Source organism: Apodemus sylvaticus, chromosome 1 (assembly GCF_947179515.1).
Source record: "Apodemus sylvaticus chromosome 1, mApoSyl1.1, whole genome shotgun sequence".
Taxonomy (NCBI): Eukaryota; Metazoa; Chordata; class Mammalia; order Rodentia; family Muridae; genus Apodemus; species Apodemus sylvaticus.
The window spans coordinates 117,620,757-117,764,935 of record NC_067472.1 but is presented as its reverse complement, the minus strand read 5'-3'; positions in this window follow the sequence as shown (position 1 = coordinate 117,764,935).

Below are 144,179 nucleotides of genomic sequence, written 5' to 3'. Positions count from 1 at the left end.
TGATGCATCTTCCTATCACTCTTTCAAGGTGCAGACTATTATCCATATACTACATGGAAAGAACTAAAGCTTAGCTCTCTAAGCTCTCTAAGCTTTACACAGTAACATGTATGAAGTCGCTACAGAAATGTATGGCTCTAGGATGTATGACTCATGCTTGTCTACTTCCACCATGGGTTCACATTTCATTGTTTCTTTACTTTCACATTTTCTGGTTGTCTAAATTGAATCCCATCAATTACAGAATAGTGTTTTTCCATGTCATGGCAATATCTTAAATGGAAATAAGTAATGTGTTACAATTGCTATTAGCCAAGAAAGGACTAATGCCATTTGTCACTGTACTTCTGTGTGAACAACCAACTTGAGTGTTATTCTTAGAAGCAATGTTTGATAGGTAGCTTGTCAACAAACTATTTAGGCAATGTAATAAGAAAGGTCCCCTGTCTGGCAGTCTTCTCTACATCTTCCCCTAATGAGAGATGAGGGGCTTGGAAGGTGTCTCAGTTGACTTTTGCCAACTTAACACAACTCTAGACAGATCTGGAAAGAGAAAAACATTAACGAGAAAGTATTGCATCAGATTGACTTGAAGGCAAGTCTTTGAGATATTTTTATTAATGTTTAATGTGAGAGTTCTCTGTCCATTCTGGGCACTGCCACTCCTGGGCATGTAGTCTTGGGGTATATAAGAAAGAAGGCTGACACTTGGGTTGATAATATTCACCCAAAGAACCACAGACTAATACAAACTCCAGTACTAGACATGAAAAAAAAACTCTTTTGATGGGTTGGTCAGCATAGTCCAAGTAATTTCTGAAACAATATTGATGGCTGATACTTCTCAGAGTTCATGTGTATACCCCTATTTCTGAAGACACCACATACTTAAGGCACATGATTAAGATGGCTTGAACTGGGTCTCTTCTATGGTCTAGTTTTTATGGTTCTAGAAAATACTAAGAAGGAAGGGAAGCAATTAAATAGCCCTATCCAACAGTAACACCAATGACAGTAAATGGCATAGGAAGGTTTATAAAGGTCCACTATATGGCACTCACATTTTGGTGGCAACTAAGATCTGCCTAATTGGACTTATGTCCTACTCCATAAGAGCCTGATATTAGTTTCCCAGGGATAGAAAGATCATGAACATTAGGAAGAATATACTACCTTACCTTTTACTATGAATATACTATGCTTACCTCTAGATGAGCATAATTCCTTCTTTACTACATTCTAAATCATATCTTTACTCATAGATAACTGTAGCTACCACCCCTCATAAAAAAGCTTCTCTTTAAAGTAAATGGAAGCCATCCCCAAAACTACAACTAGGCATAATGTAGAGATCAATAGAGTATGGGCCACTCAGTGGATATATCTACAACAGCTCCTGTATGTATGGCTCAGAGAATGTGGTAGAAGAGGATCCAGAAAGATTGTAAGAGCCAGACTCCCAGGAAGACTGCAGGAAAACAGTCTCTACTAGAAACAGATGCATAAACAAACCTTGAACAATGCTAATATTGATGTACATATTAAAGGGAAAGGGGAGAAATTTCCTGATCTCATCCCTCAACAAAGAAATATAGGCAGATACTAAATTCTCAGAGAAGAAAAATTTAGACACTTCCAGGTCAGTATCCATATTGTTTGTCCAATGAAAAGATATCAGCCTTGGAATCACATACACACAAAGAACAAAACAAGAGTCACAATTTTTATTTATATATTTGTGCATCCACACACTTTTAACAAATAAAATTAAAGAAAAAGAAGTTAACAGATTGAGAATGAGGTAACATGGAAGGTATAGTGGAAAAGTATCTAGAGTTCCTGAAAAGAGAAAGGAGAAGGAAGTGATATACTTCTCTTTTAAGTAAAATGAAAGTGAATAAGGAAGAGCATGGAGGAGTAGGAGGAGGAGGAGGAGGAGGAAGAGGAGGAGCTTAGACTGAGCAAGCCATGAGGAGAAAGCTAGTTAATAAGCAGCTCTCCTTCATGTCTACCATTTCAGCTCCTGCCTCCAGGTTCTCGGCTTGACTTACTGGCAGATTTTTCTCAGTGATTGACTATGACTTGAGAGTTGTAAGAGAAAATAAACCTGTCTTTCTCCACAAGGCCATGGTATTTTATCACAGCAATAGAAAACCTAAATATGACAAAAAGGACTCTTAAACTTGTATAATACTTTTCAGAAATGTGACATCGCTAATATCCTTGGCATAACCAGAAATAATCTTTTTTATTGGCTATTTTGTTTATTTGCATTTCAAATTTTATCTGCCTTCCTCTCCAAGAACCCCCCCATAACTGCCCCTCTCCCTGCCACACAAGGGTGCTCTTGCACCACAGGTCCACTCTTGCCCTACCACCTTAGCAGTCTCTTATGCTGGAGCATGAAGCCTTCACAGGACCAAGGACCTCCCCTCCCTTTGAGGCCAGACAAGGGCCATGCTCTGCTATACATGCATCTGGAACCATGAGTACCTCCATGTGTACTCTTTGGTTGGCAGTTTAGTCCCTGGGAGCTCGGGAGGTCTGGATGGTTGATATTGAAGTTCTTCCTATGGGGTTGTAAATCCATTCAGCTCCTTCAGTCCTTCCCATAACTCTTCCAGTGTGGTCCCCTGCTCAGTCTGATGGTTGGATGCAAGCATCTGCATATGTATCAGTAAGGCTCTGGCCTAGCATCTCAGGAGACATCCATATCAGTCTCCTGTCAGCAAGCACTTCTTGGCATCAGCTGTAGTGTCTAGCTTTGGTGACTTCATATGAAATGAATCCCCAAGTGGGGCAGTCTCTGGATGGCCTTTACTTCAGGCTCTCCTCCATTCTTCTTCCCTATATTTTCTTTATATAGGAGAAATTCTGAGTTAAAATTTAGAGAAGAGTGTGTGGCCCCATCCCTCAACCAAGCCAAGAGCATGGGAGATCTTTCCATCTTCTGAGATCTTCTTTGATTCTTTCTTCAGAGACTTGAACTTCTTGTCATACAGATCTCTCACTTGTTTGGTAAGAGTCATACCACGATATTTTATATTATTTGTGACTATTGTGACTGGTGTTGTTTCCCTAATCTCTTTCTCAGTATGTTTTTCCTTTGAGTACAGGAAGCCTACTGATTTGCTTGAGTTAATTTTATATCCAGCCACTTTGCTGAAGTTGTTTATCAGCTTTAGGAATAATCTGAAGGAATTTTTGGGGTCACTTAAGTATACTGTCATATCATCTGCAAATAGTGATATTTTGACTTCTTCCTTTCCAATTTGTATTCCTTTGACCTCCTTTTGTTGTCTAATTGCTCTGACAAGCATCTTAAAAAATGCTCAACTTCATTAGTCATTGAAATGCAAATCAAAACAACCCTGAGATTTCACCTTACACCAGTCAGAATGGCTAAGATTAAAAATTCAGGAGACAGTAGGTGTTGGGGAGGATGTGGAGAAAGTGGAATACTCCTCCACCACTTGTGGGGTTCCAAATTGGTACAACCACTCTGGAAATCAGTCTGGCGGTTCCTCCGAAAACTGGGCACCTCACTTCCAGAAGATCCTGCTATACCACTCCTGGGCATATACCCAGAGGATTCCCCACCATGTAATAAGGATACATGCTCTACTATGTTCATAGCAGCCCTATTTATAATTGCCAGAAGCTGGAAAGAACCCAGGTATCCCTCAACAGAAGAGTGGATGCAAAAAATGTGGTATATCTACACAATAGAGTACTATTCAGCCATTAGAAACAATGAATTCATGAAATTCTTAGGCAAATGGATGGAGCTAGAGAACATCATACTAAGTGAGGTAACCCAGAATCAAAAGATGAATCATGGTATGCACTCACTAATAAGGGGATATTAACCTAGAAAACTGGAATACCAAAAACATAATCCACACATCAAATGAGGTACAAGAAGAAAGGAGGAGTGGCCCCTTGTTCTGGAAAGACTCAATGAAGCAGTATAGGGCAAAACCAGAACGGGGAAGTGGGAGGGGGTAGGTGGCAGGACACGGGGAGAGAAGGGGGCTTATGGGACTTTCGGGGAGTGGGGGGCTAGAAAAGGGGAAATCATTTGAAATGTAAATAAAAAATATATTGAATAAAAAACCCACAATGGTTGCCATAGCATTTGATGTTCATGGAAATGATTAATAGGAGAACTTTGAGTACTATATTGAGTAGATAGGGAGAGAGGGGCAGCCTTATCTAGTCCCTGATTTTAGTAGGATTGCTTCAAATTTCTCTCCATTTAGCTTGATGTTGGCTACTGTTTTTGCTGTATATGGCTTTTACTATGTTTAGGCATGACCCTTGGATTCCTGATCTTTCCAAGACTTTTACCATGAACTTTGTCAAATGCTTTTTCAGCATCTAATGAGTTGATCATGTTTTTTTCTTTGAGTTTGTTTATATAGTGGATTACATTGATGGATTTCTGTATATTGAACCATCCCTGAATCCATGGGATGAAACCTACTTGATCATGGTGGATGATCATTTAATGTGTTCTTGGATTCATTTTGCGAGAATTTTATTGAGTCTTTTTACATCAGTATTCAGAAGGAAAATTGGTCTGAAGTTCTCTTTCTGTGTTGGGTCTATGCGTGGTTTTGGTATCAGCATAACAGTGGATTCATAGAATGAATTAGTGTTCCTCCTGTTTCTATTTTGTGAAAGAGTTGAAAGAGTATGGGAAGGTCTGATAGAATTCTACACTAAACCCTGGGCTCTTTTTGGTTGGGAGATGGTTAATGACTGCTGCTATTTCTTTAATGGTTTAGGACACTTTACATGGTATATCTGATCCTGACTTTACTTTGGTACCTGGTATTTATCTAGACAGCTATCCATTTCATGAAGATTTTCCAGTTTTGTTGAGTATACACTTTTGTAGTAGGACCTAATAATTTTTTAAATTTCTTTGATTTCTGTTGTTATACTACCTTTTCATTTCTGCTTTTGTTAATTTGGATACTGTCTCTAAGCCATTTAATAAGTTTGGCTAGGGGTTTACATATCTTGTTGAATTTCTCAGTGAACCAGCTCTTGGTTTTGTTGATTCTTTGTGTAGTTCTATTTATTTCTACTTGGTTGATTTTGGCCTCAAGTTTGATTATTTCCTGTCATCTACTCCTCTTGGGTGAATATGCTTCTTTTTGTTCTAGAGCTTTCAGGTGTGCTGTCAAGCTGCTAGTGTATGCTCTCAACAATTTCTTTATGGAGCTACAGAGTTATGTGTTTTCCTGTTAGCACTGTTTTCATTGTGCCCCTTCGGTTTGAGAATGTTGTACCTTCATTTTCATTAATTCTAATATGTTTAATTTATTTATTTCTTCCTTGACCAAATTATCATTGAGTAGAGTGTTGTTCAGCTTCCCTGCATATGTGGGCTTTCTGTTGTTATTGTTGTTATTGAAGACCACCCTTAGTCAGTGGTGATCTGATAGAATTCAAGGGATTATTTCAGTCTTCTTGTATCTGTTAAAGCCTGTTTTGTGACCAATTATGTGTTCAAATTTCGAGAAGGTACCATGAGGTGCTGAGAAGAAGATATATTCTTTTGTTAGAGCATAAAATATTCTATAGATATTGGTTAAATTAATTTGGTATTCACATCTGTTAATTTCACTGTGTTTCTGTTTAGCTTTTATTTCTATGATCTGACCATTACTGAGAGTGGGGTGTTGAAGTCTCCCACTATTATTGTGTGAGGTACAATATGTGCTTTGTACTTTGTAGTAAAGTTTCTTTTATGAATGTGGGTACCCTTGCATTTGGAGCATAGATGTTCAGAACTGAGAGTTAATCTTGGTAGATTTTTCCTTTGACAGATATTATGTGTTCTTCCTGATCTTTTTTAATAACTTTTGATTGAAAGATGATTTCTATTCAATATTAGAATGGCTACTTCAGCTTGTTTCTTGTAACCATTTGCTTTAAAACATTTTCATTTTTTAAGATGTATTTATTTATTTATTTATTCATTCATTCATTCATTCATTTAATGTATATGAATATACCACCATTGCACTCTTCAGACACACCAGAAGAGGGCACCAGACTCTATTACAGGTAGTTGTGAATCACCATGTGGTTGCTGGGATTTGAACTCTGGACCTCTGGAAGAACAGTCAGTGTTCTTAACCGTTTAGCCATGTCTAACCTGGAAAATTGTTTTCTAGCCTTTTACTCTGAGGTTTCTCTTTGTGACTGATGTACATTTCCTGCAGGCAGTAAAATGCTAGTCCTGTTTTCGTATCTAGTCTGTTAGTCAATGTCTTTTTATTGGAGAATTCAGTCCTTTGATGTTAAGAGATATTAAAGAATAGTGATTGTTGCTTCCTTTAATTTTTGTTGTTAGAGGTAAAATTATGTTTGTGTGGCTAACTTCTTTGGAGTTTTTCTGGAAGAAGATTACTTTCTTGCTTTTTCTAAGTGTGGATTCCCTTAAAGAAATACAGGAAAACACAGGTGAACAGATAACTTTCCCTTAAAGTGGAAAAGGTGAACTTTCCCTTAAAGTGGAAAAACAAAAATCCCTTAATGCATTACAAGAAAATACAGCCAAACAGGTGAAAGGGTTAAACAAAACCATCCATGATCTAAAACTAGAAGTAGAAACAATAAAGAAATCACAAAGGGAGACAAAACCGGAGATAGAAAACCTAGGAAAGAGATCAGGAATCACATACAGAAGTATCACCAACAGAATACAAGAGATAGAAGAGAGAATTTCAGGTGTAGAAAATACCATAGAAAACATTGACACAACAGTCAAAGAAAATGCAAAATGCTTAAAGCTCCCAACCCAAAACATCCAGGAAATCCAGGACACAATGAGAAGACCAAACCTAAAGTTTATAGGTATAGAACAGAGCAAAGATTTCCAAGTTAAAGGGCCAGTAAATAATTTCAACAAAATTATAGAATAAAACTTCCCTAACATAAAGAAAGAGATGCCCATGAACATAAAAGAAGGCTACAGAACTCCAAATAGACTGGACCAGAAAAGAAATTCCTCCTGTAACACAATAATCAAAACACTAAATGCACAAAACAAAGAACGAATATTAAAAGCAGTAAGGTCAAGTAACACATGAAGGCAGACTTAGCAGAATTATTCCAGACATTTCACTAGACAATATAAAAGCTGGGAGATCCTGGGCATATATCATACAACCCCTAAGAGAATGCAAATGGCAGCCCAGGCTACTATACCCAGCAAAACTCTCAATTACCATAGATGAAGAAACCAAAATATTCCATGACAAAACCAAATTTACACAATAACTTTCCATAAACTCGGCTCTACAAAGGATAAAAGGTAGAAAATACCAACCAAAAGAGGAAAATTACATCTAGAAAAAGCAAGAAAGTAATCTTCTTCCAAAAACCCAAAAGAAGATAGCCACACAAACATAATTCCACCTCTAATAAAAAATTAAAGGAAGCAACAATCACTATTCTTTAATCTCTCTTAGTATCAATGGATTCAATTCCCCAATAAAAAGACACAGAATAGCATGCTAGATATGTAAACAGGAATCAGCATTATGCTGTATATGGGAAATGCACTTCAGTGACAAAGACAGACACTACCTGTTGGAAAAAAATTCAAAGGAAATGGTCTCAAGATACAAGCTGAAGTAGCCATTCTAATATCGAATAAAATTATCTTTCAACCAAATGTTATGAAAAAAGATAAGGAAGAACACTTCATACTGTCAAAGGAAAAAATCTACCAAGATTAACTCTTAATTCTGAACATTTATGCTCGAAATGCAAGGGCACCTACATTCATAAAAAAAATAAAGCTCAAAGCACACATTGTACCTCATACAATAATAGTGGGAGACTTCAACATTCCACTCTCATTAATGTGTAGATCATGGAAACAAAAACTAAATAGAGACACAGTGAAACTAATAGAAGTTATTAATCAAATGAATTTAACAGATATCTATAGAACATTTCATCCTAAATCAAAAGAATATACATTCTTCTCAGCACCTCTTGGTACCTTCTCCAAAAATGACCATATCATTGGTTACAAGACAGGCCTCAGCAGATACAAGAAGATTGAAATGATGCCATGCCTCCTATCAGATCACAATGGAAAAATCCTAGTCTTTAATAACAACAAAAACAATGGGAATCCCACATATACATGGAAACTGAAAAATGCTCTACTCAATGATAACTTGGTCAAGGAAGAAAGAAAGAAAGAAAGAAATTAAAACCACTTTAGAATTTAATGAAAATGAAGGTATATCATACTAAAATTTATGGACCATGATGGAAGCGGTGCTAAGAAGAAAACTCATAACTCTTGAGTACCTCTATAAAGAAATTGGAGAGAGCATACACTAGCAGCTTGGTAGCACACCTTAAAGCTCTAGAATAAAAAGAAGCAAATTCACACAAGAGGAGCAAATGGCAGGAAATAATCAAACTCAGGGCTAAAATCAACCAAGTAGAAACAAAAAGAACTATTTGAAGAATTAACAAAACCAAGAGTTGGTTCATTGAGAAAATCGACAATATAGATAAACCCTTAGCCAGATTAGCCAGAGGGCACAGAGACAGTATCCAAATTAATAAATAAAATCAGAAATGAAAAAGGAAACATAACAACAGAAGCTGAGGAAATTAAAAAAATCATCAGTTCATACTACAAAAGAATCTGCTCAAAAACTGGAATATCTGGATGATATGAACACTTTTCTTGACAGATACCAGGCACCAAGGTTAAACTAGGATCAATTAAACCATTTAAACAATCCCATAAGGACTAAAGAAATAGCAGCAGTCATTAAAAGTCTCCCAACGAACAAAATCCCGGGACCAGATGGGTTTAGTACAGAATTCTATCAGACCTTCAAAGAAGACCTAAAACCAATACTCTTCAAACTATTCCACAAAATAGAAACAGAAGGCATACAAACCAATTCGTTCTATGAACCCACAATTAACCTTATACCTAAACCACAAAAAGACCCAACAAAGAAAGAGAACTTCAGACCAATATCCCTTATGAAGATCGATGCAAAATTAATAACGTACTCCCAAGCCAAATCTACAACACATCAAAACAATCATTCATCATGATCATGTAGGCTTTATCCCAGGAATGCAGGTATAGTTTAATATATGGAAATCCATCCATATAATCAACTATATAAACAAACTCAAAGAAAAATCCACATGATCTTCTCATTATATACTGAGAATGCATTTGACAAATTTCAACATCCAGTCATGGTAAAAGTCTTGGACAGATCAGGAATTCAAGGAATTCATACCATATTGAAAGCAATATACAGCAAACCAGTAGCCAACACCAAACTAAATGGAGAGAAACTTGAAGCAATTCTACTGAAATCAGGGTCTAGATAAGGCTGCCCACTCTCTCTACCTGTTCAATATGGTTCTTGAAGTTCTAGCTAGAGCAATTAGACAACAAAAGGAGGTCAAAGGGATATAAATTGGAAAGGAAGAAGTCTAAGATATGATAGTATACTAAAGTGACCCCCCAAATTCCTTCAGATGATTTCTAAACCTGATAAACAACTTCAGCAAAGTAACTGGATAAAAAATTAAGTCAAGCAAATCAGTAGACTTGCTCTACTCAATGGATAAACAGACTGAGAAAGAAATTAGGGAAATGACACCCTTCACAATAGTCACACATAAGATAATATACTTTGGTATGACTCTAACCAAGCAAGTGAAAGATCTGTATGACAACAATTTCAAGTCTCTGAAGAAAGTAATCAAAAATCTCAGAAGATTGGAAGATGGCTTATGCTCATGGATTGGCAGTATTTATATAGTAAAAATGGCCATCTTGCTGAAAACAATCTGCAGAGTCAGTGAAATACCCATCAAAATTCCAACTCAATTCTTTACAGAGTTAGAAAGAGCAAATTATAAATTCATTCTGAATAACAAAAAACCCAGGATAGCAAAAATTATTTTCAATAATAAAAGAATTTTTTGGGGGGAGTCAGCACCTATGGCCTCAAGATATACTACAGAGAATAGTGACAAAAATTTCATGTTATTGACACAGAGACAGGAAGGAAGTTCAATGGAGTAGAATTGAAGACCCAGAACTGAACCCAAACACTTATGGTCACTTGATTTTTTTCCAGTGGAAAAGACAGCATTTTCAACAAATGGTGAGGGTTCAACTGGTGTTCCATATGTAGAAGATTGTAAATTGATCCATTCTTATCTCCTTTTACAAAGCTCAAATCCAAGTGGATCAAGGACCTCTACACTAAACCAGATACATTGAAACTAATAGAAGGATAAGTTGGAAAGAGCCTCAAATACATGGGCACAGAGAAAACGTTGCTGAACAGAACATCAATGGCATATGTTCTAAGATCAAGAATTAACAAATGGATATACATAAAATTGCAAAGCTTCTGTAAGGAAAAGCACACTCTCAATAGGACAAAATGGCAACCCACATACTGGGAAAGTATCTGTACCACTCCTACATCTAATAGAGAGCTAATATCCAATATATACTAAGAACTCAAGAAATTTGACTTCAATCAAATAACTCTATTCAAAAAGAGCTAAACAAAGAATTCTCTACTGAGCAAACTCTAATGGCTGAGAAGCACCTAAAGAAATGTTTACCATCCTTAGTCATCAAGGCAATGCAAATCAAAACGACCCTGAGATTTCACCTCACACGATTCAGAAGGGCTAAGTTCAAAAACTCAGGTGAGAGCAGATGCTGACAAAGATGTGGCGAAAGTGGAACACTCCTCCATTGCTCATGGGATTACAAGTTGGTACAACCACTCTGATAATCAGTCTGGCGGTTCCTCAGAAAATTGGACATAGCTATACCTATGCACCCAGATAAACCCAAAAGATGCTCCAACATATAACAAGACACATGCTCCACTATGACCATAGCAGCCTTATTCTTAAGAGCCACAAGCATGAAAGAACCCAAACATCCTTCAACAGAGGAATGGAAACAGAAAATGTGGTACATTTACACAGTGGAGTACTACCCAGCTATTAAAAACAATGAATTCATGAAATTCTTAGGCAAATGGACAGAACTAGAAAATATAGTCCTGTGTGAGGTTACCCAATCACAAAAGGACACACATGGTATGCACTCAGCGATAAGTGAATATTAACCCAAAATCTAAGAATACCCAAAATACCCACAGAGCACATGAAGCTCAAGAAAAAGGAAGATCAAAATATGGGGACTTAGAAGGAGGAACAAAATAATCACAGGAGCAAATGTAAAGACAAAGTGTAGAACAGAGACTGAAGGAAAGGCCATCCAGAGACTGCCTCACCTGCGCATCCATCCCATATACAGTCACCAACGGTAGACACTATTGTGGGCACCAAGAAGTGCATGCTGACAGGAGCCTGATATAGCTGTCTCCTGAGAAGTTCTGCTAGAGCATGGCAAATACAGAGGCAGATGCTTGCAGGCAACCTTTGGACTGAGAACATTGTCCCCAGTGGAGGAGTTAAAGAAAGGAATGAGGGAGCTGAAGGGGTTTTCAACCCATTGGAAGAACTACAATATCAACCAACCAGAGCTCCCAGGTTCTAAACCAACTAATGAGTACACATAGAGGGACCCATGGCTCCAGCTGTATATGTAGCAGAGTATTTTTTTTAGGAATCACTGGGAGAAGAGGCCCTTAGTCCCATGTAGGTTCCATGACCCAGTGCAGAGGAATGTGAGAGCAGGGAGGTGGGATGGGTATGCGGGTGAGGCCACACCATCAGAGAAGCAGGAGGAAGGGGATGGGATTAGGAGTTTCTGGTGGGGGAATCAGTAAAGGGGATAACATTTGAAATGTAAATAAATAAAGTATCCAATAAAAAGATATAGTAGATATACAGATATTTATATATTAAAATGTATTTATTTATAATTTATAATATATTATTTACATGTATATAAATATATACATTTATATAATTTATAATAATGTATAATTTACAATAATGTATAATTTATATAATATATAATATTTATATGCAATTGCAAATTAATATTATTCTGACTTTTCAATGTTAGAGACTAAGTAATCCTTACTGCTAACATATAAGTAAGGAATGTGTGTGTGTGTGTGTGTGTGTGTGTGTGTGTGTGTTTTAAACTGAATGCTAGTCTCATGTTTGAGTGACAAGTGCACTACTATTCATGCATACATAGACGTTAATATTGTTATTCAGTTTTAAGTCAAATGACCTATCCCCAGATCACATGTTGAGGATTAGAGTAATATTCTACTCAAAATACTTCTTTGTACCAACCATTTTGATTGTGGTACAAACATGTTTTAGTTTTCCTAGCAAGAGGTTAAAAAAGGAGCTCTTCCACAAATTCTGATAATCTTTCTTCTGTCTGTCTAGTAAGAGGGGACTGAAATATAGCTGCTTGAGAAAGTACTTTTGGCTTCCATTACTTTCTGTATTAAGAATCCTAAATAATGATATAAACTTACTATATTATAAAAATACAAAAGGATGACTTTTATAATAGGAAGCATGTGCCAGCCTAATCCATCAAGGCCATGGCACAAATTACCCATGTATCTCCAGGTTGCTGTATGATACTAAGTAAGGTATTGTGTTTTCTTCCCTCTTTTGAAGGCTCTTGGTTTCAAGGAATTCACTCATGAGTTCTACGACCTCAAGAGTCCTGACTGTAAGAGACTGTTTTCTGTTTATCATGATGTGTGTCTTCACTACTAGGAGTGCAACCAATATGAATAGTGGTAAGGAGCCAATGTTCATGTAGTTACACCATTTTGTGTACATGTGACCTTCAGGTGTCAATCTAAAAATAAAGTTGCATAATAAACTATGAAGAACAGCAGTATCTGAAATTCAGAGAAATCAGCAGGAGCTACATCATTCAGAATTATAAAGCACAACATTTCAAATTTGGCAACCATGATGAATAACAATAATGACATATAGATATATGACTTTTATACTTATGTCATAACAGATAACTACAAAGTTACTACCTTCAAACAACTTAAGAATCTTGCATTTCTGGATCTTAATACTCCCAAGTGGGCATAGTATACTGAAATCAAGGTTTGGTAAGAGTAAGTTTTTTTTTTCCCCAGAAAGAACATGGAAAGGGGTGCTTTATTTTTCTCAGTTTCCACAGACCATTAGCAGTCCTTGGCTCATGGTCCCTTCTGCCTTGGCCAATGCCAGAAACTCATGTCTCTTTGACCTTTCTTCCACTGAAAATGCTTTCTTCTGTATCATAGCCTGGGAAAGACCTCTCTTTTAAAGAATACAGACAACCAGATTGTAAACTCCATGTTTAAATTATTTTCAAAATCCTCAAAATGGTTCCTTACAGAAAACATAAAAGATAATGTAGTCACACATAATAGGCACTAGGCTGTGGATCTATTTGAAAACAATTTTTATGCCTATCACAAATAGCCATCACTAATTATACATTTCAGTTCTCACATTATCTCAGGTGCACCATTTTAGACACACATCTGCATTTTGATGTCAGGGAACGTTTTAGCTCTGTAAAATGATAATAATAATAATAAATTTAAGTAGAAAGCCCCAAATTCATGTTCTCATCCAGTTCTTCCAGCTGCCAGATCCAGCAAAACAATTCCGTGGTTTAACAGGGAATTTCCATGGCAACCGCTGGATTGCTGCTGAGCTGGTAGAAAGGATTTTAGTCTCAGAGATATGTGGAGTTGATGTTGAAAATAAAAATCACCCTGGATGGCATGGTTCCATCAGCAGTGCCCATACTGCAGTAACCAAACAAAAACCCAACACACGTCTTTCTAGATTTTAGTCTGCCTGGTTCCTTCAAACTTTGCTCATCACAGTAACACACAAGATTTTTTTAAATATAAAAATAATTAGTGAAAATCAGATGAATTCTCTCCAATAAAACTGTATTTAAGCTCAAAACATCTTTCAGAACAAAAAGAAAAGGTGAATAAAAGCAGAAAGTAAATCACACTTTAATGTCTGTAAGGCATTAGTTGTCTTGGAGAAAGAGGAAAAGCTTGCAAAGATCATCCCTCATAAAGCCACTACATGGAAAATAACTAAAATGCTCCTTAAGAAAATAGGTTAACACAGTTTCCATGGGAATGGTACCCAATGCCAGAATTCTAATGCTGGCAGCCAAAAATGACAGGGACTGAAAGAGCAACATGAGTGTAGCTACAGAGACCACCAGCATTGTTTTGTTGCATTTAATTGATCACTTCCTAGTGTATTTTCAGGACTGAAACTAATTTAGCTTGTATCTAACATCACTTAGCCAGTCATTTTATACTAAATAAATGATTCATAAAAATTAAAATTAAATATGATTGTTACAGAACCCCGGTAAAGTCATTTTCAAAAAATAATGGAACCTACAGATTTGAAATTCATTCATTTGACTCACAAAAAAGGAAACAATGGTAAGAAAGGAAGATAGGTTAGATCTGACTTCTACTGAAGTTTATGCTCTCTGCCAGACACCAGCTAACCCTTTTCACACTGAGCATCAGTTTAGTACAGAATCAGTTCACAGTTCACAAGGTTTGATGTTGTGCTTCTGTCAAAAGCAAGAGCATGGGGTTGCCACTGAGATGACAGGGAGGTCATCACAAATTCAGGACATAAATGAGGATGCTGGAGTAAACAGCATGAAACGGCCAAGAGAATTTTATAGAGAAAACTCTACTGCAATTCCTAGGCATCTGGAACTAGAGAAAGCTGCCATTGTAATGGTTCTATCTCTACTCGTAGAAGAGTGAACTGGGTGAGAAGACTTAGGATTTAATAGTGTAATAAACAAAATAAAGGAGTTGAGATGGTCAACCCTGACGATGTGCATAATAATAAAAACAGTGTGTGAAGAATTTAAGCAGATAAAAGAAAAGAAAAACTGGGAAGTACAAGGATTTCTTTATTATCAACTGTATAAGCATTAAAATTCCTAGTTTCTTGCCAATTTTTTTACTTAAATCAGTAGCAGATAGGGGAAGTATGATTATGCAGATGTTCTGAATTTGAAAATGATGACAGCATTTTCACTGAACATGCTACAATATTCCATTCCATCTCATACCTACTAGAAGGTCTGTTACCTGCTGTGGTTTAGACAGCTCTTTCTATCTTATAGATTTATTATTCCTAAATTCTTCTTTTCAAACTCCCGTGAAAAGCCCCAAATCCAGCAGTAGATGGGCAACACAAAACAATCTCAATGGCATCTTTGGAGGTATTTTGTATCTTAATTTTTTTCAGGGCATTTGTTAACCTTATAGATCCTTTATGTATATACTGTGGCTTCCAGTGTGGTATTTTAATAGGATTCTTCTGTTTATAAACATATGTGTCTCTGTAGCTATATACACTTCTAATGTTCTTTTCCCATTGGCTTTTTTTCTTTCTTTCTTTCCTTGTGTTGTCCTATTCTGATTTTTTTCTTTTGTTTCATTTCACTTTATTTTATTCTTGTTCTTATTATTCTTTAGATGTCTGCTGGCTTCTAAGCAGAGACAGAAAGGGTTTGAATTCAGGTAGAAGGGGAAGTAAGGAGGACCAAGGAGAGGTTGGGTTGAGGAAAAACCAGAATAAGAATGTATTGAATAGAGGGAAATCTATTTTCAATCTTTAAAAATAGAGAGAGAGTAGAGAAGCTATGAGTGGATGTCAATCGCTAGGGTTTAACATGAGGCACACTCCACAAACCCTGGGGAGTCCCATTTGGGTGTAAGAGAGCTGGAAAATACAAACTCTGTGGGCCAGAGGGGAACAAGTGAATTGGTTTGATAAAAGGAAAGACATTGTCTGATGCTAGTATGTTAGATAACTGAGTTCCAAAGATAATAAAACAATAAAACTAAATAAAAATATCATAAAATAATAAAAACTATAGTATATTTAGTCTGCAAATAGGTGTAGAAAATAAAGATTAAATGCAAAATATTGTAATGAAATTCTATAATATGTATTCAGTGGTTATACATTATTAATTCACTTGAAATGTTTATGACACACTACTCTTCCTTATACCTTCCAGTGAGGAAGAGCAGACAAAAGCATCGCTATAATGAGGTAAGATTGTTGTTCTGATGGGAAAAGCTCAGCTTGTTATGTAAGGTCAACAACAATAGTTGGAATAATGACTGCTACCATCTCAAGCTTTCCTTAACTTCTGAAACATTCCAGATCTTGTTCCATTTATTTCTGATAATGCCAGAACATCCCACTACTATACTTATCTTATGGGTAAACAGAAGCATATACAGGGAAACTATGTCCTCAAGGACTCATAGTAGTGAACCTACTATGAGCAACTGAGCAATTAGTGGTGATTCTTAGCAATAAAAACTGGTTTAATATAAGACTAGATTGTGCAAAACAACCCTGAGATTTCACCTTACACCAGTCAGAATGACTAAGATTAAAAACTCAGGAGACAGCAGGTGTTGGCGAGGATGTGGAAAAGGAGGAACACTCCTCCACTGCTGGTGGGGTTGCAAATTGGTACAACCACTCTGTAAATCAGTCTGACGGTTCCTCAGAAAACTGGGCATGTCACTTCTGAAAGATCCTGCTATACCATTCCTGGGCATATACCCAGAGGATTCCCCAGCATGTAATAAGGATAGATGCTCCACTATGTTCATAGCAGCTCTATTTATAATAGCCAGAAGCTGGAAAAGAACCCAGGTATCCCTCAACAGAAGAATGGATGCAAAAAATGTGGTATTTTTACACAATGGAGTACTATTCAGCCATTAGAAACAATGAATTCATGAAATTCTTAGGCAAATGGATGGAGCTGGAAAACATCATACTAAGTGAGGTAACCCAGTCTCAACAGATCAGTCATGGTATGCACTCACTAATAAGTGGATATTAGCCTGGAAAACTGGAATACCCAAAACATAATCCACACATCAAGTGAGGTACAAGAAGAACGGAGGAGTGGCCCCTGTTTCTGGAAAGACTCGGTGTAGCAGTATAAGGCAAAACCAGAACAGGGAAGTGGGAAGGAGTGGGTGGGAGAACAGGGGGAGGGAAGGGGGCTTATTTGACTTTCGGGGAGTGGGGGACCAGAAAAGTGGAAATCGTTTGAAATGTAAATAAAAAAACATATCGAATAAAAAAAAGACTAGATTGTGGGTGATAACAATGGAGTAAAGTCCCTAGGAGAATGTTGTAATGAAATGAGAAAAGAATAGTCTTATAAGTATGCAAAGGATCTCACAAGGCCTAGAAGGAGTAATAGAGGTGGTAGTAGAGAGGACAGGAGCAGAAGCACAGTGCATACCCTCAGTAAGAGGTACAGACCTCAACATTCTCACTAATAGCATTGATCTTACCTCTTTAAAGAAATTCTTTGTTTAAATGTGCCACGTTTTCTGTATCCATTCCTCTGTTGAGGGACATGTGAGTACTATTCAGCTATTTAAAACAATGAATTCATGAAATTCATAGGCAAATGGATGGAACTAGAAAATATCATCCTGAGTGAGGTAACCCAATCACAAAAGGACACATATGGTACGCACTCACAAATAAGTAGAGATTATTCCAGAAGCTAGGAATGCCCAAGATATAATTCACAGACAACATGAAGCTCAAGAAGGAAGACCAAAGTGTAGATACTTTGGTGCTTCTTAAAAGGGGGAACAAAATACCCATGGGAAGAAATACAGACACAAAGTGTGGAGCAGAGACTGAAGGAAAGGCAATCCAGAGACTGCCCTACCTGGATATCCATCCCATATACAGTTATCAAACCCAGACACTATTCTAGATATCAAAAAGTGCTTGCTGACAGGAGCCTGATACAGCTGTCTCCTGAGAGGTTCTGCAAGTGCCTGACAAATACAAAAGTGGATGCTCTCAGGCAACCATTGGACTGAGCACAGGGTCCCGAGTGGAGGAGCTAGAGAAAGGAGCCAAGAAGCTGAAGGGGTTTGAAGCCCCTTAGGAGAAACAACAATGTGAACCAACCAGTACCCCCAGAGATCCCAGGGACTAAAACACCAACCAAAGAGTACACATGGAGGGACCCGTGGCTCCAGCTGTAGCAGAGGATGGCCTTGTTGGACATCAATGGGAGGTGAGGCCCTTGTTCCTGTGAATGTTCGATGTCCCAGTGTAAAAGAATGCCTGGAGAGGGAAGAGGGAGTAGGTGGGTTAGTGAGCAGGGGGACGGGAAAGGGGATAGGGGGTTTTTGGAGGAGAAATGAGGAAAGGGGATAACATTTGAAATGTAAATAAAGAAAATACCTAATAAAAATATATCAAAGCAGTAAAAAAATGAAATTCTTTGTTTATTATTTTTGTAGTCAAATGTTTCAGTAAGTACTTTGAACTCATTGTGTGTATGTGTGCCTGTATGCATGTGTGTGTTCTTCCTTCAAATGTGTCCTCTATGTGTCAAATGTGACAAGTGACACAGCATAGTTATATATTCATGTAAACATGTAAACATTGCTTATGAGCAAATATAATGCCTATCTACGTAAATGAGAATTTTTGTGCTCAGCTTAAGTAATTTATAGTTTTGTGATTGCTTTTGGATTAGTTGACAATGCAATTTATGTTTACAACCATTCCAATGTGAAAGCCAATGACTTTCCACAATAAAACAACATAACAAAAGAAAACATAGCATAACATAATATAACATAACATAACACAACACAACACAACATAACATAACATAACAATACAAAAAAAGGGACCAGAATTCTAACTTTAACAGGACATGTCCTCCCCTGAACCCATCTGCCAGAATTTAAATTTCTAGGCAATATAATTTTCTCACTAAGGGGAAACCTTTCAATAATTGCTTTGCAAATGAGAGGAGAGAGCAAGAATTGGGCACTTAATTTGGATATTTTCCTTTGCAACAATGCAGAAATAACAGATTTAATGAGAATGGTGTAATGAACTTGAGTAACGATTTCATCCTTCAGCCAAAATCACATTTTTCTCTCCACAGGATGGATTGAATAGGTGGGCTGAGCAGGAAAACCACCTGGTGAACACACTCTGTTTGCAGATGTAAGTGTTGCACAGCTGTCTTTAACTGCTGTGATTTGCTTACCCACATGAGGTACTGCATAAAATAAAGGGGAGTCGAAACTAGAGAGTGGGAAATGTGGTTTTATTAGCCCAGCATCCTTCAGGCTCTGAAAACTGCCATTCTAAGCAAGAGTGTCCTTGATGAAAAAGTCCTTGGACTTACTTGACATTGCCTTGGGATGAATTCTTCAAAACTGTGGAACATCCGTCTTTATTTGGCAATTTTATAGTCTTTTAGTACCTGCTTCATATTGGGAAGCAGTTACACTGCCCTCTGCTGTTTAGAGCTGTATGACCAACACACATAAAAGCAAGAAGCCAAGTTCACTTAAATTAAATACCTCTTTGACTATACATCAGTGTTGAGGATACCAGATTATTAAGAAGAACAGTACAATGGATGCTGTAGTTTCCTTGGATGTGGTAGAAGAAGAAGGCAAGATTGGAATATCAATATAAACTCTACATTGGGGAAAGAAGTAAAAGGACAGATTTTGGACTAGGATGCTGATTTGACTACAGGGGAAGGAAAGGGGTCTGAGGTAGAAAGAGAGCAGAAAAGGATTCTTAGATGGCAGTGTTACACAGAGAAGAACTCCTTGATAGTCCAGAATGAATCCATTTGACCACAGTCATTGTTATGAATAATCAGAAATGCATCAGCTAAGCATAGCATTTATTTATGTTACCTGCAGTTAGAAATCCCAACAATTTACTTTTGTAGAAGATTTAAGTGTCCTCAGAGACCATAATAGAATATTAAAGAACAATGAAATCATTCTATTTTCAATAAAATGGATGGAGCCAGAAATTATATGATGCTGAAGGTATTTATCAGCTATAGGAGTTCTCTGGCAGAATTTTTGGGATCACTTATGTATACTATCGTCATATCATCCACAAATAACAATATTTTGACTTCTTACTTTCGAAGTTGTGTCCCCCTGATCCCCTTCAGTTGTCTTATTACTCTGGCTAGAAATTCAAGTACAATATTGAATAGAAAGGGAGATAATAGGCAGTCTTGTCTGATTTTAGTAGAAGTACTTCAAGTTTCTCTCCATTTAATTTGATGTTGGCTATTGGCTTGATCTTTATTACTTTGATTATGTTTATGTATGTGTCATGTATCACTGATCTCTCTAATATTTTTAACATGAAGGGGTGTTTTTAAATGGTGGATTACACTGATGTATTTTCATATAGTGACCATCGCTGCATCCCTGGAATAAAGCCTACTTGATCATGGTGAATGATGTTTTTAATGTGCTCCTAGACTTGGTTTGCAAGGGTTTTTTTTTGGTATTTTCTTTTTTTATTTCATATATTCTTTATTTACATTTCAAATGATTTCCCCTTTTCTGGCTCCCCATGCCCCAAAAGTGCCATAAGCCCTCTTTCCTCCCCCTGTTCCCCCACATACTCCTTCCCACTTCCCTGTTCCAGAACCAGGAGCCACTCCTCTGTTCTTCTTGGACATCATTTAATATATAGATTATGTCTTGGGTATTCAAAGTTTCTAGTCTAATAACCACTTATCAGTGAGTGCATACCATGATTAATCTTTTGAGACTGGGTTACCTCACTTAGTATGATGTTCTCCACCTCCATCCATTTGCCTAAGAATTTCATGAATTCATTGTTTCTAATGGCTGAATAGTACTCCATTGTGTATATATACCACATTTTTTGTATCCATTCCTCCGCTGAGGGACACCTGGGTTCTTTCCAGCTTCTGGCTACTACAAATAGGGCTGCGATGAACATAGTGGAGCATGTGTCCTTATTGCATGCTGGGGAATCCTCTGGATATATGCCCAGGAGTGGAATAGCATGGTCCTTCAGAAGTGCCAGGCCCAGATTTCTGAGGAACCAGCATACTGATTTCCAAAGTGGTTGCACCATCTTGCAATTACACCAGCAGCGGAGGGGTGTTCCTCTTTCTCCACATCCTCACCAACACCTGCTGTCTTCTGAGTTTTTGACCTTAACCATTCTGACTGGTGTGAGGTGAAATCTCAGGGTTGTTTTGATTTCAATTTATCTAATGATTAATGATGTTGAACATTTCTTAAGGTGTTTCTCAGCCCTCTGAAGTTCTTCATGTGAAAATTCTTTGTTTAGCTCTGTACCCCAATTTTTAATGGGGTTATTTGGTTCTCTGGGTTCTACCTTCTTGAGTTCTTTGTATATATTAGATATTAGCCCTCTGTCAGATTTAGGGTTGGTGAAGATCCTTTCCCAATCTGTTGGTTGATGTTTTATCCTTTTGACAGTATCCTTTGCCTTACAGAAACTTTGTAATTTTATGAGGTCCCATTTGTGATTCTTGATCTTAGAGCATAAGCTATTGGTGTTCTATTCAGGAACTTTTCCCCTGTGCCCATTTCCTCAAGGGTCTTTCCCAGTTTCTTTTCTATTTGTTTCAGTGTGTCAGGTTTTATGTGGAGGTCCTTGATCCATTTGGAGTTGAGCTTAGTACAAGGAGACAAGGATGGATCAATTCGCATTCTTCTGCATGCTGACCTCCAGTTGAACCAGCACCAGAAATGAACCCACACACCTATGGCCACTTGATCCTCGACAAAGAGGCTGAAAACATCCAATGGAAAAAAGATAGCCTTTTCAACAAATGGTGCTGGTTCAACTGGAGGTCAGCATGCAGAAGAATGCGAATTGATCCATCCTTGTCTCCTTGTACTAAGCTCAAATCCAAATGGATCAAGGACCTCCACATAAAGCCAGACACTCTGAAGCTAATAGAAAAAAAACTGGGGAAGACCCTTGAGGACATCGGTACAGGGAGAAAGTTTCTGAACAGAACACCAATAGCGTATGCTCTAAGAGCAAGAATTGACAAATGGGACCTCATAAAATTACAAAGTTTCTGTAAGGCAAAGGACACCATCAAGAGGACAAATCGGCAACCAACAAATTGGGAAAAGATCTTCACCAAACCTACATCAGATAGAGGGCTAATATCCAATATATATAAAGAACTCAAGAAGTTAGACTCCAGAAAACCAAACAACCCTATTAAAAAATGGGGTACAGAGTTAAACAAAGAATTCTCACCTGAAGAACTTCGGATGGCGGAGAAGCATCTTAAAAAATGCTCAACTTCATTAGTCATTAGGGAAATGCAAATCAAAACAACCCTAAGATTTCATCTTACACCAGTCAGAATGGCTAAGATTAAAAATTCAGGAGACAGCAGGTGTTGGAGAGGGTGTGGAGAAAGAGGAACACTCCTCCACTGCTGGTGGGGTTGCAAATTGGTACAACCACTCTGGAAATCAGTCTGGCGGTTCCTCCGAAAACTGGGCACCTTACTTCCAGAAGATCCTGCTATACCACTCCTGGGCATATACCCAGAAGACTCCCCACCATGTAATAAGGATACATGTTCTACTATGTTCATAGCAGCCCTATTTGTAATTGCCAGATGCTGGAAAGAACCCAGGTATCCCTCAACAGAAGAGTGGATGCAAAAAATGTGGTATATCTACACAATGGAGTACTATTCAGCCATTAGAAACAATGAATTCATGAAATTCTTAGGCAAATGGATGGAGCTAGAGAATATCATACTAAGTGAGGTAACCCAGACTCAAAAGGTGAATCATGGTATGCACTCACTAATAAGTGGATATTAACCTAGAAAACTGGAATACCCAAAACATAATCCACACATCAAATGAGGTACAAGAAGAAAGGAGGAGTGGCCCCTGGTTCTGGAAAGACTCAGTGAAACAGTATTCAGCAAAACCAGAACGGGGAAGTGGGAAGGGGTGGGTGGGAGGACAGGGGAAGAGAAGGGGGCTTGCGGGACTTTCGGGGAGTGGGGGGGCTAGAAAAGGGGAAATCATTTGAAATGTAAATAAATTATATCGAATAATAAAAAAAAAATATATGAAAAAAAAAAAATTATATACTGAACGGAAGTTCAGTATATAATGGCTACCAATTTGCTTGAGTTGATTTTGTAGCCAGCCACTTTGCTGAAGTTGTTTATTAGCCGTAGGAGTTCTCTAGTAGAGTTTTTTGGGTCACTTAAGTATACTATCATATCATATGCAAATAATGATAGTTTGACTTCTTTCTTTCCAATTTGTATCCCTTTGACCACCGCATGTTGTGTAATTGCTCTAGCTAGGAACTAGCTAGGAACTATCTAAGAACTATATTGAAAAGACATGGAGAGAGGGGGAAGCCTTGTCTAGTCCCTGATTTTTGTGGGATTACTTCAAGTTTCTCTCCATTTAGTTTGATGTTTGCTACCGGTTTGCTATATATTGCTTTTACTATATTTAGATACGGGCCTTGAATTCCTCCTGTCCTTTACAAGACTTTTAGCATGAAAGGATGATGAATTTTGTCAAATGCTTTTTCAGCATCTAATGAAATGATCATGTGGTTTTTTTTCTTTGAGTTTGTTTATGTAGTGGATAGCACTGAGGGTTTTCTGTATATTGAACCATTCCTGGGATGAAGCCTACTTGATCATGGTGGATGATCGTTTTGATGTGTTCTTGGATTCAGTGGGCAAGAATTTTATTGAGTATTTTTGCATCGATATTCACAAGGGAAATTGGCCTGAAATTCTCTTTCTTATTTGGATCTTTGTGTGGTTTTGGTATCAGCATAATTGTGGCTTCATAGAACGAGTTGGGTAGTGTTCCTTCTGTTTCTATTTTGTGGAATAGTTTGAAGAGTATTGGTGTTAAATCTTCTTTGAAGGTCTAATAGAATTCTGCACTAAAACCACCTGGTCCTGTGCTTTTTTTGCTTTGAAGGCTATCTATGACCCTTCTATTTCTTTAGGGGTTATGAGTCTGTTTAGATGATCTATTTGATCCTGATTTAATTTTGGTATTTGGTATCTGTCTAAGAAATTGTCCATTTCCTCCAGATTCTCCAGTTGTGTTGAGTACAGGCTTTTGTAGTAGGATCTGATGATTTTCTGATTTTCCTAGGTTTCTGTTGTAATATTTCCCTTTTCATTTCTAATTTTGTTAATTTGGATACTGTCTTTGTGCCTGTTGGTTAGTCTGGATAAGGGTGTATCTATCTTGTTGATTTTTTCAAAGAACTAGCTCCTGGTTTTGTTGATTCTTTGTATGGTTCTCTTAGTTTCTACTTGATTGATTTCAGCCCTGATTTGATGATTTCCTGTCTTCTTCTCCTCCTGGGTGAATTAGTTTCTTTTTGTTCCAGTGCTTTCAGTTGTTGGGTTAACCTTCTAGTGTATGCTCTCTCACATTTCTTTTTGGAGGCACTTAAAGCTATGAGTTTTATTCTTAGCACTGCTTTTATTGTGTCCCATAGATTTGGGTATGTTGTGCCTTCATTTTATTTAATTCTAAAAAATCTTTGATTTCTTTCTTTATTTCTTTCTTGACCAAGGTATCATTGAGTAGAGTATTGTTCAGTTTCCATGCTTATGTGGGATTTCTGTTGTTTTTATTGTTATTAAAGACCACTTTTGCTCCATAGTGATCTGATAGGAGGCATGGGATTATTTCAATCTTCTTATATTTGTTGATGTCTGTCTTGTGACCAATTATATGATCGATTTTGGAGAAGGTACCATGAGGTGCTGAGAAAAAGTTATATTCTTTTGCTTTGGGATGAAAAGTTTTTTCTATATATATCGGTTAAATCCAATTGGTGCAAAGCTTCAATTAGTTTCACTGTCTCCGTGTTTAGTTTCTGTTTTCCTGATCAGCCAATTGATGAGAGTGGAGTGTTGAAGTCACCCACAATTATTGTGTTAGGTGCAATGTGTGCTTTGAGCTTTAGTAAAGTTTCTTTTATGAATGAAGGCACCCTTGTATTTGGAGCATAGATATTCAGGATTGAGAGTTTGTCTTGTTGCATTTTTCCTTTGACCAGCAAGAAGTGTCCTTCCATGTCTCTCTTTTTTTTTTAATTTTTTTTATTCTGTATATTTTTATTTACATTTCAAATGATTTCCCCTTTCCTAGACCCCCACTCCACGAAAGTCCCATCAGTCCACTTCCCTCACCCTGTTTTCCCACCCAACCCTTCCCACTTCCCTGTTCTGGTTTTGCCATGTCTCTTTTGATAACATTAGGTTGAAAGTCAATTTTATCTGATATTAGAATGGCAACTTTGGTTTATTTCCTGAGACCATATGCTTGAAGAATTGTCTTCCAGCCTTTTACTCTAAGGTAGTTTTTGTCTTTGACACTAAGGTGTGTTTCCTGTATGCAGCAAAATGTAGGGTCCTGTTTATGTAACCAATCTGTTAGTCTATGTCTTTTTATTGGGGAATTGAGTCCATTGATGTTAAGAGATATTAAGGAGTAGTGGTTATTGCTTCCTATCATATTTGATGTTAATTTTATACTTGTGTAGTTATCTTCTTTTGGGTTTGATGAAAGAAGTTTAATATCCTGCTTTTGCCAGGGTATAGTTCCCTCGTTGTAATGGTGTTTTACCCCTATTATCCTTTGTAGGGCTGGGTTTGTGGAAAGATATTGTGTAAATTTGGTATTGTCATGGAATATCTTGGTTTCTCCATCTATAGTGATTGAGAGTTTCGCTGGGTATAGTAGTCTTGGCTGGCATTTGTGTTCTCTTAGAGTCTGCAGGATCTTCTAGCTTTCATGGTCTCTGGTGAGAAATCTGTTGTAATTCTGATAGGTCTTCCTTTCTATATGTTACTTGCCCTTTTTCTCTTACTGCCCTAACTATTCTTTCTTTGTTTAGTACATTTGGGGTTTGGATTATTATGTGACGGGAGGTATTTCCGTTCTGGTCCAGTCTATTTGGAGTTCTGTAGGCTTCTTGTATATTCATAGGCATCTTTAGGTTAGGGAAGTTTTCTTCCATAATTTTGTTGAACATATTTGCTGGCCCTTTAAGTTGTAAATCTTCACCCTCATCAATGCCTATAATCCTTAGGTTTGGTTTTCCCATTGTGTCCTGGATTTCCTGGATGTTTTCGGTTACAAGCTTTTTATATTTTGCATTTTCTTTGACTGTTGAGTCCATGGTTTCTATGGTATCTTCAGCATCTGAGATTCTTTCTTCTATCTTTTGTATTCTGTTTTTGATATTTGCATCTATGGCCCCTGATTTCTTCCCAAGGTTTTCTATCTCCAAAGTTGTTTCCCTTTGTGCTTTCTTAGTTGTTTCTACTTCTGTTTTTATATTCTGGAAGTTTTGCTCAGTTCCTTCACTTGCGTGTTTGTGTTTTCCTGTAATTCTTTGAGAGATTTTTGTGTTTCCTCTTTCATGACTTCTGCCTGTTGATCAAAGTTCTCCCGTATTTCTTTTTTTTCTTTTTTTTATTCGATATAATTTATTTACATTTCAAATGATTTCCCCTTTTCTAGCCCCCCCACTCCCCGAAAGTCCCGTAAGCCCCCTTCTCTTCCCCTGTTCTCCCATCCACCCCTTCCCACTTCCCCGTTCTGGTTTTGCTGAATACTGTTTCACTGAGTCTTTCCAGAACCAGGGGCCACTCCTCCTTTCTTCTTGTACCTCATTTGATGTGTGGATTATGTTTTGGGTATTCCAGTTTTCTAGGTTAATATCCACTTATTAGTGAGTGCATACCATGATTCACCTTTTGAATCTGGGTTACCTCACTGAGTATGATATTCTCTAGCTCCATCCATTTGCCTAAGAATTTCATGAATTCATTGTTTCTAATGGCTGAATAGTATTCCATTGTTTAGATATACCACATTTTTTGCATCCACTCTTCTGTTGAGGGATACCTGGGTTCTTTCCAGCATTGTGTCCTGGATTTCCTGGATGTTTTCGGTTACAAGCTTTTTATATTTTGCATTTTCTTTGACTGTTGAGTCCATGGTTTCTATGGTATCTTCAGCATCTGAGATTCTTTCTTCTATCTTTTGTATTCTGTTTTTGATATTTGCATCTATGGTCCCAAGGTTTTCTATCTCCAAAGTTGTTTCCCTTTGTGCTTTCTTAGTTGTTTCTACTTCTGTTTTTATATTCTGGAAGTTTTGCTCAGTTCCTTCACTTGCGTGTTTGTGTTTTCCTGTAATTCTTTGAGAGATTTTTGTGTTTCCTCTTTCATGACTTCTGCCTGTTGATCAAAGTTCTCCCGTATTTCTTTCAGTGATTTTTGCACTTCCTCCTTATTGACTACTATCCTCTGACCCATATTCTCCTGAATTTCTTTAAGTGATTTTTGTGTTTCCCTTTTAACTAGCTTTTGATCATTTTTCTCCTGAATTTCTTTAAGAGACTTATTTATGTCCTTCATGTGTTCCTCTAATAGCATCCTTACCAGTGATTTTAAATCCAACTTTTGTTTTTCTGGCATGTTGGGGTATCCAAGACTTGCTGTTTTTTGGAGAGTTGGGTTCAGATTCTGCCATAATTCCTTGGGTTCTGTTAGTAACGTTCCTACATTTGCCTTTAGCCATCTAGTTCTCACTGGTGTTAGATGGTCTTATTGTCACAGGCTGGTGCTTCAACCTACTGTGGACCTTTAAGGCTATTTCTGCAACACTGGATGACTGGGTTTCCTTGGGCACAGATTGCTGATATGCTGCCTTCTTCTTTTGTGCCTTTGGAGCCCTACTCAGTCTTGCCTCAAGCAATGTTATACTTGGTTTGTCACAGTGAACCAGGTGTTCCTGGACTGCTCTGTCATGGAGCAAAGATGTGGCAGGTGGTCACTCTCTCTGTTGATTCTCACATAGGACACAGGCCCCAAGACAGACCGGCTGGCAGATGAACCGCCTATGTGCTCAGGTCCTGGATGTAGGTAGACCCCTGGCAGTTTGCACCCCCAGAGATCTTAAGCTCGGGATAATACAATACCTAATTATGTTTTTCTACCCTGGCAGGAAGCGTAGATGGCCACGGGGAGTTGCTCCCTCTGCTGCTCTCTGCACAGGACACAGGCCCCATGACCGGCAGGCTGGCAGACAAACCTCCTATGTGCTCAGGTCCTGGGCACAGGCAGATCCCTGGTGGTTTGCACCCCAAGAAATCTTAAGCTCAGGATAATACAGTACCTAGTGATGCTTTGCCTTGGGGAGTTGCTTCCTCTGCTGCTCTCAGCGCAGGACACAGGCCCCACGCCCGACCAGCTGAAAGATGAACCTCCTATGTGCTCAGGTCCTGGGCGCAAGTGGACCCCTGGCGGTTTGCACCCCCAGAGATCTTATACTCAGAGTAATACAGTACCTAGTGATGCTTTTCTGCCCTAGCAGGCAGCAAATATGGCCGCAGGGAGTCTCTCCTTCTGCTGTTCTCCACACAGGATACAGGTCCCATGTCCAACTGGCTTGCAAGTATTTTATTGAGTATTTTGACATCAATGTTCATAAGAGGAATCACTGTGAAACTCTGTTTCTTTATTGAGTCTGTGTGGTTTAGGTATCAGGGTGACTGTAACTTCACAGAATGAGTGTTGCTTCTGTTTTTATTTTGTGGAATAGTTTGGGGGAAGTATTAGTATTAGCTTTTATTTGAAAATCCGGTACAATACAAAATTAATTCAAAGAACTCAGTAGCCCTCCTTTATATAAATGATTAACAGACTGACAAACATAAGGAAACAACAGTCTCTACAATAGCTGTGAATAATATGTCTTAGTATAACTCTAACCAAGCAAGTGAAACATCTACATGACAAGAACTTCAATTCATTCGCTAAAGAAAGAAATTGAGGAAGATATCAGAAGATGGAAAGATCTCCCATGCTCATCGATAGGTAGAATTAACATAGTGAAAATGACCATCTTATCAAAAGCTATTTATAGATTCAATGCAAGTCCCATCAAAATTAAACACAATTCTTCACAGACAAGACAAAGCAATTTTCATCTTCATATGGAAAAAAAACCTCAGGATAGCAAAAATAATCCTGACCAATAAAAGAGGAATCACCATCCCTGACCTCAAGCTACACTACAGCTCACCAGTCATAAAAGCTGCATGGTATTCATAATACATAGGAACAGACAGGTTGATCAATGGAACTGATTGAAAGATCAAGAAATAAACCAACACAACTATGGACACTTGATTTTTGATAAAGAACCCAAAACCATACAATGGAAAAATACAGCATCTACAACAAATGGTGATGATCTAACTGGATGTCTGCATGTAGAAAATACAATAGGTCCATATCTATCACTCTTCACAAAACTCAAGTCCAAGTGAATCAAAGATCTCAAAATAGAACACCAAATACACTAAATCTAGGAGAAAAGAAAGTAGGAAATAGCCTTGAACTCATTGATACAGGAGACTATCATATAGAACAGCAATGGCTCAGGCTCTAATATCAACAGTTGATAAATGGGACCTCTTGGAACTGAAAAGCTTCTGTAAGGCAAGGGACACTGCCAATAGGACAAAACGGCAGATTACAGATTAGAAAAGGATCTTTACCAACTCTACATCTAACAGAGAGCTAATATGCAAAATTTATGAAGAACTCAAGAAGATAGAAACAAGCAACTCAAATAACCCAGTTAAAAATGCCATTCAGACTGAACAACAATATCAACCAACCAGATGCCCCAGAGCTCCCAGGGACTAAACCACCAACCAAAGAGTACACATTGGAGCGACCCATGGCTCCAGATGCATATATAGCAGAGGATGGCCTTATTTGGCATTAGCGGGACGGGAGGCCTTGATCCTGTGAAGGTTTGATGCCCCAGCAAAGGAGAATGCTAGGGTAGTGAGGCAGGTGTGGGTGGGTGGCTGGGTGGGGGGGCACTCTCATAGAAGCAGGGGAGAGAAGGAGGGATAGGGAGTTTTCAGAGGGAAAACTGGGAAGGTGGGTATATTTGAAATGAAAATAAATAAAATAACTAATAACAATTTAAAAAATATATGGCATTCTGAGCTAAACAGACAAGTCTCAACAGGAGTCTCCAGTGGTCAAGAAACACTTAAAGAAATATTCAAAGTCTCTAGGGAAATGTAAATCAAAATAACTCTGAGATTCTGTCTTACACTGGTCAGAATGGCTAAGATCAAAAACTCAAGAGATAGCACATTTTGGCAAAGATGTGGCGCAAGGTGAATACTCTTCCTTTGCTGGTAGGAATGCCAATTGTACAACTACTTTGGAAATCAATTTGGCAGTTACTCAGAAAAACTGGGAATAGTTCTACCTCAAGACCCAGAAATACCACTCTTGGTATACCCAAACGATGCCGCACTATTCCACAGGAACATTTGCTCAACTATATTCATAGCAGCTTTATTGGTAATCTCCAGAAACTGAAAACAACCTAAATGTCCCTCAACTGAAGAATGGATAAGAACAATGTGGTACACCTATACATAGAATACTATTCAGCTATTAAAGACAAGATAATATGAAATTTTCAGTCAACTGTATGGAACTTGAGAATATCATCCTCAGTGAGGTCACCCAGTCCCAAAAGGACATGCCTGCTATGTACTCACTTATAATTAGATATTAGCCATAAAATACAGGTATAATACTACACTCCACAGACCCAAAAAAAGCTAAATTGGAAGAAAGGTAAAGCAAGGATGTTTGAACCTTACTTTGAAGTAGGAATAAAGTAGTCACAGGAGGCAGATGTAAGGAATGAGAGGAAATTTGGGAGAGAGATTATGTTCAGGTGTGGACAGAGACAGGAGAGATGGCTGGTTGTTCATGAGAATAAATGGAAATCTGCATCTAATGTGTGTGGGGAGGTGGGAGGCATCTCAAGAATGTAACAAAGACATGGGGTAAAGGAAACCTAAAAAATCAGTAGAGGTGACCATATCTGTAAATCAGTGGGGTGACCATATCTGTAACTCACAGAATTGGGGTTATGGAACTTGAAGAGGCCACCACCTATAGCCAGGAAAGAACCCCATTGAACAATAGGGACTCAAACTCACCCAGAAAACCTTTGACCCAAAATTTATCCTGTCTACAAGAAATGCAGGGGCAGGGAGATGGAGAAAGACTGGGGAAATGGCAAACCAATTATGGCCCAACCTGAGAGAACCATCCCATGGGCAAGCACCAATTCCTGTAAGTATTAATGTAACTCTGGTATGCTTGCAAGCAGGAGTCTAGCATGACTGTCCTCTGAGATGCTCCACCCAGCAGCTGATTCAGAGCCCACAGCCCAACAGTGGATGGAGCTTGGGGACTCTTATGGAAGAGCTGGGGGAAGGATCATGGGTCTGATGGGGATAGGAACTCCAACACATCAGTCAACTAACCTGGACCTTTGGGACTCTCAGAGACTGAACGATTAACTGAAGAGCATACACGGACTAAACCTAACCCTCCATACTGCCCACTCACACATATGTAACAGATGTGCAGATTGGAATTTATCTGCGTCCCAAACAACTGGAACAAGGGCTATCTCAAACATGTCTGTGGGATATGTTCTTCTACCTGGACTGTCTTATCTGGCCTCAGTTTGAAAGTATGTGTCTATCCCCATAGGGAATTGGCTTTTCAGGGTCAGTAGTAACTGAAGAGAGGGGCTTCTACTCTTTCAGAGGGGAATGGTGGAAGGGGGAAGGGGAAAAGGACTGTGAGAAGGGATGATCAGGGGCAGTGAGCAGGGTGTAAAGTGAATAAATAAAATAAAAAGAAATTATGTTTAGCAAAGGATTTAAATTCAGAAAGACAAATACTACTTGTTTTTTTAATACTTAGAATCCAGATTTAATTTTTCTTTGTTATTAACTTTCATTAGTTTATTAATTTTAGTTAATTTAGTTTTATTAATTTTATTTATTATTAATTTTAATGTATTTATATGGGGATTGTAAGTCATGCAACTATAAAAGAGATCATGAGAGGGAAAAAAGATATCCTAAGGAAGGGTATGGATAAGCTACAAAAACAAAAACACCAAGTATGAAATATGTGCTTAATTGTGACATGACAGCAGGAGGTGAGGATGAGGTCAGCAGGAAGGGTTAGGAAGTGACAAGTGAGAGTTGAGGCAGCAAATATCATGGGTGAATTTAAGAGTGATAATCAAACTCATTTACTGTGTTGTTAATTTATAAGCAATAAAAATTCAAAAGAAAATATATTAAAGTAAGAGAAACTTGATAAACTCATTTAATTAATTGAATGTAAAAATTTGTTACAGGAAAATAACTAATCCAGTAACTATGAAGAATACAAATTAGATTTTATTGTGCTTATAATTTTTGCTTTCAAAGTTATCATTAACAAATTATAGAAAGACACAGGGAGAGGAGGCAAAGTGGAGCAAAAGAAGAAATTATGAAAAAACAGTACATGGGTATGAAATTATCAAAAACTCAAAAATTTATACCAAAAGTAAGTGAAACTTAAAACCATTGATTGAACAAAGATACATAAAAACAAAAAAAATCATATTATCCATCATAGGATACACTGTGGCAAGTATATTCCATTGATAAATTGTTTAAATATGTTTAATTCAAAATTATATTTATAAAAAGAAGCCCTGAGATCTACACAAATATCTTTGACATGTTTATGACCTGTGAGTTAAGCCAATTAATTGGTGAAAGGTTAATTGTTTTTCAATAAATGATGTTTTAAATATGGACTTTATACCTCACAAAGTATCCTCTTAACACAAATGCAACTCTTGACAAAAATATGTTCAAAATGAAGCAAAATCTAAATATAAATGCAAAAGAATGGAACTAAGAGACCATAACATAGGTGAAGGTTTAGATGAGTTATAAAATGTATTGACAGTAAAAAAACTGATAAATAAATGAATGATAAGCTGCGATTCATTAACATTATCAAATTCTTCTTTGAAACAAGTACTATGAGGAGAATTAAAGAAAAGCTATAGAATAGGATCATATAGGAAACATGTGTTCTGCTTGGGCCTTGCTATGAATCTAAAATCTTGCCAACCGAATCCAAGAACACATAAAAACAATCATCCAACATGATCAAGTAGGCTTTATTCCAGGAATGCAGTGTTGGTGCAATATATGGAAATCCATCAATGCAATCCACTACATAAACAAACTCAAAGAAAAAAAACCACATGGACATTTCATTGGATGCTGAAAAAGCATTTGACAAAATTCAGCATCCTTTCATGCTTAAAGTCTTGGAAAAAACAGGAAGTCAAGAACCATACCTAAACATAGTAAAAGCAATATATAGCAAACTGGTAGCCAGCACCAAACTAAATGGAGAGAAACTTGAAGCAATCCCACTAAAATCAGGGACTAGACAGGGCTGCCCCCTTTCTCCTTATGTTTTCAATATTGTACTTGAGGTACTAGCTCGGGCAATTAGACAACATAAGGAGGTCAAAGGGATACAAATTGGAAAGGATGGATCTAGCATTGGAGGGGAATATAAAGACAGAGAAAAAAAGGAGGGAGTTGATTGGAGAATGGATGGAGAGAAGAAGGTTTATTGGACATATGGGGAGGGGGGATCCGGGAAAGAGGAAATCATTTGGAATGTAAACAAAGAATATAGAAAACCTCCCATGCTCATGGATCGGCAGAATCAATATAGTTAAAATGGCCATTTTGCCTAAAGCACTATACAGATTCAATGCAATACCCATCAAAATCCCAACTCAATTCTTCACAGAGCTAGAAAGAGCAATTATCAAATTCATCTGGAACAACAAAAAACCCAGGATAGCTAAAACCATTCTCAGCAACAAAAGGAAATCTGGGGGAATCAGTATCCCTGACCTCAAGCAATACTACAGAGCAATAGTGTTAAAAACTGCATGGTATTGGTACAGTGACAGACAGGAGGATCAATGGAACAGGATTGAAGACTCCTTAGGACATCGGTACAGGGAGAAAGCTTCTGAACAGAACACCAATAGCGTATGCTCTAAGAGCAAGAATTGACAAATGGGACCTCATAAAATTATGAAGTTTCTGTAAGGCAAAGGACACCATCAAGAGGACAAATCGGCAACCAACAAATTGGGAAAAGATCTTCACCAATCCTACATCAGATAGAGAGCTAATATCCAATATATATAAAGAACTCAAGAAGTTAGACTCCAGAAAACCAAACAACCCTATTAAAAAATGGGGTACAGAGTTAAACAAAGAATTCTCACCTGAAGAACTTCGGATGGCGGAGAAGCATCTTTAAAAATGCTCAACTTCATTAGTCATTAGGGAAATGCAAATCAAAACAACCCTGAGATTTCATCTTGCACCAGTCAGAATGGCTAAGATTAAAAATTCAGGAGACAGCAGGTGTTGGAGAGGGTTTGGAGAAAGAGGAACACTCCTCCACTGCTGGTGGAGTTGCAAATTGGTACAACCACTCTGGAAATCAGTCTGGCGGTTCCTCAGAAAACTGGGCACCTCACTTCCAGAAGATCCTGCTATACCACTCCTGGGCATATACCCAGAGTATTCCCCACCATGTAATAAGGATACATGCTCTACTATGTTCATAGCAGCCCTATTTATAATTGTCAGATGCTGGAAAGAACCCAGGTATCCCTCAACAGAAGAGTGGATGCAAAAAATGTGGTATATCTAAACAATGGAGTACTATTCAGCCATTAGAAACAATGAATTCATGAAATTCTTAGGCAAATGGATGGAGCTAGAGAACATCATACTAAGTGAGGTAACCCAGACTTAAAAGGTGAATCATGGTATGCACTCACTAATAAGTGGATATTAACCTAGAAAATTGGAATACCCAAAACATAATCCACACATCAAATGAGGTGCAAGAAGAAAGGAGGAGTGGCCCCTTGTTCTGGAAAGACTCAGTGAAGCAGTATTTGGAAAAACCAGAACGGGGAAGTGGGAAGGGGTGGGTGGGAGGACAGGGGGAGAGAAGGGGGCTTACAGGACTTTTGGGGAGTGGGGGGCTAGAAAAGGGGAAATCATTTGAAATGTAAATAAAAAATTATATCGAATAATAAAAAAAAGAAAGAAACTCATCTGATGGGTCAACATCAATCCCTGACATTATTAATGATATTCTGTTATACTAGGAGATAACAGCCTAGCAGAAGTATCCTCTAAAACTCAGTTCTTCTGAGAAGGAGAACAAAACACCCATGGGAGTAAATATGGAGATAAAGTGTAGAGCAGAGACTAAAGGAAAGGCTATCCAGAGACTGTCCCACCTGGGGATTCATCTCATATACAGTCACTGAACCCTGGAACTATTGTGGATATCAAGAAATGCTTGCTCAAAGGAGCCTGATATGGCTCTTTCCTGAGAGGTCCTGCCAGAGCCTTGCAAATACAGAGGCAGATTCTCGCAACCAACAATTAGAATGAGCGCGGGGTCCCCAGTGGAGGAGTTAGAGAAAGAACTAAAGGAGCTGAAGGGGTTTGCAACCTTAGGATGAACAATATCAACCAATCAGACCGCCCCCCCCCCCAGAAATTCCAGGGACTATGCCATCAACCAAGGGGTAGACATAGCTCTAGGTGCATATGTAGCAGAGGATTGCCTTGACAGGCATCAATGGGAGGAGAGGTCATTGGTCTTACTAAGGCTTGATAGATGCCCCAGAGTAGGGTAATTTAGGGCAGGGAGGTGGGAGTGGGGTGGATGGAGGAACACCCTCATAGAAGCATGGGGAAGGAGGATGGTATAGGGGGTTTCTGGGAGAGGGAGAACCAAGACAGGGGATTATATTTGAAATGTAAATAAAGATAATATCCAATTTTTTGAAAAAGATTTTTAAAAGAGGCTCTACCCAGCAGCTGACTGCAAGAGATGCAAACACCCACAGCTGAACATTGGACAGAGGTTAGGGATACTTAAGTATTTATGGAAGAGTTGCTAGGATTGAAGGCCCTGAAGGAGATGGAAACCCCACAAGAGGACCAACAGAGTCAATTAATCTTGCTCTCTGGGGTGTGTGTGTGTGTGTGTGTGTGTGTGTGCTGTACATGGGAAAGCCAGTTTCTGGAGTTGGTTCTCTTCTATCATATAGGTTCTGACATGCAAGTTGGATAAACTGAGCCATCTCATTGGCCCTATTTTAAATCTTAATATCAGAACTATCCCACTCCAAAAGGGCATCAAGGAATATTAAAAATATATCAATAACTAAAAGAAACCAGTTTGAACAGGGAAAATATCTTTTAGGAAGAACATGAATTAAGAGAGTCCAATCATAGGATATTCTGGAACAAGCAAACCATGATGATGATGGAAACAAGATCTGACTATCCAGATTGACAGGAAGGAGAGATTAGAAGCAGAACATGGGGAACTCACACGGGAATGAGCAATTCTGAGGTGAACGCAGCTTCAATGTACATTTTTCACAGCCTGTACCAGTGCAGCATCAGAACAAACTATCTGTTATTGATTATAATGAATCTGCCACTCAGGAATAGGGTTGGATGCTAGATGAGGCTCTCATATTTTGAGGAAGAAGCATATGAAATCTACATGTTATGTTCTGATTTTCCATGAACCTAAAACTACGCTAAAATGAATAATAGCTATTCAGTGAAAATATCTTGTAAATGGATATCTTGTAAACTTAAGCTGTCTCTTGAGAAAAACAATATTTAATTAGTCATTAAGCACGTAAACAGAACTTCAATCTATTATTAGCTAAAGTCCATCAGAATGGTATAAAGGAAGGACAAACAATTACCAGGGAGGAGATGAAGTCTCTGGATTTTCATCTACCATTTGTGGAAATGTAATTTGATGTATTCAGTTGCATTGCCTACTTAGCAATTCGTGATAACAAAACCTTACCAATGATTGTATGTTTTAATTTTGACATATATCCTTCAAAAATAAACACATAATATTCACCAAAAAATGTCATGCAGCATTACCTATAATGTCCATGGTGGCATTATCATTTTTTTAGTGATAATAGGCAAAGACAGAAACAATCATGGAATTGTAAACAATAAAATAGTTGAAGTGCATTTGTTCAATACACTCCAATGAAAAAGAGAAAACCCTTGGGAAAATTTATAAATGGAAGTAAAAAATCTGTATGCTCTATACTGTTCCATTTATGTAACCAGAAACAGATACTAAAACACCTTAGATGACAACACCACTTACACAGATGGTAAAGGATATCTTTCCCAGGATACTCCTGGTTCTTTTCCTGAATAAAGGTATTCATTACATAATGTTTACTTTATGAAAAGTCACTGAAATATTCAAAAATTTGTTCATTTTGTATATGCATATTTCTTAAAAAAACATGTTTCAAAATGTGAAAGATTTTTTATTAAACATTTTGTTTATATTTCAAATGATATCCTCCTTTCCAATTACCCTTCAACAAATGCCCCATCTCATCCCCTCTCTCCATACTCCCCTTTGCCTCTATGAGGATGCTCTTCCACCCACTCACCTTCTCCCGCCTCACTGCTCTAGCATTCCCCTACGCTAGGGCATCAATATTCCACAGGACCCAGGGCCTCCCCTCCCACTGATGACAGATAAGGCCATCCTCTGCTACATATGTATCTTGAGCTGTGAATCCCTCCATGTGTACTCTTTGGTTGGTAGTTTAGTCCCTGGGAGCTCTGGGTGAACCAGTTAGTTGATATTGTTCTTCTTATGGGGTTGCAATCCCCTTCAGCTCTGTTAATCCTTCTGCTAAATCTTTAATTGAAGTCTCCTGGCTCAGTCTGATGGTTGGCTGTGAGTTTCTTCAGTCTGTATTGGTCAGGTGCTGGTAGAACCTCTTAGGGAAAAGCCATACCAGTCAGCAAGTGCTTCTTGGCATCAGCAATAGTGTAGTGGTTTGATGCCTACAGATGGGATGGAACCCTAGGTGGGGTGGTTTCTGAGGTTTCCTTCCTTAGGTCTCTGTTTCATTTTTTATCCCTATCTTTCCTTTGGACAGGAACATTTCTGGGTTAAAAAAATTGAGATGGGTGTGTTGGCCCCATCCCTCAACTGGGGGCCATGCCTAACTACTGGAGGTGGTCTCTATAGGTTCTATCTTCCCTTTGTTGGGTTTTTTAGCTAAAGCCATCCCTGGATAATTTTATATGGACATGTTTTATTTAGTTGGTCCACAGTGAAGAAACTTATAATGTGTGTGAGTTTCTGCAAGTATTGGTGTCTGTACACCTCAAATTTCTGGATCAGATTTTAAATCTTGGCAGGTATTATCTCTTTGGAGACTTGGTTTTTTTAGATGCAGTACCTTTTTTTTTTTAATCACAAAAGACTCAGTCTTACCTTGGTTGTACCAGTCTGGTTCTGATCCCTGCTTTGAATAGGCTGGTGGCAGACAGAGGGGAGGGTTTGTTGAGAATGGATAGCAATCTGCTGTTCTGGAAACTAGCTGTTTTGCCACTTGTCCCTGAGGTAATCAGAATATGCAGTCATGATTTGACAGTCCACCAACAAACTTGAGGCATGTCTGGATCCTGAGGTAATAAGAACTAAACATGAATATGAGTTTCTCAAACTTGTGTGGTTCAATTTGTATGTATTATATGTTAAACCCACTGTTTGGATCCAGATTAAAGCTGGGACAAGTGGCATAGTTTATACATAAAATATGGTTTTAAAAACATTTTAGGATTTTGTGTGATATGGGTATAAAACACAACACAACACTGTAAATTATATAAAAATCCAGTTGCTCAAATTAAGTAGACTGCAATGGCTATTCTATCCACAAACATTAGCCTGAAAAAAAGCACATGTGATTACAAATCTATCACTTTCAAATCCCCTTTCCACTCTCAACCCCCATGAGTCTCCTGGGAAAGATACCTCATTTCCGCTATGTAATTGGTACTTTCATCTAAGGTGTCTTAGTATCTGTTTCTGGTTTATATAAATAGAACAGTAGAGATTGTACAGAATATTTATCTCCACTGTCAGCTTCAGAATTTGAGTCTATATCCATTTAAGAACTGGAACAAAGAATAAGGGACTTTATTTTGTATGTCTACTTGCTTACCTTATCATTTCCCTGTTATGATTTATATAGCCATTTTAAAAGATTATTCAATATTATAAAACACAAATACAGAGCTATTCTAATGTAGGAAAAATTACCTTAAAATTAAAGAGGTTGCCAAGCAAAGTGATTTATGCCTGTAATTGCAGAAATGAGGAGACTGAGACAGGAGGGTAAAAATTGAAGGCCAGGGCTGAAAAGATGACTTGTTGTCCTTACAAAGGATCCCAATTTGGTTTCTATATCATGCATGGTGGCTCACCCCATCCATAAGTCCATTTCCAGGGGATCCTGACCTCAGAGGGTACCTGGCATGCGTTTGTTGCCCAGACCAACATCCATGTGAACAAGACACTCACACATACAAAATGAATAAATGTTTGAGAGAAAAAGAATTGAATGCCAATCTGGGGAAAGATTGAGAACTTGCCTCAAAACCAAAAACAGAAACAAAACAAACAAAAAAAAATCAAGGTTAACAATGAGTCAAAATCGCAGTCATACAGGATTAGCAAATTATTTTGGTATTTCTCAGTAGAATGAATGCAGATTGTAACCACAAACTGTACATTTAAAAAAACTGGAGATCTTTACTATGCCACTGTAAATCACAAATAAAAAGACAGTTTGATTCAAACATTGCACTCATCATTTATGTATGTATCAAAACATCACAATGCCTCACTAATATGTATGAATAGTCTGTAGTTTTAGGCATCAGTAAACAAATAATTTAATTTAAATTTTAAGAAACAATACATTAAACATGTTTACAAATTCCCCAAGGACACAATATAGAAAAGTGATGGAGCTCAAATTATACAAGAATATAGAACTTGCTATTTATTAAAAGGAAACTGAGTTAAATACCCATAATTAGCTGTATCATAACAACAGGTCACATCAGCTGTGGCTTTTCACATGTTATTATTCTTAGGCATTTTTATTATTACAGAAGATTATGTTCATATGCTGCGTATTTTGAATTTATTGCTATTTTTCACAATACTAAAAGATTTTGCAAGGAAATACAGTATATATCTTCACAGAAATTATTTATTAAGATACAGAAACATTTATTCCGAGAATGTAGATAATAAAATCATCCTCAAATAAGTATTTATTTTTAAAAGACAAATAAAACTATAGCTAGTCTATACCAATTTTAATTCATGTTTAAATGGTCTGAGTGTTTTGTACTTCTATTCCAAAGTAATATTATGATTATCTGTATTGTATGTTTCAAATATATTGCCAAAAACATCATTTATTATTAAAATTATATAATATAATTATGCTTTTTTCTCTTTTTTAAAATTTTATTCAATATATTTTTTATTTACATTTCAAATGATTTCCCTTTTTCTGGTCCCCCACTCCCCAAAAGTCACATAAGCCCCCTTCCCTTCCTCTGTTCTCCCACCCATCCCTTCCCACTTCCCTGTTCTGGTTTTGTCTTATACTGCTACACTGGGTCTTTCTAGAACTAGGGGCCACTCCTCCGTTCATCTTGTACCTCATTTGATGTGTGGATTATGTTTTGGGTATTCCAGTTTTCCAGGCTAATATCCACTTATTAGTGAGTGCATACCATGATTGATCTTTTGAGACTGGGTTACCTCACTTGGTATGATGTTCTCCAGCTTCATCCATTTGCCTAAGAATTTCATGAATTCATTGTTTCAAATGGCTGAATAGTACTCCATTGTGTAAATATACCACATTTTTTGCATCCATTCTTCTGTTGAGGGATACCTGGGTTCTTTCCAGCTTCTGGTTATTATAAATAGGGCTGCTATGAACATGGTGGAACATCTATCCTTATTACATGATGGGGAATCCTCTGGGTATATGCCCAGGAGTGGTATAGCAGGATCTTTTGGAAGTGACATATCCAGTTTTCGGAGGAACCACCAGACTGATTTCCAGAGTGGTTGTACCAATTTGCAACCCCACCAGCAGTGGAGAAGTGTTCCTCTTTCTCCACATCCTCACCAACACCTGCTGTCTCCTAAGTTTTTAATCTTAGTCATTCTGACTGGTGTAAGGTGAAATCTCAGGGTTGTTTTGATTTGCATTTCCCTGATGACTAGTGAAGTTGAGCATTTTTTAAGATGTTTCTCCGCCATCCGAAGTACTTCAGGTGAGAATTCTTTGTTTAACTCTGTATCAAATTTTTTAATAGGGTTATTTGGTTTTCTGGGGTCTAACTTTTTGAGTTCTTTGTATATATTGGATATTAGCCCTCTTCTCCAAAATCGACCATATAATTGGTCACAAGACAGTCCTCAACAAATATAAAACGATCGAACTAATCCCATGCCTCTTATCGGATCTCTGTGGAGTAAGAGGGGTCTTCAATGGCAACAAAAACAACAGAAAGCCCACATACACATGGAGGCTGAACAATAACCTACTCAATGACACCTTGGCCAAAGAAGAAATAAAGAAAGAAATCAGAGACTTTTTAGAATTTAATGAAAATGAAGGCACAACATACCCAAATCTTTGGGACACAATGAAAGCAGTGCTAAGAGGAAAACTCATAGCCCTGAGTGCCTCCAAAAAGAAAATGGAGAGTGCATACATTAGCAGCTTAAGGACACACCTGAAAGCCCTGGAACAAAAAGAAGCTATTTCACCCAGGAGGAGTAGAAGACAGGAAATCATCAAACTCAGGGCTGAAATCAGTCAAGTGCAAACAAAGAGAACCATACAAAGAATCAATGAATCCAGAAGCTGGTTTTTTGAGAAAATCAACAAGATAGATAGATCCTTAGCCAGACTGACCAAAGGGCAAAGAGAAACTATCCAAATTAACAAAATTAGAAATGAAATAGGGGCTATAACAACAGAAACTGAGGAAATTAAAAAAATCATCAGATCTTACTACAAAAGCCTATACTCAACACAACTCTAAACTCTGGAGGAAATGGACAATTTCCTAGACAGATACCAAATACCAAAATTAAATCAGGACCAAATGGATCATCTAAACAGTCCCATAACCCCTAAAGAAATAGAAGAGGTCATAGAAAGCCATCCAACCAATAATTATGCTTTTTAATGCATTTACTTACTGGTTTTCAAATTATTAGTTTATATAAGTAAAAGTTACAATCTTTTGTGTCTTTCATAGTAGAAATAATCTGTACATCTCTTCACAGATAAACACTGAAGAGAGATACCCTGGAATGAGGCAGTTAATTGAGATGTGTTTTTCACATCATCTCCTACTCAAGAAAACACAAACAAAAGCAAGGAAATACAAATGAACAATTGCAATGTTCTTAAAAGTATTTCACATTCCCACATTGTTTAATTGTTTTCATTATTGTTTTTTATTTCCGTGTTTGAGATCATACTTAAGTGTATGATAGAAGCACTTGCATGGCAAAGTATAAAGTACTTGCATGATAGTGAAGCACTTTACCACAGAGACACACCCACCCTTGGATTTTAAGACAAGGTCTTGTTAATACAGTTCAAATTTGCTTTGAGTTCTCCATTTATCCACATACTTCTGGAACTCATAATAGTACATGCTCAGCATATAGAATGCTATGATTGAAAGCATTCACTAAAATGCTTAGCTTTTTGGATTACATTATATATTCAGGATATTAAGCACTTATCAAATGTATAACTTAATTTTCTGTCTGCCTTTCAGCAGGCATGATGCTGTACATATGTTCTACAGTCTCTTCTATAAGCTTACTTTTGTCAATTTGAGAAGTCATCACTAAACTTTAGTCAAGATGAATATAAGTGTAACTTTTAAATTATAATGAAATCTTTACAGAAATAGAGTCATGCTATGTGTGTACTTTCATAATATCCTCTTTACAAAATTCTGTTGGTGTTGGTGATTTCTTTGGATTTTATTCCATTGTATGAGGATCAAATATCTAATTAATGAACTAAACTGATGTATAGTTAGCATTTTTCTATTTTATTCCTCAAGTAATTTAGGGATGAACATCCTTATAATTGTTTTCTCTATTAATATATAGTGAATGCTGCTTATAAGGCTCTCAACTGTTCAGCAACTCTATGTGTGTGTGTGTGTGTGTGTGTGTGTGTGTGTGTATGAATGTATGTATGCATGTATGCATGCTTGTAAATAACGGAATTTAAATGACATTTATTGATATTGATTCGACAGCTTTTCCAAGTAATTCAATAATTATGCTATGCAAGTAAGTGTAGATTGTGTGGCCCATACGGATGGCAGGGTATTCTATAGCAAGAACAAGCAGTTCCCTTTAGTGAAGAGTGAATGGCTCAGCTGGTGCACAAATGCCAAGGCTTTCACATATTTTGGAATCTAGGTCTGAAATAATACAGTGATATGAACAATAAGATTCTCTCTCTCTCTCTCTCTCTCTCTCTCTCTCTCTCTCTCTCTCTCTCTCTCTCTCTCTCTCTCTCTCTTCTCCATCCCTCTTTTCCTCTCTCCCTCCTTCCCTCCTTCCTCTCTCTCACCTTTCCTTTTCTGCATTAATTTATTTTTTATTCACTTTACATCCCAAATACACTTCCTCCACTCCTCCCAGTCCTGCCCTAACAAATCTCTCCCTGCATCACACCCTCCATTTCTCTGAGAATGGAAGCCCAACCCCCCTCCCTTTGCTACCATTGCAACCTGGAACATCTAGTCCCAGCAGATATTAAGTGTATCCTATCCCACTGAGACCAGCCAGGCAATCTAGATAGGACAAGAGGACTATGGCAGCTAACAGTCAGAAACAGCCCCTGCTACAGTTATATATGACGACCAAGGTGTATATCAGCTACAGATATGTAGGATCCAGGCCCTGAAGATCTTTGGTGGTGCTTCAGTCTCTGTGATTCCCCCATGGGCCTAGGGCCTGTAGGTCTTTTTGTGTTGTTCTTGACCACTCTGAATTGCTCGATTCTATTCCCCACTCTTCCAAAAGACTCCCTGAGCTCCACCTTATGTTTGGATGTGGGTCTCTGCATCTGTTTCCATCTGCTACTGGATGAAGGCTCTCAGGAGACCTGTATGCCAGCTTCCTCTCTGCAAACAAAGCAGAATATCATTAATAGCATCAGGGGTTGGCTCTCACGAGAGATGGGTCTCTTTCTTAGGTGAATGAACTTATAAACACAGCCAAAGGAGAGGAATCAGAGGTGAACAACTAACAATGCTGATTCATTGTTAGTCATCGATAACATTTCTGATGCAGAAATGAAATCACCATATTGTATAATGTGTTATATAATGTAAGTCAATTAATTCTCTTTTAATGGCTATGACATCTTGTTATTCTCTCAGTCAATACTTAGAAGTATAGTTTCCAGGACACTTAAGAATATATGTACAGTTAAACTTAAATTGTTCTTTCCTGAGCTTCTACTTTAAAATAAAAATAAGTACCAAGAAGAACAAAAGCCATTAATCTAAGCAATAAGGTGACTTAATAACCTCTACCTTCATCCCAGTTCTATCTGTCTATGAAGCAATTTATTCATATAATTTGAGTAGTTTTCACATATATTAGAAATTAACTTTTTTGTTTATTATACTGGCCACATAACCGTACAACATTTTGCATAAGATTTTTCTTAAAATCTTCATGATACTTTCATAAAACAGTTTTAGACATTTTTACTACTTACATATCAAATATTTTCTCTCTAGATAGTACATTTATTTTTACAAATCTTATTTAGAGGATACAAATTTTATCTTTTCTTTAATTTTTAAAGTTAGTTTATTTTTTTCTATTTGTTTTTAAGAAATAAAGAATTAACAGACATATGAAAATATAGATGAGCTAATTTATAAGGAATAGTTATTTTGTCAAATAGCATATTCTCTTCCAAAAATTCAAAATGTCATTTTTCATCTGTTATATGCTTCATATAATTAAATCTGTTGCTTGACTTTATTTTCTGACCCTGACACAAATCAGTTGGTTAAGATAACCTGCACTCAGGTGCAGATAACTTTATTATTATATTTCTTATTTTATGATACATGCACAGGAACTTTTGGTTTATGAATTAATTGGCTTCATTTTTTGTTTTAGCTTGACAGTCTAATAAACCCCTGCAAATACATCACTGAGAGTAGAAGTTAGGACCTTGACAGTGGCCTATATCTGAATGCATTCGTTCTCTGAATCATTTTCATCCAATCCATCATTTTATTTTCTTTGTAAACTCTGCATGTACTTTATAAACTCTACATGTGTTCCCAAAACATTGTGTTTTATTTTATTTCATTTACTTAAATGTAGTAGTATCTCAGGTGTCCTAAGAGTTTTCTGAGCCTAAAATCATTTTTTATGTGGAGCCCCAATTTATAAATAATTTGGGTAATCACAAATTTTTATGATAGCACCTCAATGTTTTCCCAATTTAATGTGAACACTTTTAATACCTACAGAAAATATCAGCTTGACAGTTTGAATTCCTAAAGAAGGCCTTCACTGTTGCTTTGGAAAGACTCAAAAGTGTGGTCTTGAAGCTTCTCACAACATTCAGTCTGGTGCTCCAAGTAACAGAGGACTGGAGAATACCCCAAAGAATAGAAATCAGTACATTCTACTGGATATTCTGGTGGCACAAAGTAGCTCTGAGAAATGGAATAGAACTGAAGTACAGAGCTATCTTGCACAGATCTGACAGCAGTAATAATGTGTGATTATTTCTTGACAATATTGCTGCAAATAAATAGATTAAGAGTTCATCATTTGGAATCATCAGATTTCTTATAACAAAGAAGTTAAAAGATTATATTTTTCAAGCACAATACTTTATGTATACAAATTCTGTATACATATCTGTATACATATTCTGTATTCTTGGTAATGTCAGAAGTTACATTTTTGTCAATAAGGTACAAAATCTAGCTGGATATAGCTTTGGCTGATACTTTCCTGATTAATGATGTCTTAAACGTATTTTCTTGTGCTTAGTTAATATGAGAGCTCACCTGAGAACCATCACTTTAGTTCTTGGGGATATCTGTTATCTTTTTTATTAGTGATATGTGTATGCTTGTGTGCTCTTATATCTTTTGCTCCTTATTGGTATTGATCTATTTTCCATCCTCTTCAAAGCAAATATCTTCATTTACAATTGGACCTTTTATGTTCATTTTTGAAACGTAATAGTTTCTTTTAATATAGATGGCTTTGTTTGTGAAGATGCTTTTGCAAAACCTCATGACCTGAATTCAAACCCTAGGGCACACATGGTCAAAGAGAAACTGACTCACTCACATTGTCTTCGGATGTTCGCATGCATTCACATATAATTGGAAATACACTCACACATACAATAAGTGAATAATTGTAACTTAAAAGTTGATAAAGGTAATATTGCATCTGATTTTATGAGAAATGTTGCTTTTTCAAATGCAATACCTTATTTAAAAGTATTTACACACATGGCATTAAATGTTTAAACTTTAGATTTAATATTTAATCTGTGAATCCATCTACAACAGAGATATTAAACTTTTTGTAAAGATCCAGATAACAAATAAGTTTGGCTTTGAAAATGTTGTTATTTTGCTCTGATTATTCATTTCTACCACTGTAACACGAAAGAAGCTGAGAAGAAGAGCAAATTCATGGCTTTATTTCAATAAAAATTAATAAGCCCGTGAATAATTGGCTGAATTTTGTTCTAGGATTTATATATTTCTAAATAATTAAAGTAGTATCTGTTTTTATTATAAATTTAGCATTTCAGTTTCCAGTCATTTGACAGATCTTTTGCCACAATCTCAAGTGAATGCTCAATTGCATATCAGACATTGCACACACACACACACACACACACACACACACACACACACACACGGAATCTCTATTACTTAGCATTGACAAATATATTCCTAACCCAATGCCACATTTTTCTCATTACTCAAGGTTTATAAAATGTCGATACTGTGTAGCAAAAGTATCTTACTTTTTATACATGCTTTAGTTATCTGGGTCCCTTGCTAAGTCTCTTTCTTCTACCTCTGAAAGTGGATTATATTCTCTTCTTGTCAAATGAAATATTTATCTTCCTGACTACACATGGGTTCAAATCAAATACAGATAAGCCAGTAATTGGTTTTATCACACATGGCAAAGCTTTATCACATAACTCAATCCTTATTTCACTTATAAGCAGTGCCTGGGCTATACTCTAGCAGACCACGGCATTCTTGTGCTAAATTTGAACTTTTTCCATCACTCCACGTTTTGGTAAAATATTTCCAATAATATGTTTATTTAAGCATATTGGTATATTTTATGTTGTTCTTATACTGTAGTCTATATGAAGTATATCAGTATAAGTATAGCTATTTGTCACAACCAACCTCTCAACATCTTAGTGGAATAAAATGGCAAGCATTTTCCTTTTCCTCATATCACAGTCAAATGTGATATTAGCACAGTTTATTAATAGTATAGTTAGCAATAACTGTACTATTCAGAGGCCTTTGTCTTCTTCATTTTGCATCACTCACATCTCTAACTTTCTTTTGTTTTCGGGATGGCCCATGCTATCCTTCAACTCATTGTATGTCTGAAAAAAACCTTGAGTTTCTGATCCCCTTGCTTGTATCTCAAAGTCTCGCAGTATCCAGTTAATGTGGTCGTAGGAGCCTAACCTGGAGCTTTCTGGTTGCTGAACTATACCTCAAACCTATCATTAACACAATGTTTTAAACAGTTAAGAAGAGAATATGTGATTCACAGGGCTGGCTATATACAGACCAGTCATGGAGAGGTAAATATAACTTCTATTGAAATCCAATGCTTACATGCACTTTTTTTTAGTTCATGATTTTTTTTATTCAATATATTTTTATTTACATTTCAAATGATTTCCCCCTTCCTAGCCCCCCCCACTCCCAGAAAGTCCCATAAGCCCCCTTCTCTCCCCCTGTCCTCCCACCCACCCCTTCCCACTTCCCCGTTCTGGTTTTGCTGAATACTGCTTCATTGAGTCTTTTGACTCCAGATTTACTTCAAAGTTTAGAGAATATAACAATTAAATAGTGATATAAAATAAATTGGCTAAATTTATGGCACGTTATTTATTATAGATTATTTTTATTTAGCATGATATGCTGTATTATTTATTTTGCATTTACTATCAAGTATGTCATGGGGTCTTTCAAAAAATACTGTAGCTTTTAAGGAGTTGATTTAAGTAAGAGTAAAGACAACCTAAATAAGTTCTGAAAGTGTTTGTGAGTGTTAGACTGCCAAATTAGATGTTTTTTGCTAGGAAGCATAGAAAGTGTAAACTATATAAAGATACCATTTTAAAAGTATGCTGTAGATATGCAAATTCACTGGTAGAACTGTCAAAATTATTCATATGTATCTGAAGGTTAATGTAAAAATTAATTAGAAGCATAATGTCTAGCTGTGAGTTTCTGTGTTTATTTCCATCTGCTGTAGGAGAAAACCTCTTTCTGATGATGACAGAATGAAGTCCCTGATCTAAGAGTATTTCAGGATATCCACAGGAGTCATTTCGTCACACTACTCTTGTTTGTTTTTGTTGTTGTTGTCGTTTTAGGCAAACAGTATGAGGTTTTATTCTAGGTCTCTGGGAGATACAGACTCTGGTTATTGGTCACTCAAGCAGTGTCAGATACGAATTCCATCTCATGCAGTGGGCCTTTTATCAAATCAGACATTGGTTGGTTACTTACAGAAAATTTGTGAGATCATTGAACAGCAACTGTTGCAGGTCAGACAGATTGTAGATCAAAGGCGTCTGTGGTAGGGGTGGTGTTTACTTTTCTCCTCTCATATCATAGACAGTAGAGCATGGGGTGAAATTTCTACCTAGGCACCAGCTTTACCTTTTTATGTTCAATGAGTTGAGTGGGTGTTGTCTAAAGCAATGGGGAGTTATCATTTTAGGGAGAGGAACCTATTGCATTGTCAATAGTCTGGATAGCTTGGAGATTTCCACAGGACCCCTTCAGTGAATAACTCATTTGAATCAAACCTAATCACATCACTGGAAGCATCATTTAGTGACAAGATATAGCTAGTAGGGATTTTTGTCTTCCTCATTATTTGGAGACTTCATTAGGATCATTTCATGTGTTATAAAAAAATTACATTGCACTAACTTTCTATACTGCCCCTCCAATACCTGTCTATTCTGTTTGTCTCTTCCCTCATTCCCTTCCTCAATCCCATCTTCTTTCCCCCTTCTCACCTGACCATTTTGTTCTCATTCCTCATTTCCTGGCTCCTGTCCACCTATAAAGTCTGTTCTACTTCCTACTCCCAGTGAGATTCATGGGTTCTGTCTGGTTCATTCCTTTAACTTCTCTGGGTCTATTGATTATACTGTGGTCATCATTTGTTTAATGGTTCATACCCAGATATAAGCAAATACACACTATCACACATCATTTATCTTTTGGGGTCTGGGTTACCTCACTCAAGATGAATTTTTCTAGTTTCATCCATATGCCTGAAATTTTCATGATGCCATTGTTTTAAGAGTGGAGTAATACTGTTGTGTAAATGTACCCATTTTCTCTTGGGGAGTATGAAGATTGTCTCCAGTTTCTGGCTATTATGAAAAGAGCAATAATGAACATGATTGAGTAAATATTATTATAGTAGATTGCAACATCCTTTGAGTATCTTTCCACTTGTGGTGTAGCTGGATCTTGAGGCAGATCTATATCCTCCTTTCTGAGGAACTGCCATATTGATTGTTATAAGGGCTACACAAGTTTGCACAGTAATGTTGGCATGTCCCCCTTACTCCACACGCTTGTCAGCATAAGCTGTTACTAGTATTATTAATCTTAGCCATTCTGACAGGTGTAAAATGTAATGTTGAAGTAGGTTTGGTTTGCATTTACATGATAGCAAAGAAGAGTTAAGATTTTTTCCTATGTATAAGGAAAATGTGTAGTGGGCATGCAGTGGAATTTCATTTAGCTGTAAGAAAAAAGTTGAATCATAACACTCAGAGTGAAGGAAACAGAGCCGGAGATTGTTAAACTACACAAAATGAGCCAGACTCAGAAAGACAAATACCGTCTTTCCTCTCACGTGGGGCATTGATTTCAGTGTTCGCATGCACATGTTGAAAGGAAAAAGACCATGACCTGAGAAAAGAGGAAGAGAGCTTAAGGGGAGGAGAAGTGAGCCTAATGGAATAAGGTGGCGGTTCTCAGCCTTCCTCATGCTGAGACCCTTTGACACAGCTCCTCATGTTGCGACGACCGCCAACCGTGAAATTATTTTCGTTGCTACTTCATATCTGTAATTTTGCTACTGCTATAAATCATAATGTAAATATCTGATCTGCAGGATATCTGATATCCGATCCCTGTGATAAGGGTCATCCCCACCCCACCCCCCAAAACTCCAATAGGGATCACGACCCAGAGGTTTGAGAACCACTGGACTCAGGGCCCGTGAAAGTAGAAAGAAGAGCAGTTTGGAAGAGGGCAGAGGGGTGGGTGAGCAACGGGGAGAAGGGGGGGGGGGGCAACGAATGATGGCATGCATGTGCGAAAATGCCACCGGGCAAGCCAGGGCCCCATGGGTGAATTAATTAATTTTAAAAGTTAGTTTTTAAAAGATTTGTCCTGTGGGAGCATGTGTCCAGTGGGCATGTAGCTGGCACGTGACGAAGTATTGATTCCTGTATTATCTCAGTGGAAGAAATGTGGGCCACTAATCTTTTGATTTCCCTATGGGTTTAAATTCTCACAATAAAAACTTGAAAATAAAATACTTCAAATATAAAACTGGAAAAAAAGATTTTTTTCTAAAAAAGACTAAATCCTAGCCTAGTATTTGATCTGATATTTATTAATGTTGATTTGTACTAACTTCTATTAACTGAAGGATTCAAACCTAATCAAAGCATAGTCAAGGTGCCAGCTGATTTGTTCCTTCGTAAGACAGAATTTCTGCTTTCAGATGGCAACATCTGAAGGTGACTTCATCAAGTAAAGGTAGAGGGAACTCTGATATCTCTTCCTCTACACACAAGGATACTCACTCCTTGGGTCATCTAAATCAAATGCTTCCCAAAGGCTACATATCCAAAAAAAACCTATTATCTTTTTGTTTCCATTTCAGCAGATGAATGTGAAGAAATGTAAACATCCCAGCCTTAACAAGCCCTTAGATGGCATTATCACATCTGGCTTTAATGAGAAGAATAAACTTATTTAGAAACAAAATAGCAGTTATCATAAATCATTATATAAATGTAATATAAGTATATCTATGTCCTTACCAGTTTTCCTTGTTGCTTTATAAATTATTTTAACACTTGTTAAAAATTCCCTATAAAAGAAATCATAATCTCTCTGATTATGGAGGTTTTGACACATATCTTAAGACTTTTTATTAAGTACATAGGCCTTATATATGTGGTTTCCTTCTAATAGTTTTTTTTTTACCACTGTTACAAAGCGTCTTCTATAGTAATACTCTTTTTTTTTAAAGTTTAGATATTTACATAAGAACACCAACCTTCTTATGATTTCATTCATTTTCCATCTTTTTATTCCAGACACTAATTTTAATCTTCTTTTTTATATTTATATTTTAAGTGTGTCTGAATGATTTTCTCTACCCTTTATTCTGATAGTTGAGTGTATTGTGCTAATTATAATATGAAACAATGATTTTTAATGTAACTATTAATATTACTGGATTTAATCCTATAGTATTCTTATCTGTATTCTTATTAGTATTTCTTAACACTGCAAAAATATTAATTAGTGAAATATCATTTTCAGCATTAAATCACCTGAAAGCATTTTATATTGATTTTATTAATGAAGGGAATTTTCACTTGATGTACAAGTGTACAGCTAGAGCTTTATCTGTTGAACCATATACCTAATAAGCCTTTTATGTTAAAACTTAGCGTATCAAATAAGATATTTGTACCAGAGAATACACTTTACAAGAGAAAGAAAAGTCGCATTTGAAGAAATTATAATACAGTTTTTCTTTAATATAATTTTAGACCTTCGTTAGCCCACTAATCTGAAAATATATTTTATCTTCACAGCAAGATTTTTTGTATTATAAACCTTACAAAAATCTGTCAATGTAGTTCAGATATTATTATTCATTTCAATTTGAGTACATTTGAATTCCAATGAATTTAGGGGACATGTATCAAGTTATCTTAGCAATGTGGCTGAGATTTCAACATAGATCTTTAAATAATTATTTATACAAAATAATTATGGATTCAAAAATTATTTTCTTTCCATAAATTTCTGATGGATGTGTTGCTCAATCCAATTTCTAGTTTTACTTTGGAAACATTGGCCCAGTTTTGGTAGGTAGCAAGGACTAGTTAGGTGAACGTTCATCTTCAAGGTAATTGACAACTTGCATGGAACACATAGGCACATAGAGCCATATTCTTTGAGTACATATGATGAAACTTAAGTAATCTCTCCCCTACTAATCATATATTTTAGAAAAGGAAAACTAAAATAAAACAGAACTAATGTAATTGTACTCAAAGAATAGCAGAAAAGTTACATGAGAAAAGGAGAAAATTGTGACCATTTGGAGCATACATGGACTGAGCTATGAACACTGTTCATCTCACTTGTTACCAGAGTGCACTATGCACATGTAGAAGTTAGAACTTGCAGCTGTCTACAAGCCTGTGAGAATCAGCATGTACTTTGAAGAACTGAGTAGAGCTTGCCTATTATACCTGAGCTGAAGACCTGTGTTCAATTCCCAGCACTGAACAACCTAAAAAGGAAACAAAACAAACAAAACATAACAAAAAAGCTTCTATATGTTTATTGACATGCTCAGCAGTTACAGGAACCTGGATCTAAAGCCTGGGAATCTGAGTTTGAGTCCTACTTCCAAGCAAAGGAGGGAGAGAATTGACTGCATAAAGCTCTCATCTAACCACCAAACACACCATGCTCACATGCATACATACAATAGTGATGATGGATGCTGATAGTTTGGTTTTAAATGTTTTTATTTCTTGAAATTATGGTTAAATTATATCATTCCCCTTTCTTTTTCGCCTCCAACCCCTCCTTCCCATGTACTGTGTTCCTCTTCTCTTTCACAAATTCATGGCCTCTTTTTCTGGAGCTGTTGTACAGTCTAACTAGGTTGCAATCATGTATTTTGGAATAAATATATTATTAAATATACTTTAAAATACTTCTACTTTCTGCTGCCCACTTTTATGTGGGTTTAATAAGTTCCATAAAAATATTCTGGGATATTATAAAGTAATGTGTGTTGAGATTGCATGACATGGTAGGGGACTGAATGAAAATAGCATCTAACCAGAGCCTCTACTTTGCTTATTTCAGTCAACACTCTCCCCTACTGCTTGTTTCCATGGTTACAAAATCCAACCTGGCTAAGTTCTCACTTCCTATTGAGACAAATCACAGACCTTCAATAAAAAAAAAAAAAGAAAAGTCTTTGAAATAGCAGAGGATTATTTGGGGGAAGGGAATAGATCTATTTTGGCCACTAATAAATTTTGTGATATATGTAAAGACATTTCAACAGGGTAATTTTGAAGTAGATGTAACATTCAAAAGTAAAATTTCCAAATATATCATTTTTATTCAGGGACATACAGCACACTGTGCAGTCTATAGCTCACTATAGCTTGAGTGTTGAGATACTTAAGTGTTAATGCCACAGATTAACTTTCTGTTCAAGAATTGAAGAGTTAGCCTCTTGTTGTTCAATGATAATCAGTGGTCTTCTCCATTTACACAAGAGACCCCCTTTGGGCTTTGGAATGTCAATAGACATTGTATATGCTTGAGTCCATGGCATGATATCTATACACGAAGTTTTCAATTATTTTCTGAAACCCCTACCCCAAACTTGGGACATATACCCTAAAATCTTATTTTCATATCTTTTTCGTTAGTTTGCTCTAACAAAACTTAATGATTTTCCATTGTCTCTTCTGCAGGAAAACCTTGACTTTTATTGGGCTTTGAGTTTCTGTGTATTCTTCCCCTACCACATAATTTTCTTTAATAAGTTGTTGAAATACTGTTTCGTTTTCAAATAGCATCCTGACATTTTCTTCTTTATCAGCCACAGCACTTCTTAAGTTCTCTTTAACAGAACAGAAAAGAAAATGCCACGCTATACCAAGATAATTGCATCTTTCAATTTCTAGGTCCTTGTGAAAAAATGTTTCAAAAAAAAAAAAAAAAACAAAAGGATGACAAAGGGAATAAGACAAAGATGGTATGCAGCCAAGTGGATCTCAGAGAAAAGGAAACTATTCACAGAATTTGTTCTACAAATGTCCCCTAATCAGAAGCAACTGCAAACTCTCTACGCTTTTAGTGGATTGCCTATGCTCATCATTTCTTCTTGAACATTCTGGGCTGGGCATATTGTCCCCACATCCATTAGTAGCATCTATGTACCTTCTAAAGTGACTCATTTTCTTCATCAAAATATAACAGATCTTGTTAATTCCCATTCAAGTGGTACATTATAATATGCACAGTATATCAAAAGGAAAAGATTATTTCTACTCTCCAAGAGAATTAGCCTTTAAGCAATATCCAAGCGTAAAAGCATTCATTAGAGAACTGTATGCAAAGCAGGGAGGCTGCAAGTCATAACCTCCCAGTACCTGAAGGATGACAGTATTTACAAAATTGCTTAACTACAGCATTTCCTCTTAGAAGGGTACAATTGAGTTAAAGAACAGATAGAAAAGAAACTTGGGAATTTAGGTATCAACAGTTGGCACAATGATGCAGAAAAGGAAGCACTTTAAAATCATATTTGTCTGGTTAAAACCCATCGCTGGTAATTTTTGGCTATGATACAATGTTCCAAAATTTATTTTTCTCACATAAAAATTCCAAATAATAAAATTGAGACAAAATATGGCCCTTTGAGTTTATATGAGTTTGTTTTGCATGCAGAATCTCTGTGTTCAATCTCTAGCACAACATAAAATTTAGCACAACAATTCAGCCTATAATTCTAAACAGCAGAGAGTAAAGATCAGGTGTTCAAAAATATCCTTGGCTACATTATAAATTTGTGGCCATCCAGGGTTACATTAGAGTCAGTCTCAAGCAAACAACTTAGACCTTTGAGAAGTAATAGTAATTAAATATGAAGTATTATGACTTTAATGGAATATTAATGTTTTCTATTTTTGAGTGATTACATAACAGACATTTGTACTATTACTTAATATCAATTCATTTAATATTTATAACACCATCAAGAAAATACTATTACCATTTTACAGATTATGATCTTGGGTTGCCATTTCACAGCAAAAAGTTCTGACCCAGAATTGTTCTGTCTGCACAAACAAAAATGGGGAGGAGCATGAGGAAAAGGAGGTCCAGTGACAAACCCAAATTGGGATCCAGCTCAGGGGGGAGGCCCCAAGATCTAACACTATGACTGATGTTACGGTGTGCTTACAAATAGGATCCTATCATGACTACCCTCTGAAAGGCACAACAAGCAACTGAAAGAGTCAGATGCAGATATTTACACACAACCAATTAACAGAAGCTGGTGCCCCTGTGGTTGAGTTAGAGGAAAGCAGGAAAAAGCTGAAGAGGAGAGAGACCCCATAGGAAAACTAGTAGTCTCAACTAACTTGGACCTCAGAAATTTGTCAGACACGGAGGCACCAACCAGGCAGCATTCACCAGCTGATATATAGGTCACCCAACATATAAACAGCAGAGGACTCCTGGGTCTGAACTCAGAGAAGATGCACCTAACCCTCAAGAGACTTGGGGACCCAGGGAGTGGGAAGGTCTTGTGGATTGGGGATGGATTGGGAACGTCCTCTTGGAGACTCTTGGTGGGCTAGGGGGAGGTGTGGGATGTAGAACAGTCAGAGGGTGGACTGGGAGGGGGCTAAAGTCTAAACTGTAAAAAAATTAAAATTAAAATTAAAAATTAAAAATTAAAATTAAATTAAAACAAAAGAATGAAAATGAAAAAAAAAGAAATAAACATGGGTACCACATATTTGGTAATGACTTCAGTATAATAATGAAATACACTATTAAAATTAAAAGAAAACTTTTAAAAAATGTCTAAATCGATTAAAATGACAGAAGTTTTGTTGACCTCAATAGTCTGATTTCAGTATTGTACCTAATACCCAATACAAGATATTCAGTCACTAGTTTCTACGGCTGTTCCCCAATAAAGAAATAAAAATGAAACATATAAGAAGCAAAAGAAATAAACCGAAATAAAATAGTCAACTCTGCAATTCATAATCCATAAATTTTAACCACCCTTCAAAGATATGCACCTATATATGTGTAAGTCTGATTTCCATAAGCTTGGGAGACAGTGGTACAAACCACTCATATTACATTTTTTATAACTTTGGATATCATGGCCATTTCAACACATACTAACTTTGAATACTTGCAAGGTTTAGTAGCAGGAGGTAGGAACTTGATTATATTAATGGGTGAGAGTATTGTTTAAATCTATGTTTATCATTAAATTTTACAAATATGTTTTCCCCAGATGTTGATCTATTGATTCCATGTATGTAAGACTTGCAGTGTTGATGAACATGTTGACAGTCTTTTTACTAGATTTTCCAAGACATCTTCCAGATGGTCCCTCAGTAGGGTTCCAACCTTGACCTTCAGAGATACAGAGTCCAAATTGATCACAACATAGGCACTGGTTCCCTGTGCTCATTTCTTGCTTTGAAATTCAAAAGTCAAGCTGTCTTCATGATGCCTAAATTTTATCAAACAGTAAAGAATTTATTTATTTTTCTCTGGATCACATCCCAAGAAAATACAGCAAACCATATAACAGTTCCAATCCATTTTTACTTGAAAGTGTCAGGCAACTAAATAAAAAAAAAATATCATCTTCATTCCAAAGGCTTCTATGAGCTTAGGAATTTGCAAAATATTTTTTTATTACTTGGAATCCTGTTTTCTGAACTGTGTATTACATTAACTTCCTGGTCCACAGAATTAACCATACCATGATTTATTTTGCTCTTATTCTACATTATATACATCATCATAATCAGCCTGACAGACAATTATTAAAGAAGACAGGAAAAGCATTCTCCTACTGGCTAACTGAAGGTTTGTTCTCACACACTGATTGATCCAGTATGTGGCAACATCTAAATTGCCAGTACCCATCAAGGAGAATCTAAAAACCAGCAGATGATCTTCCTGAGATGGTTCTGCCATAATTTAAAATCTATGATGTATTTGTTTTTGGAGGCAAGGGTGAGGAAATTTCATTTTAGGAAAGATTACTGCTGTTAATATGCCTTTTCTGTTATTATTAAATGAATATAACAATTACTAAGTATTAGCCCACAATGTTGAGCAGATTTCTACAAACCAAAGATGTACACTCTTGTAGTGACACTATATAAACAAATAGATGACTTTTTATTTGATATATTCTTTATTTACATTTCAAGTGAGTTTCCATTTCCTGAATCCCCCCTCCCCAAAAGTCCCATAAGTCCTCTTCCCTTCCCCTGTTCACCAATTCACCACTTCCCACTTCCCTGTCCTGGTATTGCCCTACACGGCTGTACTGAGCTTTTCCAGGACTGGGAGCCACTCATTCCTTCTTCTTGGGCATCATTTGATATGTGCATTGTGTCTTGGGTATTCCAAGCTTTAGGCTAATATCCATTTATCAGTGAGTGCATATCATGGGTGTTCTTTTGAGACTGCGTTACCTCACTTAGGATAATGTTCTCCAGTTCCATCCATTTGTCTAAGAATTTCACGAATTCATTGTTTCTAATGACTGAATAGTACTCCATTGTGTATATATACCACATTTTCTGTATCCATTCCTCCGTTGAGGGACATCTGGGTTCTTTCCAGTTTCTGGCTATTCTAAATAGGACTGCTATGAGCATAGTGGAGCATCTATCCTTATTACATGCTGGGGAATACTTTGGGTATATGCCCAGGAGTGGTATAGCAGGGTGCTCTGGAAGTATCATTCCCAGTTTTCTGAGGAAACACCAGACTAACTTCCAGAGTGGTAGTACCAGCTTGCAACCCTACCAGCAGTGGAGGAGTATTCCTCTTTCTCCACATCCTAGCCAGCACCTGTTTTCTCCTGACTATTTGATCTTAGCCATTCTGACTGGTGTGAAATCTCAGGGTTGTTTTGATTTGCATTTCCCTGATGACTAAGGATGTTGAACATTGCTTTAGGTGCTTCTCAGCTATTCGATAATCCTCAGGTGAAAATTCTTTGTTTACCTCTGTACACCATTTTTTAAGGGGGATATTTGGCTCTCTGGAGTCTACCTTCTTGAGTTCTTTGTATATCTTGGATATAAGCCCTCTGTCAGATGTAGTGTTGGTAAAGATCTTTTCCCAATTTGGTGGTTGCTGTTTTGTCCTTTTGAAAATGTCTTTTGCCTTACAGAAACTTTTTAGTTTTATGCGGTCCCATTTGTCAATTCTTGATGTTAGAGCATAAGCTATTGGTGTTCTGTTGAGGAAATTTTCACCAGTGCCCATGTCCTCAAGGGTCTTTCTCAGTTTCTTTTCTATTAGTTTCAGTGTGTCTGGTTTTATGTGGAGGTTCTTGACCCACTTGGACTTGAGCTTAGTACAAGGAAATAAGAATGGATCAATTTGCATTCTTTTGCATGCTGATCTCCAGTTGAACCAGTACCATTTGTTCAAGAGGCTATCTTTTTTTGACTGGATGGTTGTAGCTCCTTTATCAAAGATCAAGTGACTATAATTCTGTGGGTTCATTTCTAGATCTTCAATTCTATTCCATTGATCTACTTGCTTGTCACTGTACCAATACCATGCAGTTTTGAACACAATTGCTTTGTAGTACTGCTTGAGGTCAGGGATACTGATTCCCCCAGAATTTCTTTTACTGTTGAGAATAGTTTTAGCTATCCTGGGATTTTTGTTATTCCAGATGAATTTGAGAATTCCTCTTTCTAAGTCTATGAAGGATTGAGTTGGGATTTTGATGGGGATTGCATTGAATCTGTAGATTGCTCTTGGCAAGATGGCCATTTGTACTATATTAATCCTGCCAATACAAGATTAAGGAAGATTTTTCCATCTTCTGAGGTCTTCTTCGATTTCTTTGTTCAAAGACTTGAAGTTCCTGTCATAGTTCTTTCACTTGTTTGGTTAGAGTCACACCAAGATACTTTATATTGTTTGTGGCTATTGTAAATGGTGTTATTCCCCTAATTTCTTTCTCAGCCTGTTTAACTTTTGAGTATAGGAAGGCTACTGATTTGCTTGAGTTAATTTTATAACCAGCCACCTTGCTGAAGTTGTTTATCAGTTGTAGTAGTTTTCTGGTGGAGATTTTTGGGTCGCTTAAGTATACTATCATATCATCTGGGAATAGTCATAGAGAAGAGGCACCGAACCATCAAGGGATTTAAGGCCCCAGAGAGTGAAGAGGCCTGGCCAGTAGGGGTGGAGTGGTATGGGCTAGGGAGGTAGAGGCATCCTCTTGGAGACATGGGAGGATGAATGGAATAAGGAAATATGAGAGGGCAGATGAGGAGGAGGATAATGACTGTACTGTAAAAAGCGATTTAAAAATTAAATGGAAAAAAAAGAAAGAAAAAGAGGAGAAAGAAAGAAAGGCTAAAACCACCTTTTTCAAAGTGTCTCTTTTTCTTCAGTCACTTCAATTGGCCGTCTGGGAGTTAGAGCCCTGCAGTTCCTCGAGATAGAACAAAGGCTATTTTACTTAATCTCTTGCTGTTTTATGATGAAGTTAAACAGTTTCTTATCTCAGAGGAACCCAGAAGGCAGGTCAGCTACTAAGTAAACATTTTACTATTAGACAGCAACCCATGACAGTAAGGCCGAGTCTTACCCCAATAACACTCCCCCCCTCTGCTACCTCAAGAGGAACCAAGAAGAAAGGGCTTGCCTCCTAGCACTCAGTTATCAGTAAATGAACACAATGGATTTTACGTGATAAAATTGATCCAATTAATGTTTAAATTATTTAAATTGACTATCATCTACTTCCTTTGATTTCCAATATGTCATATTCAATGTTTGCCAGATATATACCTCAAATACATAAAAATCCTAATTGATGATAATATTTAACACTTAAAACTCAATACACTTACTATTCTGTTTAATGAGCTGATAAAATATTTAAATCCAAATTCAAATTACTCTAAGGTTATACTGAGTTTTAAATTTTTAACTTGGTTGTTACTATTACTTTTATTATTCTTCTCATTTGAACACTGAAAACGGAGAAGTCAGCAGTCCAGCATGAAAGAACAGCCAAATGCAGCTTATAGTTATAAATTTCTGTAAACCTTAAAACCACACATCAAAGTCTGCACATGAATCAATTTAACCTCTGCCCAAAATGTGACATTTTGTGACATCTCTGGTAATTTGCTTAATTAATAAGGTGCTTATTGTACACATTTAATTGCAAAAGATTGTATTACATTGTGGGGACATATGTAAGAGGTTGTTCTTTGTTAAATGTCAAAGAACCAAACTCTAATAAATGAATTTAAAAGTGAAAGGTATAGAAAAATATGAGGAATTCACTTTATAATAGAAAATGTTTGAAAACCATTCACAAGACCATGGGCAAGAGTAAAAATTGTTTAAATCTAAAACCTCTCTGAAGTATTTTGAACATTAGCACACTTTCTTCTGCAACATATCATAATGATTAGGAATATGAGCTTTTCAGAAATGGAGCTTACATTTAGCATCTCAGCTATAACTCTCATTCCCTGGGGAAACTCAAACTCCATATAAAATGGAAGGAATATACCTATGCATCACAACAGTGATAAAGATTGAGTAAAATGCTAACATATATGAGCCTTACACTGTTGGCAAATAGTAGGCATTTAGTAAATGTTGGATATTTTCAAGTTGCCACAGGGTGAGCTGGAAAAACTATTTTAGGATGTCATATTTTATTTGAATTAAACAGAGAATATGATGCGACAAATGTCCACCATCGAGCTCAGGTACACCCACACGACTGGCATTTTGTTCATCTTTGGAGAAGTTTGTTTAAGCTGGTATGCTTTCCCTTTAGAGAGACACTAAGAAAGACCACAAACTCTCTGAGGATAACTCTCTTCCTCTAGTATATTTTTGTTTCAAAAGAAAGCAATTCTCAGAAAACTATCAATATCAACTGGAGAAAAATAGTCCAAGGGTTTGAATTAATAACAAGAGGATAATTTCTGTTAAAAAGTAGCTAATGGTTTCTAAGAGTGTCTGTAACATAATGAGTATAAACATCTCTTTGTATTATAGTTCTCTTTGAAATACTGAAAATACATCACAATGTATTAAACAGCACTCATACATCAAATATTCACCAAGGATTGATTGAGAATTAAGAATCAAACTCTGACTGATCTAGAGTAGCTTTTCTGGTGATGATATATTAATTACAATAATTAATAAGGAGGGGTCATACAGAGACGGAGACAGAGAGACCGAGACAGTGAGATAAAGAGAGGCAGAGACAAAGAAAAGAGACAAATATTTCTTTAATGAAATATCCACTCAGCAAAGAGATAACAACACAGCTATATACCTTATGTTAGAAAATAAGACTCCTTACCAGAAATAGATTGTCTCTTTAGAGGTTGTTGGTCAATAGACACACATAAATCCCTAAATATTATAAACTATTGCCAGTGCTCATGGCTACCTTCCAAAATTCGACATTCAAACTCAATTGCTGAAGACACCACATACTTGAGCTTAAACATGGAAAAATCAAGCTGATTCTTCCTCTGGAAGCATCATCCCTACTGGCTACCTTTCACAGTGCTACAAAGGATATATGCAGGTTATCAAAGGAGAAAATAGTAATCAATTTTACCCAACTCTGAACCCTGAAAAGTATGGTTGGCCTGACAAGATATGCCCTTGTGCAAAGGTTGTGTATGTTATAAAAGTAACAAAAATTTCTTTTTTAATTTAGAGACAAGATAATGGGGAAAACCTCACTAACGTAAAATACAAATAAGAATGACTATCACTTATTTATTGCTGACTACAATCTATAATCTCTTGGCTATTACAGGTATTTTATATAAAGCATAACTGTCATACAGTATCCCCATTTAAAAGTTCTACTACCTTTCCTTTTTACAGATGAGGATGCTGAGGTAAAATATTAACTAATTTAAATAATGACATATATACTAAGGCAGGCACTGAACTGTTATATCTGAATCAAAAATTTTTTTCTCTTTTTTTTTTCGATATATTTTTTATTTACATTTCAAATGATTTCCCATTTTCAGGCCGCCCCACTCCCCGAAAGTCACATAAGCTCCCTTCCCTCCCCCTGTAATCCCATCCACCCCTTCCCACTTCCCTGTTCTGGTTTTGCTCTACACTGCTACACTGTATCTTTCCAGAACCAGGGGCCACTCCTCCATTCTTCTTGTACCTCATTGGATGTGTGGATTATGTTTTGGGTATTCCAATTTTCTAGGCTAATATCCACTTATTAGTGAGTGCATACCATGATTGATCTTCTGACACTGGGTTACCTCACTTAGTATGATGTTCTCCAACTCCATCCATTTTGTCTAAGAATTTTATGAATTCATTATTTCTTTTTTTTCTTTTCTTTTTTTCTTTTCTTTTTTTTTACTCGATATATTTTTTATTTACATTTCAAATGATTTCCCCTTTTCTGGCCCCACTGTTCACAAGTCCCATAAGCCCCCTTCCCTCCCCCTGTTCTCCCACCAACCCCTTACCACTACCCTGTTATGCTTTTGCCCTATACTGATTTGCTTGAGTTGATTTTATAACCTGCCACTTTGCTGAAGTTGTTTATCAGCTGTAGGAGCTCTCTAGTGGAGTTTTTTTGGGTCACTTAGGTAGACTATCATGTCGTCTGCAAATAATGATAGTTTGACTTCTTCCTTTCCAATTTGTATCCCTTTGACCTCCTTATGTTTTCTAATTGCCTGAACTAGTACCTCAAGTACAATATTGAAAAGATAAGGAGAAAGGCGGCAGCCCTGTCTAGTCCCTGATTTTAGTGGGATTGCTTCAAGTTTCTCTCCATTTAGTTTGATGCTGGCTACCGGTTTGCTGTATATTGCTTTTACTATGTTTAGCTATGGGCCTTGAATTCCTATTCTTTCCAAGACTTTAAGCATAAAAGGATGTTGAATTTTGTGGAATGCTTTTTCAACATCCAATGAAATGACCGTGTGGTGTTTTTCTTTGAGTTTGTTTATGTAGTAGATTGCATTGATGGATTTCCGTATATTGATCCAACCCTGCATCCCTGGGATAAAGCTTACTTGATCATGGTGGATAATCGGTTTTATGTGTTCTTGGATTTGGTTGGGAAGAATTTTATTGAGTATTTTTGCATCTATGTTCATAATGGAAATTGGTCTGGAGTTCTCTTTCTTTGTTGGATCTTTGTGTGGTTTGGTATCAGCTTAACTGTGGCTTCATAGAACGAGTTGGGCAGTGTTCCTTCTGTTTCTATTTTGTGAAATAGTTTGAAGAGTATTGGTGTTAGGTCTTCTTTGAAGGTTTGATAGAATTCTGCACTGAAACCATCTGGTCCTGTGCTTTTTTTTTGGTTGGAAGGCTTTCTATGACCCCTTCTATTTCTTTAGGGGTTATGGGATTGTTTAGATGATCTATTTGGTCCTGATTTAATTTTGGTATTTGGTATCTCTCTAGGAAATTGTCCATTTCCTCCAGATTCTCCAGTTGTGTTGAGTATAGGCTTTTGTAGTAGGATCTGATGATTCTTTGAATTTCCTCAGTTTCTGTTGTTATATCCCCCTTTTCGTTTCTAATTTTGTTAATTTGAATACTTTCTCTATGCCCTTTGTTCAGCGTTTATCTGTCTTGTTGATTTTCTCAAAGAACCAGCTCCTGGATTCATTCATTCTTTGTATGGTTCTCTTGTTTCCACTTGATTGATTTCAGCCCTGAGTTTGATGATTTCCTGTCTTCTCCTCCTGGATGAAGTAGCTTCTTTTTTGTTCCAGAGCTCTCACGTGTGTCATTAAGCTGTTAGTGTATGCTCTCTTCCATTTTCTTTTGGAGGCATCCAGGGCTATTAGTTTTCCTCTGAACACTGCTTTCATTTGTCCCAAAGATTTGGGTATGTTGTGCCTTTATTTTCATTATATTTTAAAAAGTCTCTGATTTCTTTCTTTATTTCTTCTTTGGCCAATGTATCATTGAGTAGAGTATTGTTCAGCCTACAGGTGCATGTGGGCTTTCTGTTGTTTTGTTTCTATTCAAGACCACTCTTATTCCATAGTGATCTGATAGGATGCATGGTATTAGTTGGATCTTCTTATATTTGTTGAGGTCTATCTTGTGACCAATTATATGGTTGATTTTGGAGAAGGTACCATGAGGTGCTGAGAAAAAGGTATGTTCTTTTGCTTTAGGGTGAAATGCTCTATAAACATCAGTCAAATCCAATTGTTCCAAAACTTCAATTATTTTTACTGTGTACCTGCTTATTTTCTGTTTTCCTGATTGGTCCATTGAGGAGAGTGGACTATTGAAGTCACCCACAGTTATTGTGTTAGGTGCAATGTGTGCTTTGAGTTTTAGTAAAGTTTCTTTTATGAATGAGGGTGTCCTTGAATTTGGCGCATAGATGTTCAGAATTGAAAATTCTTCTTGGTGGATTTTTCCTTTGACTAGCAAGAAGTGTCCTTCCGTGTCTCTTTTGATGACTTTAGGTTGAAAGTCAATTTTATCTGATATTAGAATGGCTACTCCAGCTCGTTTCCTGATATCATTGGCTTGTAAAATTCCAGCCTTTTACTCTAAGGTAGTTTTTGTCTTTGATACTGAGGTGTGTTTCCTGTATACAGCAAAATGTAGGGTCCTGTTTCCTTATCTAGTCTGTTAGTCTATGTCTTTTTATTGGGGAACTGAGTCCATTGAGGTTAAGAGATATTAAGGAATAGTGATTATTACTTCCTGTCATTTTTGATGTTATTTTTGTATTTGGGTGGTTATCATCTTGTGGGTTTAATGAAAGAAGGTTACTATCTTGCTTTTTCCAGGGTGTAGTTTCCCTCCTTGTATTTTCTCCTATTATTCTTCGTAGAGCTGTGTTTGTGGAAAGATATTGTGTAAATTTGCTTTTGTCATGGAATATCTTGGTTTCTCCATCTATGGTGATTGAGAGTTTGCTGGGTATAGTAGTCTTGGCTGACATTTGTGTTCTCTTAGAATCTGCATGAGATCTGCCCAGGATCTTCTAGCTTTCATGGTCTCTGGTGAGAAGTCTGTTGTGATTCTGATAGGTCTTCCTTTATAAGTTACTTGGCCTTTTTCTCTAGTGCCTTTAATATTTTTTCTTTGTTTAGGACATTTAAGGTTTTGATTATTTTGTGACAGGTGGTATTTCTGCTCAGGTCCAGTCTGTTTGGAGTTCTGTATGCTTTGGGTATATTCATGGGCATCTCTCTAAGTTAAGGAAGTTTTCTTCCATAGTTTTGTTGAAGATATTTGCTGGCCCTTTCAGTTGTAAATCTTAACTCTCATCTATACCTATAATCCTTAGGTTTGGTCTTCTCATTGTGTCCTGGATTTCCTGGATGTTCTGGGATATAAGCTTTTTGCTGTTAAGTCAATGGTTTCTATAGTATCTTCAGCATCTGAGATTCTTTCTTCCATCTCTTGTATTCTGTTGTTGATATTTGCATCTATGGCCCCTGATTTCTTTCCAAGGTTTTCTATATCCAAAGTTGTCTCCCTTTGTGATTTCTTAGTTGTTTCTACTTCTGTTTTTAGATCCAGGATGGTTTTGCTGAGTTCCTTCATTTGTTTGTTTGTGTTTTCCTCTAATTCTTTAAGAGATTTTTGTGTTTCCTCTTTCATGACTTCTGCATTTGACACACTTTCTCCTGCATTTCTTTAAGTCTTTTTTGTGTTTCTTCTTTATTGGCTTCTATCTCTTGAGCCTTATTCTCCTGAATTTCTTTAAGTGATTTTTGTGTTTCCATTATACGGGTTTCTAGCTTATTCATGTTCCCCTGTATTTCTTTAAGAGCTTCATTTATGTCCTTTTTGTGTTTTTCTAGCAGCATCATGACCAGTGATTTTTAAGTCCAAATCTTGTTTTTCTGGTGTGTTGGAGTATCCAGGACTTGCTGATGTTGGAGAGGTTGGTTCAGATGCTGCCATATTGCCCAGATTTCTGTTAGTTGCATTCCTACGTGTCTGTGAACCAGGTGGTGCCCATTTGCTCTTTCAGGGAGTGCTGATGGTGTATTCTGGGGTACCTTTTCTGCAGTAATCAGTAGAGTGCTGATCACTGCCAGACAGCCGCTCCCCCAACCGGGTTGGTGCACACAAGGCTAGCCTAGCGGCTCAGGCCCTGAGTCTAGCCAAAAGCCTGGCAGGCTTAGGCCTGAGCAATATTTGCCTCGGGCTGACTGTTAACTAGTTCTGTCTGGTAGCCAAGATGGCAGTGAGAACGTGCTCCCTGAAAGTGCTGGGAGAGTCCCTCCTGGCTGCGTTGGCACACAGAGGGCCCACCGGACAACCCAGGGCCTGGGTGCAATCCAACACCTGACGGGCTTAGACCCCCACTATGTTAGCCTTGGGCTATGACTGTTAGCTGGCTTTGCCTGCTAAAACTCTCTGGCATCCTATATCCAAAATGGCAGTGCGTAACGGGACAGACTGCTGAGCAAAGAACCTCCTGGCTAGGTTGGCACACCGATGGCCCCCCGAATAGCCCAGTGCCTGGGTACAGGCCAATGGCTGTCGGGCTTAGACCCCTGTGTTGTTGGCCTCAGGCTAAGTCTGCGTACCTCCGGGCTCTAGGTTCTCTCTGGCTTCCAAGAGCCAAGATGGTGGGGAGTCTCTTGTAACTGCCTGGCAGGAGGCAGAGTTCTGATGTGGCTTCATAAGGCACTGTAAATCCACCGCTGCTTGCAGCCTGGCTGGCCAGTGATGGTCAGTGGTAGCAGGCACAGAGCCTGCCAGGACCCTGTTGCCTTGGTTCCACTGCTGATGGCCCTTCAGCTGGACTCTCAAAAACATTTTTTGAAAGGGAAACTCTCAGACTAATAAGAAAGACCAATGACTTTTAGAATGAATTGCAAAGATAACATAAAAGAAAGAAGAAAATCAAATCCAAATGTTGGTGTGGTCAGAGCTAAGAAAATTATGTGACAGCCATAGAGACCAGCCAGTCAAGGCTTAGTAAGCTAGGAAAAGCATTCCTGTGCTCAATTCCAAGGGCTATGGTAAGTCAGTAAACATCCAACTGTTCCATAGAACCAACCTACACTGTACAATCAATGTTCTGTCTAGTGAAAAAGGAAGAACAATGGACACAGGGATCAAGGAAGACAGTTTGTGATGCTGGTTTTATGATGAGATGAAGGTATATTTTACTAGGAGACTTAGTATGCCAGAGACAGTTATTTTAGATATTTGAATCAGTTCCAGTTGGAGACATGGAAAAATTTAATTTTAAAGTAGTAAAATATATCACACAAATTTCTGAACCAAAAATTCAGGTTCATATAACTAATTTACAGGAAAAAAAAGTCAAAGAGAGCATAGGTATAAAGAGAAATATTTTGTTAGCTAACCATAGAATGTTCAATGCAACACTACAAGTTGTTCTTAAATGGATTTTTTTTCAGAAATAAAATATTCTGAAGGGTCCATATCCCTCATTAGGTATCAACATGAAGAATCTGCACACTGGTTTTCCTTTTGTAAAGGGGCTATATTATCATAGGAATCAAATTCTACATTACCATGCCTATAGAGTATATGGGTGCATTAAGATATACTGAAGAAGAATGAAGACTCATAGTAGTGTTTGTGTACTGAACCTGATTCCAGTGCTGGCAAGAACATATATCCTGAGTGCTAATGAGGGCATGAAAGCAAGCATCAGAACTAGAAACAATTTCTTTATAAATCCATTTAAAGTCTGTAGTACTTTTCTGGGGCTGCTGTGACAAATAAAATAATAGAGATAGTATAAACAAGAGAAATGTCCTTCACTGAAACTCCAGACACAGACAGTGTAGGATAAGGATATCAATAGAGTTGACTCTGACTCTCTCTCTCTCTCTCTCTCTCTCTCTCTCTCTCTCTCTCTCTCTTTCTCTCTCTCTCTCTCCCTCCCTCCCTCCCTCTCTCTCTCCCTCCCTCCCTCCCTCCTTTAATAGGCAGTACTTTCTTCTTGCATTACCTCTGCTTCTTTTTTATTGGATATTTTATTTAGGTAAATTTAAAATGTTATCCTCTTTCTTGGTTTACCCTCCAGAAATCCCCTATCCCATCTTTCCTCAACTTTCCTAAATGCTTCCCACCCACTCCCAAGTGCTAGCCCTTGCATTCTTGTACACTGGGACATTGAGCCTTCACAGGACCAAGGGCCTCTCCTCCTATTGATGTCCAACATGGCCATCCTCTGCTACATATGCAGCTGGAGCTATGGGTCCCTCCATGTGTACTCTTTGGTTGGTGGTGTAATAGTCCCTGGGAGCTCCAGGGATATTGGTTGGTTCATATTGTTGTTCCTCCTATAGGGCTGGGACAGTCTCTGAATGGCATTTCCATTAGTCTCTGCTCCACACTTTTTCTCTGTATTTACTCCTATAGGTAATTTGTTTCCCCTTCTGAGAAGAACTGAAGCATCCACACTTTTGTCTTCCTTCTTTTTGAGCTTCATGTGGTCTGTGGATTATATCTTGGATATTCTGAGCTTTTGGGCTAGTATCCAGTTAACTGTGAGTTCATACCACGTGTGTTTTATTTTGACTGTGTTGCTTTGCTCAGTATAATATTTTCTAATTCCATCCATTTACCTAAGAATCTCATGAATTCATTGTTTTTAATAGTCGTGTAGTACTCCGTTGAGTAAGTGTGCAACATTTTCTGTATCCTTTCCTCTACTGAAGGACAACTGGGTTCTTTCTAGCCTCTGGCTATTATAAATATGGCTGCTATGAAAATAGTGGAGCATGTGCCTTTTTTAAATGTGGGAGCATCTTTTGGGTAAATGCACAGTAGCTGGTTCTTCAGGTAGTACTATCCATTTTTCTGAGGAACCACAGAAAACAGAGGCAGAGGAAACAAATATAGATGCAAAGATATTCAGGAATTCCATAAACACATCAAACTGAAAACCACCATACATATGCAAAGAACAATTAGGGTAAAAATAGAAAAGAAAAATAGAAATACAATAAAGTAAAATAAAAGTTAAGAAATAAGATAGATTTTTAAAAAAAAAAAATTGAAAAATTCCTGACACATCATTATGAGACTAGGAACCACCTAATAGCATTGAGTTCATTTTCTGTTGGCCATCTACTGCTGGACCTGCAGCCTGCCCTTAAGAGGTCTGAGTCCTCAATGCGATTCTCATGGGAAAAAAACTCAATTTTCTCTAGCAAGTGGTTATCAAGTAGAGATAGTTTAGAATGAGAAATGATAGCATGTGTTTACTTCTTTCAGCTCTTGCTTCCTTTCTGTCTGGCACAGACCTGCTGAAGCCCTATGCATCCATCTCTGTAAATTCACACGAGTGTTTTAGATAGGTTTGCTTCCTTGGTGTCTTCCTTCCTCTCTACTTCTATCATGATTTCCTCCTCTTCCAAAGATTCCTGAAGAAAGGAATTTGATGGAGACATTTCATTTAGATCTAAGGACTGATTCTCTGTTAATTGTCTGACTGTGAATCTGTATTTATTTCCATCTGCTACAGGATGAAGCTTCTCTCATGACAGCTGATGAAAGCACTTATCTATAAGCACAGCAGAATACCATTAAGAATCATTTTGTCACTACATTTTTACTTCTGTTTTGTTTTGTTTTTACTCTAGGTCTCAGAGATATCTTTTCCTAGGTTCTTGGTTACCAAAGTGGTGTTGGGTATGGTTTTTATTTTGAGGAGTAGAATTTAAGTCAAAATAGTTTTTGGTTGGTTACTCTAACAAACTTTGTGCCACCATTGCCCTAGCATATCTTGGACACCATTTTAGATCAAAGATTTTGTTACTGAGTGATATCATGCAGAGTGCCTTCCTGAACCAAAGAAGCTAGCACAAGGGGAAAAAATCTCTATGTAGACACCAGTTCCACTGTCTATGTCCATTGAGTTGTGTAGGTGTTATCTTCAGAAATCAGTCCTCCCAATCAGTTCATGGAAAGCAAGAAATAGTCCAGAAAACAGCCTGGGTTGTTGTGGGGGTGCTTTCATTTTGTGACAAAAGATGTACAGTTCAGTCTCCCCCATTATTTGGCAATTTCATTTAGATTTCCTTCATATATGCATGTATCTTAGGAAGTTTCTACTGTATTAGGTTTCAATATTCCTCTTCAAATGACTCTTAATTTCATGTACTGATCTTTTTTCCTTCTCTATCCTCCTCACTGGTCCTCTTATTCTAGTATACCCATCTATCTATAACTGTCTATTTTATTTTCCTTTACTATTGGCTTCCCCATTCTAGTTCCTTACTCCATACCTGTAGCCGCCCACGGCCACATGTGAACTGGAGACCTGGAAGAGAATTCTGGGGATAAACTGGAAGGTGTCGAAAGAGAATTGAGTCAAGACAACAGTTTGCCGATCAAGACTGACTTTACTATTATTTAGCCAAAATATATAGTCTTTAGAAAAAAACCCTGCTCCCCCCCACACATCAAGGAGTAGGCCGAGAACTCCTTGGCTCCACTTCTCAGCTGGTCGCCTGCTTCAAGTCTAGCAGGTCTCTGCTGGTCTCCAGGTGAGACTGCCCTGAGGCAGCTTTGGTTGTCAAGGTGAAAGCAGCTGTATTGTTCCCAGCGGAACAAAGGGCAGAGATAACACCAGCAGAAGGCTAGGCGCTGCCAGCCAGGGAAGTCTCACGAATGGGCTGGGAAGTCCAGCTCAATGCTGTGGGGGAAGGGACACATACCTACCCTCTGTGGTTCTATAGACCAATAGTACTCTGTTATGCTTGCAGAAAGGAGAATAGAATATCTGTCCTCTGAGACGCTTCAGTCAGTAGCTGCCTGAAACAGATGCAGAGACCCACAGCAAAACACTGAGCAGAGCTTAGGAGACTTAAAGAAGAGTTTGGGAAAGGACTGAAGGCCACAGAGGGGACAAGGACTTCACAGGAAGATCAACAGTCAACTAATTTGGATCCTTGGGAGCTCTCAGAGAGTGAATCACCAAAGAATGAGCATACATTGGCTGGACCTAGCCAAATATTGCACCCACACCCTGAGTGTGAACAAATATGTAACAGATGTGCATGTTGGTGTTCATGTGGGTTCCCCCAACAACTGAATGTGTTGGCAGCCTGTGGGCCTGTAGATACTGTTCTCCTAACTGGACTGCCTGGGCTGGCATCAGTGAGAGAGGATAGCTAGGACCTGCAGTGAGTTGAGGTGCCAGGGCTGGTTGGTACCCACAAGGTGCCTCTGCATTCTCAGAAGAAAAGAGGAGAGGGTGGGGAAGGGGCCGTGCAATGTGGGGACTGGAAGGAGAGAGGTGTCTGTGATGAGGATGTAAATGTATAATTAAATTAATGGAAAAACAGCCCCTGTCATATGTGTGCTGAATATTGCATATTTATAGAGTTTCTGATATCATGCTCTTATTAGGTGTTTCATAAATACATTTAATAAAGTATTTAAAAATAAGACATATTAAATGATTAATCAAGTAGGTAAAAGTATGGGAATTTGTTTCAGTTTGAAGGAGTCAACAAATAATTTGCATAGTGAAAACTCATAACAAATTTTCAATTGCAAACAGGAAAATAACAAAGAATAGAAAACTCATAATCACTGGAATTTTTTATTTTTCTTTCTGAAAATTTTTAAATTAATATACACTGATTAATACAAATGAAATCCAGTAGACAAAAGATATAGTATAAGCTGTACTTATCTATGCTGCTTAGAATTTCCTAGGAAAAAAATTCTTCATTGGTTTTCTTTAAAGTTTCTGTTAGTTGCTATTCCAATCCTCTATTTCATTTTGAAGATAAGTCCAAACCAATTGCTCTGCAGAAGTATTATTAACTTTTTTAATCACACTAATACTTTATCTCAGGCTAATGTGAAAATAGCCTGAGTTTTCAGTCATCGGAATAAAGCAACAGAGGTTTATCAGAGTACTTTCAAGGCAAATCAGATATTAATTCACTTTAAATCCTTAAATCTTAAATGTATTCTTAGCTAAAGGGTATTACAGAGTGTGCCTTTTCTCAAATCCTTTTACATGATTACATTGTTCAAACAGGAAGCTGGGACTAAATTAGCTTTTTAAAATGTTTAAGAATAAAATAAATATGTACATCACTAATCATTCATCTCAGAGTCAAATCATTGCCAAATTTGTAGCATGCTATTTGGTAACCAGAATGTCTGATGAACAAATTGAAAAAAAATTATAATTATGAAGAAAGACAAATAAGCAATTATTATAGAATGGGTTACAAAGAGTGATTAGGAAATAGAGTATGCATCTTGTTAGGCACACAGATGAGCCTTTGTGTTATCATTGTTTAGTCCTTGCATTCTGAGCTAGACCAAATAAGGAAATGCCCATCTTCTCATCCTACTGAAGTATACAAAAGATATTTCACAGATTTACAAAAGTGTTCTGTCTTCCCATTACTCCTCTGTACCCCTGAATTTTTCTCTCAGTACTCTATGCAGGTGATGACAGTGATTTACCCTCTGAGCCGAGTGTCAGCTTAGCAATTATCATATCTAACAAATGTGTCTTATTTTTCCCATACAAAAACTGAATTCATAGTCAAGTTTTAATTCTACACAAGGAGATTTGAAGTCTCTCCAAATTTTTTCCCCAATTTTGTTCCTATGCTGTCACATAGTCAGGCCAATGGTTTATAGGCACAGATAACATTTGGAATACCTTATTTTTTCAACAAAACTTATATTTTTCCTTGTGGATCACAGAATGTTCAGGCATCTCTATTTCTAGCTGGACATAGAAATGTTCTTGGCCTTTACCATGTACCTGCCATCGTGGAACACACAGTAGCCATGCTTTATGTACCCACATTGACTGACCTACACAGGACTGCTCATCTTAGGCACAGCCCTATCAGAAGCCAATGATAGTGTAGGAAATCCTTTACACATTTTCTGTGTCCAAATAACATCGCCCTGATTCTCTCTTCCACTTATATTTGCAGATGGTTTTGTACATTTAAGATATTGTGTGATTATTTTAGACCACCTAGTTAACTCATGATATTCTATTATTATGAAGTCCAAAACATTTATTGAAGAAGCCAAGTACGTTTTCCATATAACATAATATTCTCACAAGTTTTATAGATTAGATCATTGACATAAAGTAGGGATACTATTCAACCTACTAAAAGTATGTTTAAAATATAGCAGAAATTTGTTCGCTTTCATTTATGTGAATTTCTTCCTTTTGTAGGTTTCTCATTTGTATGGTTTCCAATGATTTTAAGCCATCTCTCTTTTTATACACTTCTCCAATCTCCTGTAAGGAGCATCCAGAGAGCTCTCCAAAAACATTGCTCATTAAATCATTCCATTGTAACACAGCTTTTTATTGTGATTGAAATCCCTCATTGTGTCAGTGGGTATCTACTTCTCCATCTTTAAAATTCATTCTTCCCCCACCTCATCAAAGTGGTATCACAATGGCAATTGTGTGACATTTCCTGAAGAAATACTCAGAAATGTCTCTTCATTCCAGATGGGGTACTAATGAGAGATAACTGAAATGATCACATTCAAATATAGCTTCATGAAACATAGGTTTACTGGTTAAGTTAGTGAAGCATTTTTTATTCAACCAGCTGCATAATTGAAAGGCCCACAGCAGCATGGGCACTGACTCATGAAAGCTATATATCACTGGAGTTTCCACCAGCCTGTGGAGCCATTTCTTTTTTTATATATTTTATTTGATATATTTTTTATTTACATTTCAAATGATTTCCCCTTGTCTGGTCCCCCACTCCCCAAAAGTCACATAAGCCCCCTTCGCTCCTCCTGTTCTCCCACCCACCCCTTCCCACTTCCCTGTTCTGGTTTTGCCTTATACTGCTACACTGATTCTTTCCAGAACCAGGGGCCACTCCTCTGTTCTTCTTGTACCTCATTTGATGTGAGGATTATGTTTTGGGTATTCCAGTTTTCCAGGCTAATATCCACTTATTAGTGAGTGCATATCATGATTGATCTTTTGAGACTGGGTTACCTCACTTAGTATGATGTTCTCCAGCTCCATCCATTTGCCTAAGAATTTCATGAATTCATTGTTTCTAATCACAATGTCTCTTCTTCCCCTCCAAATTGTTTACCACTTCTATAACTAGCCTCAGGTGAGAGTTTCAAGAGTCCTGTAAATTTTGGGAATTTCCTGAGCCTTAAAAGACTTGTTGACTCTTTAAAATTAGGATTCTTCTTCTTTCCTCCAAGAAGAAGTATATTAATTCAGAGATAATGTCTTAAACAAGGAAGGAGATACTATAAAAAATTTTACAATGCAAGAAACAGTATAAAATAATCATTTCATTTGAAGGGCATTTATCTTTTTTTTTATTCGATATAATTTATTTACATTTCAAATGATTTCCCTTTTTCTAGCCCCCCACTCCCTGAAAGTCCCTTAAGTCCCCTTCTCTTTCCCTGTCCTCCCACCCACCCCTTCCCACTTCCCCGTTCTGGTTTTGCCGAATACTGTTTCACTGAGTCTTTCCAGAACCAGGGGCCACTCCTCCTTTCTCCTTGTACCTCATTTGATGTGTGGATTATGTTTTGGGTATTCCAGTTTTCTAGGTTAATAACCACTTATTAGTGAGTGCATACCATGATTCACCTTTTGAGTCTGGGTTACCTCACTTAGTATGATGTTCTCTAGCTCCATCCATTTGCCTAAGAATTTCATGAATTCATTGTTTCTAATGGCTGAATAGTACTCCATTGTGTAGATATACCACATTTTTTGTATCCACTCTTCTGTTGAGGGATACCTGGGTTCTTTCCAGCATCTGGCAATTATAAATAGGGCTGCTATGAACATAGTAGAGCATGTATCCTTATTACATGGTGGGGAATCCTCTGGGTATATGCCCAGGAGTGGTATGGCAGGATCTTCTGGAAGTGAGGTGCCCAGTTTTCGAAGGAACCGCCAGACTGATTTCCAGAGTGGCTGTACCAATTTGCAGCCCCACCAGCAGTGGAGGAGTGTTCCTCTTTCTCCACACCCTCTCCAACACCTGCTGTCTCCTGAATTTTTAATCTTAGCCATTCTGACTGGTATAAGATGAAATCTCAGGGTTGTTTTGATTTGCATTTCCCTAATGACTAATGAAGTTGAGCATTTTTTAAGATGCTTCTCCGCCATCCGAAGTTCTTCAGGTGTGAATTCTTTGTTTAACTCTGTACCCCATTTTTTAATAGGGTTGTTCGGTTTTCTGGAGTCTAACTTCTTGAGTTCTTTATATATATTGGATATTAGCCCTCTATCTGATGTAGGATTGGTGAAGATCTTTTCCCAATTTGTTGGTTGCCGATTTGTCCTCTTGATGGTGTCCTTTGCCTTACAGAAACTTTGTAATTTTATGAGGTCCCATTTGTCAATTCTTGCTCTTAGAGCATACGCTATTGGTGTTCTGTTCAGAAACTTTCTCCCTGTACCGATGTCCTCAAGGGTCTTCCCCAGTTTCTTTTCTATTAGCTTCAGAGTGTCTGGCTTTATGTGGAGGTCCTTGATCCATTTGGATTTGAGCTTAGTACAAGGAGACAAGGATGGATCAATTCGCATTCTTCTGCATGCTGACCTCCAATTGAACCAGCACCATTTGTTGAAAAGGCTATCTTTTTTCCATTGGATGTTTTCAGCCTCTTTGTCGAGGATCAAGTGGCCATAGGTGTGTGGGTTCATTTCTGGATCTTCAATCCTGTTCCATTGATCCTCCTGCCTGTCACTGTACCAATACCATGCAGTTTTTAACACTATTGCTCTGTAGTATTGCTTGAGGTCAGGGATACTGATTCCCCCAGATTTTCTTTTGTTGCTGAGAATAGTTTTAGCTATCCTGGGTTTTTTGTTGTTCCAGATGAATTTGATAATTGCTCTTTCTAACTCTGTGAAGAATTGAGTTGGGATTTTGATGGGTATTGCATTGAATCTGTATATTGCTTTTGGCAAAATGGCCATTTTAACTATATTGATTCTACCGATCCATGAGAATGGGAGGTTTTCCCATTTTTTGAGGTCTTCTTCCATTTCCTTCTTCAGAGTCTTGAAGTTCTTGTCATACAGATCTTTCACATGTTTGGTAAGAGTCACCCCAATATACTTTATACTGTTTGTGGCTATTGTGAAGGGGGTCATTTCCCTAATTTCTTTCTCAGCCTGCTTATCCTTTGAGTATAGGAAGGCCACTGATTTGCTTGCGTTGATTTTATAACCTGCCACTTTGCTGAAGTTGTTTATCAGCTGTAGGAGCTCTCTAGTGGAGTTTTTTGGGTCACATAGGTAGACTATCATGTCATCTGCAAATAATGAAAGTTTGACTTCTTCCTTTCCAATTTGTATCCCTTTGACCTCCTCATGTTGTCTAATTGCCCGAGCTAGTACCTCAAGTACAATATTGAAAAGATAAGGAGAAAGGGGGCAGCCTTGTCTGGTCCCTGATTTCAGTGGGATTGCTTCAAGTTTCTCTCCATTTAGTTTGATGCTGGCTACCGGTTTGCTGTATATTGCTTTTACTATGTTTAGGTATGGGCCTTGAATTCCTGTTCTCTCCAAGACTTTAAGCATGAAAGGGTGCTGAATTTTGTCAAATGCTTTTTCAGCATCCAATGAAATGACCATGTGGTTTTGTTCTTTGAGTTTGTTTATGTAGTGGATTGCATTGATGGATTTTCGTATATTGAACCAACCCTGCATTCCCGGGATAAAGCCTACTTGATCATGGTGGATGATCGTTTTGATGTGTTCTTGGATTCGGTTGGCAAGAATTTTATTGAGTATTTTTGCATCGATGTTCATAAGGGAAATTGGTCTGAAGTTCTCTTTCTTTGTTGGATCTTTGTGTGGCTTTGGTATCAGCGTAATTGTGGCTTCGTAGAAGGAATTGGGTAGTGTTCCTTCTGTTTCTATTTTGTGGAACAGTTTGAAGAGTATTGGTGTTAACTCTTCTTTGAAGGTCTGATAGAATTCTGCACTGAAACCATCTGGTCCTGTGCTTTTTTTGGTTGGAAGACTTTCTATGACTCCTTCTATTTCTTTAGGCATTATGGGACTGTTTAGATGGTCTAGTTGGTCCTGATTTAATTTTGGTATTTGGTATCTGTCAAGGAAATTGTCCATTTCCTCCAGATTCTCCAGTTGTGTTGAGTACAGGCTCTTGTAGTAGGATCTGATGATTTTTTGAATTTCCTCAGTTTCCGTTGTTATATCTCCCTTTTCATTTCTAAGTTTGTTAATTTGGATACTTTCTCTGTGCCCTTTGGTCAGTCTGGCTAAGGGTTTATCTATCTTGTTGATTTTCTCAAAGTACCAGCTCCTGGTTTTGTTGATTTTTTGTATGGTTCTCTTTGTTTCTACTTGATTGATTTCGGCCCTGAGTTTGATGATTTCTGCAGGGCATTTTCAAAGGTTAATGTTCGTGTATAGATACAGAACAGCATCCAATTTAATTCTCAGTAATCAGAAGACAGTCCCTATGAGTTCTCTACTTCCTTACTCAAGAGTATTGCTGCTGCACCATGTTGTGTTTATCTCATCCAAGTATATTGGGATTTGGGGCCAGGGAAAAGTGAGAGCATGTTCATGTTTATCCTCTTTCTACTAGAACCAGTTACTTAGGTCTGATGGGTCTGGTCCACAGCTGTGGCTATTGACTCTCCATCAGCCACACATGAGTGCTTCTGAACGGTTCCAGTCTAGATGTAGAGCATCCACCTCTGCTATTCTTTCTTTTAGGATCAAATGCATTCAGATTATCTCCAGGGGAGCATGTACCCAACTCAAAACAAGCTCTATTTATTCTATCCAACACTAACACTCCCTTCTCCATCTAGGAACTTCATAAAAATATATATAATTCTAACTTTATATGAAATAACATAGAAAGAAAGTTTTGTCTGCTTTCCCTTAAAAAAAATCTCATATTTGATGATTTAATACCTTATACCCCTTAGTAAATAACACTGAGATCTACCACAGACTTCCTTACCTTACAAAGATTATCATATCCTCTCATGGGACTCAGCCAAACCAGTAAAGCATCATGACCATTTAAAAGTCAATTCTATATTAGTATCCTTCTCTTTATGAGCACAGTTTTATCACAGTGAATTAGGTTTTCAATGCTCTCTCCATCATGACCCAGTTTTTTGTTTGTTTGTTTGTCTTTTGTTTAATTAATTAATTAATGCCTATCCTTATATTGTCTTTCAGTTCCTGATATTCTTGGGATTATCTCAGTCAATGATACTTAGGTATCCCCAATAGTTCATGGGAACCACTCCTTCAGGGAATGATTTCCCTTATTCTGTTTCCGATTATACAAGTTTTGTCTCAAGAAGCAATGGGTTATAGTAAATAATTCCTATGCTTGGACAGCTGGACCCATGCCCCATAGCCTCATGAGCTAGATTACAGGAGATTCTGTACAATTCCCACCCCAATCCCAAATTCAAGAAGTTTAAAGGCAGACAATTCTATTATTATTACATTTTCATGAGCTCACATAATGTTTAAGTGCTCAATATGCATCTGAATCATGGACTATTTTCATCTCTGCATGAAGTATGTGACCTTCATTATCATGCTATTTAAAGTTGCAAGGAAATCAAGGAAATAGACAAACGCTACCTATCCTTCAACTGATAAATGAACAATGAAAATGTAGTACATACACAATGGAATTCTATTAAGCTATAAAGAAAAAATGAAATTATGAAATTTTCAGGTAAATTAATGGACCTGAAAATATTATATTGAATGAGGTAACACCAGCCCAGAAAGATAAATGTCATGTGTTCGTTCTTATTTGTAGTTCTTATTTCTGAATCTTTAGATATATTTATATAATTTGGAGTCCTACAATATGTGGAAGGAAGAGTCCAGAACCCTGACTGGGATGCCGAGAAAAATAAAGAAAAATAGACACACAAACAAAGATACAGTAAATTTAGAGTTGAGTGCACCATTCTGATGAAGTAGCACCAACAATGTGACAATGCCATTATACTTATTATACACAGACTAGTAGGAGAGGAATTGGCTCATCTAGATAAGAGATCCCTATATTTGAGCAGTCTCTTGGTGTATATACCTGGGAGGAATAAGCTGCAGTTTTGAGTTTTTGCACACATTGGCTAACAATTGTGAGCACTTGTACATGCACAGAGTAGAGAAAGGCTTAGCTATCAGTCTGAGCCTCACCCTAGTGGCAGAGTGAGGCTTTTCCATTCTGACGAATACAAAACATTAGATTCTTGACATTGCTGTACTAATGTAAAAAAGAAAATACTCGTTGATTCTGGACTTTATGTGCTCTTTACACATGCGCTCAGTGCTTCCTCAGCTTCCCACATTGGAGCAAGCACAGAAATCAGCTAAGGAAAAACGGGACCATGGGATTAAAAGATGAAGCTCTGGAGAGTCTAGCAGGGGTACAGGTGCTACAACATAGGAAGTTGAAAACAACACAAGGCTTAGATGGAAATGGGAAAGGGAATGAAATAACATTTTAATTCATGGTCAATGTAAGAATGTAAGGACAACTAAAAGTAATTATTTGCAAAAGACATCAATATCTTAAGCACTTTAAACAACCAAGCATAGATGGAGTTTTTCATAAATGCACACATGAATTAAAATGCCCAGACAGAATTAGATCAAATTTATAATCATTGTAACAAGCTTATTGATGTTGAAAGAAAAAGACATTCTGAAACACTAAGCAGCAAGAGAAAAACTAACAACCCTAAATAACACTTACATGACTTTGACAAACTATTTGAGGACTTGGCATCAAATCAACAAAACATTTGGCCTTATAATGTTGAAGAAAGTGGTTTTAACAACTGTTTTAGACTGAAGTAATTTTCACTTACAAAAGTGTTACAAAAAATAGCACACAGAGTCCCAAGAAATCTTTCATCTATTTTTCATGCTAATTTTATATTATGGATATTTGCCAAAACAGAGAAATAAAAATGAATAACATTATTTATTATACTCAAAATTATATTTGAATTATATAAGCTTCCAACTTGTGTCTTTTTTCTGTTCCAACTTATAATCCAGAATACCACGATGTATTTAAAAGCTATAAGATTTTAATTTCTTCTTTGTTCTCTGGAAATCTAAATATAATAGATTACTTATTTCTTCAATTTTAAAGGTAAAGTTTACAACAATATATAAATATTGATAGAATTTCTGTTTGATGACATAGTCAGCTATGGATTGTTGTCTCAATTAGTCTAGATTTTTAACTATTGATCCCATTGACTCTACTGAAAAAGACAAATGAAATAACCTCTTTCATAGAAAAATAAATGGAACTGAAACATATCCTGTTCAGTGAAGTAATCAGAACCCAGAAAGACAAATATGACCAAATTATATTTATAGGAACCAAAATCATCACGCCAAACTCTCTCACAATTTCATGCCAGCTAGGTTTCTCTCCTTCCTGACCAAAACACCAACTCTCTCATACCTCACCCCATAGAATGAACTACAGGCCCCTCAGGTGGCAACTAACCTATGTATACAGGTTCCCATAAAATACCCAACTACCATTATTACCTTCACTTCCATTTACCATACCCAAACCCAGCTCCAGACATGTACCCTTTGAAGCTAACCCAAACAAAAGAAGTAACTTCTCTCTCTCCACCACTAAGGATCTCCACTTAATTCTAATTAAGCATTCTAATTTAGGGCACTCACTTTCCAGATACTTATGTACCCAGTAAGAATACTACTCCATTTGTTGCTGTCTCTCTAGGTTTCTCAAACTATAAGCAGTCATTCCTCCTGGAAACTCTAAGCTGGTGGATCCAAACACAACTAATAATCTAGCTCCAGATGCCCAGACTCCATTGGGAACACACACACACACACACACACACACACATACACCCATGCATGCAGGCATGCACGCACACATGCACACACCAGGAAAAATCAAGACTATGGTTAAGAAAAATGACTCCTAAAGATCAACTATTGCATAGTTATTATCTCCAAAAAGAACAAGTTAGACAAACTGAAGACATAGAACTCAAAAGAAATATTATAAGCATGTTCAAAGATTTTTAAAAATTCAAAGATAAGACAAAAACTGAATGAACTAGAAATAAACTTAGGACTGATGCCTAAGAAAACACATAAAAGTGGTTGAATAAAATAATGAGGAAAATCTGAAGTAGGAAAATTGAATTCGATAAAGAAATACTAAAATGTCCCTGAAGCTGTTGCCCATCTATGGGATCTATTCCTCAAGTGGGCTACCCTGCCTGACCTCTGTGGAAGAGGATGTGCCAGACCCTGCATAGACTTGACCAATGTGGTGGATATCCAGGGGTCACATTCATCCTCTCAGAGGAGAAGGAGAGGGGGTATGAGAGAGGGAAAATTTGAGATGGAACTAGGAGGGGGAGCAGCAATTCAGATGTAAAGTGAATAAATAAATTAACTGATAAAAAAAGAAAAAAGAAATACTAAAATCCTAACTGAAATACTAAAATATAAAATAGAACTACTAAATAAAAATTCAAACTAAAATGAAACTAGAAATTACAATTTCAACAAGTTTAATAATGATGATGGTGATTATATAATAATAATAATAATAACTAATAATAACAACAACTCAGTGGAATGCTTTGATGGCTCACATAGAAGACATACAGAAGACTGAAGACAAGACAGAGAATCATACATTTAAAGAAAATAATAGGATAAGTTTAGGTCAATGGAAAATTCAAGAATTCTGGGACACCATAAAAAGACAAAAATCTACAAATTATGGTTGTAGAGGAAGAATAATTTCATGACAAAGATGTGTAACATATCTTCAATGAACTCATAGAACAAAACTTCACGAACATGCCCATTCATGGTCAAGAGTGTGTGGGAGAGGCTTTTGCTGAGGAGATACATTATAAACACATCAACTTATTGAAGTTTGGGAACTGAAAGTAGATTAAAGCAACCAGTTCAGTGAAGCCCAGCCTAGTGAACCTGGACTAAAATAGAAGTATTGGTAAGAGATTACTTCCAGCAGCAGTGGTGAATCGAAGAATTATGGAAAAAGGAATCCCAGCACGGTAAACTCACTAAAGCAGCTTCCCTGACTTCGAGAATATGCCAGGTCTGAACATCCACTCCGAGCAACTCACCTGATCAAAAACTCCTCCACAATAGTTACTTACTGCTTCTGTGAACACAAGAAAGGGGTCCTCATCACAAGTTTTAGCTTTCTCAGGTATGTAAAATTGTTTACTTCTTGATTCTCATAGGTCTCTCCTATCCCTCCTGGATGGACTGTTTCATTTTGGAAGAAACTGTTATATAGCAGAAGCTCACAGAACATCAAAAAGCTAGAACCAGAAAATAAACTCCATACACCACATTATAGGTAAAACACTAAATACACTGAATAAAAAAGGGTATTGAAAAACTGCAAGAAGATAAAAGTCATAGATATCATGACAGATGATTTCTCAGTGAAGCTTTAAAAGCCAGGATAGCTTGGTGAAAGGTGATGTTAGTTCTTTAAAAACATTCTAAGATGCCCTCTTAGAAGACTTTGCTTGATAAAACTAACCTTCCTAATTAAGAGATAAAGAAAATATATCCACTGTAAGGCAGGATATAAGTTTATTAATGTTAAACACTAATACTAAATCAATCCTGCAAAGAACACCGGAAGGAATACTTTGAACTGAAGAGATGGAAATGCACAGCAAAGAGACTGCACACAAGAAAGGCCTTAGGGTATAAGAGTGCTGTGCAGCATAGGACTAATAAAGTGAGAACCATGAAATTAAGAATTAACAGCAAGTAATACGCACATTTTAATAAGAATGCACATTAATACCCTCAATTCCCCAATTATAAGACACAGACTAGTTAAAATATGATCTATATTTTTGGTTCTCTGTAAGAAACATACCTCACTTTCAAAGACAGATATTGCTAACGACTGGAATTATTATAAAATATTTTTAGCAAATCAAAGCGGAAAACAAACACTCATCACTATTCTCATATCTGATGAAAATGAAACACACAGAATCTAATCATAAGAAATAAAAAAAAATCACTTCATTCCCACTGAGGGAGTTATCTACCAAGGAGATGATGGCATTACAATTATAAATGTATATACTTATAAACACTATAAAGCATTAAGCTACAAATTAAACTCAACAAAGTAATAGTATGTGATATCAGAACCCTTCTGTTACCAATGGATGTGCCATTCAGACAAAAAAAAATAAACAAAATAGGATAATATCAGAGTTTAGGGATGATAAAGACCAAATGAGCCTGACACATACTTAGAAAAAATACCTCCCTTTTGATACATTCTTTCAGTAACCCATGGACATATTTCAAATATACACCATAACTGGGACACAAAGCAATATAAAAAATAGGAAAACAAATATCTTTGTATTCCATTTAACCACAATGGAATAAAGCTTAAAACCTATTTCAAAATAAACTATAGAAAACTCGCAAACCATCAGAGGTTAAGTAACATACTTTTGAATGAGACATTAAGAAACTCGTGAAATTTTTTAAAGGTTTTGAAATTAAAATGAATATAAAAAGAAAAACATAACAAAATCCTTAGAATACAATAAATTCAGTTTTAAGAAAGAAACTTATAGTGTTAAGTGTTGATATAAAAATGTGAGAAAAAGTATCTTAATATCATCAAGAGCTTTTTTTTTATTAATTATTTTTATAAACTCCATATTTTATTCCCCACCCTGCCAACCCCTATCCACCCTCTGACTGGTCCATGTCCCATACCTCCTGCCCTCCCCATGTCTCCATGTGGATTTCCCTATCCCCTACCCCACCTAACCTCTAAACTCCCTGGGGCATCCAGTCTCTTGAGGGTTAGGTGCTTCAAATCTGAATGAACACAAACCTGGCAGTCCTTTACTGTATGTGTGCTAGGGGCCTCATATCAGCTGGTGTATGCTGCTTGTTTTGTGGACCAGTGTTTGAAAGATCCTGGGGATCCAGATTAATTGAGACTGCTTCTGTCCTACAAGGTCACCCACAGCTTCATTCAACCTTCCCTAATTCAACAGCAGAGGTCAGCTGCTTCTGTCCGTTGGTTGGGTGCAAATATCTGCATCTGACTCTTTCAGAATGCTGTCATGCTAGGTCCCTTTTTGTGATAGCCTCAGTAATAGTGTCAGGCCTTTGGGCCTACCCTTGAACTGGATCTCACTTTGAGCCTGTTGCTGGACCTTCTGTTCCTCGGGCTCCTAACCATATTCATCCCTGTAATTCTTTCAGACAGAAACAATTATGGGTCCGAGTTATAACTATAGGATGGCCCCCTCCCTCATATGAAGCCCTCTCTTCCTGCTGGAGGTAAGCTCTGTAAGTTCCCTCTCCCTACTGTCAGACATTTCATCTAATGTCTCTCCCTTTTAGTCCTGTGAGTCTCTCATATCCCAGGTCCCTGGTGCATTCTGGAGGGTGCCCCCAACCTCCTATCTCCTGAAGTTGCCTGTTTCCATTCTTTCTGCTGGCCCTCATCCTCAGTCCTTTTCGCTCCCCCAATGTCAGATCAGGTTCCCCTCTCCCCTCCCCTCTCCCAGTTCTCTCCTCCTCTCTCCCCTCTCCTCCCTCTCCCCTGTCTTTCCTCAGCCCCAGCTACTTTCCCTCCCGGGTTCCTCCCTCCCCCTTCACTTGTGATTGCTTTTTTCTCCATCCCAAGTGGGACTGAGGTGTCCTCACTTGAGAACTTTAGGTTGTTGAACTTTTTGAATTCTGTGGACTGTATCTCAGGTATTGTGTACTTGTGTGTGTGTGTGTGTGTGTGTGTGTGTGTGTGTGTGTCTGTGTGTGTATGGTTAATACCCACTTATTAGTGAGTACATTCCATGCATGTCCTTTTGGCTCAAGGGCTTTTAAAAAAACAAAAACTAACCCAAATAAAAAGTATAAAAATAATAAATTACAGGTAGTCAGCTCTTTATTTTTGCCTATTTTTCTCTTTTAAAGTCTTTTGCTTTTGCGATAGTATTATAATTACATCATTCTCCTCTTTCACTCTCATCTCTCAGTCATTCTCAGATATACTGACTTTGGATCCTTCAAATATATGGTTTCTATGAAAAACTACACATGATTGACAAATTCTTATCTGAACTAACCAAAAGAATGACCAAGAAGACTCAAATTAATAAAATTAGAGACAGAAAAGGAGATATAACAACAGATACCAATGGAATTCAGAAAACCATTACTACATATATTAAAACCTATGCTCACAAAAGTGAAAAGTGTAAAACATATTTCTCCCACCTAAGTTAATCTGATATTGGATTAATATAATAAACAGAACTATAACAATCAAAAGGATTGAAGAAGTAACTATTTTAATAACTCCGTACTAAAAGTAGTTCATATCTAGACATATTCATAGCACAATTTTATCAAACATTTAAAGTATATAATAAAAGCCAATTCTACCCAAACTATTCCTCAAAAATTAAGATACAATAAAATGCTCCCAAATTTCTTCTATGAAGCTAGTATTAGTCTAATCCCAAAAACACATAAAGATGAGAGAAACAGAGAGAGGAAGTGAGAGAGATAAAAAGAGAGAGCAAGAGAGAAAAAGAGAAAAAGGAAGAGGAAGAAAGAGAGAGAAAGAGAAAGAAAGAGACAGAGAAAGAGGAAAAGAGAGAGAGACAGAGAAACAAAGACACAGAGAGACAGAGAAACAAAGAGACAGAGAGATAGAGAATAACGTGTTTTTCAGCCAAATACTTGCAAACCAAATACTGGCACACACCAAAAATTTATTCACAATGATCAAACTGGCTTTGTCTCAGAAATTCAATAACGGTTCACCATACACCAAATAGTAAATGCAATAATCATATAAACAGATTTACAGAGAAAATCACATGTTCTTCTCAATTAGATCCATAAAGAGACTTCTATAGAATCTAATAATCTCTTCCTGTTAAAAAAAATCCCAGAGAGAATAGAATGGGAGGAAACATAACTTAATATAATAAACACTACATATGTCAAACCCATAAACAATGTTATTCTAAATAAAAACGCCAAACAATACTATTAAGATGAGATGTGAAATAGGCCTGCTCTGTCTCTACTTGAAATCTCAAGCCATAAAATAAGAAAAGGAAATAAAAGTGATTTAAACATGAAAGGAAGAAATCAAAGATTACCTCTTCATAGATGGCATGACTCTATTTATAAAAGAGCCTAAAGACTCTGCAAGAAAATTCCTAGAAATAATATTTCCAGACAAATGTCATAACATAAAATGAACACACAATAATCAGAATCCTTTCTGTATACCATTGGCATGAACACTGAGAACGAAATCAGGAAACAATATCATTAAAAATAGACTAAAAAATTACTCTAGAGTAAACCTATCCAAGTAGAAAAATTATATATATGTGTGTGTGTGTGTGTGTGTGTGTACATATATACATATATATATACATATATATATATAAAATCATTCTATTTGTTTACAACTCAAATGATATCCTACTTCCTGTTTATCCTTCCACAACCCCCCCCCCCACATCTGCTCTCTCCTCCCTCCCCTTTGCCTCTGTGACGGTGCTCCCACACCCATCCAATAACTTCAAAAAGAAATACTTTTAAACTCTGAAGAAGTAAATCAAGGAAGGCACTAGAAGATGAAGGCCTTCCCTTGCTCATGGATTAGAAGAATAGGTACTGTGAAAATGACCATCCTACCAAAAGCAATTTGAGACTCAATGAAATCCCAATCAAATTCTCTATTTCATTCTTTATAGAAGTGATAATAGGGATATCTTGAAATGTCGATGTTCTGGGCAAGACAGCCATTATAATCACAAACTCACAGCAGCTATCACTGCTGATGCCTTAGCTGTCACTGCTTGAGAATGGGCTCACCAACAATCAAGTACAAATGCAGAAGGGCTCAGGGAACCTTACCTCTCACTGCTGAATTATTTGCTCTCTATATAGAAAATGAGGGTCATTCACTTTTATTCTGTATCCCCTGATGATCCCACTAAGTTCCAATAGATAATGCCAATCCAGTGACCAAACACATAGACCTGGTTAAACTAAATAGGTAGCAAGGAAAACCAAAATGTCATGAATCTGAGAAAGAAACTTGTAAAATTTAGAGAGGTTTGATAAGGGTAGAATATAAATACAAGTGGAGGGGGAAGATCATTTACAATTCATCGTTTGGATGTATATGTATATGAAATTTTCAAATAATACAATAAACAAAAAAGTACATATAGGAGTAGTAGAAGGAGTGTAAAGTAGTAGAAGGAGTATGTGTACAAACACCAATGGCAGAAGACAAGAGAAGGCAATGGAAGGTCAACAAATGTGAAACATGTCATACATGAACAGACTTAAAGGTATTGATTGTAGTCTAATGATACATCTTTTGAGTGCGATATCATGGTGTTTCTGTGTTTAATCAGCTCCTGTGCATAGTGAGTCAAGCATGGATGTGACAAGGTCAGTGACTAAATCCGTAGAGTCAGAATGCAGTCTAACTGGGTCTGTTCTACATCAACATCTCGCACCATGTGATTGTGTTATTTAAAGTTAGAGCATATATATATTTGGCAATGGCCTTGAAGAAAAGTCTTCCTAAGTTTACTTTGCAGTTCAGTCTAACTATGATTTATAATGGTAGCTATTTCTCAGATTATTATGAAAATTAAATGGTAATGCATGTAAAGCAGCTAGCTAATTGACACACAGTGAAAACTAAACTGTTTCATTATTCTATTTTAAGTCCCAATTCAAATGTCACTTCCTTTTTCTCCCAGATTGTTTTCTGTTTCTCATTATTTAAAAATTATGTAAAAAAAAGTCATGGGGGAAAGTGTCACATAGTTTTAAGTATTAAAAAATTATAAAACAGTACTTATGATAGTATAATGTTAACAAAGAAATACTTTTGTCACATCCAGATTTTCCCATATTCCATAATAAATAAAATTTATATGAAAAATAAAAATAATAACACTATTGTACTAGTCATTCATACTATAGTTAATTTTCATAGTAATATGTACACATAGTCTCTTCACCCATCAACTTTCTAACCGATCATTTCCACATTACTTGATTCTTATTATATAAATTTCATGTTTTTAATTATTATATACATTTAATTCTTGCTGTTTTAGTTTCACCCCACTTTTATCTATATATTTAGGAGACTATTATTTCATTCTTATGGTAACATCCAATTTCATAGTTTTCCCTCTCTCAGAAGAGTAGCATTACAATATTTTCATTAAATCATTATTGGTTGTTTGTTATTAGTATGTATACTATGTATACATACTATATACATATGTACACATATATGCATGTATATATATCTATACTGCATAGCTGAACTTCTAATTTTCTATGAACTTTTTTTGTAAATTTTATAATAAAAATACATTTAAATAATATTTATATATTTAAAAATTGTGTCCCTGTTATTGCTTTTCCTTAAGTGTTCCTATAATGCCAACAACTGATATTATCTCTACTTTTAGAGACATGATTACGGATGTCACCAAAAATTGATCAGCAGAACACAAAATTAGCATATAAAAATTAGTTGCATTTTTATACAGCAATAATGAAAAATTGAAGAGGAAAAATCATCAAAGGAATCTACCCACAAAAGGCTTAACATATATAAGAATAAACATAATCATGCAAGTAAATCTTCTCAACCATTACAGAGCAAAGAAAAACCATTAGGAGAGCTAAAAGGTAACCAGTGGAATTGAAATTTTAAAATATACACCTTGAAAAATGTTTAACATTTTACACTCACACATACACACACACACACACACAAACTGAAGAGAAATAGCCCCTATAAACAAATGGGCATGTCTCAAAAGAAAAAAAGAAAGAAACTTAGAAAGAATCACAGGAAGGAAGGAAGGAAGGAAGGAAAGGAAGGAAGGAAGGAAGGAAGGAAGGAAGGAAGGCAAAGAAAGAAGGAAGGAAGGGAAGGGAGGGAGGGAAGGAAGGAAGAAATGAAGGAAAGAAGAAAAGAAGGAAGGAAGAAAGGAAGAGAAACAACATAGTTTATGAGAAAAATGTTCAACTTTATTAAACTGTCATGAAAATACATGTAAGAAACACAGTAAGAAACCATTCCACAAAATTTGGATCACTATCACATAAAAAGAAAGGAGGGAATCCCTACAAGGTTCCAGGAATATCACAGATAGGAAATGGAAAGATTATAAGGGCCAGATTATAAATGGAAAGATTATAAATGGAAAGATTATCAGAACACTGTTGCTAGAGAGAATCTCCTAAAGAAGACAGGAAAAGGTACCCATAAACCCTCTGCACTTTTGCTTAAAGAAGATGACTATAACACAACATCAGCTGAATTGCCAATGTGGATAGTGCAGATTCTTGAGATCTTTCTCCTCATTAAAGGGCTACCAGTGGCCAGGAGCTACTAGGAGCAAAAATCAGTTTGCTCCAAGGAGATCCTACATAGTTTATATTTTAATGTGCAATATTCTATTATTTGTTGCAAATGAACAGATCTGTGGGATATTATTTTAGTGAAACAGAATGTAAAATGATTACCATGTTGTATCTCACATGAAAACATTAATAATTAGTTGGTCAGAATATAGACTACTAATTACTGCACCTAGGTAATGAGAATGGATATGGTGAGGTGCTAGAGTAAATACCAAAATCAAAAGGATTAAACTCTAGTAGGCTACAGAACTGTAAGGGACTCAGTGCCAGTGTCCTCTTTTTTCATCCACAGGCATGCCCACTCATGTGATAGATGCACGTACATGAACATAATTAAAGATAAAATAAAACAAATTTTTTGTAGGCTTCCTGTCTCCTGATACTTTTTGTCTGTATGATCACTTCTTGAATGTGTATGGAATTTACTACACACAGCACAAGTGATGAGATTACTTACCCTAAAAACGTTTCTTGATGATGCCTTAGAGTAGTTCATTGTCTGTTGATAAAGCAGCTTTGTATAAAGACAGGTCTGCCAGAGGAGCATGTAAGTGAGTTTGGAAGACCTTCTGAATCTTCCAATGGCTCTACTAGTGAGCTTGAAGGGAGACTAGTCCTATTTAAGTTTATTTAAGTATTGATGAAAGCTATCAATGAATTGATTGGAATTTCATGACTGCTTGACAAAGAAGCGCCTATTAAATCATCTCCACATTTCTTTATTTCATTCATTAATTAATTTATGTTATATCCCAACTGCATCATCTCCTTTTTCCTCTCCTCCCAGTCCCTCCATCTCATCTTCTTCAAAGAGAAGACTTTCATGAATATCATCCTACCTTGCCATATCATGTTGCGGTAGGATTAGGCCATATTTTTCTATTAATACTAGACAAAGCAGTATAGTAAAGGGAACAGGATTCAAAGGCAGGCAACAGAGTCAGAGAGAGCCCCTGCTCCTGCTGTTAGGGATATCACATGAAGACCAAGATTCACAACTATTCCATATATGCAGAGGACCTAGGTCCACCCCACACATACTCTCTGTGTGGTGGTTCAGTCTCTGTGAGCCATTACAGACACAGATTAGTTGATTCTATAGGTTTTCTTGTGGTATCTATGGCTTCTCTGGCTCCTTCAATCCTTCTTCCCTGCTTCCATAAGATTCCAGATGTTTTGCTGTGGATCCCTGCATCTACTTACATCAGTTGCTGGGTGAAGCCTCTCAGATGACAATTATGCGAAGCTCCTATCTGCAAGTATATCAAAATATCATTAATAGTGTCAAATGAGCTTTCTCTCATGACACGGGTCTCATGTTGGACCAGTCTGTGGTTAGCTAGCCCTTCATCTTTACCCCAGCACATCTTGGAGGCAGAAAAAAAAAATGTGGGTCAAAGGTTAATGCCCCTATTGCCTCCATTGGAAGTCTTGCCTGGTTATAGTAGATGGCTACCTTTTCAGGTTCTAGATCCCTCATTGATTGAACTCTTAACTAGGGTCACCCTCATAGATTTCTGGGAGTTATTCTAATTCTCTAGCTTATCCCATATATGCTCCCTACCACTACACACCAATGATTTCAATTCTCTTTCCCAGTACTCTCTCCCTTAATCTTCCCCCTCCTAGATTCATCCAGTTTCTGCCTCATTCCCTCCCCAGTTCCTTCCCTCCACCCACCCAAATATCTATTCTATTTCCCCTTGAGGTAGCATTTGTCAATTAAGTCACTAAGTTTTTACCCAGCTTTTATATAGCAACCAGACATTCATGCATATATTTGATTTTGAATTTTTTAAATTGAGTCATATAATCTTTGACTTTGAACAGAAATATCTTGTCTAATTTTAGATGCAGGAGCAGTAAAATTTTCCTTTGTTGTTTTAACATAAATACCATTCCATTCTGTGAATTCTATGCATCTCACCTATGATATATGATCTCTACCCTTTTTGCCTACTTCTGTATTGCTCTGATGTATTTTTCTTCATTCCTACTGTGCTAATTTGAAAGTTGGTTTGTATTTGTAGCTTTTTCAAAAGCATGTTTGAAATTCATTTTGTGTGTATATGTCTTTTGTCTGCAGAGGTCAGAGATGGTAGGTGTCAGATCCTCTGGAAATGGAGATACAAATTGTTGTGAATCACTATGTGGAAAGTGAGAACCAAACCCTGGTGCTCTGGAAGAACAGTCATTTAAACCACTGAACCCCTGTTTTTCTGCTTTTGTTTCAAAACATCATTGTAGTAATAAGGTATCCATACTTCTCAATGTTTAAAACTGATTTTTTATTATCTCCTAAGCAAAACAAGATATAAATACCACTGTTAATTAAATACAGAAATATCTTTGATACAGAAACTTCCCGAAGAATAGATCAGTAGGACAATGATTGCTCTCTCTGAATACACTGGATATGCATCTTTGATTCTAAAGTTGCTGAGAAATGAGTTTGGATGGAGAGATGGAACTGGGTGGGAGAGGGGGTGAAGAGAGGAAAGTGAATAAGATCAGGGTGTGGAAAGGGAGTCTGGAGAAGGCCTGAAGTGAGAATAGAATTTGTTGGGAGGCATCTCTAGGACTAACTGGAGACTTGGACAGGGATGTTCTGGGGAGTCTTGGAGTTACCCTAGCTGAGATTCCTATGAGCATGGAATATGGCAACAGAAATTACCACCTACTCTAGCCAGGCAGAACTTCGAATGGAGGGAGGGAGACATCAACCTACCCACAAAACTTTCATATAAAATTTGTCCTACCAACAGATGTAGTCATAAAAATGGAGCAGAGATTGAGGGAACAGTCAACCAATAAAATGACTGAGCCAACTTGAGACCAATCCCTTGTGAGAGAACCAACTCCTGACACTATTAATGATACTCTGCTGTGCTTCCAAATAAGAACCTAGCATAACTGTCTTCTGGGAGGCTTTATTCAGCAGTGAATAGAAACAAGCAGAGACCCACAGCCAAACATTAGCCTGAGCTACAGAATCTTGTGAAAGTGTAGAGATAGAGTTACATGAGCTGAAAAGATCTAGGAAACTACAAGAAGACCTGCAGAATCTACTAACCTGGGTCCATTGGGGCTCACAGAGACTGAACCACCAAAGAGCATAGAGGGGCTAGACATTGTTCCCCACATATTTATAGCAGATGTGCAGCTTGGGCTTATATGGGTCCCCTAAAAATTAAAGCAGGGATGCAGGTGACTCTGTTGGCTGCTATTGGAACCCATTTCTCTAACTAGAATGCCTGGTTGGATCTCAGTTGGAGTGCTGCTGGGACTAGATGTCCCAGGGTGGTGTGGTACCCAAGGGGGTGGCTTTCTCTTCTCTAAGGAGAATGGGAGAGGGTAATGAGGGAAGAGATTTGTAAGGCTGGGACTGGGAAGAAAGGAGACAGGGGACTGCAATAGGAATGTAAAATAAATTAATGAGAAAAAAAGAAAGTATTCATTAATTTCTGCATATCTGCCATTGTTTGTTATTTGTTGTATATAGTGTTGGTATTAAACTCATGTATAACTGTTCTACCACTTAGTACATCCTCAGTTCCTTCATGCCTAATTTTTAAATTATTTTATTTATTTACATTCAAAATGTTGCCTCCTCACCTGGTTCTCCCTTTCCAGAATTCTTCACCCCCCTCCCCATCCCCTTTGCTTCTGAGGTGCTCCACCCCCATTACTCACCCCACTCATCCCTCTCCAACCTTTCAACACACACCCACCTCCCCATCCCCCTATTCCTTTCCCCCTTTTCCCCAACACCACCACCAATCCCACCTCTACCACCATGGATATCCCTCCTTTCCTGGGGCATCAAGTCTCTATAGGATTAGGCACATGTCCCACTGAGATCAGACAAGACAGCCTTCTGCTACATATGTGCTGGGTGACACAGACCACCCCATGTATGTTCTTCCGTTGGTGGCTTAGTCTCTCGGAGCTACCAGGTGTCCCAGGTTATTTGATACTATTGTCTTCCTATGAGGCTCCCATCCCCTTCAGCTCCTTTGATCCTTCCCCTAACTCTTCCATAGGGGTCCCAGACTTGAGTCCAGTGGTTGGCTGGAATTATCTGGATCTGACTCAGTCAGCTGCTAGAAGAGACTCTCAGAGGACATCCATGCTAGACTCCTATCTGCAAGCACAACATAGCTTTATTCATTCATGCCTAATTTTTAAAGATTTCACTTTTCCAATTTACTGACCTGTGGTTTTACTATAATGTACGTAGGATCTTTTTGATTACACTGCTTGTGATTTACTGCCTTGTTGAAAATGTGAATCAGTCTTTTACTTGCACTTGAAAGTCCTGAGCCCAAGTTCATGCCAGCACCATTTCTTTCCTTCTCTTTTCTTTCCTTGTAATACTAAAGGAATATATTATGTTTACTTGCATCAATGTCTAGTCATATTGTTTTTTTCATTTATAGATTCTATCTTATCTAATGTGATTTTGAATACATATTTTAAACTTCTGGTTTTCTTTTTATTTTTTTACTAATTTGTCATTTTTCATACCATGTTATTAAATTATCTATACAATTTAAACAATTTTAATCACATAAATTATTTTAGTTTCTTAATCACTATACACATGTTAAGTGTTATATTCTGTTTAAGCATATTAGTTATCTTACAATTTGCATCTGATTATGTCATTAACTTATGATTTTATAAGACAGTTTCTGCTCTTTTAATTTTAATGCTTAATCTTATTTATGCTAGCTTGTGCCTTTGTAAATTTAGTGCTATATTAGTGAATTTATTTTTCTTAGAATTTATTTGTGAAATATTTGGAAGAGGGAAAATGATTAATTAGAGATGCCCAACATCTTAATTTGTTTCTATGAGTTTAAAACAAAATATAAATTGTATGGCTTTAAAAAGAGTGGATGGTATAGAAAATCATCAGAGTAGAACAAGTAAAATCCAAAGATATTAATTTATGAATATAAAAGAAACAAAGAACCCTAATATCAGGTACTAAGCAGCAGCAGAGAGAAGGAGGATGTTTTTATTTAATTAAAATTTCACTAGTTTTTAAATTCCTGGAATTTCCAGCAATTATTTTGGCTCAATTATTTTGTTTGCTTGTTTGAGATGTGGTTATTTTCTCTCTGTTTTCTACATGTGAATATCTTTAATGTTTTGCAGTTGACGTTGTTATAAATTGTCTTCTTTCTCCTGCATGGAATTCACAGAAGACTGCTACCTAAGGTAAACTAAGACACCAAATGGAAAAACTCACCAATTTCAACATGCATGTAAACAACACTGTTGAAATAAAACAAACTTGAAAAATCAAAGAATGGGATTCTGCTAAAAGGTTCATTACTGTTGAAAAACAAATCCCAAAATATTCAAATGCTTTAAATATCGATGAATAAAAAAAATCTAATTTTTAGTGGTTAATTACCTACAAAATGGAAAGAAATAGATAAACAAAATTAAGATATTAGTCTAAGTCATAAATAAAGAGAGATATTCTGGACGGGATTCTAAAATTTTAAATTTTGGAAATATAGGGCTCAAAATTCAAATGCATTTTAAATTAGTTTAGAACTATGAAAGACAATATGGAGGCTTCTAGAGATTAAAAGTAGACAAAGTATAAAATCTAGATGTAACACTTCTGAATCTATAGCACAAAGAGTCAAAGGCAGCATAAAATTGGTCCCTGCATACCCACATGTATTTTGACATCATTTACAACAGCCAACTAATTTGAGATTTGTGTCATTCGTAGATGAATGGAAGAAGGAAATATATCTACACTCAGTCTGAATTTGTTCAGCAGAAGGAAAAAATTAAATTATGCCATTTGTAAGAAAATGGTAAAATAATTTTCATGCTAAGTGAAATAAACTAGATCTACAAATACAATTATCATGCATTCTTTCATTTGTATGGTTTTGAAGACAAAAAGTATAAGATCATAATAGGTGACCTACTTCAAATATGAAGGGGATAAAGGTGGTATGAAAAGATAAAGGGGCAGTAGATGGATGGATAAGAACAAAGGACATTATAGCCCTGTGTAGAAATATCCCAGTGAAACTAATTATTTTATATAGGTTATGCTACTAAAATTAAAACTCTAGGGCCCATAATAACGGTGAGTATTGCTGGCTTTGTTCAATGCTACAGACATTGTATGACTCATTTAAGAGTATTGTTTAATACAAGAGATACTAATACAGACTATAAATGTAGGAAGACGATATCATCCATTTCAATTCTTCACCACGTTATATTTTCATTCAAAGTTCATCCCAATTTTATTGAAAGACTATTGATTGCTTTTTACAGTAAGAAATGTATGTTGATTTTTCTCTCAGACTCTGATCTGTCCTTTAACTAAAAAGATATTTACACTGTCAAGTTCCCAGATTCACCAGGTAAAGCTGTTGGCTTCCTGTTATCACCAAGCACTGGGCTTTCTTTCCTGACTCCTTGAGGTCACAAATAGCTACTCTCAAGTTCAGTGCGAAAATTGTCTAAACACTGAATGCTAACTTCTGAGCTATACTTATCTCTTTCAGTTCACAATTTTTGACAGTGTCTAACATGGAACATTTTCAGATCCCTGATGGCTTGTTAATGTACAAGATTTATAATCAAGAATTTATGATTTTCAGGATGTTTTCAATGAGCAGCAGTTGCATAAAATGATCTGTACTATCAGTCAGTAAGGGCAATCCTTATGTTTCCACAAACCTAATCAATTAGAATATATTGGCTGTATTTGCTTCAGTTTCTTATCTTTACTAGGCCTCCATCTTCTCAAGGATCGGCATTTTATGTTAATACCTGTCACTAATAAATATATTCACTAAGAGTGTTAAAAATGGATATTAATGACAGTGTTAGACTTAAAATCAAAACAAAATTTCTTCTTCACTCTTGATCACTTATAAAGTACATTGTTGGACATAAAGTAGGACAAGATGGAAATCTTATTTTGAAATCTGATTATGTAACATTCAATTTTCAATTACTTTTATATTTACTTTATTTTTTTAATTTCATTTAATTTGGTGCTGAAGATCAAATCTAATACCACTGAGTTCATTGAGCTAGACCCCAAATCCTTGAATATCCAGGTGCCTTTGAATGTTCTTATTAATTTAATGTTCTATGAGCCACAAAGGAAAGCTATTAATTCAATTATTCATTTGAGCATGCTACCTCAGAAAAATCTTCATAAATACAAAGTAGTTGTCCTTCAAGCAGAAGAATAAAAGAGAAAAAATCCTATTATTCAACATAGATTTTTTTTCACTTTCTAATTTTTTGTGGCTGGTTGCTATAGAAACCTCACTATTCTATCTGTAGAGAAATCACATAATTCATCTGCAGTATACCATATGGACAATTTACTGAAGCCAAGGAAGGCAAGTAAAAGTTCTACCTACCAATGGGTTTAACACTACAAAGGTTGAAGTAACTTCCAAAGGACTCTGCTATTTATGTTGGTAATATCAAACCACAAAGAGGTATGTGTCCTGAGAATGATATATGCATCAATGTTGAACTTTTAAGGGTTAAGAAAACCAGCTGTCAGGCTATAATTCAGAATTTGTCTGAATTAATGGGCACCATCCCTTCCCATCAATGTTTTATAATTATATCATACAGATCATTATTTTGCTTTCTGAATATTTCTGGTTTTCTAAGTCTATATGTTCATATAGTTCTTGGAAAACCCAACACTTATTTCCAAATGATGTATGATTTATGGCAATTGTATATAGATACAGAGAGATGATGAATCATAAGTTAGGAAGTTTAATCTTCATTTATCTGTTCCTATAGTTAATCTGGGAAGATATTGATTACAATTTTCAGGGAACACACATAGACACTAGACCTTTAGCTAAATGCTTTACTATAATATTTGATTTTCTAGTATTTCTATGAAGACAGATGTTCTTAGCTCTACTTGACCCATATATATGTACAAGAAGTCAAAAATACTAATATGCCTTTCACTTTTATCTAGTAAATAGATCATAACATAATACATGGACACAGGCACTCACAAGTATCTTAACTTTCAATCAAAACTTAATCAGATTTCAAATTAGCCCACTTTCTCTTATCCTGGTTTAAATCTAATAAGATGCTGTTGTGTGCTTGTACTAAGACAGAGTATCACGTGATACAGATTGATCTAAATCAAACTCACAATTTAGCAGAAGAAGAACCCGGACTTCTGGTCTTCAAATTAATTTCCTGAGTGATGTTGAGATTGGAGGCTTCCAATACCATGTTATGGGGCACTAAAAACAAAATTCAGACTTACCTTATCAACTGAGCAGCATCCAGGTCTATTATTCTTCTTTATCTAGTCTATAACTACAGTGCTTTGCTTTCAAGGAGCTGTAAGTAAAGATTTTGCGTGTAGTGCTGGGATTAAACCACAGGCTTTATTTATAGCAGCCATTATCCTTCCACTAATTTTATTCCCAGTGTTTGTTAGTTGCTACTCCTATTTATGTGATCAAATACTTCCAGAAACAACTCAAGGAAAGTAAGATTTATTTTTGTGGTTAGGTCCCAAGTACTTGTTTTGTCAGACAGCAAAAGAAGGTAGTAGATGAGCCTTTTCAATTCAATATTACCAAAGCAAAGAGAGTACCAGGAGGGATACAGGGAAAGATACAACTGAAACATACACCTGGGTATCTTTCTTCCTCAAACCAGATCTCATCTCTTAAAATTTCCACAACTTCACAGAGTAATGTACCATCTGGGGGCCAAAAATGAATTTATCATACACATACAATATTCACATAATAACAAAACATAAATAACCATTAACAATGATTAATATACATTGGATCAAATTCCATATCCAATATCCAAATGTCCACATTTGTTACATATGTGACTTCTTATTTACTTAAGTGCTTTTCAGTTTTCTAATTTCTAAAACTGACAAACTGAAAATATTTTTCTCAGAGGATTCTGGTAAAAAAAAAAAAAAAAAAAAAAGTTGTTGTGCCAGGCCATGCAAGTGCTAAGAAGATCTTAATAGTGACAATTACTATCTTATAGTAAAACAGAATTCTAATTTCAGGTATATAACATTTTTTCTTTCATTTTAGACAAGCCTATCTACTAGAATAGTCATTTTGAAAATGTGGTCTCCAAATAAATCTTGGCAGAACAATAAGAGCATGACTGAAAGTCATGTTGCTGGAGTTGGGATGTCAGCCCAACCCCTAAAGCTCTTGCTGTGTATGAATAAGGGCTTGAGTTTAATCACCAGCACCCACATGAAAGCTGGACATAGCACCATGTGCCTGTAACCCTACACTAGGGAGACAGATGAAAGCATCCTTCCTGTGGGCTCTCTAGCCAAATCAGTGTAGCTGAAGGGTCAGTGAGAAACCATGTCTCAAAATGAAAATGGAAAGAATGAAGAAAATAAAGCTATGGTCTACCTCTGATCACCATACATGCCTTCCCACATACACAGAGAACGAGAGGAGAGAGAGAGAGAGAGAGAGAGAGAGAGAGAGAGAGAGAGAGAGAGAGAGAGAGAGAGAGAGAGAGAGAGAGAAGGAGGAGGAGGAGGAGGAGGAGGAGGAGGAGGAGGAGGAGGAGGAGGAGAGGGGGGGAAGAAGAGCACTATAAGTCCTTGTTTCCAGGCTGACCTAGTAAAAGAGTAACCCTGAAGATGTAGCCCCCAGATATCTGTAATTTAACAGGTCCAATGCACACCACAGTTTGGGAAACAGTATAGGAAAGTAGAATTAAATGCTTGTCCTACTTTTACCCAAGGCTAGGTTTTCCTGAGGATGATTTTAGAAGCTATCCACAATGCAGTGATTTTTCCCAGAGTCAGTTCATACAGCGTCAAATGGATATTGCAATCACGCTTTTGCTTTGGGTTCATGTAATCACCAAGATTCTTGATTAATAGCTAATCATTTCATCTTGACTTCATTTTAGATGATCAATTATTTTATAATGATTTCCTCTTCTGTGGAATGAGATGCAACACTGTCATTATCACAGCTATTATAAAACACTGCTGGAATTTCTCCAGAGTTGAAATACAGAAAACCTCAGAGGTACTCCTAAAAGCAGGCTAGCCTCACTTTCAGCATTTAAAAAATGTAGTATTGAACAAAGATCTTTCTCTTACCTTGCTTTAGTGAGATTGCTTTAGTAAGATCTACAGTGGAAATGATATATCAGAAACTTTCACATTAAGTCAGCTGTCATTTGAGTTTCAGTAAGATACTTGAAATTAAGCTATTTCAGGAGGAAATATTTAATTAAATTTATTTTTATCCATGTTGATTTTGTAGAATAGAAAACATAAGCAACTTAAGTATTTCATCTACTTTTAATTCTAAACGTAATTTAACCTAAAAGTATGTCTTCTCTTATGCTTTAGGTTAAGGGATTATTTTCTTTGATCTCACAGATTTCCTCAAGCTAGACTAAATAAAGATGCAGTGAACACTTTGCAAACAATATTGAAATTAAATTGAATATATAAGTTTTATGGAGGGCACTCAGGTATTACTTGGTGAAATTTTTAAGTCAAACCTTTGAAATCTTTAGAGAAAATTTCATATTTACAGGAATTTGGGGATATAGTTCAGTGGTAAGAATATACTTTCGAATTCCTGATCTCAGTCACAGCCTTGCTTCCATGTTTAACCAAGTTATGGACTTTGTAGCACTTACTGGAATTATGGATTTCATAGTGATATGGAAGCTACTTATTTGAGTAGGTGGGAAAAGTCCCAATCAGGTGACAGGTACTACCACTGTCATCCTATCTTACTCTCCATATCTGGTGCATATATGTATTAATACTGCTTACCTTATAAAGGATGTAAGTAATATTTCTCATATATGGATTTCAAAATAGACAAAATATAATAATCTAATGCTTATATATTATATAAATGAAGCACTATGTTAGTATTAGCATTCTAGTACAGTAATTTCCAAATTTTTCTTACTAAAACTGTGGTTCTTAAAATGTGGACTTAGTTCAGCTCCTAAAAGGGCTTGTTGGACTAACGTGAGGAATGAGTTCAATACCCAAAGCTCACATTAAAAAATATGATGAACTTTTTACATTGCCACATAATTCCACCACCAGGAAAGTATAGACATTCAGATCCCAGAAGTTCACTCTACCAACAAGTATAGCCATATTAGTGAGTTCCACTTTCATATATGTGAGTTCTTAGGCCATGCCTAAGGAATAGCACTTGAGATTGTCCTCTGGCCTGCACACGTACTTACATATAAATGTACCCCACATACAAATGAGCACATGCACATACTCAAACCTGCACAAAAATATAGATCTTACTACATCCTACACCATGGATGAGGTGGGTCCTTCAATGTTCATATTTAACATTACTTACATTAATCTAGTTTCTTGGATACTTACAGGGTTCAAGAAAAAGAACATTAGGAATCATGATCCTCCCTCCATTTCTCTTTCTTTCTCATACACATACATGCATGTGTGTGTGTGTGTGTATGTGTGTGTGTGTGCGTGTGCGTGTGTGTGTGTGTGTGTGTGTGTGTGTAGCAGTGAATTAGTTAATCTGCTCTATGCAACACACACATATACACACACAAATTTATATACATATATATAATATATATATACACACAAATATATGTACATACCCACTCAAATATATCTATATATGTACATATATGTATGTGTATATAAACATACACAAACAAACACACAAATGCACACCTACATTTCAATATAGCTTCAGATTTGGGTACCCTATATCAATTACCTCTTGAAAAACAGACTAAAAGTCTCAGCCGTCAATGTAGCAAAGGACTTCCCTTCTGCAACTGGCATAATTATCACTAACATATTACATTAACTTTTCCAAGGTTAGAACATAGGTGTGGGTGTACCTTGGGAATCCTCATCTCATGCTGAAATACTACTGGATATAAAGCCACATGAATCTGTGCAAATGATTATTTCTGCCATGGTCTGGTAAATATGAAATGCCTTCTACATTTTTGTAGAACAAGTATCTCACAGACATGTAATGTTTCATTCCTTCAACTTTTTTGTTCTTATAAGGTACTGTGAAGTTAAAAATTTATTTTGCTGAACATCATAGGAAGCACAGGGTCTTTGAAAAGGAGCTCATTTCCTGTTATAAAATAAAACTACTCATATGCACAGAATTTCTTTAGAATATTTGCCTTATGATTTGCTGACACACATGATTTAAAAATTAAGAACCAATGCTGTAATTCCCATCTTCAATTGGCCAATTAGGCAGTCATGAATAGCTTTATCTCTCTAATTTGTAATGTATTAATTCATCACTGGACAAAATTCCGTCATAGTCACAAAGTAAGAATTGTTTCATAGCAACATAAAGTTACTGACATGAGGGTTCAATCTTCAGCACTGGCACAAAAGACAAGATGTCTATTTTGTAGAAAAGTTGATCAGAAGGTTCATGAGAAACCTGGAACCCCAAAGACTAAAAGCTACGTATGTACCCAGTATACAGCCTGATCAGACAGTCAGAACTGAGCCTTTCTTGGCTGAAAGTATCTACACAGTACCATTTACAAAGAATCCTCAAACAACTTTCATTTTATTTTGATTGAGTATGAATAGGTATGTTCAAAGCATTACCCCAGGGAAACACAGAGGAGGCACAGGAATTAAAATCGTCTTTGCTTCTTCCAAATCCCCGAATTTTCTTATATTTTCAGAACTTGTTAAATGAGATAAAGTAATCTCAAGGCCAATTTTTACCTGAGCTTCAAAGAGAGCTACTTACTGGTAATAGATATCACGGGCAAGATCAACAAGGGAAAATAAATGTGACTCCTCCACAGATATTTTAGTATTTCACAAAAAAAGAGGGTGGGGGAATTGGTTTGAGACAGAACAACAACTGTTTATGGAGTAAAAATGAAGCAATGAAGGTGATTCCTTATGTTCAGAGTTAGAAACATTGAGAAGGTATTTGCTCAGCTGAGTCCTCTATGTAGTGAATGGCATGCCAATCAATTTGAACATTTGTTAACAACCTCCAGGCTCACAGTGTGACCTCTGGCAAAATGAAAAAGCATCAGAATGAGGTGAACTTCTTTGAGGACACAGCAGTGAACTCATTTCATGGCTATAATAAACAGCAATAACTCAGACGGCTCATTATAAGCAAGCCAAGTGACCTGTTATTTGAAAGTAAACATCTCAATTTGCTCAGATTTCTAATAGTTCTCACAATTTAAAAGACCACTACAAAAGTGAATATATCTTTATGACACTTAGGTACTGGGCATGTAAAATACATGAACATTTATTTAAAGAAGGCTTTTAAATAAAGGCTATTTAAATAAATCAGTAAAGGTTACATTAGTTATATTATCTCATAACTTAAAAATAATAAAACTAGTAATATCAAGTCTTCAGCCAACTGAAATAAAGGAAACCATATACAGAGTTAGAGCATAAGAACAACAAATTTTCACAGCAGAACAGAAACTTGCAGCTTTTAAATGACACTAGCAAAGAGAGTGGAAAATGAAGCAGCATCCCAAGTAGAAGATCTAAAGTATAAAATTAATACAGGTGTTCATGGGTTCCTGAAAACAAAGGTAAAATATCAGACATATGAAGTCATGTATATTACTGCAAGCTTGGCATCTTGACACTTTAGAGGGTTGAGACGCACAGACCCAGTGTGGAAGTCAATCCTTGCTACAGTCTGCTGTGAGTCTAGTTTAAGTTCATAGAGCTAAAAATGTAATCCTTAGTAGTTTGTGCTTTTCTGGAAGCTTATGAACATTTTGGAAGTGTCAGTAAAGTAGAGGGTTAGTGAGGCTCAAACCCTGGTTGATTACAACACATCTACTCTTTGAGGCCCAGACTTTGCTTCCTAAATACCTATCTAACCAGTCATTCCATGTTCCCACTGACACACATCCAGCCACCACACCTTTCTTGCTATGGTGGCCTGTGTGCATGTCCACTGATTTTGAAAAATTCTCTCCTCATTTAACTTGCTTGGTTTTGGTCACAGTGATTAGAAAAGCAACTAATATAGACCTCATGTCAAAAGAAAATACTCATGAGTACATAATAGAATGATATTTAATCTAAAAATTTGTTCTCCTTTTGGTATCTATCCAGTGTTATGCGGTTGAAAATTTTTCCCATGTGCTCCAGGTAGAGGGTTGTTCTTGCTCAGTGAAAAAGACATGACTACTGTGTTAAGATTATTGCAGCAAACTTATCACTCCTAGGGCCACTGTTGAGGAGAAGGGAAGAAGGTGTTTGTTTGTTGGTTGGTTTGTTTGTTTTTGATAGTGGGGGAAGTAAGATGGAGTAATGTGATAGTGTGGAACGAGGGCTAAAATTCATTATATGTAAATATGGAACAGGGACAAAATAGACAAGACATTTTTAAAAAAAGAATTAACATGTAGTGAAAATAAAGCAGCAGATATGTAGTAATATTTTGACTTAAATAGAAATAAAATACAAGTCAAAAATATAAATATAAATAAACTAGAAAATAATCTCCTCTCAGTATCACAGTAATTGACAATCTCAGCTTTTCTAAAAGTCTAAACTAATGACAAGAAGGTTTTCTCCTCTTTTATGTGATTGAGTGCTGAGAAGAATTGTGGAGAAATTAAAAGCATGAAGGTTTAAAGAGCAGAACTTTAATATAGCAATTTCAATTCATACCTGAATTCCTTTTGTATGCTTCCAAACACTAATGAGATATAACATGTCACAATTATACAAATCTCCCATCTAACTTTTTTTAATTAGATATATTCTTTATTTACATTTCAAATGATTTCCCTTTTCCTTGCTCCCCCTACCCCGAAAGTCCCACTTGAAAGCAATATGAAAGGCCTTGAGAGACAGAAAAATAACAATGCTATAAAAAGTTATTATGTTTTCTCAATTTTATGTGCTTCACACTGTTATATGGAAAACAAAGAACTTGAAGCTAAAAGAAAGAAAAATAGAATTAGTTTGGAGAATAGAACATCTGCCTTCCAGAAACATTTTTGTGTTACCAGCGGTCTCCTATGGACAGATTTTTGTTTTCTTTGATTTGTGTTTTAGAAATGAGTGTCCTATATCTCCAGGCTGCTGAAATGGACAGGTCCCAGGTTAGAGTATGGCTTCCTGTCTTTCCCCACATTTTGGTGTGTTAGTTTAGATTGTGAATACCTAAGGCTGTCTCTCAGACTATGAAAACTACTGATAATCAGGAGCTGTGACTAACTTACCCTTGTGTTGCTAGAAGCACAATTAAGAAGAATTCTGGGTTGTAACCCCCACCAATAAATCTAGCAATCCTTGGTGTCTCTCATGTTTAAACTTTTCTATCTAGAGATGGCTGTAGACATTTTTGTAGCCTGAATAAAACAGCACTGTGCCATCTTTTCCCGAGACTTCTTGAAAAATAATTTACACTCTTACTATCAAAAATTCACTATTATTTTTTATTGATATATTTTTTATTTACATTTCAAATGATTTCCCCTTTTCTGGTTCCCCACTTCCTGCAAGTCCCATAAGCCCTCTTCCCTCCCCCTGTTCCTCCATCTACCCCTTCCCGCTTCCCTGTTCTGGAATTCCCCTATACTCTTACACTGAGTCTTTCCAGAACCAGGGGCCACTCCTCCATTCTTATTGGACATCATTTAATTTGTGGATTATATCTTGGGTATTCAAAGTTTCTAGGCTAATATCCACTTGTCAGTGAGTGCATACCATGATTGATCGTTTGAGTCTGGGTTACCTCACTTAGTATGATGTTCTCCAGCTCCATCCATTTGTCTAAGAATTTCATGAATTCATTGTTTCTAATGGCTGAATAGTACTCCATTGTGTAAATATACCACATTTTTTGTATCCATTCCTCCATTGAAGGACACCTGGGTTCTTTCCAGCTTCTGGCTACTACAAATAGGGCTGCTATGAACATAATGGAGCATGTGTCCTTATTGCATGCTGAAGAATCCTCTGGATATATGCCCAGGAGTGGTACAACAGGGTCCTCAGGAAGTGTCATGCCCAGTTTTCTGAAGAACCGCCAGACTGATTTCCACAGTGGTTGCACCATCTTACAGCCCCACCAGCAGTGGAGGAGTGTTCCTCTTTCTCCACATCCTCGCCAACACCTGCTGTCTCCTGAGTTTTTGAACTTAGCCATTCTGACTGGTGTGAGGTGAAATCTCAGGGTTGTTTTGATTTGCATTTCCCTAATGATTAATGATGTTGAACATTTCTTAAGATGTTTCTCAGCCCTCCGAAGTTCTTCATGTGAAAATTCTTTGTTTAGCTCCGTACCCCACTTTTCAATGGGGTTATTTGGTTCTCTGGATTCTATCTTCTTGAGTTCTTTGTATATATTAGATATTAGCCCTCTGTCGGATTTAGGGTTGGTAAAGATCCTTTCCCAACATGTTGGTTGACGTTTTGTCCTTTTGACAGTGTCCTTTGCCTTACAGAAACATTGTAGTTTTATGAGGTCCCATTTGTCAACACTTGATCTTAGAAGGAAATCGAAGAAGATCTCAGAAAATGGAAAAATCTTCCATGCTCGTGGATTGGCAGGATTAATATAGTTAAAATGGCCATCTTGCCAAAGGCAATCTGCAGATTCAATGCTATCCCCATAAAAATCCCAACCCAGTTCTTCATAGAGCTAGAAAGAGCAATTCTCAAATTCATCTGGAATAACAAAAAACCTAGGATAGCTAAAACTATTCTCAACAGTAAAAGAACTTCAGGGGGATTCAGTATCCCAGACTTTAAACTTTACTACAGAGCAATAGTAATTAAAACTGCATGGTATTGGTACAATGTCAGGCAAGCGGATCAATGGAATAAGATTGAAGACCCAGAAATGAAACAACACACCCATGGTCACTTGATATTTGACAAAGGAGCTGAAAACATCCAGTGGAAAAAAAGATAGTCTTTTCAACAAATGGTGCTGGTTCAATTGGAGGTCAGCATGCAGAAGAATGCAAATCAATCCATTCTTATCTCCTTGCACTAAGCTCAACTCCAAATGGATCAAGGACCTCCACATAAAACCTGACACATTGAAACTAATAGAGAAGAAACTGGGGAAGACCCTTGAGGACATGGGCACAGGGGAATAGTTCCTGAATAGAACACTATCATGTTTTAGATAAGACTCTAGAGAGCCTTTTTGAAATTTTACTGTTTTGAAATTAGAACACTGATTTCATCTATATTACTTGAATTTATGTTTATGAGTGAATTAGCATTGATTATATGATTAAATGAGTTTAGTTTATTATTCTATGTCTCAAATCTTGTTTTCATTTCTTTTATTCAATAATCCCAACTAGAACATCTATATCCACAGTTTAATAAAGATGTTTTAGCACTGAACTACAAGTGTGGCCCTGATTTAATTAATTTTTTAGTTAATATGAATAATGCTGCAGTAAATGATTGCATGCAGGCACATTCATTAAACTGTAGATGTAGATGTACTAGTTGGGATTATTTTATCTTATAATGACTTTACTTTTGATTTTACAATGAACACTATTTTGACAATAATTGCACTATCTTATTTTCAAATAATGTACAATTATTATCCCTTCCACACCCTCTGCAACATTTTTCATCGTTTATCACTGCAATAACAGTATTATCCCCATGTTCTGCTCTCTGGGGCAAGGGGAAGAGGACTGATGCAAGTTATATAAAACTGCCTTCCTTCTCCTCTTAAATTTTCTCCTTGAATAGAAGTTGAGATCTTCAATTTCCATAATCACAAATGATTAGTGCAAGGAGTAATTTATTATTGGATTTCCCTAGGCCATTTCAAGTGGATTATATCCCAGTTACAGTCTTTGACATGCTATACTTTGGTTCAGTACAAATAGAAAAAACTCAGACCAAAAAGCTGAGTGATGGGTCACAAGGCAGTCAGGGGACTTCTGATGCAGTGAACATTCTCCAATATGAGTGGGCCTCAGCCAATCAGTTGAAGACTTTAAACTAGAAGATTAATATATCCACAGAAGAAAGCATTTTGCCTCTAGACTAAGTTTAGACTTGAGTCATAAAATAAATTCTTCCCCTGGATCTCCATACAAACAATCTACCTTTCCAATTTCAAATTTTCAATTGCATATATATATATATATATATATATATATATATATATATATATATATATATATATATATATATATATATATATATAACATGATGTGTACACATACACAGTGATATGATTTATCTTAATTAAAACTTTAGCAAATAAAAAAAAACTTTAGCAAATCACTCCTACTAGATTAAGTTGACTGGGACATGGATCCAATCTTTCTTTTCTGGTGTCTGCTGTGATGCTAGAATCTAGGAAAAGTTCAATACATATTTGTCAAACAAAGTAATGAATTATTGCATTTAAAATATTTGATCATTAAACCTTTTCCACAAAATGAACTAAATACTGTTATTTTCCATAGGAAAACAATAACCGTAGGCCATTTTACATGATAGTTGATTACCCACACTAGAAATTATAAGGGCATGTGTATTCATTAATATGTATAAAAATTGAAGTCTATACACAAAGTGACAGAAATAACAATGAGAAGAAAGCATATGAGATATTCAATGTCTCCTAAGCAGATTTTTTCATATTCCTGATACTTTGATGTTTTTCTACTTTGACCTTTTGTTTCTATTCAGTCAGAAAATGAAGGATAATTCACTTACTGCCTTCTGAGTATAATGTACTGCTTAGAGCATTGGGTCAAAATGTTGGCATTACGTTTTGAAGTAGGCTCTTAATATTCATTGAGGAAGTAATGTTTTTAAAAGAAAAGGATTTAACTGAAGGCTCAGATTTTTGGTAGCAAAAATGTTTTGCTTGTCATTATCTCTGAGCATATAGGCTTAGCTGTCATATATTCAGTAATGAGATTCTCAATACTAGAAGTTCTGGTAGTTCTATTTCTCTTGTATGTTGTTTCTGGTAGTATTGACAGATGAGTTTGGCCTCCTTTTATATTCAAACCTCAAATTTTGAACTAAAACATAACATTGGAATCAAAGTATTGAAGGATAGAAAAACTATATGTTTCTATCAGACAGAAACAATTATGGGTCAGATTTATGACTGTGGGATGGCCCTACTCTCCCTCATTTGATGCCCTGTCTTCCTGATGGAGGTAAGCTCTATAAGTTCCTTCTCCCTACTGTCAGGCATTTCATCTAAGGTTCTTCCCTTTTAGTCCCGTGAGTCTCTCACCTCCCATGACTCTGGTGTATTCTGGAGGGTCCTCCCAACCTCCTATCTCCTGAGGTTGCCTCTTTCCATTTTTCTGCTGGCCCTCAGGGCTTCTCCTCCCCCAGTGCCAGATCAGGTTCTCTTCTCCCCCCACCTCAACCACCCCATCCACTTTCCCTCCCAGGTTCCTCCCTCTGCACTTGTGTCCTCACTTGGGCAATTCAGCTTGTTGACCTTTTTGAGTTCTGTGGACTATATCTTGGGTATTCTGTACTATTTTTTGGCTAATATCCACGTAGTAGTGAGTACATACCATGCATGTCCTTTTGGGTCTGAGTTGCCTTACTCAGAATGATATTTTCTAGTTCCATCCATTTGCCTGCAAAACTCAGGATGTCCTCATTCTTAATAGCTGAGTAGTAGTCCATTGTGTAAATAAACCACATTTTCTGTATCTGTTCTTCTGCCATGAGACATCTAGGCTGTTTCCAGCTTCTGGCTATCAAAAATAATACCGCTTTGAACATAGTGTAACATGTGCCCCTGTGGCATGGTGGGGCATCTTGTCTATTTCCCAAGAGTCATATAGCCAGGACGTAAGAATTACAGGGATGGAAATGCAGAGGACTCTAAAGAAAAGAAGGTCCAGCAACACCCCAAAGTGGGATCCAGGTCACGGGGAGGTCCCAAGGCCTGACACTATTACTGAGGCTCTGGGGTGCTCACAAAAAGAATCTAGTGTGACAGCACTCCAGAAGACCCAACAAGCAGCTGAAAGAGTCAGATGCAGATATACACCCAACCATTGACAGAAGCAGCTAACCCCTGTTGTTGAATTAGGGAAGGCTGAATGACGCTGAGAACAAACCCGTAGGAGGACCAGTAGTCTCAGTCTGGACCCCTGGAATCTCTCAAGCACAGGACAACCAAACAGCTGGAGTATATACCAGCTGACATGAGGCCCTTAACACACATACAGTAGAGTACTGCCAGGTCTGTGTTCATTCAGAGATGATGCACCTGACCCTCAAGAGACTGGAGGCCCCAGGGAGTTTAGAGGCCAGGTGGGGTGGGGGTTGGGACATTCATGTGGAAACAGGAGGGAGGGGAGGATGTAGGATGGAGAACAGTCTGAGGGTAGACAAGGATTGGTGGGGTGGGGAATAAATATGGAATATATAAAAATAATTAATAAAAATGTTTAAAAAAGAAAAAATCTGGAAGGTACTAAGAGCAAACTTTACATGGAAGAGGAGACACATTGTCGAAGTGAAAATGTGATCTTGGACACGCTATGGAAGATGGCTTTCAGGAGGGGAAGAACAGCATTCTCACAGAGCAATGCTACACTAGAGCACAAAGCATGGAGACACAGGAGCTCTTGTCAGGCCTTGAAACCTAATGATATTTTGAACTTGTTTATGAGAAAAGCCCTACTGTTCCTACTGCTTCCTCCTCTCACAGCAATGGATCAGTGATCCTAGGCTTGTCCAACCTCTGTACTGGGGAAGGAACGCTTGCTTTCCAGGTCATCAGGTGAAGAGCTGCTGTGTCCTATGGTGAACCACACCCACAGTCTCACCCCTACCAAATTTTAATGATTTAGATGCTCAGATATGAAACATTTTTTAAGTAACATGTGAATAAAATCCAGAATTAATGAAGAATAAGCCCATGTACTTTGACACGTCAGGATGGTGTGAATGTATCTTACAATTGATACAGATTTTAATTTAAGCTGACAATGATACTTCATAGAATTCTGTCTCTGAAAATGTTACATCTTTGAAGAATGTTAAAATATTTAGAAATAGAATCTTTGTAGACATAATTAATTAAAGTGTTATTATATTGGCTTAAATAGACTTAAATTTGATATAACTAATATTATAAATGGAAGAGACATATAAAACTGCAGCTATGCCAAAAAGGTAAGTGGCTGTGTAAAGACAGAATTAAAAGGTGCAGGGATATAACTGAAGTGCTCTACAGTGAGGAGGGGTTATTTGTAGAGTCCACTTCCAGTGGAGGGACAGGACACCACTTGGAGGGATGGGGTTGCCATCCCATAGTCAAAAACTCCAACCCAGAATTGTTCCTGTCTGAAAGAACTGTTTGGACAAAAATGGAGAAGAGCATGAGAGAAAGGAGGTCCAGCGACAGGCCTAAATTGGGATCCAGCTCAAGGGGAGGGGCCTGGGGTCGTGAGACTGTTACTTATGCTGTGGTTTGCTTGTAAACAGGAGCCTAGCATGGCTGCCCTATGAGAGACCAAACAAGCAGCTGAAAGAGTCAGATGCAGATACTAGCTCCCAACCAATGGACAGAATCTGGGAACCCCTGTGGTTGAATTGGGGAAAAGCTGGAAGAAGCTGGGGAGGAGGGCAGTCCACAGGTAGAGCAGCAGTCTCAACTGACCTGAACCCCCAATGTCTCTCAGACACTGAGCCACCTATGAGGCAGGATACACCAGCTGATGTGAGGCCTCTGGCATATACAGTAGAGGATGGCAGCGCCTGGCTACAGTGAGAGAAGATGCACCTAACCCTTGAGAAACTTGAAGCCTAGCATGGTTGCCCTCTGAGAGGGGACAGGGAGTGGGGAGGCCTGGTGGTGTGAGGATGGGGCTGGAGACATCCTCTTGGAGATGGGGGGAAGAGGTATGGGATGGGGATTGGTCAGAGTATAGACCCAGAGGGAATGAAGTGCAGACTCTAGAAAAGGATTAAAGAATCTTAAAAAAAAAAAAAAAAGATTAAAAAAAAGTTAAAAAGCCAAAGATTTCCAGTGGTTTCTGCCAAGCAGTAGAAGCAGAGAAGGGAAGAAGAAATACTTCAGGCACTTCAGCTGAGACAAGAGTTTGATTTCAAAGCCAGACCACGATAAGTTAACATTTCTGTGGTTCTGTTCCTAACTCTGTTATGTCATATACCCTTGAGAAACTAGTGTGACTATGAAATGCTTGGAACTTATGTTACATAATTACAGTTTTCGTTTTCCTTGTGTGAGTACAGAAGTCTGGGCTCATGCCATGGCACTTGAAGTATATATCCTTAACTTTATAAAAGAAAGCAAACTGGCAGTATTTCAAAGTAGCTTCTTTTATCACATCGAAGATTTTGTATCAGTGTTTTTTTCCAGTTTCCTCCCAATGCTTGTTATTTTCGTCATTGTAATTGTAGCCTTAGGGGTCTACATGTCTCTTGATGCCCCACTGTGACATTAATTAATGAAGTTTTTAATCAAGTATTTTCCTTATAAAATAATTCATAGGCTCATTTTCAGGTGATCTTTGTTTGCTGGCTGCAAGTCTTTTTTCTCTCACACAAAGACACAGACACACACAGACAGACAGACAGACAGACAGACAGACACACACACACACACACACACACACCTTACATTTTCATTTTCCTAACAGTGTCTTTCAGAGATCCAGCTTTCAGTTGTTGTGAAGTCCGTGTGTCTGTCATATTATGTGCTTTCTTTCATAGTTCACAGTCATTTTCTGCAAGCAATAAGGCCACAAACATTTTCTATTAATTTTTTTATTTCCCAGAGTATGATCAACTTATATTTGACTTTAAGGTTTTCAGTACTTTCTAATTTCATTTTCACATGTGATGTGAGATGCCTGGCTTTTTGTCACTTACCTGCTCACTCCGTTCTTACCACATACCTGGCGGCCCAGCTTTGAGATCAAGCAGGCACTAAGACAAAGGTCTCCTCCTCAGTGGCTGATTTGGAGAATTACATGAGCACAAAATAAAAGGAAACAAGATGATTCTATTCCGCAGCTCCAGGTTGGCCCCACCCTCTCACCCCATACCTGCTCTTTATCTTCTATAAAGTTTCTAACCTTTTACATCTCTGTGTATTAAAGAAAATCTTATTTCTCCTCTACCATTGTGTGGAAATTACTATGACCATAATTCATAAACTATGTGTAGTTGCTTCACTTGGCCTCTCAGCCTGGATTTCCAGACATTCTAGTCATTACAGCCAAGATGCCCAGTATGAGGAAGAAGCTACCATGGGTCCTTCACATCTGTTAAGCATCTCACAAAGACTAGTGAACAATCTCTAGTGATTATGGTTGCCACATGACATAATGGAAACACTGCAGTAGGTTCTGCCTAAGTGCTGACATACAAAATCATAAAACAATAAAATTGCTTTTGTTCTAAGTCACTAATGAATGAAACTATGATCATATCTTTGTGAAACGGGTTCAAAATAATTCTCAAGCAATAGCAAATCTCACAGGATGGATTAACCCGGAATGAAATCACACCACATCTACAATAGGAGCAAAACCTCTGCTTCCCAGAACAGAGGCAATCATCTCCTGGAAACCTGATTGCTTCCCATAAGCTATTAGAGGGGTACCTACTCCACAACCACTCAAAGGACTGGAATTGCAGTAATTACTTGTCACACAAGTGGTCTGACCAAGAATACTGGCTGTGACATATACACAAACCTCAGCCTTCTTCCTAGGTTCCCTCAAATAGAATCACAAAGTTCTTACAACACCTAGAAAACAGACCTGAGTCCACTGAACCGCCTTTTCTTTTGTTCCCAATGGCCTCACATTGATGAAATTTTCCCTCCTTCCTCACGTTGCATCTCTTTGTTATTCTTTACTTTAAATTCATGTTGTTTTGCCTTGTAGATGGTCTCACTCTTTAGGCTAGGCTGGCCTGAAGCTTGTTAGTTTCTGTTGGAATGAAATTGCAGCAATGTTTTTCCTCTCAATGATGCTAGGATTATAAGTATATTAACCACACCCAGTTGAGTATTTAAAGACATATAAAAAATATTAAAGAAACTCAAATAAGACAGAATTCTAGCATTGCATCTTCATCAAATCTAGTACATTTTAGAAATGAACAAATGGTCTGGAAACTATATGTTACAAGAGAGACAAGTATCTGCGATTTTTCAGATCAACTTTGACCTTATTCTTAGAAGTCATATGTCATTAGGATGCTTCTGAACATCATAATTTCCACATTGTATTTTTCTCTTCAAATGTTTTGTTTTATTCTGTGAAATTATACATTTATAATGCAAATTGACCCTCTCCATTTACTACCTTCCTCTGACTCCCCCTGTTGCTTCTTACCCCGTGTCCCAGCCTCAGAGTTATTTATAATCTGCACACTCAGAAGACTTATATCTCTTCATTCACTGTAAAAGAAGTTTCTTTGCCTAATGTTGATAACAGCATTATTATATGGATATAAGTGGAGATATTTAGAATACAGATAGCATGATCACAGAAAAATATTAGTAGATGCACCTCATCTTCATGGCCTCTTGGTCAGTGTATAGTAACAGAGATTATATTCTTCCTGTGGAGTACACATCATATCCAATCAGAGAGTTAATGCCTTAACTACCATGCTACTACTGAACCAGGAGATACATCAAACCTGGCCAGTACGATCAAATGCATGATCCAGTCCTGGAGAGATTACTGACTCTTTTTCCCTCATGAACCTCAATAGCCCCTTCAGTCCCTCTGTAAGAGAGGCAGCAAGAAGAGTTTCCTGGTTATTTAGTGTTTGTTTCTCTTTGTTCTACACCCAAAATGACTGAATTCTTCAGCAATAGTATCTTACCAGGCATTTATGGTCATCCATTAATCTTGAATGGCACATGGTGACAATTGTACAAGACTAGTCCACTAGGACTCTTGAAGTGACATTTCTCTGTAAAACTATGGTAAGAGTAAATGTCAGGTACTGCACTATACTGGAACAGATAGTTAAGAATACTGGCATAAAGAAGAAAAAGGAAACCATGATCAGATTTCAAGTGTAGACTGGCATCAGAACTGTGGAATGATCAATAGATTAACAATAGATACCAGGATGAATAACTTTCATTAGAGATATTATAGGCTGTTGAAATTGAAGTGAAATTGGAAACATGTATCTGTGCAGTATTCTCAAAAGAATATTTGGTCACTCTGGAAATCAATCTGGTGGTTCCTCAGAAATCTGAAAATAGTTCTTGCTGAAGAGTCATCTATACCACTCTTGGACATATACCCAAATGATGCTCCACCATACCACAAGGACATATGTTCTACCATGTTTATCCATCTCATGGGAGGACATCAAGGCCTGGCACTATTACAGATACTACAATATGCTTACAGACAGGAGCCTGGTATAGCTGCCCTCTGAGTGGCCCTACCAGCAGCTGACTGAGACAGAAGCAGATACACCCAACCACTGAACTGAAGTTGGGACCCGTATGATTGAATTAAGGGAAGGATTGAAGAAGCTGAAAGGGAGGGTGACACCATAGGAAGACCAGCAGTCTTAATTTACCCAGACCCAGGTAACTCCCAGGGACTGAGCTACCAACCAGGAGCATAAATGCTTCAGTCTGAGGTCCCTGGCACAAAAAAAAGCAGAGGTCTGCTGGATCAGGCCTCACTGGGAGAAGATGAGCTTAATAAAGACTTGAGACCTCAGGGTAATTGGAAGCCTGGTGGGGGAGCACCTTTTCAGAGCAAGGGGAAAGAAGATATGGGATGAGAAACTGTGGCAGGGGTACTGAGAGGTGGGACAATGACTAGAATGCAAACAAATAAAATAATAAAAAAGTTAAAAACATAAGAAAACATCAGTAAGGAAGGAGTGGAGGAACAAGTTTCTGTCTGTGTAGCTGAAGAAGCTCATTGAATAGAAACCTTGTGGGTCTTAAGGAAAGATAGTCACAGATTGGTGGCCTCAATAAAGATAAAGTTGAAAAGAAGAACTCACAGATGTAAGGGGGGACTAATAAAAAAGATGCACGAAAAAGATTTTCTTTTTGGTGCTGCCAAGTTGTGTACTAAAATATTGTACTGTATCTCTTTTAATGTCTCCTGAACAATATCAAGATTTTACCACTTAAAAATTTTCTGCTGGTTTCACAAGTAAAACAAAAATCTAGTTTTAATTAGCACTGTCTTGGTTACTATTTATATTCACCTCTTTGTCCCCCTGTCCTATTGTTTGTTCATATATTATGCTTTCAGAAAGGTTGAAGATTCTAGGCTATATTCCAAGATGATCTCTCTGCTTGGAGCAAGCTTTTCTATGTCATTTTCTCAGAAAATATTTTACAACTCTTTTGCCTTTTTTATCTTGTTTTGGATTTGGAGAAAATGTTTTTATTATTAACTAGTGAGCTTTTTTTCTACTACAAAGCCTACCACTTTTTAAGTTTTAAAGTTATCTCTATTTATAATTAGACAAAATTTCCCTATGTTTCTCCCAGCTTTGTGTATTGTGTAGTTGATTTTGTTTCAGTGGTGTTTTTATAGTTTGGTTTGCCTATTTTCCTTGGCATTTGAATCCATTGAAATTAACTTTGTTCAATTGGTTGAATATTGAAAGTTATTATTTGTGAGGTGAACAATTATTATCACCAACATGTTCAAGTTGTTTCAAAAAAAATGATAATACTGACCTTTTCTTCTCTTCAATTTTTGAGATTTCCATTTAAAAATTTTCAGCTTGTTTCACAATTAAAAACAAAAATATACTTTAATTATAACTTTTCTCCCTTCCCATTCCTATCTGCAAACCCTCATGTACCCACTTTTTGGTCACTTTCAAATTCGTGGTTTCTTTTTTTCCATCAATTTCTATTGCATATGTGTGTGTGTGTGTGTGTGTGTTGTGTGTGCATATATATTCCTAATATAATCTTTTGAGTTTCTATAAAGCTACTTGTGTGTGCTTTCATGACTGACAGTTTGGCATTAGACAACAAACTGGTGTTTTCTTCCCTGGGGAAGCCTAACTATCTTGCTCCGAGGTACACTCAGTAGTATGATGCTCTTTGGGTATGGAGTTTGCCCAGTGTGGTTTGGAATATTCTTATATATCATCCTTGTTCTGCCATGATTGGGTGGTTAATGTTGGTGGGACTTTCAACTTATTTCTTCTAATGTTACCAGACACAATCACAGCAAAGGCTTTGATCCTCTGGTTCTAACAATCTTTTTCAAACTCATGACACTGCTAGAGACTTGGATGCAGGAATGTTTTGTAGATATATTCACAGGAACTAGGTCCTACAACTCTACATTTTGACTGGTTGTGATTTTCTGTAGTTGTCTTTGTCTGCTGCAAAAAATAAGTTCCTTAATGAGATGTGAAGACTACACTTATCTGTGGTATAAAGACAAAGTTTGTAGATTGTAGGGATTATACTGGTTTAATAAGTTGGTGCTTATAGATTTTCTTCCAATAACTATAATTACAACTAGTACTGAGTAGTTGTTAGGTTCCTAGTACCAGGTGTGGTATCCTTGTTGAGAGGACGTGAATCCATCAGAGCACTATTGGTTACCAACAAGATATGTGTGTCAATATTGCATCCATAGGGATATTGTGCCATGCTGGTCACTGTTGTGGTTCATAGATGTCATATCTGAGTAGGACAATTGGTTGCTTCCCTCATTTGGATGCTTGCATGGTGCCTTCTGGTACCATGAAAGCTAGACCTCAGAAAGGGGCATTGAGATCAGTTCCAGCTCAGGGCATCTGGGCCCTATTTCTAAAGTGTATGGTGTCATCACAATAAGGCCTTATCTTATTCCTCTGAAGGGTAAAGGAGTATAAAAAAAAACTGTTGCTCTTTTTTCTGTTGTGAGTCTCTCAGTCTTCCTGGGTGAACAACTCTCAGCTTCTCATATCTTATATTGGAGTTTTTCTTAGGTGTTTTTTATATGCTCTTAGAAAAAGGGCCAACACTCCAGATAAGAAAAGTTCATTAAAGCTGTACATGTATACTCATACAATGAACTGCATGCATTGTATGTTTGTTTGATAAACAGTTAACAGAATAATTCCTTTTTCAGCAGTCCATACTGTTATGTTACCTCATGCCCTCCATGTCTTATATTTAACTCTCCCCCTTCCCTAAGGATACAGCCTTTCCCATTTTTCCTACTAGATCAATTGTTTCATTTGCCATCTTTGCCCTCATCCTATCTTCTTCTTTATTAACCTTGCCCCTCACTATAGGGTCCCTGGTTATCCCATTCTTTCTCTCAGATAACCATGTTAGGCCTACCTCTCCTGTCCTGTCAATCTGTTTTCTGATACATATCCATCATTAGAGCTTAAAGTCTGAGATGTCAGAGCAAACAAATTGGTAAGTCATAGCCAAACATGCATTTCCTTACTTTTTGAATTCTTTCATAATTTTCTTTTTGTTTTTTTCCTTTTTTGAATATTAGATTATCTTTGTCAAAAATATTAATATTAATATATTAATAATATTATTATAATATTATTCCATGTGAGTATTGACTGCCATCAAAATTACAGGTTAACTCTGAAAAAGTTATATGGTTAATTGGTTTTCAAGTGTTAAATTCTATAGTAGAATAACTGACCTCCTTTGTGCTGTACATAGTCTTTCTTTTCCAAATAGATAAATTCTATTCAGTTTTTAACAAACTAATTAATATGGTCTTTTCTTTGTAATGCTGGGTTAGACTCTCACTGGTTAGGATAAAGTTTTATTCTATTCTCTCATATTACAATGTATATCATTTTAGTAGCATTGACTGAAATATAAACTGTGTATTTTTGGCCATACTATGATTTGATCAATGTTATCTATGTCACTGAATGTTCAGATGCAAAACAGCAAGTGGGTAATTTTTTTCTCCATTTCAGAACAAAAATACCTGTCTGGTGTTTAAACAATATTCAACACATGTTTGTTGAATTTGTATGAAAATTTTCATCTCTTAATGTAGGATAGCTATATTTTAAGTTGGGAATTTTGACAATATTTTTTAAATGAAGATTTTCATCTGTCTTTCTTCAATTAACAAATATTTCTCAGTTCTCAGTACTGCAGGTGTATTGTGTGATCTTTGTGTTGATGCCAGATGCAATGAATCACAACTGAGAAATATCTTTGAAACTAATCCCTAAAGGCACTTTTCTTTTTTCTTTTAAATCTTTTATTTAATTAATTATTTTAAACTCCTAATTTTATTCCCCTTCTGTTCTACCTTCTGACTGTTCCAAACCCCATACCTACTCCCTGCCCCCTGTCTACATGAGGATGTCCCCAACCCACCCCTCACCCCGCCAGACCTCTATACTCCCTGGAGTCTCCATACTCTTGAGGGAACTGGTAGATCTCACCTCTAGAAAAAAAGACAGGGCATCAAGTGATGGATGAGTTGCCATCTCACAGTCAAAACTCTGAACCCATAATTGTTCCTGTATGAAAGGACTGCAGGGATGAAAATGGAGAGGAGCCTGAGAAAAAGAAGGTTCAACAACAGGCCCAAAGTAGGATCCTGCTCAAGGGCAGGCCCCAAGACCTAACATTATTACTGAAGCTATGGAGTACTCAGAAAAAGGGACCTATCATCACTGCCCTCTGAAAGACCCAACAAGCAGCTGAAAGAGTCAGATGCAGATATTTACACCAAATCAATGGACAGAAGCTGCGAGCCCTGTGATTGAATTAGGGGAAAGCAGGAAGAAGCTGAGGAAGAGGGTCACCCTGTAGGAGGACCAGCAGTCTCAATTAACTGGGACTCGTGAGTTCTCTCAGATACTGGACTACCAACCAGGCATACACCAGCTGATATGAGGCCCCCAACATATATACAGCAGGGGAATACCAGGTCTGGGTTAAGTCAGAGAAGACGCACCTAACCCTCAAAATACTAGAGGCCCTAGAGGCACTTTCACAGGCATGGACACCTTCAATTCATTTTTTCAATAATACCTCAATATAAAGATTAAAAACCCAAATAATGAGCTGAAGGAATGGCTTAGAAATTAAGATTGCATAGCACTCTTGCAGAGGACCTAAGTTCAGTTTCCAGCATTCACATCAGGCAGCTTATGATGACTCTGACTTGTGCACAAACATTTTAAAAACATATATGACCCCACACAAGTACATATAGCTAAAACAAGTCTTGAAAATAAACTCAGATTTTTTGCAGTCCTTTCTCACACTCTACATATTTATGTGTCTTATGAAAGATTTTATTATTATTTACTACTGTACTGTATATCCACTATAAGATCCAGATGGAGGCAGTATGGGAAAATATGGATGTAATTAAAAATGAAGGGGAAAATGCAGAGATATACATCCAGAGAAAGAAAGCCCAAACTCAGATGTTGAGTCCAGTGTGGTCTGAGACCAGATGCAGCTCATTTCAGCCTTTCAAGTGAGACATGCAGCTATTCACCTGGCAAATGTGTTCTTGAATCTACATTAGTAGTGATTAGATTTATTTAACTGCTGCCACTAGAAAATTACAAACGTACTTTAGCTGAGGCCAATGCTAAGCCTTCAGTACAGAACAATTTCTTAAAGAGCCCATCCAGCCAAGTGGGAGATTTACTACATCACTGAAACTGAATAAGTTATTTAACCTTAGCAACATGGACACTTTGGAGGGTAAGTCATTCATAAGAGATCAGAAAATATAAGCATTCTCTGTTAGGGAATTTTTATAAGCATGGTTCAGGAATCCCAATCTGCCCCTCTGGGAGTACTGTTATTTAATATCATAAAGCTTTCAGTCCAGTGCCCCATGACCTGAAACTTTAACCAAGGATGAATTTTGATTAACCAGAATTAATTGTATTTGCATGACTCTTGTTTCCATAGGCCATATTTACATGGCTTTATTTGTATGGCAGACATTACACTGGAATTTAGGTATATAGTGGTGCATGCTAATGTCCCAGGACTGTACATGGACTAGTATGGATTAACTTCTTTCATGACTTATAAATTTTATGTGAGAAAATTGAACGCAAAAATTTGCCTTAACCATAACATACTTCTTTACAATAGACTTCCCACAGTCCCTTGGCTTTTGGATAGATATTGCTCCACACACTACTCAATGTGCAATTTATTTAACAAAGTCATTTCTTATTATGACCTGAAAGGTCAATTCATCTACTGCCTGTTAATCTCAGAATATATATTTCCTTTTCTAATCCACACCAATTTAGGACATATATCTGGTCATCTTGCCAACCACTGTGGTCAATAATGAAAGTGAGACAATTGGTATATACTTATAGTATCCATTCACTTTATATATGCAAGAGTCACTGTAGGCAACCTACAGAGCAGTGGAAAGATCTAGGTAAACCACAGATAATGTGCCACATCAGGACTGTTACCAGATACAGTAAATCCATAGCCATGCTGTGAAATTTCTAAAGGATTAGGGAAAAATTACGCTAGAACCCTAAAAGTGAAACTGGTACTGTTTCTCATCTCCACCATCCCTAACAATCCACTTAGAGAGTTTTGCCTTCTGTTACAAATCTTAGCTACACTGAAGACATGATTATTAATAGACAAGTGCTTCTACTAGGGATACATGAGGAGACCTCTGAACTTGAAGTTATAACTACAGTCTGGCCAGTTTGTTCACCTAATGTCTTTGAGACAGCATGCAGAGAAAGTTTCCTTAGGGAAAATTGATGCTGATTTCAATAATGGCTGGAAGCTGTTGCCACAAATTGGAATGAAGCAAGATTATCTGAAGTGCTGGGAGTTAACTTGGGAGTCAATTTATTTTCTCTGTCCAGTGATGAATCAGCAATTGTTGCCAACAAAGCCCTTGCAAAGGCACAGTAATTAAGGGCTCAGATCATTTGGGAATATAGATCTGGGTCACCCCACTAGACAAATTACCAAGACCAATTAAAAGTACTCACCAAATGGGAATATCTGTTTTTAGAATAGTGATAGAGGAAGTAACAGAATATACCCAGTGATAGCTATAATCATGGGGATATTGGAATGTTTTATTTCTTCTAATCCTCTTATGTTGTCTTTGCTATGATTATGGCTGCCAACAAGGAAAGTCCAAAGTTGATTGGGATTAAACAAGAGCACAAATGGACAAGAGTGCTCCAAATGGTAAAATACAGCAATCATCTGAACACTGTTAGGAATTATCTCAGATGCAATTTTTATTTCAGCTGTGTTTGCCTCAGCTAATGAGATGCTGCTTCCAAAAACCTTCATACAATTACAAAGGAAATCTTATGGGGCAATTATCTTAACTCTTGCTATGCATGTTATTGTTGGAAGCCAAAAATGAGGTCCTGTATAGGCATCACCAAATGCCTACATGTACATAGATTCAAAATATGAATCAGTTATCAATCCACCCTTCAAAACACTATAACAGAAGGAAATTGATCTGAGACCTATCACTTTCTTTTTGACCAGTCATTTAGATCAATCAAGAAGCCAGTAGCACATTTCTGGCCCACTTTTGTATTCTTTTTCTGCCTATGGCTAGTTCTGCCATTCTTCCAGTTAATGCTAGAATTACACTCATATATACACTACTTTTAAGATTAATTAATTTTACATCTGATCACAGCTTCCACTTTCTCCTTTCCTCCCAATTCCTCTATCTCACCTCTCTTCCCCTCATCTTCCAGTCCTTCTTTTCTCCTCAGAAAGTGGGAGGCCTCCCAAGGTTGTCAACCACCTTGGCATATATATCAAGTTGAAGTACTACAAGGAACATCTTCTATTGAAGCTAGACAAGACAGCCTAGTTAGGGAAATAGGATCCAAAGGCAAGCAACAGAGTCAGAGACAAGCACTGCTCCTGCTGTTAGAAGCCCCACATGAAGACTGAGCAGCACAACTGTGTAGAGGTTCTAGATCTGTCCATTGCATACTCTTTGTTTGGCAGCTAAGTCTCTGTGGGTATAAGATTTTGCCTTGGGGGCAATTTTCTGTGAGATGCACAGTAAGAACATTTCCACTAGACCCAACACAATTGCTAGGCAATTCAGGGATGTACCTGGTTTATAGACAACTGTGGTATTAGGTACAATCTTCCTATCTTTAAACAACAACAACAACAACAGCAACAACAACAACAGCAAATATACTGTACTCTGTCCACTGTCTCATTTCTTTGTTTCTTTGTTTGTTTGTTTTGTTTTTGTTTGTAAACAATATTTTCATTAAATATTTTCTTTATTTACATTTCAAATGTTATCCTCTTTCCTTGTTTGCTCTCTGAAAAGCCCATCCTGTACCCCTTCCCCCCACTCACCAACCCACCCCCTCCTTCTCTGTCCTGGCATTCCTCTACACTGGGGCATCAAGCTTTCACAGGAACAAGGACCTCTCCTCTTACTGAAATACAACAAGGCCATCCTCTGCTACATATGTGGCTGGAGCCATGGGTCCCTCCACTCTTTGGTGTACTCTTTGGTTGGTGGTTAAGTCCCTGGGAGCTCTGGAGGTACTGTTGGTTCATATTGTTGTTCCTCCTATGGAGATGCAAACACCTTCAGCTCCTTGGATCCTTTCTCCAGCTCCTCCATTGGGGACCCTATTCTCAGTCCAGCAGTTGACTGAGAGCATCCCCCTCTGTATTTGTCAGGCACTGCCAGAGCCTCTCAGGAGATAGATATATCAGACACCTGTCATCAAGCACTTGTTGGCATTCACATTAGTGTCTGGATTTGGTAACTGTATATGGGATGGATCCCCAGATGGGGCAGTCTCTGGATGGTTTTTCCTTCAGTCTCTGCTCCACATTTTTTCTTTGTATCTCCTCCCATGGGTATTTTCCCCCCTTCTGAGAAGGACCTAAGTATCCACACTTTGGTCTTCCTTCTTCTTGAGCTTCAAATGGTCTGTGAATAGATAACCATTCTAGTAATCCTAACATTTTAATATCGCATATTCATTTCTCTTAAAACCAGAAGTAGAAATAATATAATTATGCATTTAATATATGATATATAAAATATTTTATAAGAAATGAAAACTCATTATATTATGTTGGAGAGATCAGTATGTATCCTGTAAGCAGCCTTTAATTTCATTTCCCTGGTTACCTTGAGAGGCTATTTATAGATTTTACTATCACAGTGGCAGAGGCTGAAAACATAAGCATTCCTCCTCTTACTTTTAAAGATTAGAAGCCAGGAGAGATTAAGTTACATGTCCAATCTTGCAAGGTCATTTATCACAAGCATTTAAATTATAACTAGGTAATCTAGAACACTGAGTAATTATGTTTCAGGAAAGTTTAAGCACAGATTCATAGAGGAGCCTGGGAATTTTCATCAAGGCCTCCTGAGAACCTTCTAATACTAAATTCCTATACTTTATATCATCATCATATCCAATGAATTAATTATGCCACATGATATTTTCCCAGTGTGATACAGATGCCTTTATCATATAATTTCAAGGAATAGCTAGATGTGATTCATTTTATTTTAAAGATACCATTGACACTATTCCCCATATGAACCTCTAGAGGCATAAAATTGCTATCTGTCCAAAACACATCACTGATCTTATGAAGAATATCTATACTTGTGAGAGTCCATGTCAAATAAAATTTTTGGCAAACTGGATTGTGCTCTAAGAAACTGAGTGCAATATATCTGCCTGTATTTCAGGGTCTGAGAACATATCTTAGTATGTGTCAGTATAGATTAGAACTGAATACCAGGACTCACTTATTTTCAGTAGTACATATTGAATATAGGGCACTGTGTATGCTAGACAAGGACTCCACTACTGATCTAATTCCTGGGGCATGTTGACCTTGAACTTGTGATCTTTTTTTAGCCTTTTCTCCCAAAGTGCTAGGGTTATAGGCTCATAACTCACTTTTATGTATCCTGAAAACTGTGTGTCTGAGGAAGAGCTAGAGGGAATGTGGCACAATATATTAATGCACTAAAAAGAGCAATGTTTGATTCACCCCAGTAGTTTCCTTGACACAGCTATACCCTCTCTAAACTTACCTAAAATCAATTAAGTCCGGGGTCATTGGTTTTTTTTTTTTTTCAGCAAAAATAGACATTCTTATTTTCTGAATATTGCTTTTGCTTGTCATAGCATTAAGTCCATTAGAAAATTCTTCTTTAACACAATATATAGTAGGTTCTAGTTAGATAGTGAAGATAAATACTATCATGTACAAATAATCAATTTGGATCTTTCTAAATGCTATTTGAATCTCATAAATCCAAGTTTAAAAATTTCACTATCAAAGCATCTCAGAGTGAAATGGAGAACCAAATGTCAATTAGTAATCAGCATGAACCTCATGATAGAGGTGCACAAAAACAACACTCACCTGTTCAGCTGATGAAGGATTGTTTTCTGCAGATGGCATGCCTGTGTAGAATTCTGGAGAATTGAAAGGGTTACTTAATTATAAAGAAGAAAGAGTCTTGAAAACAGTTTAGTATGTGAAAGGTGGAGACTGTGTAACACAGTTAGTAAATGACAACTATGTCATAGAATCTGGCATAATCCGACAAGAGGGACTGGTCAAAGAAGCTATGTGGCCAATCAAGGGCAAGCCACAAGACAACCTAAAAGAAGTAAAGCACAAGGTTTAGGGAGGATAATGATGTGTTGAGATTTATCAATGACCAGGCAGTTATTCATTCATGACCAGACATGTTAATCATTACAACAATTTTTGTAAACTAGACAAAAGTTCTTCAGATTTCCCCATATATTTCTGCTACATCACACCAAACAGTATTTTTCAATATTTTCATAGTTTGTTTTTTATAGCTGTGATAAATAATACGACAAAATGCAACTTGTGGAGAAAAGGGGTTTTTTCAGATAACATTTGTAGTCCCTAGTGATTGTAGTGATGGCAGGAACTCAGAGCAGAAAACACGACAAGAATTGACGACACAGGGGACATCAAGGAACACTGATAGTATTTTGTTCCCATGTTCTTAAACATCTGACTACCATTTGTCCAAGTGTGGTACTACCCACAGTAGGCTTGACATTCCCACATCAACTATTAATCAAGAAAATGTCTCACACACTTGCCTACAGGCTGATCTTCTGAATAACTTTTCTCCGTTAAGGTTCCTTCATTCTAGATAACCCTAGGCTCTTTCAAGTTAACAAGAACAGAATCAAATAAGCCAGCCAGCACTAATGCCATAGAGCTAAAGAGAAGATCGCCCATGTTGGGTTTTCTTTCTGTTCCAGGTTAATCTTCCTATCAATTTGGAAAGGAAGGAAATGCAAATTAGCAAAAACTACAATGGCAGCAGTTTTCACAGGCAGTGATGTCTTCGACTTCACCATGCCTGTTTCCTTTCTGATATCGATTGTTAGCTCCTGTACACTGATATTTTCCTTCTCACAGTGGCAAGACAACAGACAGAAATATGAGAAGAAAGTTTGCTTGATATCACAGTTTCAAAGTTCATAAAGGAAGGGACATCAGAGAGCCCCATACCTGCAGGAGACATGGTTGCTTTTCTATTTCTGTGATAAAGTACCATGGCAGAGGCAAGTCATAAGAAAAGGTGTTTAATTCCAAGGGGTTAGAGTCTATCATGGTGGAGTAAGTGCATCATGGTGAAGTGAAGGCATGGGAGCAGGACCAGATCCAGGTCACATTTTAAATCATAACTTTGGAGCTGAGATAGTTGAAAAGAGTGCAGGTCTTTGAAACCAAAAGGCTCATCCCCAGGGACACGTCACCATTAAGACCACATTTCCTAACTCTTCCCAAACAGTTCCCAAACCAGGCATGAAAAATCCAAACACAAGAACCTGTGGGGACCTACTCACTCAAATCACCACATGTAGATTCTCACACTAGAAAACAGGAATAGAAGCCAAATCAGAAGATAAGTTTCAAAGCCCATCACATAGTGATCAGTTGTGGCCAGCCAGTTCCCACATCATAGAGGTTCTAACATCTACCTAAGCAGTGACATTACCTGGCAACTAAGTGATTAAACAAAAGATTGTGGAAGCCATTTCATACACTCAGATCTCAATATTCAATTGTTGGCGCCCACAGTCTGTCTAATGGCCTTCTCATAATGCAAAATAAATTCAGTCCAACTTCAAGATTCCATAGTTTGATTTACCTATTTATTTAAGAAATATCCTTTCTATTTTCTTTCAATGGCTGTATTAATTTACGCTCACTAATACTGTGGCTTATTGTACTTGACCTAATAATAATACTATTTTCTTACAAATATCATAATTGCACTACAGGCTGCACTATTCCTTTTAGCTGAATAAAATTCCATTGTGTGTATTACCATATTTTCCTCTTCTATGCTGACTACTGCAGCAATAAACATGGACATAATAATGGAGTATACTAATTTAGAGAGCTTCAGCTATAAATCCAGGGATGGTATTGTGGGATGGTGTAGTAGTTTTGTGTTTAGGTTTATAGGAAACTTCATACTGAATTCTACTATAGATGAAGTGGTTTATATTGCCACCAATACTATGCAAGGTCTCATCTTTCTCTGTATCCACACCTGTATTTTTTTTCAATATTAGTCATTCAGAATGGAGTGAGATGGAATCTGAGAGTAGTATTAATTTGTATTTCTCTGGTGACTTAGTGGTGTAAAATTTTTTCAAATATTTATTGCTCAAATCTACATTTCTTTTCTTAAGAAGTGTTGAGCCAGCTCATTCAATTATCAGTTATTTAATTTGTTTTCTGGTGCTTAATTTTTTGGAGTTCTTTAAATAGCCTAGATAGTAATTTCCTGCATGGAACATTTTGGCAAGGATTTTTGTTATGATGATGATGATGATGATGATGATGATGATGATAATGATGATGATGATGACGATGATGATGCAGGCACATTTTTCATTATTTCTGAGTGGAAGCTTTTAATTAACAATCCCTTTTTTCAGTTCCTTTCTGTTTATTAATTAGAAGTTAATTAAGATTTTTTTCCTAGATTTAACATTTGCAGGATATTATGGAAACTTTCTGAAAAGTCTTCTGATATGTATTGATAAGTCACTCTCAAAAATTAGCTGGTCAGTAGAATATATGTTTTTAATGTATAAAGATAGACTATTTAAATGATTTGTTTGTTTTTGAATTTTGTTCTTTTTGAAATAAGTGTTTGAGTGTGTGTGTGTCTGTGTGTGTGTCTGTCTTTCTGTCTGTCTCTTTGACCCTCTGTCTGTCTTGCTATATACATAATACTGGCTTTGAATTCACAACCCTCCTGCCACTGACTCCTCAGTCTTAGAAACATGAATCACTATGTGCACATATAAGTATCTTTTTTCACTCAAATGATATTAATTATAAATCACATTTTGTAGAAGAATTTTAAACCAGCGACATGGCTACTCTACCTAGAATAGAGACATACACTTAGTATACAGCATTAATCCTTTTAAGTTTGTAGGAGGAAGTGGCTATTTTTGAATATAGTGCCACATTGAAAAGCAAAGTGATGAAATCTGAGAAAGATCTGACAGAATGAGTCAGAGATACGATGATAAACCCAACTCTCAGGAGGAGAACAAAGGGAAGAGGAGCTTCTTAAGAGTAGCACAGGAAGGGAGAGCTATTGGTCATTTGGAAGTTAGTTCCATTGAGTTCAGTTGAGTGCTGAGCAGTTCAGTTGGGTCAGTTCTACAGAGTTAGCTGAGTTCAGTACAATGAAGTTGAGTGCAGAAAAGTTGAGTTTGCTCATGAGTTCATTAAATCCAGTGCTTCAGGTCAACAGAAGCATTTGAAGCCAAAGAATAAAAAGGAGCCAAAAGATTAGAATAAATAGCCAGAGTTAGTTTCAGGCTAGGAAAGCAAACAGTGAGAAGCAGAGAAAAACCAGATTGAATCAGTCAGTTTAGAGAGGAGTTTGAGCCAGAACAAATGAGTTGAACCATCCAGCGTTCAGAATGAACTAGAAAGGTAGAGCTTATTTCATCAGTAAGCCTCTGAGACAATTATATCTGGTGAGAAAAAGTTACTTTTACAAAAGTTACTGTTAGTTTTTTAGGAATCCAAAGAGAAAAAAATTATTTGACTAAATCTTAGAACTTTATTTTTAAAAGCCAGCATCTATTTACTAGTAGTAAAATTAATATACCCCAATTTATTTGGAGTATTTTATTTTTATAAATCAATGAAATTCTAGAATCTGGATGTCTTAAAATTAGATCATGTTTAAAAAACTTTTATGAACATGTGTGAATTATGGTGATAATGCTTGTCTCATTGGAAAATCATGAGTTTTAGTGAGATAAAAAATTATAAAATTGTTCATTTAACCACAACCCTCTAGTTTTTTTGTTTGTTTTGCATTGTTTTTTGTTTTTGTTTTTGTTTTATTTGGATTTTGGTAAAACCTTCTAAATGTCTAGGATTATAGTAATTTTATTGTCCTTCCTATGATATTCAGAAAATAAATGTGCTTTTCTGCATTATTCTGTTCAGCTTCTCATGCTTAATATGTGTGACATCTCCAGGGATGAAGGTTAAAGGACAGTGGCCAGACTCCTCTAAATATTACCATGCCTACCTAGTACTTGAAATATGATTAATGTTCTCAAATTTTCAGCCTGTATTGCATACCAGCATTTGTAACTTGTATCACAAGCTTTCCTGTCAGCTGGTACAGATCTATTTTCAGCCATCCAGGTCAGAGCCTTAGAACATGACTTTGCTTAGCACAGGCATTTTAGTATAAGTGATATAAAGGCTTGAAATGAAATGACATTATTTGTCCCATTTTGCCATTCTGATGTGATTTCTTTTTCACAGGATTATACTTACAAAACACTGACTTGTGCTCCAAACAGCCTATCTCCCTATCATGGTTAATTCTACACTATTAAATTTTTTTTACTTGATATGAGAACATGGCCCTTCACATAATTTCTTGATGCTGGTCTGTCAAGTGTTGGGAAAGGCAAAGAAAACCTTACACAGGATCAAGGATTTAATTTTCCATTATCCAAAATAACCTTTTGAGGTTTCTTTCAAGTCCATAATAGATTATGACTCCCAGAAGTGAATTTAAGTCTAACTCAGAAAACTCCAAATTCTAATCTCCAATCACAATTAGTATAAAAATACCTATGTTCTATGAGAATACATTTGATCCCATGACATTGTTTTAGCACAGTCAATATATTAAAAATTATACTGCAGTTGACTTTGCTGTGTATTAACTTTTTATATCTTTATATATTTTATTAATATTAGTATTTTTCATATATATATACCATACATATACCTGTTGCATATGACAGTCAGAAGAGGGCCTTGGATACCCTGGAACTGTAGTTACAAACACTTGTGGATGTGGAGTCCTTTGCCAGAATAATACATGCTTGCAACTGCTGGATCCTCTCTTCAGAACATTTACTGTGTATTTATGTGCATATAAACTTTTCCAACAGTAATTCTAATGTATGTTTTATTGAATTATAAGGAACTTGTAAAAGAAGGCAAAGTTTCATTTATCTTTGTTCATGATATACATCAAAATTTTTACAAACATAAGTAACCTAAGAAGTGATTTTTTCCAGAAAAAGTAAAAAAAAAAAAATGGATCAAAATAGATGTCTTTAGATTTTTGTGACACCCATGACAATTTTTGATATTAGAAAAATATCCCAATCTAAATATCCTAATGTCATTGATTTTATATTAAGCAAATATTCCCTAATGTTTGGGCACTGACATAAGCCAACTATATTACAAAACTGAAAAAGAATATATGTTCTTATGGACTAGTAGCTTTTCAGAGAGACAGTCCCACAACACACATATTTTGTAAACCAAGATACATGTTATGATGACAGTTGTATAAGGATGCTGTGTTTACTGACCTTTGTTCAGTAAACTAGAAAGCACTTCGTAGAAGCCAAAGAGTAGAGGAAGAAAAGAACATTTCTACCAAAAAATATAGATATCAGAGCCAAAGAGCTCTAAGACAAGTTAGGTAATCACCAGGATTCTGCAGTGCAGACAGCAGAGTAGAAGCAAAAGGGAGTGCCAGGTCTTAAAGGTTTTGAGCATCACTGTAGAAGACCATCTTCTTGTGCTTAATGACCACTGTTGTGTTCTTTTTCTTTCACCATATTTCCACCTTCTTTCCTAGAGTGTAGACAGGAAAATACAGTTCACCATGTCACAATATTACATCCTTTTCCTTTACAACCAAGAAAGATAATGGAGTCATTGAGTGAGTATGATCTTGTTTTAGGACTAACCTTCAATTATAATGACAAACAATGAGTATTATCAAACTTTTCTATTTTAATAGTTTTAATTACAATTATATTACATTAAATTCCAAAATAACAACATAGTGATAGTATTGACTTTTTTCTTGAAAACTGTAATGCCACAAAATCATAGTTAAACTGTTACTCTGGTAACTTGTAATTGAAAAGTGTCTCTAGTAATGGAATCACATGATTAGTTGTTTACTGGTTGAAGCCAGTAATAACATTCTTCCCATCCTTTTAAAAGGGAATGTTTAAAACAGTGGAGATGTAAGGTCATTTACACTGAAAGCTAGCATTTTATTTGTAAGAATTTGCTCTTTGTAATGAGTTTGTATTACAGATTTTCCCTGGGCAAGAATGGCTTTGGAGAGATGTCTGCCACAGGATACATCCCGTTTTGTTGTTGTTATTTGAAGTTGATCTTCCCACCTTGGTTAAAAGTCTCCAGTCTAGTAATTAGGAACTGCTGTGCTCATTCTTTCTAGCTAAAGTCTCATACTGAGAAAATTGCATTTTACTTGGCTTGAGTTCTATTCTTGAGTGATGCTCAAGTTAAGCAGGTGTGCCTGGTGGTATTTCATAGCTTTGGTGTGTAAAGTGTTGTGTATGAGATGGCCTGTGTAGACTGAGATTCAGGAAATGCAGAATTACTAATTATCATTTTCTCACTTTCAATAGGAACATGATGTAATTTCTTGTGACCTTTTGCCTACACTATTATAGTGGCTTCTCACTAGTCTCTCTGGTAGAACTCAAAAGTGGTTTCCTAATCAAGATGGTTACTACTGAAGGGGTAAACCATCAATAAAGTCCTGTAATTTTCCTTTCATAGGCTTTTCATGGTTTGGAGAAATTAAAACAGGAGGTTCATGAATCAGTCCCTTGTACCTTTGCAAGTGTTTTCACTTGTTGCACTTCTCTCTCTCTCTCTCTCTCTCTCTCTCTCTCTCTCTCTCTCTCTCTCTCTCTCTCTCTCTCTCTCTCTCTTTTTCCGTCTCCCTTTGTCTCTCTGTCCCTCTCTCTTTCTCTCTCCGTCTCTGTCTCTCTCTATCTCTCTGTCTCTCTCTCTACTCTCTGTCTCTCTCTCTGTCTCTGTGTGTGTGTGTGTGTGTGTGTATGTGTGTGTGTGTGTCTGTCTGTCTATCTGTCTGTCTTTGATGCTTGAGCAAAGGTAGTTCTCTGACTGCCTGAAGTCATTCTAGCAAACCATGTATAAAAATGCATGCTCGAAATAACTGTATATCCCAGTCTTTTATTACCTCACCTTGAATGAACAAGATGTATTTTACTCATCTATTCCTTATTTCACACATCTGCATAATGGATATCTATGAGCTGTCCACACACCTTCAACTTCACATGATCCTCTTCCCTCTTACAGTCTCTACATGACCTATCAAAACCATCCATCCTTTACCAGTAGAAGAGAACAAAACAATGCCCCTTAAAAATGGGATAATTTTGTTTAGTTTTTTTTTTTTTACTTTTTTTGTAATAAATAAATAAATAAATAAATAAATAAATAAATAAATAAAGCATGGGATATAACCATTTCTAGTAGACAATAGGAGTCTAATTACCTCTAGTTAATTTATGTCCAAATTAGTTTATTAAAAATTTGTGGTATATGTGACCAAAATGCATGAATATTTTGAATATCAAGGGTCATGAAAGAAAAGAAAAAGAAAACTTCCAGATGTAGACATAAAGAGCTAAGAGTCTTTCCAGTTGTTTGTCCTAGATATTAACAAATTCCAGCTATTACCAGATGCAATGACACACTGTACAAAATTCACATTTTCTACAGGCAAAGCATTTGAACATCCTATTTGAGATTCCTCTAGGTCTAGATGCTAAGGAGAAGATGATGCTATTTGAATGAATTGAATAAAAAATTGAATAAGATTGAATTAAAAATAACTTCCTGTCTAGCAGAAAAGATAAATAGTTAAATAGAAAAATTAAATGCTTTTAGTGGAATAAATAATAACAAACATTGAAACAAGTAGAATACTCATGCAAACAAAGTTTCAAGAGATCAAGAAAGTTGGTATAAATGGAAAGGGCTACAGTTTGGGAATTGAACGCCCTAAAGTTCAAGTACAAATACTTTGGAATCAAGTAAGTGGACTCCCACTTGGAGATCATTGATTTATCATCAGACTGCTTTCAGGATCTATGGGGTAACCTATACAAATTTTCCAGCCCAAAGCAATTTCTAATAAATTGTATCCATTACTCTTATTAGAATGCCATGGCATGTTCAGAGAATTTAGGGAAAAGAGTATAAATCCATAATGGCATATAACAGAAGATTCCCCCTAAGAGGACACAACTGAGAAATAATCAGGATGTAGCCCCAGGATGTGTGCATGTTTCCGGATATCTGATTACAAAAGTCACTATCATAAATTAATCTTAGAATTGCCTACTGCTGTGCCCTCATTGTAACAATAACCTCATCTATTCATTACCTTTAGCTCAAAGATATAATATTCTAATAAAGAAAATGAAGAAGCAAGTTTTAATGCTTGATTAAAATTCATGATAATGTACCTCACTCTCACTGCATCATTCAATTCTCTGCAATGCAACCGATTATAACCATTTTTTATACATGCAAATGTGTGCAGTGATAAGTCAAGTCCACACAGGTTCAGAAAATAAGTGGATTTACGACCTATAAAACATTTAAAAGTAAAGAAAACAACGAAATACTTTATTCTTTTATCATAACTGTACATTAGACCTTCTAAATAACATGAATGATAAAAAAGTCTCTCCCCACCTAATAGAAAACTTTCCTTTACCCTCTGCTCAGTTCATTGCCTTAGAGAAATGTCTCTGTCATCTATCTATTCCTTAGTTTTCAACAACAACTTTCATATTTTGTTCAATTTTTTGGATCACCTACATAAAACTTCTGGCACAAGTAGGTTTAAGGTCTAATTAAAGGGATTCACCAGTTTATGTTACTCTTGTTAAGGATTTTAATTCCCAGCTTAGATTTGGTAAAATGAAATTTTAGATTCCTTATCTGAGAAACAGGACAATAACCATTATTCATCCAAATTAGAAGTCTAGATGTCTGGTGCAAGTTAGTAATAAATAGACAAAATTCCTAGGACAATGTTTGCTTCTTAGGTTTTCAAAGTGGACTATTTATTGTAACGTGATTAATTATGGAGTCATAGATCTATAAAGTGCATCATATGGCTAATTCAGAGGGAGATACACATCAACAAACAGACAGTTTATATGCAGTGGGGCAAGAGCTTGGATGAAGTTACCTGCACAACACTCCAGGAAAACTGTGTGGGGATGGAGGTCACAAGCACTGCTGAGTCAATCCATTCTGATTGGAAGTAAGAATTGATAAAAAGGACCTTGAGGTGAATAGGCTTTTGCTAGGAGAAAATGGATGATTTCAAAGAGGATTATAGGAAGTTACAAGGCCTAACTCAAAATCAACAATTTATTATTTCTTATGAAAATACATTGCAGAATATCACCTGTCTAGACATACTGTACTTCATTCTCACTGCCTCTGCTGGAAAACCTTCAATGCTATTTTCTGTAAACTCAAGACCTTACTCAAGAAAGAGATTCAGAGAAAAAGCACTATTCAGTGTTTATGTGCTGAAGCTGTAGCTTGTTCAGAAACATCATAAATATAATTTGGTTTCTAGTCAATCGAACCTTTATTTTTATCCAACCTTAGGACCAGAAATTTTAACTTGAAAAATAACAGTACCTCTCAAGTCATATTTACAAAGCTATTCTTGCCTTCTTAATGTGAAGGAGGGGACTTAAGTAATTCCTATGTAGGAAAGTATGTCTTTTAAAGTATGCTTCTTAAGAATAATATTCCATTGTATAAATCACCATCTTTTAATTATTAATTACTTGATGAATATGTGGGTTGTTTTCAGTTTCTCTCTTTTGTGACTAGGGAAACAATGGACACTAATGAGAATAAGCAGGTATCTCTATAGTAGAATATAGAGTCCTTTGGGTATGTTCCCAAGAATGGTTAATAGCTGGGTCATGCAGCAGTAGGTCTATTTTCAGCCATTTAAGGAACTTCTATAGATTTCCATAGTACCTATTTGCACGCCCACAAGCAGTAAATAAATGTTCCCCTTTCCCCATACTTATAATAACTATTGTCATTATTTTCTTTAGAAATTTTGAAGTAATTTTAATTTGGATTAGTCTGGTGGCTAATAATAATAATAATTTTTAAATGTTTCTCAGCAATTCATGTTTCATCTTTGGTAACTCCATTTAGTTCCATGCCCCATGTTAAGTTGTTCTATTTTTCCTCCTGGTGTTTAGGTTTTATTTTTTCTTTTCCTTCTTTCTTTTTTTGAATTCTTTGTATATTTTAGACACTGTCCATTTGTCAGACCCATAGTTGGAAAAGATTTTTCCATTCCAGAGACTGAGACTTCACTAAAATGACAGTGACTCTTGTTATTCAAAAGAGGTTTTAAGAGTTTCCTATGGTCCCATTTCTTTAACTGTCAGTCTTAAAGCCTATACTATCAGGGTCCTGTTCAGAAAGTAATTTCCTGTACAATTGAGTTCAAATTCATTTCCCACATTCCCCTCTATCAGACTCAGAGAATCTGGGCTTTTGTTGAGCTTCTTGATTCCTTTGAAGTTCTCTTACACAGGCTGAGGAACAGTTTGACTCTCTTTCAGATTTAAGATTCTGTCTTTTCTACAAAATGCACTCTTGGCATCTCTGTGAAATTCAGGTGCCTGATTTAACAGCATAATCTTATATGTGGGTCTTCAATTCTTTCTTTTTTTTTAATTTTGATGTCTATCTTTTTTTGCGGGGATGAGGGAGATGATCCAATGGTGTGGATAAGAATTATGGTTACCCATTTATTTGTTGAAATCACGTGTTTTTAACCTTTTGTTTTAAAATTACATATGCTTACATATATATAGTATATTATATCATACTATATAGTATATTATACTATAGTATATAATAGTATAGTATATAGTACATAGTACATCATATAGTATATTATACCTTGAAGTAAACACAGAATTTGTCTACTGTAAACTTTATTGGTCCTTTTCTTTTCATTGGACTCTTGTCTTGTCACTATGTTTGCAGTATCTCTGTGCTAAGAAAAGTTTGATTTTTTTTATTAGCTGAACCCAGAGATTCATACACATCAAACAAATGTTCTACCACTGACTTATATCTTCAACCCTTCATTTCCTTATTAAATGTTATGGTACCTAGTCTCACATAGTTTTCTGAACTGGCCTTCAGTTCACTCAGTAGTTTAGACAGAAACTGAATTTTTTTTTATCTTTTTGCCTCAGGAAGCTGAGTAGGTAGTATATTTATTTTATTGCAATTTTCAACATGTTTTATGGTTGTGTATTTAATTTTTTATCTATCTTACTCTAGTGCATGCTTGAATGTGAAAACCTAAGGTTGCTTTTTCTATACAGTTATATTTACCTTCTCACAGTGTTGTATGCTGTCTTCACCACAGTTTACCTCATCTCTGCTTGTCTTTCCACATCCCCATAACATCTACAATGTAGAGCTATAAGCTATATCTTTTCTTCTATGGATTACTGCTATAACCCATCATTGTCATGTCTCTTTTGCTTAAGCATTGCCAAGTCACTTTCTTAATGTGCAAGTATGTTTCTACCATGTATTATCTTCATTATCTTCACAAACTCAAAAGAGAAAGCCAATGTGTTACACAGGTACCTCTGGTACCTTCCTTCAAAAACCTTGGATGAGGGTTGCCACAGCAATCACACTGAGATAACAATCAGTCATTATGATAATGAGTCTATACTTTTGTGCCCTTTAGTAAATATCTGTAACATCCTTAAGACTATGGCTACTTATGAGAGAGAGGGTCGTTAACAGCATGTGCTTTTTCTGCTCCCATGGGCATTCACATTGAGGTTAAGAAGAGTGGAATTCCAGCAATGCTTAATGGAGTACATTTCAATAGACTTCCATGTGACTCAACCACTTCTCCAAAACCCATTTTAGGTAACCTCTCCTCCATCAGACCACTTCCCAATAAGTCTCACCTGTGTCTGATCATATGGGTGATTTAGTCTTTGTTCTCCAAGCCATTCTTTCCATACACTGTTCCTCTTCACATCTGGCCTCCCACCACTGACCTCAGACAAGACTACAGGTTTGCACAGGCCTGGGGACTTTGGAAAAGCATGGCAGAAATCAAAGGAAGCACTAAATACAGAACCAGGTCCATGGAGGAATGAAGGACACAGCCACCCTGTGTGTCTCTTCTCCTGGAGTTTCTAAGCTCCCTTTATTGAATCTCCTGTCTGCACTTACAGGTACCTTTTCAGATGAAAACACCAAAAAACTAGGGGATTCTTTAGCAAATCTGTCAAATGTGTTCTTGGACTCTTTCTGTTATCTGAGAAAACATAGACCCTGATCCAAACCCCAGGGTAGGACTTCAATTCTATTCCATTAATAAATGTGTTTATTTTTATAACAGTAGCCTGGTTTTGGTTTGGTTTGGTTTTGGTTTGGTTTGGTTTGGTTTGGTTTTAGTTTTTTCTTGTTGTTGGTAGTTGGTTTTGTTTGTTTTTCTCTTCTGCTACAAGTCTATGGCATAACCTGATAATCAGAGAAGGTAGTGCTTCCAGAACTGTCTCTACTGTTGAGTTTTTTTTTTTTTTTTGTTTATAATAGGTCTTTCATGTTTCAATATGAAATTTAAGAAATTTTCCCATTTCTTCTAAAAATTGTCTTGCAATTTCCAAGGAAAGTTTATTGAATCAAGAGATTTCTTTTGGTAGTATGTTCATGTTCAGGACATTAATCCTAACAGTTGATGAATATAGGGATTCTGAGAGCTTCAGTAATAACACGCCTGGCAAAGACCTACCCACTAGTGCAATAGTGGCAGGAATGTCATGAAAGAAACCAATTATTTTCTGACTGTATTTAAGGCCATCTCACCAAATGAAACCTATTCTTTGTATAATCATTGTGGACAGGAACCTGTTGCTAAATAGGTGTAATAGTATACCACCAAAACATATGAAAGCTCAAGCCAGATAAAATTCTAGCAAGAAAAGCAGGGGTAGACACAAGATCCCACACCTAGCTAAGGAATTTTGGTAATTGATAGGTCCTGGGAGGAAAATCAGTTTTTAAAAAGGTGTAACTACTGTAAGTCAACAAGTCTTCTGTAGAAGGTCACATATGCAAGGATGTATGAGGAACACAAATTGGACCTGATGGATTTTAAAATAATAGGACAGAAAAGTTGAGTAGGTAGGTAATGGAGGAGGGGTAAATTTGGAAGGAGTTGGAAGGTAGTAAATATGATCAAAATACATTGTATAAAATTCTCAACTCATAAAATAAATAAATCCAGAATTGAGATGTGTTAGAGTGGAAAATTAGTGACATAACCCAGGAATATTTTGAAATGTATTGAAGTTATTCACTGATTCTTCATTTTTCAAAAGAAATATATTAAAGATTTTTCAGTGAAAAGTCATAACTTAAATATACAACCATTCATGCAAATTATATGTGAATTTAATATTATTTTCAATTAATTAGAGCCTACTGTGTTTTGATACTAAACTATTCATAGGGGATGTGTATATGTATGATATATGTTGATTTCTCATGCATCTTCTACATATTAGAAAGAGATATAATCAATAGACCAAAATATAGTGGTATGTTTCAAAATAAGATTGCCTATGATGAGGAACACCAAAGGTGAACCTTTCAAATTGTTCTTGTGAAGAGAGGCTAGGGATACAAGGGCTATACATCAACATAATAAAAGCAATTTATGGAAAGCCTACAGTCACCATCAAAGTAGGTGAAAAGAAACATATTTACACAATGGAATACTACTCAGCAATTAAAAACAATGAATTCGTGAAATTTTTAAGCAAATGGTTGGATCTGGAAAATATCATCACCCAATCACAAAAGAATACACATGGAATGCAATCTCTGATAAGTGGATATTAATTAGCCCAAAAGCTCTGAATATCCAAGGCACAATTAGCATAACAAATGACTCCCATGAAGAAGTAAGGAGAGGGTCCTGATCCTGGAAAGACTTGATCTAGCCTTGGAGGGGAGTATCAGGACAGAGAAAAAGGAGAGAGGTGATTGGAGAATGGATGGAAAGAAGAAGGTTTATGGGACATATGGGGAGGGAGGAACTGGGAAAGGGGAAATCATTTGGAATGTAAACAAAGAATATAGAAAATAAAAATATATAATTAAAAAAAACAAAACTAGTTTAGCTCACAGAAAAAAAAAGATCAGAAACAAGACAAGGATGTCTATCCCCTCTATGCATTCAATATAGCACATGTGGCAAAATTTTTCAAGTGTTCTGGTATCAATGAGCATGAGCCACAGGATAAATTCTTCCATATAACCAAAGGTTCTGAGAACTAGAGTTCCCCCAATTTTTCTCCATCCAAATTGAGAAAAGATATATAATATGGTCAAAGTTGAGACAACAAATGTATCTGGACTGAAAGCAAGAGGAGAGCAAATGGTTGATTTTTCTCTAAATCCTTCTCCTTCTCCCTCCTATCATTCCAGAAGTATCTATGAGACAAAAGATGAGTAAAACTAAGCTTATCTATATTTCTTTAATGTAACTTATTTAGTAAGAGTCTATCCATGTAAATTCTTTAAGCGGAGGTAAAAAAGGAAGAAAGATGAGGAAGAGAGAGAAGAAGAGGGAAAGGGAGGCTCTGAGACAGGCTTGACTTCAAGAAAGGAAAGGATAAGTGTCTGAAGCATGATCTTGATCTTGGCTTCATTATAACATTCACAGCACTCCACAGGCCTTTAATAGATCAGGCACAAAGCCAGCACTTCAAAGAAGTTCTCCAATGAAAGGATTTGGTAAATAAGAGCACACTGTTACAGCATCTTTCAAATTCAAAAGTAAGAAATAAGCTAAAGAGAAGTGTTGTTTATATACTTGACCTGATAAAAGTCTGCTTCATAAGGAGAAACTTAACCATTTTCAAAGCAGCCATTTTGTAATACATTTTAATTTATATCTACATCTATCCTAACCAAAAAATTTTCTTTTAGATAAAAATGATTATAGAAAGACAAATTATATAATAATCTTAAAAATAATAGAAACAATTAAAATAACACAGCTTACTTTTTAAATTTAGGGATATAGTGTTCTTACTTTTCCTCATTTCTGATATTTAAAGATAAGTTGGAAATGTAAACAATGAGATGCAGTTAATTCAGTTTTCAGTTCAAGATACATTATGCTTTTAAACAATTATAAGCAATTGTTTTTTTCTTGTTTTTTCCATTGTTTGTTTCTTAATATTTTGTCCTCATTTCAGAACAAAAATACAAGACTGAAAAACAATACTGAATAAGAAAAAAGAAAAAGGGCTGACTAGTTATCATTTAATTTGTCATCAGTTAGATTTTTTTTGTTTTTTTATTCGATATATTTTTATTTACATTTCAAATGATTTCCTCTTTTCTAGACCCCCACTCCTAGGTTTTATTTTGAGAACATAATCCTAAAATTGATTATGATTTTTATTAGTATCTTTAATCTTTTCTTATAATCCAGTTGTTATCCCCCTCCCATTCTGCCCTTCAACAGTTCCTCATCCTATTCTGTTTTCCCAGTCTCCAAGAGGACTCCAAGATGTCCCCACACTGGCACACATCCCTAAATTGTCAGGCTGCCCAGTCTCTGAGGCCTCGAGTCTCTCAAGGGTTAGTTGTGTCATCTCTCACTAAAGCCATACCAGGCAATCCTCTTCTCTGTCTGTGCTGGGGGACCTCGGACCAGTGGCTCAGTGTCTGAGACATCTCAAGGGTCTGGGTTAGTTGAGACTGCTCTTCTTCCTATTGGGTCACCCTCCTCCTTAGTTTCTTTAAGCCTTTCCCTAAGTCAACCACAGTGGTCCTGGCTTCTGTCAATTGCTTGGGTGTAAATATCTGCTTCTGTCTCAGTCACCTGCTTGTTGGGCCTCTTAGAAAGCAGCCATGTTAGGCTCCTGTCTGTAAGTACATCATAGCATCAGTAATAGTGTCAGGCCTTGGGGACTCCCCTTGAGATGGGTCCCAAAAATTCTTTCCGCACCTTGGTCATTAAGGTATTATTTAATTAGAGTATGACCTCTTCCCAGAAAAGAAAAATGAACAAACTAAAGAACATATAATCACATTGACAGTAATGTTTGAGTATTTTTCTTCATAGTCTGGGTCTCACCATTAGAAAGCCCCTAGGATTGATACTCTTTCTCAAGTCACCTACAGTAAAACAAAAAAGGCTGTGGAATTTGTAAGTGATGAAGTGTTATCAAAATGCACAATTCATTACTCACTTAGGCAGAACGTTCAATGAGACCTTAAAATATTATTTTATAATAGAAACATATCTTTCTATTCTGTAAAGGTTTAAAATGAACCAAAGATCAAACGTCTTGACTGAAGTCTAATCCTTCTGTCTCAAAAGCAAAACAAGAAATCACTATTCTAACTCAAACAATGTCCTTTGAAAGTTTAAGGTGAGAACAAAAAAAAAAAAAAAGCACTGTGAAGACAATGAGTAAACATTCTACCAAATACTCCCCATAACCTCTGAAGTATTTGAATATCATGTGGATGATCCACAAAGAAACTCCTCATTTAACTTGAATTTCTTGTGTAGATGTAAATTTATTCCTCTTGGCCATTCTCCCATGTATCATGGAAAATAACTTTCCTTATATGTATCTCATATCCTTTGTGAATTATCTGGTTGACTCTTTGTATTTTCTTTATGAGGTTTTTTACTTACAGACAAGAAGGTATTTTCTAAAATCTTATTGACAGAAACAAGAGAGCCATGTTTCATGACTGTTCCCAAGACTTAACTCCTTGCAGAATAAGCTTTGTAGTATCTGATAGATTCAGCCTCATCACCATGCCAATGGAAAGCATTCTTTCACTCCCTCTTTCAGATGAGGTGCACATTTATATTCTTCACTGCAAGATGAACTGGCTGACCAGTGATACTAACTTGTCAGTTCTTAAGATCTTAAATCTAGATGAAGTTCAGTTCATGGAGAACAAGCTTAAATCTTCTAAGAGTGACTACCTAGACTCAAGTGCTAGGGTTGTATGAGGATTCTGAGAAAAAGAAAAGGGAAAATGTAAATAATGCTATACAATCAAGCTAAGGTTTTTAAAGAGAAAGCCATGGGTTCTAAATTGGCATCCTAGGTCCTTTGATTATTGTTGAGATGTTTATCATGGGCTTCTATAATTCGTAAAGGCATTTTCTTACAGTTAGAAATTAACTGTTCTGATAGGTCAAGAAGGGAAACTACACCCTAGAAAAAAACAAGAAAGTAATCTTTAAACACCCCAAAAGAAGATAGCCACACAAGCATAATTCCACGTCTAAAAACAAAAATAACAGGACGTAACAATCAGTTTTCCTTAATAATTCTTAACATCAATTTACACAATTCCCCAATAAAAAGACATAGACTAAAAGACTAGATACTTAAACAGGACCCAGAATTTTGCTACATACAGGAAACACACCTCAGTGACATCCAGAGTAAAAGGCTGAAAAAAGATTCCAAGCCAATTGTCCCAAGAAATAAGCTGTAGTAGCCATTCTAATATCAGATAAAATTGACTTTCAACCAAAAGTTATTAAAAAAGAAGATAAGGATGAACACCTCATACTCATCAAAGGAAAAATCTAACAAGATGAACTCTCAATTCTGACCATCTGTGCTGGAAATGCAAGGACAACCTCATTCATAAAAGAAACTTTACTAAAGCTCAAAGCACATATTGCACCTCACACAGTAGTAGTGGGAGAGTTCAACACCCCACTCTCAGCAATGGACAGATCATGGAAAGATAAACTAAACAGAGACACAGGGAAACTAATAAAAGTTATGAACCAAATGGATTTAACAGATATTTATAGAATATTTAATCCTAAAATCTTCTCAGCAAAATCATGGTACCTTCTCCAAAACTGACCATATAATCGGTCACAAAACAGGCCTCAAAAGATACAAGATTGAAATAATCCCATGCATCCTATCAGATCACCACAGACTAAGGCTGGTTTTCAATAACAACAAAAACAATGGAAAGTCCACATACATGTGGAAGCTGAAGAACACTCTACTCATTGATAACTTGTTCAATGATAACGTTGCTTTTAGATGCAAAAAAACTACACAAAGAATCAACAAAACCAGGAGCTGGATTAGACTTCAATCAAGAAGTTAGATCTTTGGTTAGTTTTAAACTTTACAGAACAGAAATATATACTATTTTTATTATAAAATAAAAGAAATAATTACGACTTTTTAGAATTTAATGAAAATGAAGACACATCATATCAAAACTTATGGGACACAATGAAATCAGTGCAAAGAGGAAAACTCATAGCTTTGAGTGCCTCCATAAAAAAACTAGAGAACTAGAGAAAGTATACACTAGCAGCTTGGCAGCACACCTGAAAGCCCTAGGACAAACAGAAGCAAATACATCCAAGAGGAGTAGATGGTAGGAAATAATCAAACTCAGGGCTGAGACCAACTAAATAGAAACAAAAAGAACTATACAAAGAATCAACAAATCCATGAGCTGGTTCATTGAGAAAATAAACAAGATAGATAAACTTTTAGCCAGACTAAGAAGAAGGCACAGATATAGTATCTAATAATAAAATCAGAACTAAAAAGGGAGACATAACAACAGAAACCAAAGAAAGTAAAAAATTATCAAACCTACTACAAAAGCCTATATTCAACAAAACTGGAAACTCTGGATGAAATGGACAATTTGCTAGACAGATATCAAATGCCAAAGTTAAGTCAGGATCAGAT